The sequence below is a fragment of the Onthophagus taurus genome, chromosome 3 (genome assembly GCF_036711975.1).
Source record: "Onthophagus taurus isolate NC chromosome 3, IU_Otau_3.0, whole genome shotgun sequence".
NCBI classification, from domain to species: domain Eukaryota; kingdom Metazoa; phylum Arthropoda; class Insecta; order Coleoptera; family Scarabaeidae; genus Onthophagus; species Onthophagus taurus.
In genome coordinates, this window is record NC_091968.1 from 7,210,113 (window position 1) to 7,338,705 (window position 128,593).

The 128,593-nt window shown below is 32.0% G+C and overlaps 4 protein-coding genes and 1 long non-coding RNA gene across 6 annotated transcripts; 2 read left to right on the top strand and 3 right to left on the bottom strand.

Moving 5' to 3' along the window:
* Window positions 1-718: 718 nt before the first annotated feature.
* LOC111416220 (lachesin-like) lies at window positions 719-71,827 on the bottom strand. Of its 2 annotated transcripts, none has more exons than XM_023048188.2 (9): window positions 71,677-71,827; window positions 40,258-40,376; window positions 39,937-40,144; window positions 24,778-24,948; window positions 15,630-15,755; window positions 15,269-15,407; window positions 9,798-9,946; window positions 8,428-8,478; window positions 719-884 (listed from the first exon to the last, which is right to left on the bottom strand). In XM_023048188.2, the coding sequence occupies exons 1-9, from the start codon at window positions 71,735-71,737 to the stop codon at window positions 769-771; spliced, it is 1,140 nt and encodes a 379-aa protein (XP_022903956.2). In that variant the 5' UTR covers window positions 71,738-71,827; the 3' UTR covers window positions 719-768. The 2 variants fall into 2 exon arrangements, with proteins under 2 accessions (XP_022903956.2, XP_022903955.2); XM_023048187.2 differs by having other exon boundaries at window positions 15,630-15,758.
* A 5,609-nt stretch (window positions 71,828-77,436) lies between these two features.
* On the bottom strand, window positions 77,437-78,692 carry LOC111416209 (zinc carboxypeptidase A 1-like). The gene is made up of 4 exons (XM_023048174.2): window positions 78,554-78,692; window positions 78,449-78,494; window positions 78,104-78,400; window positions 77,437-78,048 (listed from the first exon to the last, which is right to left on the bottom strand). Exons 1-4 carry the CDS (start codon window positions 78,664-78,666, stop codon window positions 77,485-77,487), a joined length of 1,020 nt encoding a protein of 339 aa, XP_022903942.2. The 5' UTR covers window positions 78,667-78,692; the 3' UTR covers window positions 77,437-77,484.
* A 3,674-nt stretch (window positions 78,693-82,366) lies between these two features.
* LOC111416215 (carboxypeptidase B1-like) lies at window positions 82,367-83,594 on the top strand. The gene is made up of 3 exons (XM_023048181.2): window positions 82,367-82,508; window positions 82,559-82,898; window positions 82,953-83,594. Exons 1-3 carry the CDS (start codon window positions 82,435-82,437, stop codon window positions 83,592-83,594), a joined length of 1,056 nt encoding a protein of 351 aa, XP_022903949.2. The 5' UTR covers window positions 82,367-82,434.
* An 8,518-nt stretch (window positions 83,595-92,112) lies between these two features.
* Window positions 92,113-92,730, top strand: LOC139429319 (uncharacterized). The gene has a single exon (XM_071194991.1). It carries the CDS (start codon window positions 92,113-92,115, stop codon window positions 92,728-92,730), a length of 618 nt encoding a protein of 205 aa, XP_071051092.1.
* A 30,018-nt stretch (window positions 92,731-122,748) lies between these two features.
* Window positions 122,749-123,574, bottom strand: LOC111425097 (uncharacterized). Its single transcript, XR_002707692.2, has 2 exons — window positions 123,285-123,574; window positions 122,749-123,231 (listed from the first exon to the last, which is right to left on the bottom strand). It is a non-coding gene; the product is annotated as an uncharacterized lncRNA (long non-coding RNA).
* Between the last annotated feature and the right edge of the window lie 5,019 nt (window positions 123,575-128,593).

A 128,593-nucleotide genomic window follows, 5' to 3' on the forward strand; every position in this document is an offset into this window, starting at 1 on the left:
TTGAAATTTACAGCTTGGTTTCAACTTCGCCTCTGTTTCTATTTTCTAAATCGTTCTTTAAAAATACATTGGAAAAGTAAACTTTTAGTTCTCAATTAATATCATAATTTTCGAGAGTAGAATCGATTTTGTACAAAGAAAAACTTACCTCTTATTTCTCCCGTTCCTTCTTCGTGGGTGACATTGATTTATAAAACGGATGATCGGGGTGGCAGTTTGGATGAAAAATGCATTTACAAATAAGCGGCTCCAGTCATAAATTTGGCAACCCTTCGCCCATCGTCTATTTTTCACCACCCACCATCCCCCCCAAAGTCCGGAAATAAGTTACGAAATAAAACGCTTAGGGTCGGTTTGGATCAGCGGATTTATTGATTCAACTCGAAAATGTGCGACCAATCTAATATGATTCATTTTTATACAACACTTATTGTTTAACAATTTTTTTTTTAATATTATTTTTATTTTTTTAATTTTTTTTGTGCATTTTTATTTTTCCTTACTCATTTCTTTGGCACTATTTCTCTCATCTAAGCTCAGTCTCAACTCAAAACAGTTTTTTTTATACAAAAACCTTACACGTTTTACGTTAGTGTTAAAAACGGCTCCACAACGACTTCTTTTCTTATATTTACAGCCTTGAACAACATCGAACGTGTGTAAGAATCCCCCCAAAATCCCAGTTTTAAACAAATTATCACAGTTATACAATCAAAAAATTGACAAAAATCGATTTTTTTATTCAAATTTGACTTAAAAACTAATTTGTCACCTTATAAAGTATAAAAAATTAAATAAAAACCAACAAAAAAGTCTTGATTGAGGCGAATTAACTGATGATGATGATCGATATGGTTTTTGTCCTCGAGTTGATTCTGTTAAACCTAAAAGAGAAATTTGTTATAAAATGATTTTGAAATGTTTTGGTTTAATTTATATTTATTTAATGGAACCGTTAGAATTACAACTAGCTGAAGCCAACTGTGTGCACATGTAAAGGGTAAATATTATCTTATCACTACGAACACGGGTAGTTTACGGCCTTGAGCAAAGCCGGAAACACCACAAACGCAGAGATAAACGCTCGCAGTCAGTTGTCTTCAAGTTTGCAAGTCGACAGAAGTGCCTATCATACTGAAATAACATTCCCGGTTTAGAGAAGTGGTTAACAAATCACTCCTAAACACAATTTTGTAGCTATATCGCTTATTTATGACACATTTAAATACAAAGAAGCTTTTCTAAGAAAACGAAGTGAACGGAATAAAATCGTGTATGGATTAAGTCTTTGTGATGTATTATGAACAATTTTTATTAATATCATTCCCATCCAAGATTTTTAGTTTTTGAAATAAATTCCATGTTGTTAATAAATGCTAAATTTGAAACGTTTAGGAATTTAAATCCGCTAGGTTGGTAATGATTATATTTGGGTTATAAATGCTTATGGGTAATGTTATGTTGATTCATTCCCATCAATTTTTATTCGCAAAATTTTTTCCCAGCAGTTTAAGTTTTCGAGTTATAAAGCATTTTTGTCTAAAAACGGAAATATAGAGATTCTGGGCGTTTGGAATTTATAACTGAAAATGCGAAAATGTTGGAATGAAATCGTTTGTGGATTAAGTCTTTGTGATATATTGTGAACAATTTTTATTAATATCATTCTCATCAAAAGTTTTTAGTTTTTGAAATAAATTCCGTATTGTTCATAAATGCTAAATTTAAAACGTTTAGGAATTTAAATCCGCTAGGTTGGTAATGATTATATTTAGGTAATAAATGCTTATGGGTAATGTTACGTTGGTTCATTACCATCAATTTTTATTCACAACATTTTTTCCCAGCACTTTAAGTTTTCGAGTTATAAAACATTTTTGTCTAAAAACACCAATTTAGAGATTCTGGGCGTTTGGAATTTATAACTGAAAATGCGAAAATGTTGGAAAGAAATTGTTTATTGATTATGTCTTTGTGATGTATTAAAAAGGATTTTTATTAAGATGAGTTCTATCCAGAGTTATTAATTTCCCAGATAAAAGCTGAATGGTCGTAAAATGTGCTGATTTTGAAATGTTTTAAACATTTCTTCCGTCTTTTCTGTAATAATTATAGTTGGGTTGTAAATTTCTACTCTGTGTTTTCAATATAAACAATTTTCGTAAACATTTTTTCCCAGCATTTTTAGTATTTGGCTTACAAACAAGCTTTTATCCAAAAACATCAATTTAGAGATATTAAGGTTTTATTAGTTATAACTGAAAATCAGAATTAGCTGGAATAAAATTGCTTATGGATTATGTTTTCGGGATGTATCATAAACAATCTTTATTAAAAACATTCGCATGTAACAGCTTTTAATTGTTGAGATAAGAACTATATAGTTGTTAAACATACCAAATTTGGTTATTTGGGACATTATATTCACTAAGTTAGTAATGATTATATTTTTGTTACAAGCGCTTATGGATAATATTAAGTCGGTTCATTACAAACAATTTTCATCTATAACATTTTTTTCTTATATTTGCAGTTTTCGGGTTACGAATTGTTTTATACAATTTAGATTGAATTTAGATTAGGGGAATAACTAAAATTGCGAAAATATTGGAAAGAAATTCTTTATAGATTATGTCTTTATGCTGAATTATAAACAATTTTTATTAAGACTAATCACATCCACAACTTTTAATTCTCGAGATATAAATTTTGTTGTTATTTAATGTGTTGAATTTTATATGTTTCAGACATTAAATCCGCTAGGTTGGTAATGATCAAATTTGAGTTAAAAACGCTTATGCATAATGTTATGTCGGTTCATGATAAACAATTTTCGTCCATAACATTTTTTCCTACCATTTTTAGATTTCGTGTTATAGAAAGAATTTTATCAGAAAACGTTGATTTAGAGATTTCAATATTTTTTAGATTATAACAAAAAATTTGAAATAGTTGGAACGAAATCGTTTGTGGATTAAGTCTTTGTGATATATTTTGAACAATTTGTATTAATATCATTCCCATCCCAGGTTTTTAGTTTTTGAAATAAATTTCATATTGTTAATAAATGCTAAATTTGAAACCTATAGGAATTTAAATCCGCTAGGTTGGTAATAATTACATTTAGGTTATAAATGCTTATGGATAATGTTAAGTTGATTCATTACCAACAATTTTCATTCACAACATTATTTCCCAGCACTTTTAGTTTTCGAGTTATAAAATATCTTTATCTAAAAACGCCAATTTAGAGATTCTGGACGTTTGGAATTTATAACTAAAAATGCGAAAATGTTGGAAAGAAATTGTTTATGGATTAAGTCTTTGTGATGTATTAAAAAGAATTTTTATTAAAATAAGTCCTATCCAGAGTTATTAATTTCCCAGATAAAAACTGAATCGTCGTTAAACATGTTAATTTTGAAATGTTTTAAACATTTAATCCGCCTTTTTTGTAATAATTATAGTTGGGTTGTAAATTTCTACTCTGTGTAGGTTCAATATAAACAATTTTCGTAAACAACATTTTTTCCCAGCATTTTAGTTTTTGGCTTACAAAAAAACTTTTATCCAAAAACATCAATTTAGAGATATTAAGGTTTTATTAGTTATAACTGAAAATCAGAAATAGCTGGAATAAAATTGTTTACGGATTATGTTTTCGGGATGTATCATGAACAATCTTTATTAAAAACATTCGCATGTAACAGCTTTTAATTGTTGAGATAAGAACTATATAGTTGTTAAACATACCAAGTTTGGTTATTTGGGACATTATATTCACTAAGTTAGTAATGATTATATTTTTGTTACAAGCGCTTATGGATAACATTAAGTCGGTTAATTACAAACAATTTTCATCTATAACATTTTTTTCTAACATTTGCAGTTTTCGGGTTACGAATTGTTTTATACAATTTAGATTGAATTTAGATTCGGGGAATAACTAAAATTGCGAAAATATTGGAAGGAAATTCTTCATAGATTATGGCTTTATGATGAATTATAAACAATTTTTATTAACACTAATCACACCCACAACTTTTAATTCTCGAGATATAAATTATGTTGTTATTTAATGTGTTGAATTTTATATGTTTCAGACATTAAATCCGCTAGGTTGGTAATGATCAAATTTGAGTTAAAAACGCTTATGCATAATGTTATGCCGGTTCATTATAAACAAATTTCGTCATTAACATTTTTTCCTACAATTTTTAGATTTCGTGTTATAGTAAGAGATTTATCAGAAAACGTTGATTTAGAGATTTCAATATTGTTTAGGTTATAACAAAAAATTCGAAATAGTTGGAACGAAATCGTTTGTGGATTAAGTCATTATGATTTATTGTGAACAATTTGTATTAATATCATTCCCACCGAAGATTTTTAGGTTTTGATATAAATTCGATATTGCTAATAAATGCAAAATTTGAAACGTTTAAGAATTTGAATCCGCTAGGTTGGTAATGATTATATTTAGGTTATAAATGCTTATGGGTAATGTTATGTTGGTTCATTCCCAACAATTTTTATTCACAACATCATTTCCCAGCACTTACAATTTTCGAACTATAAAATATTTTTATCTTAAAACTAAAACCAATATAGAGATTCTGGACGTTTGGAATTTATAACTCAAAATGCGAAAATGTTGGACAGAAATTGTTTATGGATTAAGTCTTTGTGATGTATTAAAAAGAATTTTTATTAAGATGAGTCCTATCCAGAGTTATTAATTTCCCAGATAAAAACTGAATCGTCGTTAAACGTGCTAATTTTGAAGTGTTTTAAACATTTAATCCGCCTTTTTTGTAGTAATTATAGGTCCATTATAAATTTCTACGGATAATATTGTGTTGGTTCAATACAAACAATTTTCGTAAACAACATTTTTTCCCAGCATTTTAGTTTTTGGCTTACAAACAAGCTTTTATCCAAAAACATCAATTTAGAGATATTAAGGTTTTATTAGTTATAACTGAAAATCAGAAATAGCTGGAATAAAATTGTTTATGTATTATGTTTTCGGGATGTATCATGAACAATCTTTATTAAAAACATTCGCATGTAACAGCTTTTAATTGTTGAGATAAGAACTATATAGTTGTTAAACATACCAAGTTTGGTTATTTGGGATATTATATTCACTAAGCTAGTAATGATTATATTTTTGTTACAAGCGCTTATGGATAACATTAAGTCGGTTCATTACAAACAATTTTCATCTATAACATTTTTTTCTAACATTTGCAGTTTTCGGGTTACGAATTGTTTTATACAATTTAGATTGAATTTAGATTCGGGGAATAACTAAAATTGCGAAAATATTGGAAGGAAATTCTTTATAGATTATGGATTTATGATGAATTATAAACAATTTTTATTAACACTAATCACATCCACAACTTTTAATTCTCGAGATGTAAATTATGTTGTTATTTAATGTGTTGAATTTTATATGTTTCAGACATTAAATTCGCTAGGTTGGTAATGATCAAATTTGAGTTAAAAATGTTTATGCATAATGTTATGTCGGTTCATTATAAACAATTTTCGTCCATAACATTTTTTCCTACCATTTTTAGATTTCGTGTTATAGAAAGAATTTTATCAGAAAACGTTGATTTGGAGATTTCAATACTTTTTAGATTATAACAAAAAATTCGAAATAATTGGAACGAAATCGTTTGTGGATTAAGTCTTTGTGATATATTTTGAACGATTTGTATTAATATCATTCCCATCCCAGGTGTTTAGATTTTGAAATAAATTCCATATTGTTAATAAATGCTAAATTTGAAACCTATAGGAATTTAAATCCGCTAAATAATTATATTTAGGTTATAAATGCTTATGGATAATGTTAAGTTGATTCATTACCAACAATTTTCATTCACAACATTATTTCCCAGCACTTTTAGTTTTCGAGTTATAAAATATCTTTATCTAAAAACGCCAATTTAGAGATTCTGGACGTTTGGAATTTATAACTGAAAATGCGAAAATGTTGGAAAGAAATTGTTTATGGATTAAGTCTTTGTGATGTATTAAAAAGAATTTTTATTAAGATGAGTCCTATCTAGAGTTATTAATTTCCCAGATAAAAGCTGAATGGTCGTAAAATGTGCTGATTTTGAAATGTTTTAAACATTTCATCCGCCTTTTTTGTAATAATTATAGTTGGGTTGTAAATTTCTACTCTGTGTTGGTTCAACATAAACAATTTTCGTAAACATTTTTTCCCAGCATTTTTAGTATTTGGCTTATAAAAAAACTTTTATCCAAAAACATCAATTTAGAGATATTAAGGTTTTATTAGTTATAACTGAAAATCAGAAATAGCTGGAATAAAATTGTTTATGGATTATGTTTTCGGGATGTATCATAAACAATATTTATTAAAAACATTCGCATGTAACAGCTTTTAATTGTTGAGATAAGAACTATGTAGTTGTTAAACATACCAAGTTTGGTTATTTGGGACATTATATTCACTAAGTTAGTAATGATTATATTTTTGTTACAAGCGCTTATGGATAACATTAAGTCGGTTCATTACAAACAATTTTCATCTATAACATTTTTTTCTAACATTTGCAGTTTTCAAACAACGAAACAACTAAAATTGCGAAAATATTGAAAGGAAATTCTTTATAGATTATGGCTTTATGATGAATTATAAACAATTTTTATTAACACTAATCACACCCACAACTTTTAATTCTCGAGATATAAATTATGTTGTTATTTAATGTGTTGAATTTTATATGTTTCAGACATTAAATCCGCTATCGTCGTTAAACATGTTAATTTTGAAATGTTTTAAACATTTAATCCGCCTTTTTTGTAATAATTATAGTTGGGTTGTAAATTTCTACTCTGTGTAGGTTCAATATAAACAATTTTCGTAAACAACATTTTTTCCCAGCATTTTAGTTTTTGGCTTACAAAAAAACTTTTATCCAAAAACATCAATTTAGAGATATTAAGGTTTTATTAGTTATAACTGAAAATCAGAAATAGCTGGAATAAAATTGTTTACGGATTATGTTTTCGGGATGTATCATGAACAATCTTTATTAAAAATATTCGCATGTAACAGCTTTTAATTGTTGAGATAAAAACTATATAGTTGTTAAACATACCAAGTTTGGTTATTTGGGACATTATATTCACTAAGTTAGTAATGATTATATTTTTGTTACAAGCGCTTATGGATAACATTAAGTCGGTTCATTACAAACAATTTTCATCTATAACAATTTTTTCTAACATTTGCAATTTTCGGGTTACGAATTTTTTTATCCAATTTAGATTGAATTTAGATTCGGGGAATAACTAAAATTGCGAAAATATTGGAAGGAAATTTTTTATAGATTATGGCTTTATGATGAATTATAAACAATTTTTATTAACACTAATCACATCCACAACATTTCATTCTTGAGATATAAATTATGTTATTTGATGTGTTAAATTTTAAATGTTTTAGATATTAAATCCGGTAGGTTGGTAATGATCAAATTTGAGTTAAAAACACTTATGCATAAAGTTATGTCGGTTCATTATAAACAATTTTCGTCCATAACATTTTTTCCTACCATTTTTAGGTTTCGGGTTATAGAAAGAGTTTTATCAGAAAACGTTGATTTAGAAATTTCAATATTGTTTAGGTTATAACAAAAAACTCGAAATCGTTTGTGGATTAAGTCTTTATGATTTATTGTGAACAATTTTTATTAATATCATTCCCATCCAAGATTTTTAGATTTTGAAGTAAATTCCATGTTGTTAATAAATGCTAAATTTGAAACGTTCAGGAATTTAAATCCGCTAGGTTGGTAATGATTATATTTAGATTATAAATGCTTATGGGTAATGTTATGTTGGTTCATTACCAACAATTTTTATTCACAACATTTTCTCCCAGCACTTTAAGTTTTCGAGTTATAAAACATTTTTATCTAAAAACGACAATTTAGAGATTCTGGGAGTTTGGAATTTATAACTCAAAATGTGAAAATGTTGGAAAGAAATTGTTTATGACTTAAGTCTGTGTGATGTATTAAAAAGAATTTCTATTAAAATAAGTCCTACCCAGAGTTATTAATTTTCCAGATAAAAACAGAATAGTTGTTAATCCGCTTTGTTTGAAACAATTATAGTTGGATTGTAAATTTCTACGGATACTATTGTGTTGGTTCAGTATAAACAATTTTCGTAAACAACATTTTTTCCCAGCATTTTTAGTTTTTGGCATACAAAAAAGCTTTTATCCAAAAACGTTAATTTAGAGATTTTAAGGTTTTATGGGTTATAACAAAAAATTCGAAATAGTTGGAACGAAATCGTTTATGGATTAAGTCTTAGTGATGTATTATGATCAATTTTTATTAATATTTAGAATATTTAGAAATTACTTACCCCCAACTATACTAACTCGATTGTCATGAGCTTCATCCTCAACTCGAATTTCTGGAACAAAATTCAACGATGGTTCATATAATTAAAGGACCGGTAATCGTGGAGGTTGTACCGTAGAAGGAGGGTACGATCAATTATGTAAATCGGCTGTTTGGCCCTTAGCCTTTAAGTGGGTCTCGTTGAATAACACGATTAGAGAGAAAATTACGGTTTGTTTGTTTTCAATGACAACCCAAAGTCAACTGAAAACACAATGTGTTCAATAAAGAAAAATGTGTTGCAACACAAAAATAAAACGAGTGTTTTAAGTTTATTAAATTAAATCAGAAAATCTTCACCACCTGTTGTATCAAAAACTCAAGCATTACAAAAAGTCTCTCAATTCGTGCTGCAAAGAAACTTTAACATCGTTAGTGGAAACTTCCCGCAGCATCAATCAAGGCCACTTTAATTCGCTTCCAATCATCCCTTCGAACGTCGTAAGGAGTTATCCAGGAGAAAGTTTTTGAAGGTTTGGTAAAAGGGCTAAAAAAGAAAATGTTGTAAAAGGAAAATGGGAGGAGAAGTACATCAAAGGTTGTGCCGCAATCGGCTGTTTTCGACTTGTTGAGCTTGTCGATATAGGGTTCTCACCAACTTTTTTACGATGGGATAATTAAAACCGGGGTTGGGCACGAGAAGGGGCCGAGAGAAGCTAAAAGTTTAGTTAAGTTTAAAAATTTTCTCTTAACCAACCTTTTAACGTAATTAGCAAATCATATTTATCATTATTATTTTTTTTAATCCTGTGTAGATAAACAAATGGAGTTTTTTGAGTGAAATAAGTTCATTTCCCATAGGAAATTTAGGAAAAGTTGGGGTACAATAGCAATCTGTTCTCTGTTAGAGATAAAAAAAAGAAATTACACAACCGAAGTTGGTCGACCATTAGAACTTTTAACGAGACACTCTCGCAGGTCAAAAGTTCCGGGGGTTATAACAATTAAAATTTACAATTTCATTTGATGTTATTGTTCTTGTCCCCGATAAAATTAACACTTTACCCCAAAAAATTTTAACCCTGAATAAATTTTCGTTTCAAAATAAATTAATCGAATTTGAATGCTATATTCGGTTACATTAAAATGTACGTTCCAAATCAACCTTACAACATAACAAATAATATTTTGCCCGATATTCACCGATATTAATCAGCCCATTGTTAAACCGACCGGGACGAAATTTCGTTTCGATGTACCGCTTTGTTCCGGTACTAGTTTCGAAATGTAACAAGTAGATATTAATTACGGAAATCCAATCCAACCGCGAAACATACCCACTAAACTTTAAATGAAAAAGTTAAAAAAGTTAAAAAAGCTTAAAAAACTCACCGTATAATCGTAACGTCCCTTCCGCTTTTCCCAACGAATTCGTCGAAATGCAATTATAAGTTCCTATATCCTCTTCCGAAAAAAATTTTATTAATAACCACATAAATACTCGGTAATCTTGTTTTTCTTCACGAATTTCATATTTATTGCTAAATTAAAGAATGAAAGATAAAAATTAGTTGTAAAGAAAACTTTTTTATTTGGTAAGATTTTTTTATAACAATTATTAATATAATGGCGGAGGAGCCGGATAACTTTTTTTTCGCCCAAACACATCTTTTTAATATTCTTAATAGGTTTGTTCGGAGAACGATTCCTGATTGATTGCTTACTATTACGCATGCGTATTAGGTTTTAAGTGTTCGCAGTAGACAAATTTGTGATTTTTATAATCGCGTAATACGTTCGTAGTACTTGGCTGACTGATTTCCAACTGAAAACAAACCGTCAGAATAATTTCTTGCCAGAGCTGCAAATTACACAATAATCTAATGTAATAATGTAATGTAACCTAACTTCCTAACCAAAAACTAAAAACAACGAAGTTATTCGGATTCTCCGTCAGGTAGCCCAGCGATCAAACAGTTTGATCTAAAAATAACTGTTCGTAGAGCATCCAATTTGGAACGATTTCCAACCAATACCAAATCACGCATGCGCATTTAAAACAAGTTTCGAATCGGTCAGCAACTGCTTCTCCGAACAAACCTAATGTAAGATTCTAAACGAGCTTAAAGAAGCATATACTGAAACTCCTACAATTCATCTATGAAATCTCTGAAGTGTGAAGTACATGATTAGATTTACACTGTAACCAGCGCTTTACAGAGCATATTACAAAAAAAACGTTTAGAACAATAGTTGTAGCAAATTTTATTCTTAACAATATTGGTCTCCTTCACTTTTGCTCTCAGATGCGTAAATATCGAGAAAAATACCACAATGTGAAATTTTATGAGTTCATTGTTTTTTCAAGTTGTTAATGGTAACATTCGGGAAACAAAGCATATTACAAAAAAACTTTTGGAACAATAGTTATCGCAAATGTTATTGTTAACAATATTGCTCTCTTGCACTTTTGCTTTTAGATGCTTCAACATCTAGAAAAATAGGAAAATATGAAAATTAAATGAATTTATTGCTTTTTCAAGTTGTTAATAGTAACATTCGGAAAACGGAGCATGTTACAAAAAAACTATTGAAACAATAATTATTGCAAATGTTATTGTTAACAATATTGCTCTCTTGCACTTTTGCTTTTAGACGTTTCAACATCCAGAAAAGTAGGAAAATGTGAAAACTGGATGAATTTGTTGCTTTTTCAAGTTGTTAATGGTAACATTCTGGAAATGGAGCATAACACAAAAAAACTTTTGTAACAATAGTTATTGCAAATGTTATTGTTAACAATATTGCTCTTCTTTACTTTTGCTCTCAGATGCGTAAATATCGAGAAAAATAGAAACATATGAAAACTGGATATATTTGTTGCTTTTTCAAGTTGTTAATGGTAACATTCGGGAAACGAAGTATATTATAAAAAATCTTTTGGAAGAATAGTTATTGCAAATGTTATTGTTAACAATATTGCTCTCTTGCATTTTTGCTTTTAGATGCTTCAACATTCAGAAAAGTAAGAAAATATGAAAACTGGATGAATTTGTTGCTTTTTCAAGTTCTTAATGGTAACATTCGGGAAACGGGGCATGTTACAAAAAACTTTTGGAACAATAGTTATTGCAAATGTTACTGTAAACAATATTGCTCTCCTTCACTTTTGCTCTCAGATGCGTAAATATCGAGAAGAATACCAAAATTTGAAAACTGGATGAATTTGTTGCTTTTTCAAGTTGTTAATGGTAACATTCGGGAAACGGAGCGTATTATAAAAAAACTTTTGGAACAATAGTTATTGCAAGTGTTATTGTTAACAATATTGCTCTCCTTTAGTTTTGCTTTCAGATGCGTAACTATCGAAAGAAATACCAAAATATGAAAACTGTTTGAATTTGTTGCTTTTTAAAGTTGTTAATGGTAACATTCGGAAAACGGAGTATGTTATAAAAGAACATTTGGAACAACAGTTATTGCAAATGTTATTGTTAACAATATTGCTCTCTTGCATTTTTGCTCTCAGATGCGTAAAGATCGAGAAAAATATCAAAATTTGAAAACTGGATGAATTTGTTACTTTTTCAAGTTGTTAATGGTAACATTCAGGAAACGAAGCATGTTATAAAAGAACTTTCAGAACAATAGTTATTGCAAATGTTATTGTTAACAATATTGCTCTCTTGTACGTTTGCTTTTAGATGTTTCAACATCCAGAAAAGTAGGAAAATATGAAAACTGGATGAATTTGTTGCTTTTTCAAGTTGTTAATGGTAACATTCGGGAAACGGAGCATGTTACAAAAAACTTTTGGAACAATAGTTATTACAAATGTTATTGTTAACAATATTGCTCTCCATTACTTTTGCTGTCAGATGCGTAAATATCGAAAAAAATATGAAAATATCAAAACTGGATGACTTTGTTGCTGTTTTAAGTTGTTAATGGTAACATTCGGGAAACGGAGTATATTACAAAAAAACTTTTGGAACAAGAGTTATTGCAAATGTTATTGTTAACAATATTGCTCTCTTGCCCTTTTGCTTTTAGATGCATCAACATCCAGAAAAATAGGAACATACGAAAACTGGATGTATTTGTTGCTTTTTCAAGTTGTTAATGATAACATTCGGGAAACGGAGCATATTATAAAAAAATGTTTGGAACAATAGTTATTGCAAATGTTATTGTTAACAATATTGCTGTCTTGCATTTTTGCTTTTAGATGTTTCAACATTCAGAAAAGTAAGAAAATATGAAAACTGGATGAATTTGTTGCTTTTTCAAGTTCTTAATGGTAACATTCGGGAAACGGGGCATGTTACAAAAAACTTTTGCAACAATAGTTATTACAAATGTTACTGTAAACAATATTGCTCTCCTTTACTTTTGCTCTCAGATGCGTAAATATCGAAAAAAATACGAAAACATCAAAACTGGATGAATTTGTTGCTTTTTCAAACTGTTAATGGTAACATTCGGGAAACGGGGCATATTATAGAAAAACTTTTGGAACTATTGTTATTGTTAACAATATTGCTCTCTTGCATTTTTGCTCTGAGATGCGTAAATATCGAGAAAAATACCAACATTTGAAAACTGGATGAATTTGTTGCTTTTTCAAGTTGTTAATGGTAACATTCAGGAAACGGAGCATGTTACAAAAGAACTTTCAGAACAATAGTTATTGCAAATGTTATTGTTAACAATATTGCTCTCTTGCACTTTTGCTTTTAGATATTTCAACATCCAGAAAAATAGGAACATATGAAAACTGGATGTATTTGTTGATTTTTCAAGTTGATAATGGTAACATTCGAGAAACGGAGCGTATTATAAAAAAACTTTTGGAACAATAGTTATTGCAAGTGTTATTGTTAACAATATTGCTCTCTTGCATTTTTGCTCTCAGATGCGTAAATATCGAGAAAAATACCAAAATTTGAAAACTGGATGAATTTGTTGCTTTTTCAAGTTGTTAATGGTAACATTCAGGAAACGTAGCATGTTACAAAAGAACTTTCAGAACAATAGTTATTGTAAATGTTATTGTTAACAATATTGCTCTTTTGCACATTTGCTTTTAGATGTTTCAACATCCAGAAAAGTAGGAAAATATGAAAACTGGATGAATTTGTTACTTTTTAAAATTGTTAGTGGTAACATTTGGGAAACGGGGCATATTATAAAAAACTTTTGGATTAATAGTTATTGAAAATGTTATTGTTAACAATATTGCTCTGCCTTACTTTTGCACTCAGATGCGTAAATATCGAGAAAAATACGAAAATATCAAAACTGGATGAATTTGTTGCTTTTTCAAGTTGTTAATGGTAACATTCGGGAAACGGAGTATATTACAAAAAAACTTTTGGAACAATAATTATTGCAAATGTTATTGTTAACACTACTGCTCTCTTGCACTTTTGCTTTTGGATGCTTCAACATCCAGAAAAATAGGAAAATATGAAAACTGGATGAATTTGTTGCTTTTTCAAGATGTTAATGGTAACATTCGGAAAACGGTGCATATTACAGAAAAACCTTTCAAAGAAAATTTGTAGCAAATGTTATTGTTAACAATATTGCTCTCTTGCACTTTTGCTTTTAGATGCTTCAACATCCAGAAAAATAGTAAAATGTGAAAACTAGATGATTTGTTGCTTTTTCAAGTTGTTAATGGTAACATTTGGGAAACGGAGCATATTATAAAAAACTTGTACAACAATAGTTGTAGCAAACGAATATTGTTAACAATATTGCTCTCTTACACTTTTGCTTTTAGATGCTTCAACATCCAGAAAAATAGTAAAATGTGAAAACTAGATGATTTGTTGCTTTTTCAAGTTGTTAATGGTAACATTTGGGAAACGGAGCATATTATAAAAAACTTGTACAACAATAGTTGTAGCAAATTTTATTCTTAACAATATTGCTCTACTTTATTTTTGCTCTCAGATGCGTCAATATTGAGAAAAACACGAATATAAGAAAATTGAATACACTTAGGAAACGGCGCATGTTATAAAAAAGCTTTAAGAACAAAAGTTATAACAAATTTTATTCTTAACATTATTGCTATCTTGCACTCAGATGTGTCAATATTGAAAAAAATATGAAAATTTGATGAATTTTACATATGTATGTTTCTAGGTTGGGATTTTTTTGCAGAACAACAGTCAGAAACTTTGCTCCCTGAATGGCAAACTTGAGTTGCTAGAAAAAGTTCTCTGAAGTCGGCAGATATGTGTCCACATATAAATTGAATATAATACTAATAATACTGTAATAATACTGAACGCTCAAAAACGTCAGTGAGAGTGGAGCAAATAAACTGATTGCCGTCAAAGTGATTTCGGTTCTGGATGTTGGTTGCAAGTTGTCCTTAATCCTACCTGGTTACGCTGGCGTAAGTGGTAGTGAGAAGATCGATGCGGTAGCTAGAGCTGGTAACAAATCAGCCTTAATTGAAACAAAACCTTACTGGTGTAATAATTAAAAAACATACACGTTCAATCACAAATATTGATCCTTATCTCATTACGAAATCTTGAAGTAAATTTCGGTATTTTTTGAAATTAATAAAACCTTATCAAAAATGAATAATTTTTCGTTGAGTGTAAGAAAAAAAAATCCTTGGGGCGTGACTTATCGCCATTACTAAAGACAAAGGAGGGTTTCCAAAAATCGTTAAAAACGGCGCCGTCGTTCATCTCCTTAACACCTCCTCCGAACGAAAATCTCCACGGAATTAAGCCGGTGGAGACGAACGACTCAGAGACGAACGACTTTCTAACATAAAAAGATGCCCCAAAGGCGAATTTCTTTCAACTAAAACGACTCATCCACCATCTTCTTACCCGTTCAACAGCATCTCGCCCCTATTCCTGATCCAGTAGTTGATGGTATTTGGGTACGCCTCCACGTAACACTCCAACTGAACGTCCGTGTTCAACGGCGTCCCTAGCAGCTGGTTCGGAACTCTGATCGTCGGTGCAACTGCGAAAACGCGAGGGAACGAAGAGAACACAGGTAAGTTACGGCTACTGCCCGAAGTTGTTCTATAATTATTGCCAGTGGGTGGGTGTTTCTTTCTCTCTCACTCACTCTGTTATCTTGGGGAAGTTATAGGAGCGGACTCTTCGAGCACACACGCTTGGTGGCAGGATAAGAGAAAGGTACGATGAGGGGACAAAGCTCCCTATAACTGAGGGGACTTACAGTTCACGGAGAGGGAGATTCTTTTGCTAACTGCCGGTGGAACCTCGTTGCTCGCTATGCACAGGTAGGCACCCATTTGTTTTCTATCCAAACGCCAAAAGTTTAATGTATTACCAGAGAAGGTATCTACTGAAATGACAAAAAAAGAGTTGTATTAATAAAGAAGAAATAATTGGGTTACGTCAAAATGACCTAATTTAACTTTTATAAAACAACTTAATGATATGAGTTAATATTAAACTAGAATATGTAAAGTTTGACCTAGGAATAACTTCGTATAGCATAATTTAACTAGTAGCTAAACCAACTACACTAACGAATTAGCTAACAGAAGATTTAATTAAAATTATTGATTAGATGAACATGGAATAAGTTTGAAATTAATCCATCATACAAGATTAAATAGGGTTAAAACATAACTAAAACACAATTGGACCGCGTTATGCATCACTTGACTAAGCGATAAATCAATAATGTTGAGAAAAATGGGATTTTGATGACAGCTATCACAGAAGCCGCTTGGTATGTTTTACGATTATACAGGGTGTTTCTGTAAGTCGTAACATAAATTTAATCACTACAACTAGAGACAAAATGATGACGATTCGTGGAAAAATTTTTGAAGAAAATAATCTAGAGTTTGATTTTTTACTTTTAAACTGGTTTGTATTTTATATAGAATTTAAATCTAACCAGTTTCGGCCCTTGGACATCTTCAGAGACTCTACAAATAGATTAACATCTCTCATCTTATCCATTTTACAAACAAGTTTCTTAATATTTCTTTTTGTTTTGTTAAAAAAGATCACATATCAAAGTCGAAATCAGATTATTAGTTACTACTTTACAAAATTAAAGTTTAAAAAGTTGTAAAATGACATTAAGGACGAAGTGTTACAAGTTAAAATTTAAGAACGCTCTTACGCTTAACGTGGCTTTTAAATCGACGATTTTTTTAATCAATGTGAAATGACCCAAAAACACGTTAAAAAACAAAAAATGTTGTACATACATAAATTGTTTGTAATACTGCAAAAATACACACTCAATAACCAGATATAGCTCAGTATGATTATATTCTAGCTAGAAGCTGGAAATCCACAACATATCAAAATTGATGGTTTTCGTTACTAAAGTCGATCATAATTCAATAACTAAAGGTGTAGGAGCAAAAAATGTTGAACATAAATTATTTATAATGATGCAAGAATACACAAACCATAGCCAGATATAGCTCAATTATGATTACATTCTAGCTAGGATCTGGAAATCCACAACATATTAAAATTGATGGTTTTCATGACTAAAGTCTATCATAACTCAATAACTAAAGGTGTTGGAGCAAAAAATGTTGTATATGAATTGTTTATAGTAATGCAAACATAGACAATCAATAACCAGATATAGCTCAGTTATGATTGTATTCTAGCTAGAACCTGGAAATCCATAAGATATCAAAATTGATGGTTTTCGTAACCAAAATCGCTCATAACCTAATAACTAATGGGGTTAGAACAAAAAATTTTGTACCTAAATTGTTTATAGTGATGCAAGAATACACAAACCATAGCCAGATATAGCTCAATTATGATTATATTCTAGCTAGGATCTGGAAATCCACAACATATTCAAATTGATGGTTTTCATGACTAAAGTCTATCATAACTCAATAACTAAAGGTGTTGGAGCAAAAAATGTTGTAAATGAATTGTTTATAATGATGCAAGAATACACGAACCATGACCAGGTATAGCTCAGTTATGATTATGTTTTAGCTAGACCCTTTAAATTCACAACACATCAAAATTGACGGTTTTCGTCACAATAGTCGATCATAACTCAATAACTGAAGGTGTTGGAGCAAAAAATATTAAACATAAATTGTTGATAATGATGTAAAAATACACAATCCATGACGAGATATACCTCAGTTATGATTATATTTTAGCTAGAATCTGAAAATCTACAAGATATCAAAATTGACGGTTTTCGTTACTAAAGTCGATCATAACTCAATAAGTAAAGGTGTTGGAGCAGAAAATGTTGAACATAAATTGTTTATAATGGCGTAAAAATACACAATCTATGAGCAGATATAGCTCAGTTATGATTATGTTTTAGCTACATCCTGGAAATCCACAACACATCAAAATTGACGGTTTTCATTACAAAAGTCGATCATAACTCAAAAACTGACGGTGTTGAAGGAAAAAATATTGAACGTAAATTGTTGATAATGTTGTAAAAATACACAATCCATGACCAGATATAGCTCAGTTATGATTGTATTCTAGCTAGAACCTAGAAATCCACAACATATCAAAATTGATGGTTTCCGTTACTAAAGTCGATCATAACTCATTAACTGAAGGTGTTGTAGCAAAAAAATGTTGAACATAAATTGTTTATAATGATGCAAGAATACACAATCCATAACCAGATATAACTCAATTATGATTGTATTCTAGCTAGAACCTGGAAATCCACAACACATCAAAATTAATGGTTTTCGTTACTAAAGTCGATCATAATTCAATAACTAAAGGTGTAGGAGCAAAAAATGTTGAACATAAATTATTTATAATGATGCAAGAATACACAAACCATAGCCAGATATAGCTCAATTATGATTACATTCTAGCTAGGATCTGGAAATCCACAACATATTAAAAGTTGATGGTTTTTGTTACTATAGTCGATCATAACTCAATAACTAAAGGTGTTGGAGCAAGAAATGTTGAACATAAATTGTTTATAATGGCGTAAAAATACACAATCTATGACCAGATATAGCTCAGTTATGATTATGTTTTAGCTACATCCTGGAAATCCACAACACATCAAAATTGACGGTTTTCATTACAAAAGTCGATCATAACTCAAAAACTGAAGGTGTTGAAGCAAAAAATATTCAACATAAATTGTTTATAATGATGCAAGAATACACGATTCATAACCAGATATAGCTCAGTTATGATTTTATTCTAGCTAGAACCTGGAAATCCACAACATATCAAAATTGATGGTTTTCGTCACAAAAGTCGATCATAACTCAATAACTGAAGGTGTTGGAGCAAGAAATATTGAACATAAATTGTTGATAATGATGTAAGAATACACAATTCATAACCAGATATAGCTCCATTATGATTATATTCTAGCTAGAACCTGGAAATCCACAACATATCAAAATTGATGGTTTTCTCAAATTGGTTCCTCAAAATAAGGTCAAAATGGTTGACGTTAAACGGTACCCAAATTAATAGGATGTATTAGGATGTACGTCTTCAGACGCACGACTAAACCTGAATATTTCTAGTTCTGGGTCTAGTGTTAGTTCTAGTTTTAGTGCAATAAAAATCGTATCTAATTCGGTTCTTAAACGTATGATGCAAATCGGACTTAAAATCGTATAATGTGATTGGCGCTTAGCTTTATCCTTTAAAAAAAATAGTATTTTAAGTTTTTCGGTATAAGCGATAAAATGCCGCTTAGTCAAGTGATGTATAACGCGGTCCAATTGTAACTTATTTAGTTATTTTTGAGTTCTATCAAAATTGATGGTTTTTGTTACTAAAGTCTATCATAACTCAATAACTAAAGGTGTTGGAGAAAAAAATGTTGTACATACATTGTTTATAATAATGCAAAAATACACAATCAATAACCAGATATAGCTCAGTTATGATTATATTCTAGCTAGAACCTGGAAATCCACAACATATCAAAATTGATGGTTTTCGTTACTAAAGTCGATCATAATTCAATAACTAAAGGTGTTGGAGCAAAAAAATGTTGAACATAAATTGTTTATAATGATGCAAGAATACACAATCCATAGCCAGATATAGCTCAATTATGATTATATTCTAGCTAGGATCTGGAAATCCACAACATATAAAAATTGATGGTTTTCATGACTAAAGTCGATCATAACTCAATAACTAAAAGTGTTGGAGCAAAAAATGTTGTACATAAATTGTTTATAATAATGCAAAAATACACACTCAATAACCAGATATAGCTCAGTTATGATTATATTCTAGCTAGAACCTGGAAATCCACGACATATCAAAATTGATGGAATTCGTTACTATAGTCGATCATAACTTAATAACTAAAGGTGTTGGAGCAAAAAATGTTGATCATAAATTGTTTATAATGATGTAAAAATACACAATACATGACCAGATATAGCTCAGTTATGATTATGTTTTAGCTAGATCCTGGAAATTCACAACACATCAAAATTGACGGTTTTATGTTGCGGCGCAGATTATCCACGTTGCGAAAAGGAAAGTTGGCATTTTTATTGAACTGTTTTTCCACCAAAGCCCATAGATTTTCGAATGGGTTTAGATCCGGTGACCACGCTGGCTAGGGTATTCGCCTAACCTCATTATGATCGTCAAACCAATCATGAACAATTCTTGAAGAATACACGGGCTTGTCTTGGACTATCGTGATGATCCCTTCTGGATACAGGTTCTTACTGGTGGTATCAAAACATCCTCCAGCACACGAATGTATTAAATCGAATTAAATCTTCCTTTAATTTCGGTCAGTTCTCCCCGTCCATGAATGCTCATCCATCCTCAATAACCCAAGGAAATGCGACCACTTCTTGTGTTGGGTTGAACATGATTAGCATCATACCGGGTTCCATCCCTTCGCCATAGTAATTTCTTATGGACGTCCGACGAACAGAAGATTTTTTCGTCTGTGAAGATGACTGAAATTGCTCCGTAATTAGGGTGTTTTGTTACAGCTATCCGGTCATGAATGAATTTTATCTGACGTTTTATTTATAGAAATACTCTAAAATCATTTATTAGAGGAACATATAAAAAATCGTGTATTTGTTGTGCTTAAAAATATCAAAAAGGATTTAAAATAAAATAAAATTAACACATTTAAAAAAGGGTGATCCACCTGGGCTTTACCCTCTTCCTTTAGTTTCAGAAATCGAATTGAATAGAAACAAAAGATGTCTCCGTCTTCTTCCAGTACCAGCGTCATGTCGGAGCTAACAGCGGTCGATTCGAATTAAATCTGAACAGAGCTGTACGTCTTCAGACGCACGGCTAAACCCGAATATTTCTAGTTCTAGGTCTAGTGTTAGTTCTAGTTTTAGTGCAATAAAAATCATATCTAAGTCGGTTCTTAGACGTATGATGCAAATCAGACTTAAAATCGTATAACATGATTAGCGCTTAGCTTTATTCTTTAAAACAAATAGTATTTTAGATCTTTATATTATTCTGCATTTTTTCTAAGATAAGTTACACCTTTATCTACCAGACAGCACGAAAATCTATAAAAACGATCAAATGTCGCTTAATCTACTGATGTATAACGCGGTCCAATTGTAACGTATTTAGTTATTTTTAGTTGATTTTGAGTTCTACCTAGAATTTGTACCTAAATTTTTTTTAGATTCTACACCAGCAGCAACCGGCGTCAGCGTCCAGTTGATTGGTGTCCCGGGGGTTTCGGAGGACGTGCGAAATAGCGCAATTAACGCTTCTGTCACGCGTGGCTTTTGTTTACACGTGAATTACGAGCAAGGTTCGCGCGCATACCCGCCTAGAACTGGAGGCGTCGCGTATTGTCGACATTGCTATGCCGTTCTCGGCGTCCCGACGCTCCACTAGGAACGACGACGTCGACGGCCTTCCCACCCCGCTAAACGCCGACGCGACGTGATATACGACGAACGTTACGTTTTCATAAATACTATTTCATTAGTAGCTCCCGTATGTATACTGTGTGACAAAGCATATAGAGGCAAAATGAGAAATATTTGTGGAAGCAGAAATGATATATATTGCATAATCAAAAGTAAGAAAGAAAATATTTTCAACAACAAGAACGTTGAAACTAGCGATGTTGCTACTCATCGATATCAAACGTAGGAAGCTTTTGAAACTGTCAAGTTACATTGACCCGTTCGAAAGCATTGCTAAAATCGATGTAAATAGAATCAACTTGAAGGAAATAACCGATAAAGTTTAAAATATAGTAAGTGTACTCCGACAAATTGCTCTCGGTTGAACAGCTTGAAAAAAATTTTACAACTAATTCCACTTTTCAAATAAATATTACACCGATCATATTTTGGGGAATTAAGAAATTACTAATATCTTAAATTAAAGTTTAAACACTCTATTTTTGAATAATAGGGAAAAATAATGAGGTAAGATTTAAAAATATCTAGAGAGAAAAATTGTAATACAACCTATTAATTACTAATGAGTCAATTTGACAAAACCATCCAATTTGACATGTTGCGGATTTCCAGCTTCTAGCTAGAACGTAACCATAATGGAGCTATATCTTGTTATGGATTGTAAAATATTTTTTGCTCCAACTCCTTTAGTTGTTGCGTTTTGATAGACTTCTAGCTAGAATAAAATCATAACTGAGCTATATCTGGTTATTGATTGTGTATTTTTGCATTATTATAAACAGTTTATGTATAACATTTTTTGCTCCAACAACTTTAGTTATTGAGTTATGGTCGACTTTAGTAACAAAAACCATCAATTTTGATATGTTGTAGATTTCTAAATTCTAGCTAGAATGCAATCACAACTGAGCTATATCTGATTATGGATTGTGTATTCTTGCATCATTATAAACAATTTATTTACAACATTTTTTGCTCCAACACCTTTAGTTGTTGAGTTATGATCGACAAAACCATCAACTTTTAATATGTTGTAGATTTCCAGATTCTAGCTAGAATACAATCATAATTGAGCTATATTTGGTTATGGATTGTGTATTCTTGCATCATTGTCAACAATTTATGTACAACATTTTTTGTTGCAACACATTTAGTTGTTGAGTTATGATAGACTTTAGTTATGAAAACCATCAATTTTAATATATTGTGGTTTTCTATGTTCTAGCTAGAATATAATCATAATTGAGTTATATATGGTTATGATTTGTGTATTCTTGCATCATTATAAACAATTTATGTTGAACATTTTTTGTTCTAACCCCATTAGTTATTGAGTTATGATCGATTTTAGTAACAAAAACCATCAACTTTTAATATGCTGTAGATTTCCAGATTCTAGCTAGAATACAATCATAATTGAGCTATATCTGTTTATGGATTGTGTATTCTTGCATCATTGTGAACAATTTATGTACAACATTTTTTGTTGCAACACATTTAGTTGTTGAGTTATGATAGACTTTAGTTATGAAAACCATCAATTTTAATATATTGTGGTTTTCTATGTTCTAGCTAGAATATAATCATAATTGAGTTATATATGGTTATGATTTGTGTATTCTTGCATCATTATAAACAATTTATGTTGAACATTTTTTGTTCTAACCCCATTAGTTATTGAGTTATGATCGATTTTAATAACAAAAACCATCAATTTTGATGTGTTGTAGATTTCCAGATTCCAGATAGAATACAATCATAACTGAGCTATATCCGGTTATAGATTTTGTATTCTTGCATCATTATAAACAATTTATGTACAATATTTTTTGCTCCAATGACTTTAGTTATTGAGTTATGATCGACTTTAGTAACAAAAAACCATCAACTTTTAATATGTTGTAGATTTCAGATTCAAGCTAGAATACAATCATAACTGAGCTATATCTGGTTACGGTTTGTGTATTCTTATATCATTATAAACAATTTATGTACGACGTTCTTTGCTCCAACACCTTTAGTTATTGAGATATGATCGACTTTAGTAACAAAAACCATCAATTTTGATATGTTGTAGATTTCCAGATTCTAGCTAGAATACAGTCATAACTGAGCTATATCTGGTTATTGATTCTGTATCATTGCATCATTATAAACAATTTATGTACATTTTTTGTTCCAACACATTTAGTTGTTGAGTTATGATAGACTTTAGTCATGAAAATCATAAATTTTAATATGTTGTGGATTTCCAGGTTCTAGCTAGAATATAATCATAATTGTGCTATATCTGGTTATGGTTTGTGTATTCTTGCATTATTATAAACAATTTACGTACAACATTTTTTGCGACAACACCTTTAGTTATTGAGTTATGGTAGACTTTAGTCATGAAAACCATCAATTTTAATATGTTGTGGATTTCCAGATCCTAGCTAGAATATAATCATAATTGAGCCATATCTGGTTATGTATTGTGTATTTTTACATCATTATAAACAATTTATGTACAACGTTTTTTGCTCCAACACCTTTAGTTATTGAGTTATGATCAACTTTAGTAACGAAAATTATCAATTTCGATGTTTTGAAAATTTCCATATTCTAGCTTGAACATAAATCTAACTGAACTATATTTGGTTATAGATAAGGTTAATTAACTTAATGTAGATTCTATAAAACTATTGGATACTGTGATAATCAGGATTGAGGATAATCATTGAAGGATAATAATTTAATGTTATCAATGTAATATACCATCATCGTCAAAAAGATTATTTTTTTAATGGTGATTAAAAATATAATCGTTTTAAATAAAATTGGTCGAATATTTGTATGTTTATTTTTTGAATGCGCCTTGTATAAACAGCAGTCAGGGGGACGGGGGTTCCTGAAAAAATTATTTAATTCTCTATCCAAATCCATGAAAATCTACAGGCTGTTGTATTTATATAAAAAAGTTACTCCGACTGATTTCTTTTTAAGGCGTTATCTTAAAAACTATTCATGAAAATATATAGGATGTAGTATTTGACATAAAAAAGTTACTATCACTTTCGCCCAAACCGAAAGTGATATTTGGTTGTACTATACGTAAAAAAATCACAAATCAAAATTTAAAATTGACCAGTTTGAGCATTTTTGCCAAAAAGCAATTGCTAAAATTTTATCGAATTTGTTGATTTCATTGTGAACGCACTGTATATTAAAGCTTGAATATTCTATTTTTGCGTATGGTATAAAAAATGGGGTAAGATCTAAAAATTTTTAAGAAACAAATATTATAAGAAAACATGCTACTTTGAGTTATAGCAACGAGAGTGAAAATTTAAGAAATTTTTAAGAAAATCGTTCCAGCATTATTTTTAGGAGTTAAAACGGTTGATGTCTTAAATTAAAGCTTAAAAGCTTGAAGATTATATGTTTGAGTAAGTTATAGAAAAAAATGTGGCAACTCACCCCTTCTAGATTCTCTATTCGGTTGTCTTAATAAAATGGGTTGACCATCTTCTCTACGCCACGTTACTTTCGGTAGAGGATGACCTGTGGCTTTACACCATAAAGTTGCATTATCTCCTTCTGCAATGGATAAATCTCCGCTTGTATCCTGATCCACTATGTCTGGGGAAACTGAAACAGTATTAAAAAAGTCAACTGAATTATTATGTTCATCCTAGGGTGTCCAGTCCCGGTATTTAGTCCCGGTTCCGTCCCGGGATTTCTTGAAAAAAATGTAGGTCCGGGACCACTAAGAAGTCCCGGGATTTTAAAAGTCCCGAAATTAAGAAAAAAATTTAAATATCGGAACGACTACAACTAACAGGTTACAACCTGTTAAAAATATTGACCTCGAGATTCCGACTAGCTAACGGGTGATCTAACGAAACGGTTCTCCGAGTTCGTAAAAACCTAAATTGATAGGGGAATCACCGGCTAAAACGAATTATGACTTCCAATATTTGTAGAATCGGTGTTATATACCGGCGGTGCTCCAATTAATAGGTATAGTCGTGTGACACTGTGAGTGGTGGTTAGCCTGTGCTCTGGAGGTTTTTGAGTGCGCGTCAAATAATTTGAGATAAATTAACAAAGCTAAATTAAACAAAAATACAGGTAATTTGAAAGTATTATAAATAAAAGCTTTTCATTCATTGTGATGAAATTTTTTTAGGTATAAGCTGTCATATAAGCTGTTTTAATGAGTTTTAAAGGTTTAGAGGCAAGGGGATTTCAGAATTTACCAACATCTACATCAACAATTCAAAATAGAATTTTAATGTATTGCGAAAAGGTATTTGACAATTTCACCGATGACGTACACTGTCCAATGGACGTCCATAGCCAACAAACGATATATAAATATTCACGGATACTTGGATGGACAATTAAGACAAAGTCTTAAAATATGGAATATAGGATTAGTACCTATCAAAGGATCTTTGCCTGCAGAAAAATATATTGATCTTATTGAAAAAAAAACTCGAGCGATTTAAGTTAAGCTTAAAAAATGACATTGTTTCGATCACAACAGATGGAGCCAGTGTAATGGTGAAAGTAGGAAATTTAATACAACCACTGCAGCAATTATGCTTTGCTCATGGCATTCAACTTGCAGTGATTGCCGTCATTTATTCTAAAAATGAACAAAAATTATCAAACCGAAACACTGAAACTGATGGCAACACGAGTAGTAGCGAGGACGACTATAATAGTGACAATAATGCAGACGGTGGTTTTGAGTTAATTGAAGACGATGACCAAATATGCTTTCATTTAAATAATTACGGGAACATTCACAAACTGGTAACCGAAGTACGGAAGATTGTCAAATTATTTCGTCGCTCTCCTTTAAAAAACAGTGTTCTGCAGAACTATGTAAAGGGAAACATTGCAAGGAGTTAAAACTTATTTTAGATTGTAAAACACGATGGAACAGCTTAGCTCAAATGTTAGAACGGTTTGTTTTTCTAAAGGACTGTATTCAGAAGGCTATGATTGATGTATCCATGCCGATGAATCTGACTGACCATGACTTTGAAGTTCTACAGGGAGTTGTAAAGTGTCTCGAAACTATTAAACTTACTGTGTTGGCGGTATGTAGACATGATGCCAATCTTTACACGACTGATGCCAGCTTTAGGTTTATGTTTCAAGAACTTTCAAAAATTAATACTTCATTTAGCAGAGCCTTGCAATCTGAATTAAAGCAGCGAATAAATGAACGAAGAACAGTAACATCAAGTGAAAAATCGGATGATTTATTTTTTGATCATCCAGATACTATGGAAATATCCCTTTTTTTTTTTAACTTAATACAAAGATTATCACCCACATCGTCGTCGTCGCCAACAATGCAAGAGGAAGACGATATTCCGCTATCTTGTCTTAAAAACAATCAACAAGGTAATGAACTGTCATTAGCAGAAAAATTAAATAGGATATTTGAAAATCAATGTCTACTCCACCAGCACGAGAGCAATATCACCACCTCAAATTGGAACATCAACAAGAAATTCATTAATTACAATAATCAAAGACGAAATGGCCCTTTTCGAGAAACGCGGTTGTCGAGGCAAGAACTTTCTTCAACTATGCTACGAGTATTTGCTAACCATACCGCCCACGAGTGTACAATCGGAAAGGGCGTTTTCTATTGCCGGTTGTTTTGCAACGAAAATACGCTCGGTATTAGGAGATAAATCTTTAAACGCACTTGTAGCACTCAAAGCATATTTTAAAAAATAATTTTTTTTTTAATTTACTATTTTGTGATTTTTTTTTATGTTTCTCTCATTCTATATAAATTTGTTTTATTCAATTGGTGAACTCCTACAGTAACACTAAAGTAAAAAACCCAAAGTACGTTTTTAAATGTTTTTTAAATATTTTGTTGCAAACGTATTTTGATTTCGGGACTATTTTCGGGAATTCGGGACCTTTGGTGCAAGTACCGGGAATTAGAATTTAGTCCCGAATCCCGAAAACATTTTTGGTCCCGGGAATTGGACACCCTAGTTCATCCTCAGTTGGATTGTACACACTATTTTAATTATTAATCCATAATACACTGGTTTTGTTCGGTTAATGAAAAAATTCTCAACAAGGTGATTTCGATCGTTCGACCATCAGAGCGTGTACTTAACAAGCAATCGGTGTTTAATAAAAATCCCCCTTTTCCCGGGGTAATTTTAATTTTACTCGTCGCCGAGAGCCGCATTGCACGCATCCAATGCGGCAAAAAAAAATCCGATTGGCGGGGTGCGTTTGCGTTGTTGGTGCCGTTTTATGTTGAACGATATAGAACATCCCCGGACCCGCAATTTAACTGCATTGTCCGTTTAGTGACAAATTCAATTACCTGAAAAACCTGAAACAAAACACCAGGGGCTCTGGCGACTACGCATAAATTAATCTGACGGGCCAGATTCAGCCATACGAAATAAAAACAGATTCGGTAGAATAAAAAAAATTCCTGTGGATATAAATCAATGAGATAAACAAATTTTTTAGAGGATTTTACGTCGTACCGATTTAAATCAACAAAATTAGATCTCAAAAGTATTAAAATATATATCGCATATTTTATTTTAATATTTAGTTTCAATTTGATTGATCTATCAATAAATGAAATGTTAATAGAATATGACGCTTAGTACTGATGTTAATGCATTTGAATCATTAATCAATTATTAATCGTCAACGTCGGATTTGATCATCAATATGAAATATCTTCATTAACAATCTCCTAAATAAGTAAAACAAAGCAAAACAAGAAATTATTTGGACCGCGTTATACGGACTGTTTGTTTTGAACGTGGTGTAAGTCCATTTTTGAAAATGTGTATAACTAGTCCGTGTTTAATTTCTTAAAAAATTCCCCTGTTTTGTAAAATTTAAAATTGGTCGGTAAACGAAGTATCATAATCATCGATTATGAAAGTGGTGTAAGTCCAATTGACAGAGGTAAGTGGCTTAGTTGATGGTTGTCGATCAATAGCCTGTTATTTTTTTGCATTTGATTTATATTATGTGTCATATTAAGAGTTAGTAGTTTAGGTTACTTATTGTATTTTTTTCCTAAAATGGATAACTTCAGATTAACATTAGATAGTGATATAGGTAAGAACAAATGGTAGAATCTACATAAGATGAAGATATTGTTACTGAGAACTTAGATTTTGCAGAACTCATTCTAGCAAAAAAACTTGAATTTAAAAATTGTAATTATTCGAAGAAATGTATAGAACATATTAATGAAACACAACGTATAGAAATTTTTGATAAGTTCTGAAATATAGGTGATTTTAATAAGCAAAATGTATTTCTCTATTGTAATATTCAACGTGAAATTGTCAATAGAAGAGGGCCTACAAATAATTCGGGCACTACGCTTATAAATTTTACCTGGTCACTACTGGTAGAAACATTTTAGTATGTAAGAAATTTTTCATTGAGACTTTCCAAATATCTACTGGACGAATTGATCGTGTCCTAAAAGCGCATGACAATATTCCAAAAGACATGCGTGGAAAAATGGCAAGGAAAGAACACATAACAAGCATTCCAGCATTTAAAAGTCACTACTATAGTCGATTCCAAAATCCAGAACGGATGTTTTTAAATCCTGAATTAAACATAAGAAAAATATATAATTTATGCTTAGAAAAATGCAAGGAAAATAACTTGAGTTCAGTTAATCAATGGGCATACAGGAAAATGTTTAAACGAGATTTCAAGTTACACTTCAATTTGCCACGTAAAGATACCTGTGCGAAATGCGATTTCTTAAACATGGAAATTAAGACAACAGCTGATGACGAAGAAAAAACAATTCTTGTACAAAGACATGATGTTCACTTGCAAGATGCTGAATTAGCAAGAAAAGCATTACAAGAAGATAAAATTCTGGCATCAAAAAATCCTGATAAATACTTTGCCTTCTCTTTTGACTTACAAAAAGCCTTACCTTACCCGAAATTATCTGTCTCAATCTCATATTATAAGCGAAATATGTATGTTTTAAACGAAGGTTTTCACAATTTCCACGACAATAAAGTTAATATGTATGTGTGGGACGAAACTATTGCTTCCAGGGGATCGCAAGAAGTAGCTTGTTGCTGTATGTAACGACCTAGTGCCATGTTATTGCTTAGAGTGACATGTGTACTGGGCAAAATCGAAATTTACAAATGGCATTGATACGGTTGAAGGTTATCCAGTCGTTGGAAAATAACATTGACATAATTGATTCATACATAATCATTCATACCTTCCGAACGATGCAGATTTTGGCATCATAGAAATGGCATTGCGAAAAAAGAATTTTATTTACACACCACATGATTATTATGATGTAATAACACAATGTAGAAAACATGATAAATTCATTTTACATGAAATGAAACGAGAAAATTTCGTTTCAATAGAAAATCTTAAAAATGCGATTAAAAAACTGATAAAAAAACACTAATGGAGAACAGGTAAATTGGTTGCAAATATGTTGGATAAGGTTTCTCAAAAGTGACAAACTTCGATGAAGGACGAAGAATTTAAAACTATAAATTTATTACCTGCACGTCCTGGAAGACCGCTAAAATTTGAAAAAATCGCCCTGGCGCCTTTGTACCAAGATGCCAAGCCTATCACTTATGAAAAATATAAACACATCAAGCAGTTATTACTTTATATACCACCGGTACATTATGCATATTTCGAAACACTGCCACATGCAGAGCATAAGTAAATACATGTATTATCAATATCTTGTATTTTTAACAATGTAATTAGCGTATAAAATTAAAAATACTACTTCTATTTTATGTCGTGTCATTATTTGTAAACAGAATTGGATCAATATGAAGTATATTTTAAGTGATATTTGATTTTTCAAAATTGAAATTAAACGATTTTTACAATTGTCTAATTTTGAAAGTGGTGTAAGTCCATTTTTTAAGTATACATCAGTTTAGTAAAATACGCTTAAAAAAATTTATATAACCAAATTATATATTGATAAAACAGTAGAAATATTGCCAGACTTGATATAACTTGACTAAATTTTTTAATTAACACATATGTTAACCTTTAATTTTCTCGAAACAAGAGTAAATGGACTTACACCACTTTCAAAATAAACGGTCCATACATCACTTGACTAAGTGACATTTTATCGTTTCTAGAGATTTTCATTCTGTCTGGTAGGTAAAGATGTAACTTATCTTAGAAAAAATGCAGATACCGAAAGACCTAAAATACTATTTGTGTTAAAGGATAAAGTTTAATGGTCCGATTTGCATCATACGTCTAAGAACCGACTCAGATACACAAAAAAATTCTACAATAGAAAAAATAGATGAACTTACAATTTCGGACCAGTGTCGTTTTCTAGATGTTAGTATAAAATTAAAAGTTTGTCTTTTATTTTACATAGAATTTAAGTCTACTTAGTTTCAGCCCTTGGCAATCTTCAGAGACTCTACAAATAGATTAACATCTCTCATCTTATCAATTTTACAAACGGCAATGGTAGGTAGCGCTAGTTAGCATAAGATATTACTATGTTACATATTTTTATTACACTAAAACGGCTAAACCCGAAACTTTCTAGTTTTAGGTCTAGTGTTAGTTCTAGTTTCAACTGTTATTCGGCGTTAAATTGTTGTATATTTTGATACACATACGATGTTGGACATTATTATAACGTCCTGTCCAGACAGCATATTTTCTCATGGTCAGGTCATTCCAGCCAGATCATAGCACAACATCGGCGCTCATCAAAATTACTGATGATAGTAGACGTGGTTGTGATGACCGGCGTTTGACCTTATTGTTTTTGCTTGACTTTAGCAAGGCATTTGATTCTGTTGATCATAGCTTGTTGGTGGCAATTCTATCTTCTGTAGGTTTTTCGCCAAGCTATGTCGCTTGGTTTCAATCATACGTTTCTAATCGTTCCTTGTGTGTACCATCTTCGTCGTCTGTATTTACAAGCCGTTGCGGTGTGCATCAGGGCAGTGTTTTGGGTCCACTTCTCTTTTCCGTCTTCTTAAATTGCATTACTAAGATAATTAAGCACAACTTTCACCTATATGCAGACGACCTCCAAATTTATACATCTGCAGCTGTGGATGAACTTCCAGTAGCGGTGATGCGGCTTAATAGGGACCTTGCTAGTGTTCTAGACTGGTCTAGATCCCATGGCTTGAGTTTGAATATAACAAAGACTCGAGCTAATGCTTTCGGATCAAGACCTTTGCTAACAAAATTTTACTGCATCAATAATACCCATCTGACACTTGATGGTAACATCATACAATTCCCTCAAACAGTTAAAAACTTGGGGGTGATGATGGATTCTACATTGTCCTGGCAGTCCCAGATTCCGTCAGTCTACAGGAAGGTTTACTTCTGTTTCTGTTTCCCACTGTGTTAGTTCTAGTTTTACACTAGCACTATCACTAGAACTAACACAAGACATACAACTAGAATCATGCGGGTTTAGCCCTCTTGAGAGACGTGGGACTAAATCCGAATATTTCTAGTTCTCGGTCTAGTGTTAATTCTAGTGGCAGTGGTAGGTAGCGCTAGTTAGTATAAAAGATTACTATGTTGTATATTTGTATTGAACTAAAACTATAACGAGAACTAGAAACATTCGGGTTTAGTCGTGAAAAAACTTTCAGTTGTCAATGTTAATTTTATTATTATATTCGTAATCTTCATAAACTAACCTTTAAAGTGACTCCAAACTTGATGCATTTATCTCAAAAAACAAAAAAGTTAGAATAAAAAAACATTAAACCCTAAGTTAGTAACAATGAAGATAGCTATATAATTTTTAAATATTAATACCAACCTTAATTTTTTTTTGTTTTTGTGACAAACTTTAAGACATTTTATAAAAATTCAGAATATGTCAAAATGACATTGACATTTCAATCCAGAAGTTGCTTATATCTCGAGTAATATTGGCATGTTTGGACTCATTTTAAAGGATTTTTAATGAAGATTACAAATATGTCAAAATTGAGGTTGACATTTTAAATCTGAAGTTAGTTATCATACAATAGAAGTTTTATAACTGAAATTAATCTAGTGTTAGTCATTTTTCCGCATATTCTTTTTATTTTTAACGTGTTTTTTTTGTCATTTCACATTGATTAAAAAAAATCGTCGATTTTTAAGCTACATAATGATTCTTGAATTTTTCCCAAGTTTCTTAATATTTCTTTTGAAAAAAAGAACGTTCTTAAATTTTAACCTGTAAACTTGTAACACTTCGTCCTTAATTTCATTTTACAACTTTTTAAACTTTAATTTTGTAAATTAGTAACTAATAATCTGATTTCGATTTTGATACGTGATCTTTTTTAACAAAACAAAAAGAAATATTAAGAAACTTGTTTGTAAAATGGATAAGATGACAGATGTTAATCTATTCGTAGAGTCTCTGAAGATGACCAATTGCCGAAACTGGTTAGACTAAAATTCTATATAAAATAAAAACCAGTTTAAAAGTACAAAATCAAACTCTAGATTATTTTCTTCAAAAATTTGTATACGAGTCGTCATCATTTTGTCTCTTGTTTTAGTGATTAAATTTATGCCACGACTTACCAAGCGGCTTCTGTGCTTGTGATAGCTGTCATCAGTGTTCTGTGATCAAAATGGACAGGCACCAAACAATTTTCAATAGTTAGAGAGATGAATAGAACTAAAGATGAAAACGGAAATCCCGTTTTTCTCAACATTATTTGTCGCTTAGTCAAGTGATGCATAATGCAGTCCATTTTTGGCTTCTAGTGATATTTAAATTTGTTTTAAAATCTTACATTATTACGATATCTCAATTGGATTTTGAGATACAATTTTTTTAATCGAACTAAAATGAATTTAAAAAAATCATAAGGACAAGATTTATGGAAATGAAGAAATTATTTATGACACAAAATTTGTTAACTCTTCCAGAACTGAATTATGATATGAAAAAGTCATGTATGTTTTTATGCTTTTATTGATAAATAATTTAAAACTCTGCCTGACGCGTTTCGGCGATCTACGCCATCTTCGGAGGCTCTACAAAATTAAACATAAAGGTACAGAAATCATTTTGTGCTGTTACAATTGTAAATATTACTAATGTGAGTAGAATTTTTGAAATTAACATTAAGATTAACAAACTGAATATAAATTAAATGAAACAAAGTGTAACAAACTTAAATATTATTAAAAAACATGTGTCTAACTTACTTCGTCCTTTTTGGTTATGTCAACATATAATATAAGTCACTCTATCCATGTGCGGTACAATCAATATGATAAAATTACATAAAGAGAATTGCCCCATTAGACCAATTATTTCATCAATAAATTGTAGCACTTACAGAATTAACAAATTTCTCATAAATTTTTTCAGAAATGAAATACAATTTGTTCCGGAACATACCATAAAAAATAGAGACGAACTAATCCAGACATTACAAACAATTTCACTACCCGACATTTACACTCTTATATCCTTTGATATTACCAACCTTTACACCAACATTCCTATAGAAGAGACTTTGTTAATAACCAAAAACCTACTTATGACGAAAATCGACCAAATTGACACAAACAATATATACCAACTATTGAAGCTGAGCACAGAAATGAATTTTTGCCAATTTAACCAAAAGTTTTACAAATACAAAGACGGGCTTCCAATGGGTTCTCCACTTAGTAGTTTACTATCTGATATCTTCCTCAATTCCCTGGAAAACACTATTCTACATAAAAACAATAACAAAAATAAAAACATCTTATTTTGGAAAATAATAATAATAATAATAATAATACTTTATTGGTGATAGCATCAAAGTGATTTTCACAGGTCATAAAAGAAAAGAATACAATAAACGCAAAAATGCAATTTTCAATAATAGTAAGTACACTAAACGTAGTAATCAGTAACAACAGGTAAGCAAAAGAACAAACAAAAAAGAGAGAAAAAGGCTTCTGGGAGGCGACACACTGGTCATAGCAAGTCATCAAAATCATTGGTCAAAAACTCCTCAACAGTATAAAAGGCCTTCGCCACTAAATAATTTTTTATTTTGTGTTTGAAATTATTACTCTCTACCAATTTTATGTGTTTCGGAAGGACATTGTAGAATTTTATGCCAAAATAATTGACGCCATCCCTGGCCCTTGCCGTACGAGAATAGTCCGTAATTAAGGTATCACCTGCCCTTGTGTGGTAATTATGATAACTATTAAGAGTTTTAAATTTGGAGATATTACCCTTGATATATAAGAGACAATGGAGAATATAAAGCGAAGGGAAAGTTAGTATCTTATAATCAATGAAATTGGCTCTACAACAGTCCCGAAAACCTAGATCGGCCATAACTCTAACACATCTTCGCTGCACACCAAAAACACGATCCGCATGGGCGAAGTGACCCCAACAAATTAACGCGTACGATACGTGGCTGAAGAAATAGCCGTAGTATGTGTTCATCACAACATTGAACGGGACAAGGTCTCTCAGTCTCCGAATGACGAATACAATGGTATTCAGTTTTTTCGTCAATTGGTCAATGTGGGCCTTCCAGGTCAAACCAGAGTCAAGATAGACCCCCAGGAACTTGACCGGCTCCGAACACGACCGTTAAAGTTTGTGTTTTTTCTCTATTCATGCTTAGTCTGTTGACCTGAATCCAATTTGAGATGCAGGCTTGTGACTCAGATATGCGGTGATGCAAAGCATCGGCATCTGTTGAGGAGACCATTACGGTTGTATCATCAGCAAAAAGGATGAGGTCGGAATCATGGGGAATGTTACTGGGTAGGTCGTAGATAAATATCAAAAACAGGAGTGGCCCCAATACTGAGCCCTGAGGTACACCAAACCTAAGTGGAAGACGGCCGGACTCTAGACCGTCAAGGGAAACATACTGCGATCTGTTCGTCAAATAAGATTCGAGAAGATTTATGCTGCTGATGTTCATATTGAAGGCACTAAATTTACGAATTAGTAAGTCATGAGAGACGCAGTCGAACGCCTTTGTTAAATCATAAAAAGCAGCTCCCGAATAATTATTGGCTTCGAAGCCATTCTGAACAAATTGTACCAAAGTGCGGATGGCGTCCGATGTCGACCTATTTCTTCTAAAGCCAAACTGTCCGGAAAACAATAGGCTATTAGAATTGAGGTGAGTTGCCAGTTGATTGTTTAAAATTATTTCAAAGATTTTCCCGAAAATTGGCAGAATGGATATTGGTCTGTAATTGCAGGGGTCGTGTAGCGGGCCTTTTTTGTGGATAGGAATAACCTTTGCCACTTTCAGGCAGTCCGGAAAAATCGAGTTCAATAAGCACTGGTTTATTAGTTTACATAATGGATAAACAATTATATTTGAGACTGTTTTTATTAACCTACTGTTTAATTGATGCACATCCCTGGACGTCGAATTTTTTAATTTTGAAATTATGTCACGTAGTTCGTTATAAGATATCGGTTTAAATTCGAAAAGTTTATTATTATGATCATTGACCAACGGACCCGAAGAGACATTATGATTGTTTAGTGTAGGAAGGTTAATATCATTAAGAACACTTTCAGCCACATTAACAAAGTACGCGTTTAGGTCTGAGGCCGTGAGTTTGTCGGACGAACGTTTACAAATTGAAGGATTGGTGTTCCGAATAACTTCCCAAATAGCACGCTGTTTGTTTCCTGAGTTTTCAATGTGTTGACTGTTGGCTCTTAGAGTCAGTAATAAGTTTCCGGTAAAAGTCTTTATAGTACCTGACCTGAGCACTCGACACTACCGTTGTCTGTTGATATCGACCAGCAAGTGAAGTACATTCCTAGCAGACTTAATTTCGTTGTTGAACCAGGATATTTTCGGTCTATTATCCTTAAGATGGTCAACTACTCTAAATTTCTCCCTGAAGCAGAGATGAAAAGAATCTACAATCACGTCAATAACTAATGAAAATTTGTCGATTACATGTAAATTAGCGTCACTGACAAAGCTAAAATCAGTTGACTCGAGAAGGTTATAAAAATGGAAGAGACCCTCGTCTGTGATGGGTCTACAAATGATACGGTTGTTTATTACTGGAGAACTACCCAACCAGTCACCTTGAAAGGAAACGGCTAGGTGATCTGAAATTGACGGATCGATAACATTGACCAAAAACAGAGTTGGATCAAGGTTGGTAAATATGTTGTCTAGACATGAAGTTTCACGGGTACAATCATTAACACATTTGTGCCGACCATAAGATTCGCACAGGTTGCACAAACTCTGAGCCTCTCTACTATCTAGCTCAAAGCGTACATTAAAGTCACCAGTAATTATAATAATGCGTGTGTATGAAAGCTTTGACAGCGTATCGTTCATTTTGCTTAGAAACATCTGAAAATCGCCGAGCGGTGATCTATAGACAGTTAAGAGTTGTACCGCCTGATAATCGACGCCTGCAATCTCAATATTTATTTCGTTGGAAAGATTAACTAAATCAAAGATACGTAGACGATATAATAGTAGTTTGGAATGGCAATGATAGACATGAAATAATGAATTTTCTCAATTACTTGAACGAACTTCATCATAACATCAAATTTACGATGGAAATGGAAAAAGACAATCAATTAAATTTTCTAGATTTGACATTACACAAAACAAATAATCACATTGAATTCACTATCTACAGAAAACCCCCACACAGACAGATGTTATCATACCATACGATTCCTTTCACCATCTCAACCATAAAGCTTCGGCGATTAGAGCATATTTACAGCGCATGAATACAACCCCAATGCAATCGTTAAATAGAAATAATAATAGGCATGAGAAAATATACAGATCTATAAAATTTTGCGGCCCTGTTTCATACAACACTAAACGAATCTTTAATAAATATAACACAGATTTCCTTCAGAAATAGCAATACCACAAAACATATGCTATTTAACGCAAAAGATAAGACAAACAAATTACAAAAAAGTGGAGTATATAAATTAAAATGTAATGACTGTAATGCTTCCTACATAGGTCAAACAGGGAGAACACTAGAACAACGCATCAAGGAGCACATAGCACAAACAGGAATAAGAGATGGTGAAAGGAAACTTAAATCGAATTTTGGTAGACATTTGAAAGAAAATAACCATGCTTTTAACCAACTAGAGGATGCAGAACTAATAATTCAATTAAACAAAGGAACAAAGTTGGAACTTCATGAACAGTATGAAATAGATAGATTAAGAAAGACTAAGCCAGACATAATATGTTTGAATGATCAGACACAATTGAACAAGATACCACTTTACACCTTCCTCAAATACCCTTTCAAAAAACCCCCATGATGCCGAGGGTTTCTTCATCTTGTCCGTGTGGAGTCTCCACACTTCGTGGGATCCCAACGGCTACTCTCCCCGTATCCTACCTAACCCCCCCTTTCCCCTCCTCCCACCTTTATTTCTCCTTTTCCCCCCTTTTTCCTCTATAGTTCATTTGTTTATGGAATGTTAATGACAACTTCTTCAAAATTCATATTTAAACTTAAGAGTTTGAACACCCTCAACACGCATGCGTACCATATAGTTAATACTGCGCAAGACCACTAACGAACACCAAGCACGCCTCTTCCCAAATTTGTTCGCTCTCGAGTAAGACTAAATAATTAATGATAAAATTATTAATCCAAACCATCATTTGTTGATATTTAAAACGATTACTACAGTAAGCATATTGATTGTACCGCACATAGATAGAGTGACTTATTATGAATAATTATATGTTGACATAACCAAAAAGGACGAAGTAAGTTAGACACATGTTTTTTAATAATATTTAAGTTTGTTACACTTTGTTTCATTTAATTTATATTCAGTTTGTTAATCTTAATGTTAATTTCAAAAATTCTACTCACATTAGTAATATTTACAATTGTAACAGCACAAAATGATTTCTGTACCTTTATGTTTAATTTTGTAGAGCCTCCGAAGATGGCGTAGATCGCCGAAACGCGTCAGGCAGAGTTTTAAATTATTTATCAATAAAAGCATAAAAACATACATGACTTTTTCATATTTATACATATTGATAACAAGGATCCACAAAATGAATGAATTATGATGTTTATGGTACAAAAAGGAAGTGGATGATGTTTCAGATTTTATCTACTTCATACCACATTTCCATGTTTTTGACATTCGGTATTAAATTATCGATAAAAAACTTGATTTGAAATTGAAAAAGAATTAAAACAAAGTTTTCAATTTTATAGAATCAATCATAATCGACGCAATATCCAATTCCAATAATGGCCCATAAACTTTTCTAAATAAAGATTGACATTACAGTGTTTCGGGGAATAAACCGAATGGAGAATTGTCGCGAAATTCAAACTGTTTGATTTGTACAGTTTGAGCTAACTCTCGGTTGACATTCCACTCGGTATCCATAAACTCAGCGTTTAGACGTCAATTGTTGCGGCGGTAACGCCGCTTGATTAGCAGGATTAACGCGTCCAGACCAGGACAGCAGATAGATAAGATAGCAACGTAAACTACTCTGGGAAATTGTGCACTCGATACACTGAACTTTGTAACCATATATTAATTTCCTGATACAAACAGTATTAGTTAACATACAATGTTTTACTTTTGCCAACAATCAATAACAGAATTTCAGAAACTCGTTTTAGTTAACCTAAATGGTGTTGAAATGTTTAGTCCCATAAGTCTTGAGGATTTCTCAAGGTCGTTTCTTGACGTGGACTCGGTTGGATCTTAGTTGAAATCCTACATCTCCTCTCCCAGTAGACGAAAACAAAGTGCTACAGGCAAAATTCACCCTTGGAATTTTAATCAAGTTGTTTGTTATCCACCAAGCCCAGAGAAGCATTGAATATCCAACGTCCGTTTTCTTTTCCCTAACGAAAATACAATCCCGCCGGGATTAATCTGAAAATTTCCGTGCAAAGAGTCAGTTTTAGTTGGTAGCAAATCGAATCTACGCCCATATTTCACTTGCGGTATGGGAACCTCTCTCACTTCCGATTCGATAATTTAATAACTCCAACTCTCTACGCGAGCCATAGATCAAAACGCGCGCAAACGATCGGAGAGGATTCAATGATCAACTTCCGGCTCGACGATTACGTTCACGTCCGATGGATTTGTCGGAGTCTGACGCGTTCAGGAATTGAGGAGAAAGGGGTGAAGTTAAGTTCAAACTTACAGTAAGCTACTTTCCAGATAGGATGGAAAAACACAAGTTTTTGTTTTCTTTAGAAAAGAATTTAGTGAAGGCTTCGATCTAAATTAGTTTAGAAAGAATTATTGTTTGTTGAAACATGTTGGTTCCTCTTCTTTAAGTCAACAAGGCAATTATTCATAACTCCCCACTAATGACACTTTACGTGAAACGCGACGTAGTGTGCATAGCAATTATTCTCTTGGAACCGAGGGCAGCTTTTAGAAAGCTGAAAAGGGTCTTTGTACGAACGAAATGGTCCCATCTACATCATCACAATTGCGACCCTTTGTAATATATTTTTCAGATGTACCGTGTACATATGACAATTCATTTTAGAAAATTAATGATGTTCACTCACCATAAACGTCCAAACATCCTTGTTGTATCTTAATGTTATTCGTGTTGATTTGACACATGTAACATCCCCGGTCGGATTCTTTGACATGTTTGATCTTGAGTTGCCACGTTTGCATGTTATCGTGGCTAATACTAACTCGAGCGTTGTGGGTGACGACTTTTGTTTGTAGACTGAGCACGGTTTGGTCTTCGGATCGAACCCAAGCTACCTATAAATAAGTAAAATATAAAGGAATAAAATAAAATACATTTTACCTTTTCTCCCCTTTTTTATTATGGAAAAAGGGAAAAAAATATTTGTATGCAAACAAAGGAATTTTACCTTATATCGGCCTAAATTATTCACCATACAAGATAAAGTAGCTTCTTTTCCGATCGGTACGGTGATGTTTTCCATTGGGAGTAAAAAATCGGGATCGTTTAAACCATATCGACCATCGTCTATAACAAAATAATGAAATTATTATATTAATTTAAATTATTACCCGACTTATTCATATATATTCATATTCACATATTTATTCATACCCGATTAATACAAAAAACAGGGTTTGGTTCAAAAAATCATAACAACCAAATTTACAAAAATTAACAAATTATTTAATGTGTACTAAAATTAGATTAAATTCTCTTTCAAATGCTTTTTATTGCATTTTGATATCTCACTTGGCTTCTGAGATACGATTTTTTTAATTTCCGACTATTTGAAACATATCTGATTAACACAAAAAACAGGGTTGGGTTCAAAAAATCATAACAACCAAATTTACTAAAAATTAACAAATTATTTAATGTGTACAAAAATTAGATTAAATTCTCTTTTAAATGCTTTTTATTGCATTTTAATATCTCACTTGGTTTCTAAGATACGATTTTTAATTTCCGTATAATTGAATTCATACCCGATTAACGCTAAAGCAGGGTTTGATTCAAAAAATCATAATAACAAAATTTATAAAAATTAACAAATTATTTAATGTGTACTAAAATTAGATTTAATTCTCTTTCAAATGCTTTTTATTGCATTTTGATATCTCACTTGGCTTCTGAGATACGATTTTTTTAATTTCCGACTATTTGAAACATATCTGATTAACACAAAAAACAGGGTTGGGTTCAAAAAATCATAACAACCAAATTTACTAATAATTAACAAATTATTTAATGTGTACTAAAATTAGATTAAATTCTCTTTTAAATGCTTTTTATTGCATTTTGATATCTCACTTGGTTTCTAAGATACGATTTTTAATTTCCGTATAATTGAATTCATACCCGATTAACGCTAAAGCAGGGTTTGATTCAAAAAATCATAATAACAAAATTTATAAAAATTAATAAATTATCTAATGTGTACTAAAATTAGATTAAATTCTTTTTCAAAAGCTTTTTATTGCATTTTGATATCTCACTTGGTTTTTGAGATAAGATTTTTTTAATTTCCGTCTATTTGAAACATATCCGATTAATACAAAAAACAGGGTTAGGTTTATAGAATCATAAAAAAATTTACAAAAATTAACAAATTATTTAATGTGTACTAAAATTAGACTAAATTCTCTTTCAAACGGTTATTATTTCGTTATGATATCTCATAGCCATAATCTTGGTTTCTGAGATACGATTTTTTTAATTTCCATATAATTAGTAGAAAGACCGTAATCTTTCTGCTCGGGAAAGTCTTTGCTGCAATCTTGATTCTTAAATCAAGTTTCGTGCTAATTTATGTAAGAGATGGAGCGAGTGGTGGGATGATTGGGTGCAGTCGGAGCAGGAGTATACTGCCAGACACCTCGAATTAAGCAAGCTTACAGCCTGAGTACGTACTGTACTGTATTCCAGGCGGAAGTATTTTCTATTGACATGGGTGTTAAAATCCTTCTTGAGTGAGGGGTGAAGAACATGACAGTATGACTTTTCTCAGACAGTCAAGCCGCTCTCCAGGCGCTACAAACCGTGAAAACGGGGTCGGCTCTGGTTAATGATTGTAAGAGAACATTAAACACACTGAGTTGTGATAACACAGTTTCTCTGATCTGGGTCCCGGATCACTCTGGGGTTGCTGGTAGATGAGCTAGCACGAGAGGGCAGCGCTAAAGCGTTTGTGGGGCCGGAACCAGCAGTTTAACATTTATTTAAAAATTTTTTTTAAAACACACAACTTTTGTATTTCGTGAAAAACGAAGATTTAAGTTTTAATTTGGTGTAAGATTTATTTCTTAACTTCCATAAATGTGACCTAAACGAATTTTTGAAATTCTTCATTGTTCTTTGTATTAACCTATTTAGTCCCACTGGTGTGTACACGCACTAGCGTTTTTAAAATTATTTTACAGCCATACATTACCAGATTTCAAGGTACTAGCTTGCATCAATTCTTTTCTATTGAACATTTCTGTTCAAAATATACAATAGAAATAAAACTATTTTTAGTGCATAAAATTCTTTAAAATTTTGACATTTACTAATTTTTAGTGCAGATTTTCCTCATACAGTGCTAGCGTAAAGTAACCCCCCCTGTTTAACTTCCGAACAAATTGAGATATCAATATGAACAAAAAAACGTCAGTTTCTATATTTTATCAGCACAAATATTTTCTTATGGAAAATTTTGCCATCACTTTTAGTTTTTCCGGAAAATAGATCAACTTTGTTTTTTTAAATGGAACACCCAGTATATTATGGTATCTTCCGAAAGATGAAAACAATACGAATCCAACGGTACCTCACAATCACATATCGGTTTATTAGTTTTTCGCATAAAAATTACACAAAATGCGGAATTTTGCCGGAAAAACCAACGTATCTTCGTCGACTACCTGTCGAAATGCAATCGGCCAGGTAAATAGTGGACGGTAGGTTAACGGTCGGTTTTCGCTCGAGCTAAGACGGATTTAAAATTGCAAATTCAATTACATATTTTTTTTAGAAATGAAATAAAAGTTGGGTGGAAGTATATTAAATTTATGAATTAATCATATCGTCTGTGAAGTTCTAATACCTTGTAACCCTAAAAACATTTTTTTTCAGTAGACATAAAAGACGTTTTATATTAAACTGGGAAAGTATTTGTTTGTTTGTTTTGAAACTGTCAGTTACACAAGGGCTTAGATACAAACATATGATTTTTAATTTTTTAGTAAATATTGTATATTAAAATTTGCAGTGGCTTACGAGTGATTAGCTTTAGATTTTTGTCAAATTTGTGGGTTAGGATATATTATATTATTTTTACAGAAATAAAACACTATTTAGGAAAAACTACTTTTATTACGAATCAATAAATTCTCTAAAAAATTTTACTCTGAATCATGTTTTAAGCTGTCATAAAAACTATGACAGTCAGTAGGTATTACTGATTGTAACAGCTGCAAATGTTGCCATTTTTGAACTTTGCCTCTTTATACATTTGTGGCCATTCTACCATTTGAGAAACAGGTTTTTGTCGTTGTGGAAGTTCTCGCCATTCATCATCAAAATCCAATTTGTAATAAACGTTTCCATTCGGCAAATATTGGAGAGCTCTAATATCGGTGACCACAGGATCATTTGTGACCTTAAAGGGAAAATGACAGGCAGTTATAAAGAATGTTTCATAGTATTACTAATTTTTACCTTTCCAGGTCTAATAGATGCATATCTTTGATATTTCTTGATTGAGTAATCTTTAAAATTAAAATATTGCACTTCATATGGAAAGGGCTTCATTCTTGCTTCCTTTGTTATTCGTAGATAATCACTAGGTAAATGAATGTCTCGTCCTTTTAATTTCCTTTCGATGCAGTTGTGAACTGAGTCGCATTCCATTTGTGTGTGTCCAACTTCGAGAAATTTTTGAATAATTTCTATGTTATTATTTACAGAATAGTTTAATAATGCATTTGCTATAATATTATTTCTATTTTGGTAAGTATATCCATCACTGTAAATTATAATTGGTCCAGATTCATTCTGACTGTGTGTTGTTAGGTATTCCATAATGCAAGAAGCAAAAGTCGATGCAGTCATATCTGCTTCAGTTTCACTAAACCAAAAACACTTTGCCTCATGCGTTACTACATTATAAACTGTAAAATTGTGGCAACACAGTTTTAACTTAAAAAATATTGTGCTGGCTTGGACATACGGATACACTTTTATAGCTTGTAAATCCATTGTTAAAACCCGACCTTTTTTGTTCATTTTTGCTTCTTCCTTATCTCTCTTTTTTTCTTCACGAGCCCTTTCTTTTTTACGTCTGTGCGTATTCCATTCTTTGTCTGATAATTGACCAACTTCATGTTTTGTGCACAAATCACATTTATCCTTTTTAATGGGGTGAATTGACAACTTCATAGAATAAAACATTTTGCTAAAAATTGTTCTCGACAGGGTTACTTTGTTTTCTTCTTTGCACTTAATTTCGTATAACTTAAATAATTGATTTAGGCTCCGGATTACCGTTTCTAAATACAATTTACTTGAATTTGAACGTCCATAATGTGAAGGCAACTTTGGTAAACAATCAAAAAATTCTTTTAGTGGTTCGTTTGTTTGATTTGTAGGTCAAATCGAAGCTAGAAGTCATACCGTAACATTCCTTTTGGACCCAATCATGAACGGAATATTCACCTATAGCAAGTGTTTGAAGAAACATTTTTTTACAAACTTGCACTTTGTTCATATTTATTGTGAGAAAATATTTTAAGGAATATTTTCGCCTACTCTCAAAGCTTTTAGTATACGTTCTTTTTGTGACAGTTTTTTCTATGTGATTGATTACAAACACTTTTCGTTGATCCCAATTCATTTCATTCCAGAATTTAGTAAATATGGCATTGCGCTCAACGTCATTAATTTCTGAACAATTCCTGGATTTTACTCTAAGACACTCTTTTGATTTGCAAGAAGAACCCATTTTTCTTGCTTCTTTTGGGACATTCTGTTTTACTTTACCTTCTTTAGTTCTGCTGTACCCCATGTACGCTTTTCCTTCCATTCGGCTCCTTTTTGCAGAATTTTTTGCCCATTTATCAGGTTGAGCAGTAATACTTCTTTTCCTTCCTTCCGGTATATTGCCATGATTGATATCATTTTCTGTTAATGTCTCATCCTGTTTTGTTTTTTCATCTTTTTCAGCATTATTTCCTTGCTCTTCGTCGCTATCTGATGTACCATTTTCCTTTTTAGGTTCGTAGTCATCGTCATTAAAATCATTGTTAACATATTCTTCGTCTTTTCGTGCATCTAGCTCCAACATTTAAACATCTCTTAAATCCTCAATTATAATATTTTCAACAGGTTGCAGATGGCTTATATCCTTCAGCTCCTCTAACTTCAAATTCGTAATTACATTCAAATTAATTAAAACGCAAACAATGTTAGCATAGTAATGCAAAATAAATAAGTGCAAATATTTTTTGTTAAATATAATAGACTTCGTTATTATACATAATAATTTAATATACTTACCGAAACTATTTCCATCACTCAGTAAATTTATAGATATCAAGTACTAGTTTAAACACACTTTTGACACAGAAATCCACACCAACATCAATTATTTTAATAAAACAATAACATTAGTTATAGCGGACACAGCCTACTACAACATTACTTTATTTTAACAATGCCTACTTTTTAATTATTTTTAAATCAAATTACCAAAATTGTTTTTGTAAACAATATTTATTCATTTTTTATTGATTCAATTAAAAAAAAAACATAAAAAACAATGTATTTTTAAAAAAATACTATTTACAGTATTTCAAATCGATTATTTTTTAAATAAATACCTTGTATACCACAGTTTGACTTATACCAAATGTTGCTTAAGAGGTATTCAAATTTTCATTGTGGTGTACGAGGTATTATTGTTTTCTTGTTGAGGTGCATTTGGGATACGTGATGAAAGAAATCCCTTTTATCTAAGTAAATGCGTATTTGTGGATTACTAGGTGTTACTAGTACTATGTATAATTCTGTAGATTTCATAAAAATATAATAATACAATTTTGGATTTTTTGTGGGTTACAAGGCATTAGAATTTCACAGACGATATTTTATCAAAAAATATTTATAAAGAAAAAAAGTCAATATAAGAAATGAAATTTTCTTATTAAAGATATCTCAATTTGTTTGGAAGTTAAACAGGGGGGGGTTACTTTACGCTAGCACTGTATACAGCGTGTCCCGTATCTTCCGCATCAGAGCATTATACGGTTGTAGGATACATTATTCTGAAGCGATCTTTCTAATAAAATTTTTTCGAAATGTTTATAATAACCGCACGGGAACTGTTTAAAGGAACTGTTTTTCGTCCAATCAGCAGATCGCAAATCAGACTCAGGTAATCGGTGCCACCCTCGGCCGGTCCGCTACGCCGATGATAACTCGTTTCCCACGTGTACTCACCAATAAATTCGTCATGGAAAGAGAAATAAACTTTTTCGATGAATCAAAGTTGTCCGTTATTGGTCGTCGTTAAACAGTTCCCGTGCGGTTATTATAAACATTTCGAAAAAATTTTATTAGAAAGATCGCTTCAGAATAATGTATTCTACAACCGTATAATGCTCTGATGCGGAAGATACGGGACACGCTGTATATCTTGAAACGCAAAATAAAAATATGAATTCTGAAAATACGTCTTGAAACATTAACGGTGCAAAACACACCATTAGGATGATTGATGAGATATAAGGATTATATTATCTATCGTATTATCAGAAACCAGTTTAGACGCATTTATTCGGTGAATTCCCTAGAAATAGTCGTTTATGGACATAGTGTGTCAATATATGTGTAGTAAGTTTAGCGTTCATATACATGAAAAGTGCTTTGCGAAGTATCACAATAAATGATTATACCGTTCATCCCATTGGGATGGTATTTATTGGTATTTTGTTGTATTAGTATTATTATTTATTTACGGCTAATTTATTACTTGGTTAATAAATGATAATCAAAATTTTTGTGTGTTGTTGTTCATTTGTCTTACAAGTGGTGCATTTTTCAGGTCTGTACAGCTACACCCCCCTTTCAAGATATCAGCATTTTGATACTACTTTGAAAATTTTGTACTAATCATTTAGTATTTTTTTTATATATGTCAAAGTGGGGGTGTAGCTGAACGTCCAGTTACACCCCCCTCCATATACAACCCCCCTTTCAAGATATCAGCATTTTGATAGTGCCATAATTTTGTACTATTTATATGCTAATTTTCTGCTACATTAAAAATTTTTGTGCTAATCTTCTAGTACTTTTTTTATATATATCAAAGTGGGGGGTGTAGCTGGACGTTCAGTTACACCCCCCTTTTAAGATATCAACATTTTGATGGTGTCATCATTTAGTGCTATTTATGTACTAATTTTGTACTACATCAAAAATTTTTGTACTAATCATTTAGTATATTTTTTATGTATATGAAAGTGGGGGGTGTAGTATTTATTTTATATATGTAGTACATACAGGTGTCTCACGTAACTGGTTCGTTAGATCTTTTTTAGGTTCCCCTATTCGTACAGTTTTAAAATGTTGGTAGCATGGGTTCTTTATTCGGAACTTTCGATCTAAAATATTTTCGAAATGGCTGTCACTTCCGGTTTACCGGAAGTAGACTTAAACTTCGTTAACTTAATTGGAATGCTATAGTTTTTATAACACCTTTTAATTTTACGTTATAAAAAATGTTGACTTTCATAAAAGTTATTAATACCTAGCGTTTTTCGTTTTCGAGTTATTTTGATTTTTAGTTCTTCTTGGCAAACTTCACCATGCTCTTTAAAACCCCATATCTCAGCCAACGTTCATTCAAAAGAGCTCTAGATTGGCACGATTACTCTTCAGATATTGTCAAATAGATTGTCATTTGTTTTATCAGAGTATCTTATACAGGCTGGTCAAAAATTGAATTACTGTTTCTCCACATTCAATGGCGAGAAAATAGAAAAATTTTAAATGGAACGCCCTTTATTTTGTTAGAACATCAGAAAGGAAATTTAATTCTCTACAAGTAATCTATAAGCAATCCTATACCTATTTATTGTAGTTTCCGTCATATTGTTAAATTTATCAAAACATGTACGGCATGCAGATTTTTTTATTAAGAAAGTCGTGGAATTTTGACAGTCTTTGGTCCATATTTGTATTATTGTTGTCATTAGTTACATTTGACGGCGGGTGTAAGTCATTGAACATCATGGCAAATTATTCCAACGCCGATATTTAAAATTCATATTGTATTAATGGCTAAAGTAATAAACTTTTGAACAAGTCGTGTCGAACACTTAATGACAGATGTCTAACAAACCTAACGCCCATCACAAAGAAAAAATTCCGAAAAATTGATAAAGATTTTCTTAATTGTGGATATATCGAGACCAAAAGAAACAAAATAAATGTAATAAATATTTTATCGTATTTTATTGCATATCCAAATTAAATTTAATAAAAATTTTAATTTATATTACAAATTCATATTTTTTATCCAAATCTAATTTTTGTCATCAGTTTTTTGTTTTCGTTCTTTCATTTATTTAATCTTCTGTTTGTAATTTTTGGTAAATAAAAGATAGTAAACTAAAAAATTATCAATCGTAGTTAATAGTACAAATAATAGAAATAAATTAAACGAAAAACTGTCAAAATGTCATGGCTTTTCGGAATGTTTATAGATAATTTCTAGAGAATTAAATTTCCTTTCGGGTAGACTAATAAAATATAGTACGTTCCATTTAAAATTTTCGACTTTCTCACCATTGAATATGGAGAAACGGTAATTTAATCTTTGACCAGATGACAAATGACAATCTATTTGACAGCATCCGAAAAGTAATCGTGCCAATTTAGAGCTTTTTGAATGAACGCTGGCTAGGATATGGGGTTTTAAAGAGCATGGTGAAATTTACAAAAAAAACTTAAAATCAAAATAACTCGAAAACGAAAAACGCTAGGTAACAATAACTTTTATGAAAGTCAACATATTTTTTACGTACAATTAAAAGGTGTAATAAAAACTATAGCATTTCATTTCAAATAACGAATTTTAAGTCTACTTCCGTTAGACCGGAAGTGACAGCCATCTTGAAAATATTTTAGATCGAAAGTTCCAAATAAACAACCCATGCTACAAAAATTTTAAAACTGTACGAATAGTGGAACCTAAAAAAGTTCTAACGAACCAGTTAAGTGAGACACCTGTATGTATTACATATATAAAATAAATACTAAATGATTAGTACCAAAAATTTTAATGTAGTACAAAATTAGTACATAAATAGCACAAAATTATGGCACTATCAAAATACTGATATCTTAAAAGGGCCCCCCACTTTGATATATATAAAAAACAGTACTAGATGATTGGCACAAAAATTTTTAATGTAGCAGAAAATTAGTATATATATAGTACAAAATTATGGCACTATCAAAATGCTGATATCTTGATAGGGGGGTTGTATATGGACGTTCAGCTACGATTAGTACAAAAATTTTGAATGTAGTACAAAATTAGTACATAATTATAGTAGTATCAAAATACTGATATCTTGAAAACGGGGTATAGCTGTACGGACCTCATTTTTGCACCATCTCATATCTCAAAAACAATTTTTTTTTCAAACAACTGTGAACATTTTTATACTTTTCATTCCATCTTATCTTAAGGAAAATTATAAAAAATCAATTTTTTTAAATGTAAAGCATCGTGGGACTAAATGGGTTAATCTTAACTCACTGATTTAATTTAAGTAATATTTGCAAAAATTCAATAAAACCTTACCATACAAATAATATAATTTAACTCTTTTTCGTCAGATTGAAAATTAACGAGAACAAAAGGAGATAAAAGAGGAGGAAAATTCCGCGGATGATTCTAAAAGAGGTTGTGGAAATTGATGGGATTTGTTCGCCGGCGTGTTAACCCTCCGTAGTTCGCGAAATCAATCGGCACCGGCTCATAGACTCTGAACACTCGACGTGACTCGACTATCAGCCGTTTCCCTCGTCTTCTTCTTCAAAAAACGACAGTCGCAGGACTGACTGGGAGGTAGGTAATTTGAATTATGACGGGATCGAGTTCGTTTCGAATCGGTTCGAAACGATCGATGATGACGCCGCATCGTGGGGTGGATTTACTAATTGGAACTCGGCTACCACTGCGTTGGGCGACGATGTCTACTAATACTTATCGCGAACTAAACCTTCCAGAACTAAAGACCCCAGAATTCATGTTCAACGTGAAATTTCATTATTCAAATGCAACTAAAAAAAAAATTCAAAAAAAGGATAGTGTAGGGAAAATGTGTTAAGAGCAACTTTATTTAATTCCTCGTAATAATTAGATTTAAAAAAAAGCTAACGTGATTACTAGCAATTTGTCGAGCGCGTTGATACGTGTCAAAACACACACACAGTCACCACTATTTCAGCGATTATTCGAAAAAGCGTTCGAAACCGCGAAGTAATCCGACCGCAAACATAATTAACCGCGGCATAAACGTTTTATTCGATTTTCCGTGTGTAGCTAATTGGGGCGCCCTCTAAATCATTCGATCTCATGCATTATGCACACCTGCGTACTGTCGGGGGTTTATTAAATAAATGGCAGATCGCCAGATTAAAAGCGAACGAACGTGATATTTCAGTAGTTGACGCGACACGACGTCCGTTTAACGACATTTTCCACACGCCCTTCGACAACGTGAACAAGAAGGGACGAAAAATGACGACCGACGAGATGAAATAGCGGGGTTCCGGCTCCGAGGGAAGCCCTCGTCCAATTTCTTACTTTGTTTGTTCCTCTTCGCCCGGTTTCTTCTTACACAAACGCGCGCTTTCACGGGAACGAAATAATTAAAAGGTGCCTTTTTTTCTAATAAGACTAAGTAAAGAGTTTTTGTTTTCGCTTCGATGTCTTTTCTACTTTAGGGTTAAACAAAACGAAGTGTGGAACAGAAACGAAATACTCAACAAGTTTATTTTTTGCAAGAAAATAAGGGATCTAAATGAATTAAGTTGTTTTTATAGGGTATTTCTTGGGAGCTTTAGGAATTATTTTTGCTTCCTCAGTCTCTTCTAGATTTAATCTTTTAAGTGGTCGCTAAAATCGACTTAAAACTTTTTCATTTATAGTTCTTATTTTATTAAGATTTATTTAAACCGGCGCATCCACCACTTTTTAACCTCTCAAGCGCTTATGTCCTATATTAGTGGTGTTCATAACGTCGATCGCGATCGCAAAGCAGTTTTTCGATCTTGACAAGACATTTACATAAGACTAAATCCATAACAAGATTGAACCCAATTATTACCATTTTTTATTTATAACCTCTAAATCGATTAAACATCAAAATTGTTGATTTTCGAAAATTAACTGAATCATAACTCAAAAACTAAAAGCAATGGAGAAAAACTTTTTATACATAAAACCTTAGTAATGGGCGATAAAGACTAGATCCATAACAAGATTGAACCCAATTATTACCATTTTTTATTTATAAGCTCTAAATCGATTAAACATCAAAATTGTTGATTTTCGAAAATTAACTGAATCATAACTCAAAAACTAAAAGCGATGGAGAAAAACTTTTTATACATAAAACCTTAGTAATGGGCGATAAAGACTAGATCCATAACAAGATTGAACCCATTTTATGAATTATATGGTAATTGTTACCATTTTTTATTTATAAGCTCTAAATCGATTAAACATCAAAATTGTTGATTTTTGAAAATTAACTCAATCATAACTCATAAAATAAAAGCGATGGGGAAATACTTTTTATACATAAAACCTTAGTAATGGACCATAAAGACTAGATCCATAAAAAGATTGAACCCAATTATTACCATTTTTTATTTATAAGCTCTAAATCGATTAAACATCAAAATTGTTGATTTTCGAAAATTAACTCAATTATAACTCAAAAACTAAAAGCGATGGGGAAATACTTTTTATACATAAAACCTTAGTAATGGGCGATAAAGACTAGATCCATAACAAGATTGAACCCAATTATTACCATTTTTTATTTATAAGCTCTAAATCGATTAAACATCAAAATTGTTGATTTTCGAAAATTAACTGAATCATAACTCAAAAACTAAAAGCGATGGAGAAAAACTTTTTATACATAAAACCTTAGTAATGGGCGATAAAGACTAGATCCATAACAAGATTGAACCCATTTTATTAATTATATGGTAATTATTACCATTTTTTATTTATAAGCTCTAAATCGATTAAACATCAAAATTGTTGATTTTCGAAAATTAACTCAATCATAACTCATAAAATAAAAGCGATGGGGAAATACTTTTTATACATAAAACCTTAGTAATGGACCATAAAGACTAGATCCATAAAAAGATTGAACCCAATTATTACCATTTTTTATTTATAATCTCTAAATCGATTAAACATCAAAATTGTTGATTTTCGAAAATTAATTCAATTATAACTCAAAAACTAAAAGCGATGGGGAAAAACTTTTTATACATAAAACCTTAGTAATGGGCCATAAAAACTAAATCTATAACAAGATTGAACCCAATTATTACCATTTTTTATTTATAAGCTCTAAATCGATTAAACATCAAAATTGTTGATTTTCGAAAATTAACTCAATTATAACTCAAAAACTAAAAGCGATGGAGAAAACCTTTTTATACATAAAACCTTAGTAATGGGCCATAAAGACTAAATCCGTAACAAGATTGAACCCAATTATTACCATTTTTTATTTATAAGCTCTAAATCGATTAAACATCTAAATTGTTGATTTTCGAAAATGAACTCAATCATAACTCATAAACTAAAAGCGATGGGGAAATATTTTTTATACACAAAACCTTAGTAATGGACCATAAAGACTAGATCCATAAAAAGATTGAACTCAATTATTACAATTTTTTATTTATAAGCTCTAAATCAGTGGTGGTCATAACGTCGATCGCCAAGAAAATCATGAATCTGAAATATGTATATCTGGGCCTCAGAGCAAAAAAAAGGAAGGTTACTTTAAACCCTTCGGTCGATCTTGGCAAGACATTTATATAAAAAGTCGATCTTGATCAAAAATTAGTGGACACCACTGTCGTATATAATCGTCATCACGAAAGTCGCTGTGAAGTGGGTATGCCGGATATATTCGCATCTTAGAAATTAAAGTGATATTCAATAGGCAAGACGATTTTTGCCACGTATATCCTATTTTTGGCTAATATAGAATACGGTCTAACACATGTTTGAACTGGTTTCACGTTTTAAATCGCTGTTCGCTTTTAAAACACTGTTGTTCGGTGCTCCACGTATTGCATGTATAGTTTAGTTATACGTAAATTGTGAAATTAGTATACACAAAAAGTAATTAAACTCTAATAATTTCTAATTAAAATTATTATTTGTTCTTATCATTTAGACATGGCAAAAAAAAATTAGATGTAAATATGTGTGATTTTGAAGATTCTTTTGTTGACATTCCTTGAAGCGATTCTGGTCTTCCTCGACCACATTTCAGTCACACGTTCCACCAGTGTATATAAACTGGTGAAGATACGTTATATGGTTCTCATTACCCTGATGAATCGGTATCTTCTGTGCATCTGTGTAAGTTCCACATTCACTTCTAGGAAGTGACTACTGTTTATTTTTAGATAATTATTACTCAAGTATTGATCTCAGTGATAAACTAGCGAAATGTAAGACTGACTGTGTAGGAACTATACGATCAAACAGGAGAGGAATCCCAGAAGAAGTTAAAAACAGAAAAGTAGCAAGAGGTGAACAAATTGCACAGTTTAGAAAGAAGCAGATGATGTAAAAAGTTAAAAAGCCTATAGTAGTTGTAGAATACAACACAAGCATGGGCGGTGTAGACCTAGCGGACAATTACTTACATTTTTATTCCTCTGCCAGAAAGAGACTAAAAAAATTTCACATGAAAATATTTCGCCACTTTTTTGGACATAACTTCCATAAATTGTTACCAAATTCATAGAAAACTGGGTGATAGAAAACGTCATCTTCATTTTTTGATGGACCTGGGTGAAATGCTTGTCGAAAAATATGCTAAAGAAAAAGATCTTTCTAAAGACCGATCAAGGACACCAAGGCCTTTTTGGCTACTAGAGCGACATTTCCCAGATTTCATCCCACCTACAACAAAACAAAAGCCGACAAAACTATGCGTCCATTGTTATGAAAACAAAATTAGAAAGGAATGACGATACTGGTGCAACATAGCATCCGAAACGTCAAACATTTTTTCAAAAGAGTTATTATGTTGTTTTAATAATGAAATAAACCTAACAGCAGAAACTGTAATTCATTTTTTTACACCAGGTTGTCCACATACGCCCAACGTAAATAGCGCTTAAGAGGTTAATCTACAGAAAAAGCATATTTTACCACGGTATTTACTTATAATCCTTTTAGTTTACTCTCTGTATGTATTAAACTTCATTATAGACCGAATTTCATATAACTCGCAATATATGAATGCAGTAACCATAGTTACGAAACTACTATACACTTGCACAAAATGCAACATAGCTTTATAGTACAGGCATTGGATAGTTTTGCAGAGGAAAAGTTTTGCTTGGAAAAGGTGACGTCCTTATAATAATTGAGTTTTCGTCTTAAGAGACGCACGGCTAAACCCGAATGATTCTGATTGTTGGTCTTGTGTTAGTTCTACTTTTAGTTCAATAAAAATATACAATAACCCAGCGCTCGGGTTTAGCCATACGTCTCTAAAGACGACTAAACCCGAATGATTCTAGTTCTAGACATAGTGCTAGTTCTAGTTTTATACTTGCACTGTCACTATATAGAACTAACACTATACCTAGAACTAGGATCATTTGGGTTTAGCCGCACGTCTCTAAAGACGGCTACACCCGAATGATTCTAGTTCTAGGTATAGTGTTAGTTCCACATAGTAACCTAACCCAACCCAATCCAACCCGAATGATTCTAGTTCTAGGTATAGTGTTACATCTAGTTTTACACTAGCACTGTTACTATGTAGAACTAACACTATACCTAGAACTAGGATCATTTGGATCACCCAACCCAACCCAACCCGAATGTTTTTAGTTCTAGGTCTAGTGTTAGTTCTAGTTTTACACTAACACTGTTACTGCGTAGAACTAACACTATACTTAGAACTAGAATCATTCGGGTTTAGCCGCACGTCTCTAAAGACGGCTAGGTATAGTGTTATCCATAGTGTTATCATAGTGTTATCTAGGTATAGTGTTAGATCTAGTTTTTCACTAGCACTGTTACTATGTAGAACTAATACTATACCTAGAACTAGGATCATTTGGATCACCCAACCCAACCCAACCTGAATGTTTCTAGTTCTAGATCTAGTTTTAGTTCTAGTTTTACACTAGCACTGTTTATAGCACTGTTTATTTATCTGTATATAGTAACAGTGCAAGTGTAAAACTAAAACTAACACTAGCCCTAGAACTAGAATCATTCGGGTTTAGCCGCATGTCTCTAAAGACGGCTAAACCCGAATGATTCTAGTTCTAGATATAGTGCTAGTTCTAGTTTTACACTTCCACTGTTACTATATAGAACTAACACTATACCTAGAACTAGGATCATTTGGGTTTAGCCGCACGTCTCTAAAGACGGCTACACCCGAATGATTCTAGTTCTAGGTATAGTGTTAGTTCTACATAGTAACCCAACCCAACCCAACCCAATCCGATTGATTCTAGTTCTAAGTATAGTGTTAGATCTAGTTTTACACTAGCACTGTTACTATGTAGAACTAACACTATACCTAGAACTAGGATCATTTGGATCACCCAACCCAACCCAACCCGAATGTTTTTAGTTCTAGGTCTAGTGTTAGTTCTAGTTTTACACTAACACTGTTACTATGTAGAACTAACACTATACCTAGAACTAGAATTATTCGGGTTTAGCTGTCTTTAGAGACGTGCGGCTAAACCCGAATGATTCTAGTTCTAGGTATAGTGTTGGATCTAGTTTTTCACTAGCACTGTTACTATGTAGAACGTGATATTATACCTAGAACTACGATCATTTGGATCACCCAATCCAACCTGAATGTTTCTAGTTCTAGATCTAGTGTTAGTTCTCGTTTTACACTAGCACTGTTTATAGCACTGTTTATTTATCTGTATATAGTAACAGTGCAAGTGTAATACTAGAACTAGCGCTATACCTAGAACTAGAATCATTCGGGTTTAGCCACACGTCTTAAGACGGCTAAACCCGAATGATTCTAGTTCTAGGTATAGTGTTAAATCTAGTTTTTCGTTAGCACTGTTACAATGTAGAACTAACACTATATCTAGAACTAGGATCATTTGGATCACCCAATCCAACCTGAATGTTTCTAGTTCTAGATCTAGTGTTAGAGAGACGTTCGTCTTTAGAGACGTGCGGCTAAACCCAAATGATCCTAGTTCTAGGTATAGTGTTAATTCTACAGAGTAACAGTGCAAGTGTAAAACTAGAACTAGAATCATTTGAATTCATCACCTGAATGATTGGTTTACCTATGGGTATGCCATTATCTGGATTTCTTGCTGACATTTACCTCAACCACATAGAAAACGAATTCATAATCAACAATAACAACCCTTTCTTCAGCAACATTAAAAAGTGGTTTTGTTATGTAGATAAAATTTTTGCATTTGGGAAGGCATTCTTGAAACTTAAAATTTATTTCAGAAACAAATTAATTACATACACGAAAAACTAAAATTTACTCTCGAAATTGAAAAAGAAATTTAATTGAATTTCGCCGACCTTAAACTTCTTAACAATAGTAATAAAATTGAATATAACATTTTTGTAAACCTTCAACACTACCCGTAACGTTACCTTTTGATTCTGCCCAGCCTTTACCACACAGACTAGCTAATTTTCATTTTCTAATAAACAGAGCGTTCGATTATCCCTAAAAACCCTAACAATGAAAAGTAGAACAAAAATACATTGAAAACCTTGCTAATGTCAATAGATTCCCCCTCGCCATAATCAGTAAGCTTATAAAACACTATAAACTAAAAAGAGATCCTTTATATACTAAAAACAATATAGATACCGTTTATAAATCTTCACGTAAGTTAATTCACTTGAGCGTATTCAATCTAAATTCCTCAAATACCTGTGTTTTAAATTTTCCGTTCAATACATTGATTACGAATCAACTTGCAACTTGCACAACAAATGTGATTCTCCTATGCTTTTTGGTTCTATATGTGTTCATGTTTCTCCGTGATTACTTCGCTTTCACTTTCTATTTATGACACCTACTCCTAGAACCAATGCCTGTCAAAACTCTCCTTTATTGAGAATGGCAAGATCAGCAAATTGTGTTAACATAGATCTGTTTCAGCATTCTTTTTATGCATTTAAAAACCTGCTCTTTGCTGCAGTTGGTGTGTTACTTCGAGCATTCATTTGATATTTGATTTATGATATATTTATATCACCTAGACTTAGTTTTAGTATTTTCCTTTTGATTCACTTTTGTACTATTAATATTAATTCATTATTTTATGAACTGTAATTTTATTTATATACAATAGGTTGTTTGTGGTACAGTGTTATTGGGTTCGACCTGTTTCTGTACCCACATGAGATAAATAAATAATAAATATCGACATGTTGCATTTTATGTGGGACAAATTAAGTAGGTACACCCTGGTTTCTATGGAAATATATTTTTGTATATTGCATTTTAAGTGAAATTCAATGTATACTGCATATGCGTATGTGTGTGTATGTTCAGTTATCGATTAATACTAATTAACCTCCATGTTCAACATCGTTGTTCATGCGAGATCTTTCAAGCGATAATCTAGGGCTTAATAGTTTTCTTTCGTTCCATAAAAATAGGCGTTAAAATACTCTTACGTGACTCGAGAATTATTAAAAAAAGAAACCGCTATAAAAAAGAGGTAAAATAAAAACGGGTGTATTTAAAAAAAGGGTTGAAATATAAATCCTATGATTAATGGAACGAGAAAACGTTTTGTGGAAGAATTTATCGTTTTGACGTAATTGATTTGTTTTTATGTCATAATTTTAAAAAATATTTACTTTTAATCTTTAAAATAATCTATATAGAGCGGTCTTAAAGGATTTAAAAGGTTTCCAATTTTAAAGTGAAATTTTTATCACAAGATTTTCCGTTCAGCTTTTTTTTGAATCGATTTTTAAGTAACTGTTTGCGGTGTCGTCGAGGAAAATATTTGATCTAACGAGAAAAAAATCGCGCGGGGTTTTAAAGCAGTTTATTTACCAATACGAGGAGCGCTATGAAAGTAGGTTAATGGAAGTAGTGGTTTGTGCCTCAGCCCTCGGGATAAAATAAAATAGACAATACCGTGTGCAAAATCAATATTGTGGTTAGAAGGAAACTTGAAAGCAACGTCGAAAACGTGTGATAAAGTTTTGCATTAACGGAAAGTAGAATCAAGATCAACGTTAAACTTTAAAACCAACTTAAACTTACCAATTGAAATTTTCTATATATAATGTAAAGAAATTCAAATTGTACAAAACCCCGGGTTTGCAGGTTATTTATGTGATATGAAAGGGACGTGTATCGTAGACCGTACACATTGAATTAGGTTTGTTGGTTGAACATGGTTATCAGAAGGGTTTCGCCCTCTTCCCGTTATGTTTGTGCCGTAAAGTGATGTTACACAAAACCTTCCTTTACCATTTCCTCTCCGTATCCTTAATAACCAAGGTAAGGAGTCCGAAGGGATGCCTTTACCATTAAGATGAAAATTTGTTAAGGGGATTAATTCTGGAGATTACACAAAAAAGGGTTTATAATAAAACATAATTGAAATAAATATAAATTTTTTATTAAAACATTTTAATAACTATAAAAGCTTATAAAATACTTAACATATCAAGTTTTATTAAAAATTAAAAAGTTGTATCTCAAGAACGAATTAAGATATAACGATGAAATAGAAACCATTTTAAAGCTTAATGAATTGAGAATAAATGTGCCAAAAATAGTTACATAGTTTCCCCAAGAACCGTTGTTATAGTAAAACCCAACATTACATGCATAACTGTTATAGATTTATAGATTAACACTTTAAAACATCATATCTCAAGAACGAAATGAGATATAACCATATAATAAAAAGCATATTAAAGCAAATTTAATGAAGATATAATGTGTCAAAAATAATTTCTTACTTTTAATAAACCTCGCTATTGTGATTTTTTATACCCAACTTTGCATGTTTGATTAATTGGATTTTATGAATACAAAATTAAAGTGTCGTATCTTAAGAACTAATTGAGGTATAATGATGAATGAAAAAGAATTTTAATCCACATTTAATGGAGATTAAGCGTGCCGTAAATAATTTCTTAATTTCCATAAACAACGGTGTTATGCCTTTTTAATCCCAACTCTGCACGTTTGGTTATTACAGAATTAAATAATAACACTTTAAGAAATCGTATCTCCAGAACGAATTGAGATATAACCATCAAATAAAGAGCATTTTAAAGGAAATTTAATAAAGATATAGATAAAATTCCTTATTTTCCATAAACCTGGTTGTTAAAACTTTTTAAACCCAACCTTGCTTGTTTGGTTAACAACTTTCAAAAAAATTGTTTTCTTATAAACAGTTAAGAATTAAGTAATGAAACTTTTTGAGGTTAAAAAGGAATGTTTGAGATTGGGTTATGCCAAATTATAAGCTCCCAGAGTAACAACTTTATTTTATATAACGGTTAATTTCGCCTATTTAATTCAACGTTTGCTGAAAATAAATTTAAAGATAAAAAATGATTTCTCCAAAACGGTTAGATTTTCAGTAATGAAACTTTTTGAAGTTATTCAGGAACGTTTGAAGTTAGGTTACAGCAAATTTTATCTTTTCAAGATGAACAGTTCAATTTAAAATTTTAGTTCAAAATTTTAACAGATTAGCTTATGTTGTTATGACAGAATTTAAAAAATCCTATCTCAATAACGAATTGAGATATCAAGATAAAACAAAAAACATTTTAGAGCAAATTTTATGAAGATTTAATATGCCATATATACTTTTCCATGGCTTATAAACATCGTTGTTATGACTGTTTAAACTCAAGAATCAAAGAATGAAGTTTTGAATATCATATGTCAAGAACGAGTTGAGATAATACGATGAAATAAAAAGTATATTAAAGCAAATTTAATGAATATCGACTGTGCCATAAATAATTTCTTAATTTCCATAAACAACGTTGTTATGATTTTTTAATCCCAACTCTGCAGGTTTGGTTATTACAGAAGTAAAGAATAATATTTTAGGAAATCGTATCTCCAGAACGAATTGAGATATCAAGATGAAACAAAACACATATTAGAGCAAATTTTATGAAAATTTAATATGCCATATATGCTTTTCCATGTCTTATAAACATCGTTGTTATGGCTGTTTAAACTCAAATATTCAAGAATGAAGTTTTGAATATCATATCTCAAGAAAGAGTTGAGATAATATGATGAAATAAAAAGCATTTTAAAGCAAATTTAATGAATACTGACTGTGCCATAAATAATTTCTTAATTTCCATAAACAACGTTGTTATGATTTTTTAATCTCAACTCTGCATGTTTAGTTATTACAGAAATAAATAATAAAACTTTAAGAAATCGTATCTCCAGAACGAATTGAGATATCAAGATGAAACAAAAAACATATTAGAGCAAATTTTATGAAGATTTAATGTACTATATGTACTTTTCTATGGCATATATATAAATATCGGTGTTATGACTGTTTAAACTCAAGAATTGAAGAATGATGTTGTGAATATCATATCTCAAGAACGAGTTGAGATAATACGATGAAATAAAAAGCATTTTAAAGCAAAGTTAATGAATACTGACTGCGAAATAAATAATTTCTTAATTTCCATAAAATACGTTGTTATGATTTTTTAATCCCAACTCTGCAGGTTTGGTTATTACAGAATTAAACAATAATACTTTAGGAAATCGTATCTCCAGAACGAATTGAGATATCAAGATGAAACAAAACACATTTTAGAGCAAATTTTATGAAAATTTAATATGCTATATATGCTTTTCCATGTCTTATAAACATCGTTGTTATGGCTGTTTAAACTCAAATATTCAAGAATGAAGTTTTGAATATCATATCTCAAGAAAGAGTTGAGATAATATGATGAAATAAAAAGCATTTTAAAGCAAATTTAATAAATATTGACTGTGCCATAAATAATTTCTTAATTTCCATAAACAACGTTGTTATGATTTTTTAATCCCAACTCTGCAGGTTTGGTTATTACAGAATTAAATAATAATGCTTTAAAAAATCGTATCTCCAGAACGACTTGAGATAATACGATGAAATAAAACGCATTTTAAAGCAAATTTAATGAATATTGACTGCGCCATAAATAATTTGTTCTTTTTCATAACTCTCATTGTTATGATTTTTTAACCCCAACTTTGCATGTTAGAGAGATGTTATATCGTATCACAAAAACAAATTGAGATGCAACTATGAGATAAAAAGTATTTTAGAGGAAATTAAAAGCAGGAATAAATTAACACAAACCTCAAATAACGATTTAACAGCTTTCCCGCCGTCAATTCCCCCATCCTGTTCACTGATTGCTAATTTAAAACGCAAACAACGCAACCGTAATTGGTTACTTTTAATTGGTCAACGTTAAACGCATTCGCGTAAATTTCGTTATGAAATACGATCGCGAAACCAATATGTTCATCCCTTCGCGATACCACAGCATGTTTCAAAAGTAATGACATCAAATTGAGAGTAAAGATTGATTTTGAAATGATTACAAAATGAGGGTTACATAATTCGTTCGATTCAACCTGTGGAGTAATCGAAATTGTCGAAATTACTAAATTATTGATATAATTAAGGTCCGGGACGTATTTTGGTATCGACGGTACCTGAACCCGGCACGAGTCATGACGTCATTGGTACACTGTGGAATTTGCATTATTGAATTTCGTTCCAACAAAGAGCGATCCTCGCGAGCTCGAAACTCGCCTACTCGCGATTTCCTGTACGGCCAAAAACGTTTCGAAATCGAGAGACCGAATATTCTAGCTTCGTGTTGGTGGTGATACCTATTCGTAGACAATGGGGGACTACGGCCGTGTTCTAGGGAATCTTCCGAATTCCTGCAGGGAAAATTATCGTAAATCCGGGATCGCTTAGTGTGTCCCGAGCAATATACTCCAAACGGTGAATACATCCCAACAGAGTTATTACTGCGAATGCGGCAGTATTAAGGGAGTTAAAGTATAAAATCTACTTTGAAATTTCTATAGATGTTTGAAACAATATTTTTTGTTTTTCACGGTGGACATAACCACCATCAACAACTTTTTCTCTTCCCCCTAAAAGCATTCACGTTAAATTTAATTCGATTCGTGGCCTGTAAAAATGGTACGCGCTTGGAAATTTACATTGATACACCGCCAGATACTAAAATTCGGTTTAAAAGTTATTGCCCCAGCAGTAAAGTATTTTTTTTTGCGCAGGGCGAGATCAACCTACGCTGTATCGTCGTTTTACGATCCCCTTAAAATTTGCTTTCGTTTCTCCTCGTCCGACGTTTTTTTTTACTATCCAATTCGAGTTTTATGTGAAAATTTATAATTCGGTCGCAAACGGGACGGAAAAATAAGGGTTTATTTATAATTTGTTTCGAAATTTTATACCTAAACAACAATTAATTGGAGTTAAAAGCTTAAAAACTTAATTTGAAATAGCTGTTCATACTGAAACAGTCAAATCGAAAATTACCCAAACGTAAGAAATTTGAGCTTATGCGATCCATAATTGTTTTAATTGCTAACCATAATAAAAGTAAAATATAATGCATATATGAAAATATAATTGGAATAACAGAGTAATCGTGTAGCTCGTTTAAGCTGCGATTAAAGAAACAACAACAAAATGCACGGACAAAACTAGAATGGAATAAGTTTTAATATACCGCGGTTATAATTATAATAATAATTCACTTTATTGCCCAACAATAGTTATTTACTTAACCAGTTATGAAAAGACTGATGTTAACTCACGTAATTTGCAAAAGTAGCCATTTCATAACGTGTTAAGTACAAAATTTTATCTAATTCCGTTGAAAAAGCAATTTTTGTTCAAAACTTGACTTATTCTATTAATGTCAATTTATCAATTTGTAGTTAGGTAAAGGAATTCATTACATCACTAGTGATGTAATGAAATCATTACAACACTAGTTATAAAAAAAGTGACGTTACATAACGTCATAAAGACATGTTAAATTTAATTTTCATAACGGAATTAGGACAACATTACAAGAAAACAAAAGAAATAGCACACGCTATAAAACAAATATAACTCACATAAACACCCCTACACTATTATTGTTCGTTAATTTACACATCCTCTGCACTCATTGCACTAACTTCCGTAAAAACTTGATACACAGGTCACCTCTTCTCACGTCCAGTGCAGAAAAGTTGTATCGTTGCAGCAGGGATGCGTAATCCGTTCCACAATCCGGGTATGATCCATCCAAGTGTAGAGACAAATATTTGAGAAATCTCCTCTGAATTCTTTCCAATATAAGTCTATGACACACATATTGTAGTGACCAAATTACACAGACATATTCCATTTTGGACAATATGAAGATCAAAAACAGGGACTTATACACACTGATGTCAGAAAAGGTAAGCGAGGTGCAAAAAACGAAACCAAGCAGCCTCGCTGCAGAAGATGTAATATCTTCCAATGTGCGGTACAAAAGACAATTTGTGGCCAAAAGTAACTTCCAGATCCTTGATTGTAGATAGTTTCTGAAGAAGAACACATTCTATATAATAAGAAGATGAAATTATTGGCATTAATCTATAGCTGAAACGGTTACATCATTCCACCAAAACATCCAAGTCCGAGTAAAGGCTAACAACATTACGGTCTGAAACAATATGTAAGAATACTTTGAGATCATCCGCATAAGCGAGAATTTGTCTAGAAGGTCATTCCAGAAGATACAAGGCCTAGATTTGAGTCCTTCATAAACTTAAAAGATAAGCCAAAAGCACTAAGTTTATACAAGAGGACGTCGTAATGAATCATATCGAATGCCTTAGAAAAATCAGTGTATACCACATCTCCCTGACCGCCCCTATCCAAAGATTCACAATTCACTTCAGTAACCATTGGCAAGATTGGCGAGATTGATAATCGTTGAACGACGTTTAATAAACCCATGTTGATATGGTGACAAAAAAGACTGAACCTGCTGATAAATCATCATGTAAATAATCTGTTGTAAATACCTTAGCGAAATTGAACAATAACGATTTTCATATCGGTACCGTGTACAGACCTCCAGCAGCAAATTATAGAGAGTTTCACGATATCTTGGAAACCTCATTTAGTGAGCGTTTATCTGAATTTCTAAATATCTTCTGCCTAAGAGACTTTAATATTGATCTTTTGAAATTTGATGATCCATCTACTATTTTTCACATGAGTTTCCTTGAATCAGTAGAGGCGATACAGCTTATCAAAAAACCTACTAGAGTTACGAGAGTTTCATCTACATTAATACACAGGAAAAAATCGTGTCGTGTAAAAATTTTAGAGTAGTTGGTAAAAAGAATTAGAGTAAAAATTGTAATATCACATGGTAAAAATAACTCTAATGTACACTATATTTAATATTAATATAGAGTTCATATATTATTCACTTAATAGAGTAATTTTTACAGTTCTCTAAAGGAGAGTTCTTTTTTACTTATGTTAGTGAAGTTATGTAATATATAAAACATTAAATTTTACACTAGACGTGTACTTTTCCTTCGGGTACTTCGTAGGCACCGCACTATTTTGCTCGGGATTACTCGTCGGTACCACGTGATCAACATGTGGTGTGATACAGCTAAAATTTAACGGTCATCTACTAAACGAGTCGGAACTCGATAGTGTCTCGAGACCTGATTTACGCGATATAGAAAGAAAGAACGATTATTTTTATTATGTTTGCCAAAATAAAACATTCATGATGTGCAATTAGTGGAACTTCCGGAAGATTTTACATACAAGTTCCTTGTGAAGATTGGTAAAAATGTGCAACTTGGTGCAACTATACAAATAGGAAACTTATAGAAGACTCATTAGATGCAGTTTTAATGGTGACTCGGTGGAAACTTTAAAATGAATTAAGTATTATATATGTTATATGTATATAAATAGAATTTAATTTTTTAAAATTTAAGTTATAACAATATATTACAAGTAAAAATAAAAACAAATATTTTATAATTTTGATTTTTATTACAAACGTAAAACTTCCCTAAAAATACTCCACTTCCTATTAAAAATTAACACTAATAAGTGTAAGATACACACTATTTAGTGATATTTTGTCAATTAATAGAGTAAAATTAGAGCGAATTTTTAATAATTTACACTGATTAGATTAGAAATGTATCTAATTAGAGTCACGACAACATCTAGTTAGATTACATATAATACACTGTTATAGAGTAACGATTTTACACTATTTAATAAACACCATCTTCTCACTATTTAGTGTAAATTTTTAATCTATTCACCTACACTATATAGTGCAAAAAAATAACTCTAAATAAATTGGACCGATCTGAACCATGTTTTAGAGTTGATTTTTACTCTATATTTTTTCCTGTGTAGATCTGATAATAACCACGAACCCGTCCCTTGTGATAAACAATGATGTTGTTGATTGTAGTTATAGTGACCACAACATGGTATGAGCCTGTTTTAAAAAAATTTTGTTTGATTGTGTGATGTATGACCTTCCCCTGCATTTTATTTTTCGTATGCCTAACATTGATGATAAGGTTTCTTTCTTTACACATTCCATTTTAAACTTGCTAAATGTACATGCTCCTTTAATTATCAGAAAATTTACTAAGCCCTACCTTTCTTGGATCACTGCAAATGTAAAGTTGTTAATGAGGCTTCGGGATAATGCAAAAACTAAATTTCGTGATATAGATTGGCAAAATTACAAACGACTAAGAAATTTAACAACTAATACGATAAGGTCCGAGAAAAAATCTTACTTTAGTAATTTGATGGTTGATATTGGTCATAATAGCTCAAGACAGTTGTGGAATGACCTGGGAAGGGATTTTAATTTAGGTTTTATAACCTATTATAACGCTAGAAAATGAAATTCCAGCATTTTTGCTTTAAGATGAGGTTAAGGTGGTAAAACTATTTAAAGCAATGTAATTGTGAATTAAAAACATCTTTTTGATTAATATCTGTCGTTTTTGTTCTATAAAAGTTTTTCCTATCTCTTTTAGTTTTTGAGACATAACCAATTATTTTGCTAAAAATATAAAATCGCAGGGTTGTGTTGGTGAAATTGCTCAATGGGTTATCGTGATGAAAGGAAAGTCTTTTAAGAATATATTTAATACAAAAGAATTGCACGTGCCATGACATGCTCGTTACTTCTGCAATCATATTAAAAAGGATGACAGTATGTTTTCAAAGCTTACAAGAATAAATAAAGCTGATGTTTTGGCAAGAAAGCTTATTAAAGTTAATCTTTATTCAGGCCGAGACGAAGAAAAATAATGCACAAAATCCATACTATCTCCAGGATTGTTCATTCATATCTGTCGTTTTTGTTCCATAAAAGTTTTTCCTATCTCTTTTAGTTTTTGAGATATAACCTATTATTTCGCGGAATATCTAAAATCGCAGGGTTGTGTTGGTGAAATTGCTCAATGGGTTATCGTGATGAAAGGGAAGTCTTTTAAGAATATATTTAATACAAAAGAAATGCACGTGCCATGACATGCTCGTTACTTCTCCAATCATATTAAAAACGATGACAGAATGTTTTCAAACCTTACAAGAATGAATAAAGCTGATGTTTTTGCAAGAAAACGTATTAAAGTTAATCTTTGTTCAGGTCGAGACGAAGAATAATATTGCACAAAATCCATACTTTCTCCAGGATTGTTCATTCATATCTGTCGTTTTTGTTCCATAAAAGTTTTTCCTATCTCTTTCAATTTTTGAGATATAGCCTATTATTTTGCAAAAAATCTAAAATCGCAGGGTTGTGTTGGTGAAACTGCTCAATGGATTATAATGATGAAAGGGAAGTCTTTTAAGGGTATATTTAATACAACAGAATTGCACGTGCCATGACATGCTCGTTACTTCTCCAATCATATTAAAAATGATGACAGAATGTTTTCAAACCTTACAAGAATGAATAAAGCTGATGTTTTGACAAGAAAACTTATTAAAGTTAATCTTTATTCAGGTCGAGACAAAGAAAAATATTGCACAAAATCCATAGTTTCTCCAGGATTGCTCATTCATATCTGTCGTTTTTGTTCCATAAACGTTTTTCCTATCTCTTTTAGTTTTTGAGATATAACCTATTATTTTGCTATAAATCTAAAATCGCAGGGTCGTGTTGGTGAAATTGCTCAATGGGTTATAATGATGAAAGGGAAGTCTTTTAAGAGTATATTTAATACAAAAGAATTGCACGTGCCATGACGTGTTCGTTACTTCTCCAATCATATTAAAAAAGATGACAGAATGTTTTCAAACCTTACAAGAATGAATAAAGCCGATTTTTCATCAAGAAAACTTATTAAAGTTAATCTTCATTCAGGTCGAGACGAAGAAAAATAGTGCACAAAATCCATACTTTCTCCAGGATTGTTCATTCATATCTGTCGTTTTTGTTCCATAAAAGCTTTTGCTATCTCTTTCAGTTTTTGAGATATAACCTATTATTTTGCTAAAAATCTAAAATCGCAGGGTTGTGTTGGTGAAATTGCTCAATGGGTTATAGTGATGAAAGGGAAGTCTTTTAAGAATATATTTAATACAAAAGAATTGCACGTGCCATGACATGCTCGTTACTTCTCCAATCATATTAAAAAAGATGACAGAATGTTTTCAAACCTTACAAGAATGAATAAAGCCGATGTTTCATCAAGAAAACTTATTAAAGTTAATCTTTATTCAGGTCGAGACAAAGAAAAATATTGCACAAAATCCATACTTTCTCCAGAATTGCTCATTCATATCTGTCGTTTTTGTTCCATAAAAGTTTTTCCTATCTGTTTCAGTTTTTGAGATATAACTTATTATTTTGCTAAAAATCTAAAATCGCAGGGTTGTGTTGGTGAAATTGCTCAATGGGTTATAATGATAAAAGGGAAGTCTTTTAAGAATATATTTAATACAAAAGAATTGCACGTGCCATGACATGCTCGTTACTTCTCCAATCATATTAAAAAAGATGACAGAATGTTTTCAAACCTTACAAGAATGAATAAAGCTGATGTTTTACTAAGAAAACTAATTAAAGTTAATCTTTATTCAGGTCGAGACGAAGAATAATATAGCACAAAATCCATACTTTCTCCAGGATTGCTCAATTCATATCTGTCGTTTTTGTTCCATAAAAGTTTTTCTTGTCTCTTTTAGTTTTTGAGATACAACCTATTATTTTGCTAAAAGTCTAAAATCGCAGGGTTGTGCTGGCGAAATTGCTTAATGGGTTATCGTGATGAAAGGAAAGTTTTCTAAGAGTATATTTAATACAAAAGAATTGCACGTGCCATGACATGCTCGTCACTTCTCCAATCATATTAAAAAAGATGACAGAATGTTTTCAAACCTTACAAGAATGAATAAAGCTGATGTTTCACCAAGAAAACTTATTAAAGTTAATCTTTATTCAGGTCGAGACAAAGAAAAATATTGCACAAAATCCATACTTTCTCCAGAATTGCTCATTCATATCTGTCGTTTTTGTTCCATAAAAGTTTTTCCTATCTCTTTCAGTTTTTGAGATATAACCTATTATTTTGCTAAAAATCTAAAATCGCAGGGTTGTGTTGGTGAAATTGTTCAATGGGTTATAGTGATGAAAGGGAAGTATTTTAAGAATATATTTAATACAAAAGAATTTCACGTGTCATGACATGCTCGTTACTTCTCCAATCATATTAAAAAAGATGACAGAATGTTTTCAAACCTTACAAGAATAAATAAAGCTGATGTTTCACTAAGTAAACTTATTAAAGTTAATCTTTATTCAGGTCGAGACGAAGAAAAATATTGCACAAAATCCATACTTTCTCCAGGATTGCTCATTCATATCTGTCGTTTTTGTTCCATAAAAGTTTTTCTTATCTCTTTCAGTTTTTGAGATATAGCCTATTATTTTGCTAAAAATCTAAAATCGCAGGGTTGTGTTGGTGAAATTGCTCAATGGGTTATAGTGATGAAAGGGGCGTCATTTAAAAATATATTTAATACAAAAGAATTGCACGTGCCGTGACGTGCTCGTTACTTCTCCAATCATATTAAAAAAGATGACAGAATGTTCTCAAACCTTACAAGAATGAATAAAGCCGATGTTTCACCAAGAAAACTTATTAATGTTAATCTTTATTCGGGTCGAGATGAAGAAAAATATTGCACAAAATCCATTCTTTCTCCAGGATTGCTCATTCATATCTGTCGTTTTTGTTCCATAAAAGTTTTTCCTATCTCTTTTAGTTTTTGAGATATAACCTATTATTTTGCTAAAAATCTAAAATCGCAGGGTTGTGTTGGTGAAATTGCTCAATGGGTTATAGTGATGAAAGGGGCGTCATTTAAGAATATATTTAATACAAAAGAATTGCACGTGCCGTGACGTGCTCGTTACTTCTCCAATCATATTAAAAAAGATGACAGAATGTTTTCAAACCTTACAAGAATGAATAAAGCTGATGTTTCACTAAGAAAACTAATTAAAGTTAATCTTTATTCAGGTCGAGACGAAGAATAATAGCGCACAAAATCCATATTTTCTCCAGGATTGTTCATTGATATCTGTCGTTTTTGCTTCATAAACGTTTTTCCTATCTCTTTCAGTTTTTTAGATATAGACTATTATTTTGCTAAAAATCTAAAATCGCAGGGTTGTGTTGGTGAAATTGCTCAATGGGTTATAATGATAAAAGGGAAGTCTTTTAAGAATATATTTAATACAAAAGTATTACAAGAATAAATAAAGCTGATGTTTCACTAATTGTAAGTAAACTTATTAAAGTTAATCTTTATTCAGGTCGAGACGAAGAATAATATTGCACAAAATCCATACTTTCTCCAGGATTGCTCATTCATATCTGTCGTTTTTGTTCCATAAAAGTTTTTCCTATCTCTTTTAGTTTTTGAGATATAACCTATTATTTTGCTAAAAATGTAAAATCGCAGGGTTGTGTTGGTGAAATCGCTCAATGGGTTATAGTGATCAAAGAAAAGACTTTTAAGAATAAACCTATCCCCCGATTTACACGGTACTTGTTTTACACGTTTTTGCTTTTACACGGTTTTCCAAATAAGTTTTTTTTTTGTTTTTATCGCACTCTACTAAATGCTACTGTGATTGAACACGTGCGCTGTGTACACATCTCACGGGGAATCCCGAGCTTATGTGCTGATTTAAAATATATTACATATTTTAACCTGTCAATGCATTTTATTTTTATTTCTGTGTACACCTAAAAATATTGAAAAAAATCACAACTGTTAAATAGCAAAATTATGCATTTTCTGCAAGCTTTTCGATTTACACGTTTTTCTCAGGAACGTATCTACCGTGTAAATCGGGGGATAGGTGTATATTTAATACAAAAGAATTGCACGTGTCATAACATGCTCGTTACTTCTCCAATCATATTAAAAACGATGACAGAATGTTTTCATACCTTACAAGAATGAATAAAGCTGATGTTTCACCAAGAAAAGTTATTAAAGTTAATCTTTATTCAGGTCGAGACGAAGAAAAATAATGCACAAAATCCATATTTTCTCCAGGATTGTTCATACAGAAGTGTACATGAAGCTTATGTTACTGCGAAAGATGAAGAAAGATAATGTTGTTCATGTCTTGCATGTGAAATATAACAAAAAGAATTCGTTGGTTCTTTGTGTAGAGAAACAAAAAGAAACAAGAATGTGTTCGACAACAAATTGGAATCGAATACATAAAAAAACCGCTCAAATTCAAGGAATAAAAACGATCCTGCTGTAAAAACTGAAATAATGAAGTTTGACATGGACAAAATGAAAAGAGTACAAAAGCAAAAAATTGCTGTACGTTTCATATTCATGGAACTAATTAAATTTGTAGCTAACAAATAGCGAAAATGAAGTAGTTTTCCATCGATGATTTCATTTCCAATTTATAAGGAAAAATGAATACAAAGAAAAATCTCAACGTATACCGTTTGAAAGATACAGATTTGACAGGACTGGTACCTACATTAGTGTTACTCCGTAGGGATGGAAAATTCTCACGGGACGTTGTTTACAAAGCCCTTAATCACCGTCATAGAGATCGATATTTTCATTTCTCTCTCTATTCGACGTTGGTCGTCGTCGACGTGCACACAGATTTTCAATCGTGAGTAAAACGTTCTTTACATATTTCCGCGCGGTTTGCGTTGAGCGGTCGAAAGATTTATTCTCCTTCCGGTTCGAAGGAACGAAATCCAGTAATTTATTCGCGACATTAATAAAACATTCCCCTTTTCCCTTCTACGTTTCGGTTACAAGATGAATTTATTATATCAAATCAAAATTAAAAAAAGAAAAATTATTTAACCAAAAAGATTAGGACACGTTTTTTTGTTAAATTTACCTTGGAACGATGTTATCAAAGTTAAATGAAGAAATAAGATGAAAACGATCATTTTAAACATTTTCACAGACTCTTTTATTACACAATTTATTATTGTTTCAAAACCATTTCTTTTTACTTAATCACATTTAAACTTAAAACTTTTCTTGTAACACCGAGTTTAAAAGTTCTTTCAAATTAAAGTTGTTTTTAAATTATTTTAAGAAAACACCGCGTAAATTTTCAATTTTCAGGAGATTTTCCTGAACACCGGTTCTCGAATGGAACACTGAAACTACACTGAACGATAAACGCGAGAACGATTCGTTTAAGAGACACGGTTTTTTGGTTGTGCGCATGCTCGTTTTCACGGTGGTAACCTGAGGTTAAATTAGCTCCCAGTGAAAATACTTCTTGCTCTGGATGTACCATCGTGAATCTATTTTCGTGTAAATAATGATGTAGACGGGAATCTTAGTGGAAGAGAAAAATAAGAAGTGGAAGAGAAGTTGAAATACGATGTGTTTTCTGAGGGAAGATTAATCATTTTTAGTGTAAGTTTAGAATTTTCTTTTCTAAATTGATACATTGACAAAAAAATGTTTTCTAAAACATTCAAAATAAAATCTAATGGTTGAGAAAATCGGTTAAAACGAAATTTTCTTTTTCGCTTCCACCTCTGTCCGAAGCACAGGCCCTGAAAATTAAAGTTAGGAAACGACGTGTCACGTACCTTCCTTCCTGCTGGATCCTGCGAGATCCAGGAAGACGCGCTTATCGGGTCGCTATCCGTCGAAAAGGGGGGCGACCTTCCGGTTGATGTCCGTCGCATTCTTCCACCGGAGAATCTGATCCTCGAAAGTCGATTTGTGCCTCGTAATTGATGACGACTAAAAGACGTTCTCCTTTCTGCTTTTTTATTTTTTTAGCAAGCCTTTTTACTTTTATCTTTCTCTATCTTTGCTTTCGATCGATGTCTTAAAATAACATCTAGAACTAATTTTCTTTTTTAGTGATTTTTTTAAATTAAGCTTGTATATAGGTACATTTTGCAAATCTTAATTAATTAAATCGATAAATGTTGCAATTAACACTAATAGGATTTGTTTACAACAATGGGATAACAATCCAGTGGTATTTCCAACAAATACGCTCGTTTATGATAAATCCTGAACACAAAAGAGATTAAAATTTTGCAATTTTTAGTTCTTTTTAATCCTTGAAATATATATTTCGAAGTAAATAGCAATTACGTTTTATTCAAAGAATCATATCATTGGAATTAATAGGAACGAAATAATTACTTTGATTGTGACAAAACTGGATTAAATTTGCTACAAAATGGTTTTTAATTCATCTTGATATCTCAATTATATCTTGAGATATAATCTTTTAAAATTTGGTATTTCTAATCACAACAAAATTATGCAGAAATTAAGAAAAAATAACGTCATGTCTAAACTTGTAGGAATAAAGGAATAATTTTTAACTCATCAAATACTAATTAAATTTGCTTTAAAATGGTTTTTATTTCATGATGATGTCTTAATGCGACCTTGAGATATCACGTTGTAAATTATATTTTTATCGCTTAACCTCTATTATCACAAACTTGACTTTAAAAAATCTTTTCACCGAGATTTATGGAAACAAAGAAAATATTTTTGGTGTGTTGAAACTAGATTAAATTTGCTACAAAATGGTTTTTAAATCATCTTGATATCTCAATTATTTCTTGAGATATAATCTTTTAAAATTTCGTATTTGTAATCACAACATAGTTATGCAGAAATTAAGAAAAAATAACGTAATGTCTAAACTTGTAGGAATAAAGAAATAATTTTTAACTCATCAAATACTAATTAAATTTGCTAAAAAATGGTTTTTAAATCATCTTGATATCTCAATTATTTCTTGAGATATAATGTTTTCAAATTTCGTATTTGTAATCATAACATGGTTATGCAGAAATTAAAAAAAATATCGCGATATCTAAACTTGTAGGAATAAAGAAATAATTTTTAACTCATCAAATACTAATTAAATTTGCTTCAAAATGGTTTTTATTTAATGATGATGTCTTAATGCGACCTTGAGATATTACGTTATAAATTATATTTTTATCGCTTAACCTCACTAATCACAAAGTTGACTTTAAAAAATCGTGTCACCGAGATTTATGGAAATAAAGAAAATATTTTTAGTGTGTTGAAACTAGATTAAATTTGTAATAAAATAATTTTTAAATCATCTTGATTTCTCAATTATTTCTTAAGATATAATCTTTTAAAATTTCGTATTTGTAATCACAACATGGTTATGCAAAAATTAGAAAAAAATATCGTGGTGTGTAAACTTGTAGGAATAAAGAAATAACTTTTAAGTCATGAAATACTAATTAAATTTGCTTTAAAATGGTTTTTATTACATGATGATATCTTAATGCGATCTTGAGATATCACGTTGTAAATTATATTTTTATCACTTAACCTCAATAACCACACAGTTGACATCAAAAAATCGTATCAACGAGATTTTAGGAATGAAGAAAATATTTTTGGTACAATAAAACTAGATTAAATTTGCAGTAAAATGGTTTTTAATTCATGTTGATATCTCAATTATTTCTTGAGATATAATCTTTTAAATTTCATATTTGTAATCACAACATAATTATACGGAAATTAAAAAAAATTATCGTGATGTCTAAACTTGTATTAATAAAGAAATAATTTTTAACTCATCAAATACTAATTAAATTTGCTTCAAAATGGTTTTCATTACATGATGATATCTTAATGCGATCTTGAGATATCACGTTGTAAATTATATTTTTATCGCTTAACCTCAATATTCACAAAGTTGACTTTAAAAAATCGTATCACCGAGATTTTTAGGAATGAAGAAAATATTTTTGGTACCATAAAACTAGATTAAATTTGCAATAAAATGGTTTTTAAATCATCTTGATATCTCAATTATTTCTTGAGATATAATGTTTTCAAATTGCGTATTTGTAATCATAACATGGTTATGCAGAAATTAAAAAAAATATCGCGATATCTAAACTTGTAGGAATAAAGAAATAATCTTTAACTCATCAAATACTAATTAAATTTGCTTCAAAACGGTTTTTATTTCATGATGATATCTTAATGCGATCTTGAGATATCACGTTATAAATTATATTTTTATCGCTTAACCTCAATAACCACAAAGTTGACTTTAAAAAGTCGTATCAACGAGATTTTTGGGAATGAAGAAAATATTTTTGGTACAATAAAACTAGATTAAATTTGCAATAAAATGGTTTTTAAATTATCTTGATATCTCAATTATTTCTTGAGATATAATGTTTTCAAATTTCGTATTTGTAATCATAACACGGTTATGCAGAAATTAAAAAAAAATATCTTGATATCTAAACTTGTAGGAATAAAGCAATAATTTTTAACTCATCAAATACTAATTAAATTTGCTTCAAAATGGTTTTTATTTCATGATGATGGCCTTAATGCGACCTTGAGATATCACGTTGTAAATTATATTTTTACCACTTAACCTCAATAACCACAAAGTTGACTTTAAAAAATCTGTTCGCCGAGATTTATGGGAATAAAGAAAATATTTTTGGTGTGTTGAAACTAGATTAAATTTGCTACAAAATGGTTTTTAAATCATCTTGATATCTCAATTATTTCTTGAGATATAATCTTTTAAAATTTATATCGTTGTAGCCATTATTTTTTCCCATTTTATTCATCAAATATAATAAAATACTGTTTATTGTTTTGTACTTTTTATTCAAATGGATTTTATTGTTTTTTAATGATTCTATCGGTTTCGGTCTTCTACAAAACGTATAATAGTCCTTAATAATAGTGACATTAATCTATATAAATATAAAAAACCTAACAGACAAGATAAGATTCAACATGATAAGTACTACTGTGGATATATATGTGTCCACAATATAATAATATAATATATTTTAATAAATGATGAAGAAAGAAGATGAAGAAATGACTGATCGATTGATTATAATTTGATTAATAATAATTTTATATAAACAATAATAATTTTATATGGAAACGTGGTTTTGTTTGTACATGTCGTGTGCACAGCATGCTACAACTACAATAGACTTTTTTAAATAAGCTGACGTAAGTTTTCAGAACATAACATATAATTTATTAACAATTTCACTATTTATAATTTTATAGTTTAACTTTAAGTTCATATAATTAAATGAAACGTATTGTATTTCATAATAGGTAATTCAAAGGTCCTGAAGATGGTTTTGTAGAAGACCGAAACCGGTAGAATTAAAAAACAATAAATCCATTTTAATAAAAGGTACAAAACAATAAACAGTATTTTATTATATTTTTAAAATTTAGTACTTGTAATCACAACATAATTATGCAGAAATTAGAAAAAAATATCGTGATGTCTAAACTTGTAGGAATAAAGAAATAATTTTTAACTCATCAAATACTAATTAAATTTGCTTCAAAACGATTTTTATTTCATGATGATATCTTATTGCGATCTTGAGATATCGCATTGTAAATTATATTTTTATCGATTAACCTCAATAACCAATGGGTTGACTTTCAAAAATCTTTTCACCGAGATTTATGGGAACGAAGAAAATATTTTTGGTGTGTTGAAACTAAATTAAATTTGCAATAAAATGGTTTTTAAATCATCTTGATATCTCAATCACTTCTTGAGATATAATCTTTTCAAATTTCGTGTTTAAAATGTACCTTTTAATTTACACATAGTATCGATTTATTTTACGGAGAGAATTTTGAAGTGTTTAAAAAGAGCTAATTGATGAACAGCTATCGATTGTAATTAACCTGCGAATAGTAAATTGGGTTATTTTGAAATTTCCAAATTAATTTCCACAACACACATACCGTGTGCCACAACAATTTTCCAACATTATTATTAAACTTGACCAGCTAATAAATTTTGTTCACTAACATTAACTAAACTAAATTCTAAATTTGTCCTTATTCTATTATCATTCCTGTTTTAGAAGAGTCTTAATCGAAAACGTGTCAAATTGAAACCGAAATAATCGAACCTGAGGTGTTTATTAGACGAGTTTCTCGCGTGTTTAAATCGCGCAAATAGAGCCTTTACCAATATCGAAAGTAACTAGTTGTCCTACTTTTCAAAAACGGTTTAATAAACGACGAGAATGCGAGTGGTATAAAAGCTTCGATTGCATTTGGACACGGAACAGTATTAATTGGATATTGACGAATTCGAGCTCGTCTCTAAAAATGGAATTCTTGTCAAAAAATCAAATATGACACAACAATACGACCACAATGATGAGAAAGAAGCTTAAAGTACACATTATAGAGAGGATGGAAGGTTAAACACCTGTACTGGGTTCCATGTTTTTCAGTTTAAAGCGGAGACAACGTTTGGGACCTTTACTCCAGGTCCCGGAACAAATAAAACTTTACCCGGAAGTGACGGGACTAAGTTTCTCTACTTGTGCTTCCGGTCGCGCTTTCTACGGATTTATTTATGTTCGTGTGGTTACAATCTGGTTCTTTTTAGATGTGTGTGTGTGTGGTTTCATCGATTTGGAATGTCTCTTTTAGAATAAAGATGGAAAAGTTTTTGATAAAAATGTTTAAAAAAAATTTCGAATAAAAGTTTTTAAATATTTTTCTTCGTGGAATTTGATATTTATTAAAAAATTTCGTTTTTAGATTAAATTTTTTAATAAACACTTTTTTGGTGGAGGCGCCGGGATTTTTTATTTTTAATTACAATCACATTATTTTTAACAATAATTATTTAATTCTTAGATAAAGTTTCATTAAAAAAAGCATCACCAACATCGATATCGTTCAATTGTAACTCAATAATACCATATTTTAACGCCTCCAAATACGCAGCGTAACTTTCTCGAACATCACTAAGCTTATTACTAACACTAAAATAAACACAAGTGGGAATTTTCATTTCTGAACAAGCCCAATCAATTGAACTACCACTAAATTTCTCCTTCATAATCTCACTTAAACTCCCGAATTTTTCGTTTTTCATTATTGAATGATCCCGAAGCGCATTAAACATGATTTTAGCTATTTTTTCTGAGCCGTGCTTTTCTTCTTTATACGCAAATGGATACGCTATAAACCCCTCCTCTTTTGAATGTAAAGTTACGTAAAGTTTAACATCGCCAAGTTTTTCTATATAATTTTTAATGTTTAAGCTTTCTTTTTCGGAGAAATATCTCAAACCTTGATATTTATCGCATGTTGTAAACTTGGGTGGGCCTTCAACTTTAAAATTCATTGCTATGTTTACACCCGGGCAATGAATATCACCTTTTAGGTTGGTATTAAAAGTTTTATTCTAAAAATGTTTAAATTAATTTTTAATTTTAACGAGTAATACTTGTTTTCATTACATTTTCGGCTTCTTCGTATCCGTCTGGATTTACTAAAGGAACAAAGACGACTCTTAACCACAACAACAATGAAATATGAGTTGTTAGAAAATTCTTTAAAAGATATAGGGCTAAATTAACCGATTCCCATTCGTTTCCGTTTTGCCCAGCGTCGATAAAGATCGTTCCGCCTCGATAATCACTGTGTTCAATTTCAAAGGAGTAGATTTTTCTTCTCAAATAAGATCTTCCGATTACTTTTAATGATGTCGTTCTGGGATGAAGAGCGTGGAGGTTTCGTAGAAAACCATAATAAACCTAATATTTTTATTAATAATTTTGAAAAGAATTTATTTCAAGACTTACATCTTCAAGATCTGGTCTCTCCTCAAAATTACTTCTTGTCTGTAAACTAATTTATTAAATAATTCAAATAATAAAAGGGATTAAAATTAAAACAAAGAATTTTACGTTAATTTCCCAAAATTTTCAACGAGTTGGAGTTTTATTCCTTTATGATCTTCGGCGTAATCCATCCGAATCAAGTGTAATTGGTAAAATAGTAACAAGGATGCAATTAACATTTCCTTTCTAAGATACTGACTTTGACGTAAAATTAAAAAGTACTTATACATATAAATAAAATACTTAGTTTTTGTAAAAAACGCCTACGTTGATCATTTTAAAAGGAAGATAAAATGTTACTCTTTGTTTTCGATTAAAACTTATTATTCTACCAGAAAAAGTCTTAAAGTACCAAAAAAATTATTTTAATGAAAAATAAAACTTTACCTTGTAAAAGTAATTTAAGTAACATTTCCGTGTACTTTTTGGGATGGTGTTCACTAATAATGAAACTTAAAGAAACATTTTAACATAAATCAGGTAGCAACACAATTTCTAAATCGAAATGCAAGAATAACATTTTTTCATACCAACCTTCGTGATTGACATATTTGCCGTGGAAGTTTTAGATTTAGCAAAAACGCCGACATTGATAGATTTAAAAGGGAACATCTCAAAAATGAAGCTATATAGGATTAAATGCTAATCTTTATTTTGGATTTTAAATATGTTTTTCTACCAAAAAAACGTTTTAAAGGTTCATGTAAAATCGTCTCAATGCTGCTCGATGATAAAAAAATTTAAAGAAAAACTGCAACATTAGTCCTGTAAGAAAATGATTTCTAAATCGAAATAGAAGAATAATATTTTTTCATATATATCTTTGGTCTCGAGATATTTACCTTGAAAGTTGTGGATTTAGCAAAAAAACGTCAACATTTATTGGTTAAAACGGTTATATCTCAAGAACGACAGCCAGTAAGGTAAAATGCTATTGTTTATTTTCAAATTTAAAGTCGAAATAAAAGAATAATATATTTTCATATCAACCTTGGTTCTAGAGATATTTGCCTTAAAAATAGATTTTGCAAAAAACGCCAAAATTGAATGATTTAAAGGGCTTAAAGAACTAAAGGTAATACGATAAAATACTACTCTATACTTTCGACTTTAAATTTATTTTTCTATTAGAGAGACATCTTAAAATTACAAAAAAATATGTTATTTGAGTAGGAGACGAAGAAATGGTATATTATTTCAAAGTACGGACATTTTATTTCTTTTTTGGGATGGTGCTCAAAACCAACCAACTTTAAAGAAAAACGTGGACATTAATCATGTAGAAAAATGATTTTTAAATCGAAATAGAAAAATAACATTTTGTCATATCAATCCTCGTTCTTGAAATATTTGTCTTGAAAGTTATAGATTTAGCAAAAATCCCAACCTTGAACTATTAAAATGGCTATATCTCAAGAACTAAAGCCAACACGATAAAATATTACTCTTTACTTTTAACTTTAAATTTATTTTTCTATTAGAAAGCCATCTTAAAATTACAAAAACATATTTTATTTGAGTAGGAGACGAAGAAATACTATATTATTTCAAAGAACGGAGTTTTTATTCTTTTTTGGGATGGTGTTCAATACCAACCAACTTTAAAAAAAAACGTCAACATTAATCATGTAGAAAAATGATTTTTAAATCGAAATAGAAGAATAATATTTTTTCGTATCAACCTTGGTTCTTGAGATATTTGCCTTGAAAATTTTAGATTTAACAAAAAACACCAACATTGAATGATTAATAGGGCCATATCTCAAGGACTAAAGCCAATACGATAAAATACTACTCTTTACTTTCGACTTTAAATTTATTTTTCTATTAGAAAAACATATTAAGGTTACAATGAAATATTTTATTTGAGTAGCAGACGAAGAAATAGCATATTATCGCAAAGAACGGACTTCTGATTTTTTTTGGGATGGTGCTCAACACCAACCAACTTTAAAGAAAAATGTCAACTTTAATCATGTAGAAAAATAATTTGTAAACCGAAATAGAAGAATAATATTTTTTTGTATCAATCTTCGTTCTTGAGATATTTGTCTTGAAAGTTATAGATTTAGCAAAAATCCCAACATTGAACTATTAAAAATGCCATATCTCAAGAACTGAAGCCAATACGATAAGATACTTCTCTTTACTTTCGACTTTAAATTTATTTTTCTACTAGGAAAACATCTTGAAACTGCACAAAAATATTTTATTTGAGTAGGAGACGAAGAAATAGCATATTATCTCAAAGTACGGACTTTTCATTCTTTTTTGGGATGGTATTCAATACCAACCAACTTAAAAAAAAACGTCAACATTAATCATGTAGAAAAATGATTTTTAAATCGAAATAGAGGAATAATGTTTTTTCGTATCAACCTTGGTTCTTGAGATATTTGCCTTGAAAATTTTAGATTTAACAAAAAACGCCAACATTGAATGATTAATAGGGCCATATCTCAAGGACTAAAGCCAATACGATAAAATACCACTCTTTACTTTCGGCTTTAAATTTATTTTTCTATTAGAAAAACATATTAAGGTTACATTGAAATATTTTATTTGAGTAGGACACGAAGAAATAGCATATTATCGCAAAGAACGGATTTCTGATTTTTTTTGGGATGGTGCTCAACACCAACCAACTTTAAAGAAAAACGTCAACTTTAATTATGTAGAAAAATAATTTTTAAACCGAAATAGAAGAATAATATTTTTTTGTATCAATCTTCGTTCTTGAGATATTTGTCTTAAAAGTTATAGATTTAGCAAAAATCCCAACATTGAACTATTAAAAGGGCCATATCTCAAGAACTGAAGCCAATACGATAAAATACTACTCTTTCCCTTCGACTTTAAACTTATTTTTTTATTAGAAAAATATATCAAAATTACAAGAAAATATTTTGTTTGAGTAGGAGACGCAAAAATAGCATATTATCTCAAAGAACGGATGTTTTCGAAAGAAAAACGTCGACATTATTCATGTAGAAAAATGATTTTTAAATCGAAATAGAAGAATAATATTTTTTATATCAATTTTCGTTCTTGAGATATTTGTCTTGAAAGTTTAGATTTAGCAAAACTCCCAATATTGAACTACTAGAATGGCTATATCTCAAGAACTGAAGCCAATAGGATAAAATACCACCCTTTACTTTCGATTTTAAATTCATTTTTCTATTAGAAAAACATAATACAATTACAAAAAAGATATTTTATTTGAGTAGGAGACGAAGAAATAGCATATTATCTCAAAGTACGGACTTTTTATTCCTTTTTTGGGATGGTACTCAATACCAACTAACTTTAAACACAAACGTCAACATTAATCACGTAGAAAAATGATTTTTAAATCGAAATAGAAGAATAATATTTTTTCATATCAACCTTCGTTCTTGAGATATTTACCTTTAAAGTTATAGATTTAGCAAAAATCGTCTACATTAATTAATTTAAAGAGGGAATATCTCGAAGACATAAGCTAATAAATAAATTACTATTCTTTATCTTCGATTTAAAATATATTTATCTTCAAGAAAAACGTTTCAATGCTTTAGGAAAAGTAATCTCAATGAAGTTGAGAAGCTTTTTCGCTTGATGTCAAATTGAAATCAATAAGAGAAAATGAATCAATTAGATATGTTCTCAAAAGAGGCATTATTTCTTACTCCAGGTATGTGGTTACATAAAATATATCTTTCTTTATCGCAATTTCATTGAAACTTTACATCGCAGTCTTTGTCATGATCATAAAGGCTTATACTACAACGTTCGAATAATTTATTTTAGTTGAAAGGGTGAGTTTGTATGAAAAACCCGGTATGTGATTATATAAAGTACCACAATTTGATTGAAACGTTGCATCCGAACATTTTTCACAATTATAGAGACACGTATGTATGTACAAGATATTTAAATATTAACGTCAATGTCAAAGAAAAAAAATGATACTTAAATCAACATTTCTTTATTACCTCTTAATGGAAGTTTGCGGGCAACCAAATCGATGGACAACTCCGTAATGATTTCATTAACATTTTTAAGTTAACTATTAATTTATATTTTTAGCCCTAAAGCAATCCATTACACGAAACAAATAAGTTTAAATGATGTATATAAAAGTTATATTAAAGAAATCGAAGGATTGAATCCAAAAACCACAGAAGTTAAATCAATAGGAAATTCTTTCTTGGGAAAGCCGATTTCAGCAATCGAAATTCGACACAGTACTTATTATGCTGGAACCGTTTTAATCGACGCTGGACAAAATGGAAACGAATGGCAATCAGTTAATATGGCCCTTTACTTTCTCCGAGAAATTTTAGTGAAAGAAACTGGTCTTTTGGTGTGGATAAAAATAGTTGTTATTCCTTTAGTAAATCCGGATGGTTATGAAATAGCTGAAAATGTAAATTTAAACAAAAATTAAATAATTTTATTTTAATTAAGTAATTCTTTTTAGGATGCGAACTATTCAACTAACGTGAACGGTGATGATCGTTGTCCCGGAGTAAATATTGCAATGAATTTTGATGTTGGTCCGCAACCAATCTTTTCCGATTGTAATTCTTATCAAGGAAAAAAATATTCTTCTGAACCCGAAACGATTAATTTAAAAAATTATATTAAAAAATTAGGCGACGTAAAATTATACATCACTTTGCACTCGAATCATGAAGCTTTCATAGGAATTCCTTTCGCTAAAAATAACGCAAAACATTCTTCGGCGAAGATGAGTGGAAACATCCACAAAGCTGTAACAGATAAATTAAAAGACGTCGAGGTTAAAACAGGAAGTTTATCGGAAATATTTTCGAAAGAATTCGGAGGAAGTGCTTTAGATTGGGTTTGTGCAATTGCAAACGTTGATAATTGTATTTATATGAGTTTAAGTAATTCTCAAGGAAACCTTGAAAATCAACTTGAAGCATTTTTCCATGGAATTAAATACGCAATTATTCAATATCATTTAACTGATACAGCGGTAGCGATGGCTTTTTCCTTAGAATGTATGCACCATAAAAATGTGAGATCTCAAGGAAATTATTTAAAATTAAAAATAATTTTAATTTATTGTATTATTTTGATGTTGAAAAGTTTTTGAATACTACTCTTTACTTTCGACTTTAAATTTATTTTTCTATTAGAAAAACATATTAAGGTTACAATAAAAATATTTTGTTTGAGTAGGAGACGGAAAAATAGCATATTATCTAAAAAAGTTGACTTTTTATCCCTTTTTTAGGGTGGTGCACAATACCAACCAACTTTAAAGAAAAACGTCGACTTTAATCATGTAGAAAAATGAATTTTAAATCGAAATAGAAGAATGATGTTTTGTCATATCAACCTTCGTTCTTGAGATATTGGCCTTGAAAATTTTAGATTTAGCAAAAAAAGGCAACATTGAATGATTAAATGGGCCATATCTCAAGAACTGAATACAATACGATAAAATACTTCTCTTTACTTTCGACATTAATTTTATTTTTCTACTAGGAAAACATCTTAAAACTACAAAAAAATATTTTATTTGAATAGGAAACAAAGAAATAGCATATTATCTCAATGAACGGACTTTTAATTCATTTTTGGGATGGTGCTCAATACCAACCAACTCTAAAGAAAAATGTCGACATTAATCATGTAAATAAAATAGTTTTAAATCGAAATAGAAGAATAATATTTTGTCATATCAACCTTCGTTCTTGAGATATTTGCCTTGAGACTTCTAGATTTAGCAAAAACCCCAACATTGAATGATTAAAAGGGCCAGTTAGAATTTCTTAGTGAAACTGTCAAATTTTTTACTTATAACCAAAGTATACATATGCAATTAAGTGTGGTGTATGCGATTTTAATTGAGTTCGTGTAAAATTCGCCGCGAAATCAGTATAAATCTCTGAAAATCAACGAATATTTTATCTTGTTAACCAAGTGCTCATTGTTGGTGGACCGGTTTTTCCCTCGCTGTAAGTGTCTCGTTTTTCAAAATGCTGAACTTAAATGACCTCGAGAAGTTTTCGGATAACGTAAACAAAACTTTGGCGCAATTTCAAAATAAAATTGATGAAATTGTGTTGACATCAAAGTTTAGCACCCAACCCTCTAACCCTTTGGATGTAATTAGTGCTGAATTCAACAAATTTAAGTTGTTTGTACAAAATCATATAGAAGGTATGCGGAAAATGGTTGAGAATAATGCGAAAGAGATTGTCTTGTGTCCCATGGAATCGAAGAGGGTGAGGAAATAGAGAAAACGGATGCGTTAGAAAGGAAGGTTTTGGGTGTTATGGCTTCTCTAAACGTTGCTGATTTTTCCCCAAGTATCGACATGATAGATAGATGCCATCGTTTGGGAAAGCGGGTTAAAGTTGGGAACACCAATCGAGCAGTGATAGTAAAATTTACGTCGTATAGACATAGGCAGGTTATTTGGTCCAATAAGAAGAATTTAAAAAATTCAAAGAAGTTGATAACAGAATCCTTGTCAAGTAAAAGATTGGAGGTTTTCAAGAATGCCAGGGAGTGTTTTGGAAATAATAACGTTTGGACGTCTGATGGACGAATTATTGTAAAAAATGGAAAAAATTTTCATACCATCCTATTCCAGAGCGACTTTGAGGAGCTCAAGAACAAGATAGGGGTTCCAACTGTGGTGGAGGAAAAAAAAAATGTACGACCACGAAAGCATAAAAAGTAATAGCTAAGTATTTATTTTTGTGTTGTTATAATGGACTGAATTTTGTTTAGTATGGTTATTCGAGTGGTTTTTTTTTTTCTTTTTGCGCTGTTTTTTTTTGCGATAGATTTGTATTTGAATAGCAATCTTTATTTACAAGTGCAACTGCTGCTAATATTTCTCCTCATTAAGTGAATTCACTTGCCTTTTGATTTAATTTTTTTCCCAGTTTTATTCTTTTTATCTTTTACTGTTTAAAAATAATATAAAGTAGTTATTCCATAACGAACCCCCTTTCAGTTTCGTAAATGTATTTACCTTGAAAATCTTCTGTTTTTCTCTAAATGTTTATGCTTATTTTTAAGTGTTAATGAAGATAGGCCATTTGAATACACGCTCGCTTCCAGCTCACTTTGCTGCCGTTAAAAATATTATACAAACAGAATCGTACGATATTTTCGCCATGTCGGAGACATGGATCTACCCTAACTCGGATCATGATGCTTACACTATTCCTAACTACCGTCATTTGTTTGTTGGGCGCTCAGCCTCTGATCCTCCTGGTCGTGGGGGCGGTATTGGGATTTATGTAAAGTCTCTTTACAATTTGAATGTCATTTTTAGCGAAGTTTTTCCTTTCATAGAACATTTGTGGATTGAGGTGAGTGGAGGCGAGTTTTTTCTGACGGTTGGTGTTATATATAGACCAAATGTTGATTTTTCCCAATTTTTAACTAGTTTTGAGGATGCCCTATCGCATCTGGTTCTACGATCCGAGGAATGGTGTGCTTAGGTGATTTCAATATTGATGCTTTTGGTGTGACGGGAGCTTACAGTGGTCGATTACTACCGGCTATTGAGTCATACAATCTGACTCAAATTATTTCATCAGCAACTCGAGTTACAGATACGTCAGCTACACTCATTGATTATGTTATTGTCGATGCAGATGCACCCGTAAACGATTCGGCGGTTATTCCGGTGCATGACATAGCTGACCATTCCTTAGTTTACGTGAACTTAAATTTATCAGGTGTGAAGGCATTGCCTAAAATATTACACTACAGGGATTTTAATAGTTTCAGTTTAGAATTGTTTTCAAGAGATTTAGTAGCAATACCCTGGCAAAATATTGTCAAACTTAACAATATTAACGATAAGGTAAATTTCTTAAACTTTTTTATATTGACTCTCTTTGATGTCCACGCTCCAACACGCATTATTACAACTAGAAAAACTTTTCGCCCTTGAATCACCGACAATATAAAACTGTTGATGAAACTTAGGAATGATGCGTACACTAAATTTAAGAAAACAAGAAATCCGGAAAATTTCAAATACTACAGAGAAGAGGGCGTATCTGTCACATATGTTAGATAGTAAAAATTCTCGTGAACTTTGGCAGAGTTTCCGGTCGATGGGTATTGTTAGTGTCAGGCAACGGACAATTCCTGAATCTATAGGCAACGCCGATCAAGTTAATGAGTTTTTCCTCGATGCACAGATCAGTGTGTTGGGTGACGCCAATTTAATTCGGCATTATCAATCTAATATCTTCCCTGGTGTCATCGAATCACTGTCCTTTTCTCTCGCTTCGGAAGAGGAAATATTGGATATTCTTTGTAACATTAAGACAACTACAGTTGGAGTTGACGGTATTAGTGTTAAAATGTTGAATATGTGTTGTCCAACAATTATACCGTATATATGTCATATTGTGAACTATTGCCTTGAATTGTCTGTGTTTCCTGACCTTTGGAAGATTGCTCAAGTCACGCCAATTCCAAAAATATCCAGCCCTCGGGAACTTAAAGATCTCCGCCCCATAAGTATTTTGCCTATATTGTCCAAGATTCTGGAAAAAGTGGTTGCTACTAGACTTACCCAGCATCTAAATAAATTTAATATTCTACCAGTCCGTCAGTCTGGTTTTCGTTCAAGACACAGTTGTACGACAGCCCTTCTCGATGTCACGGATGATATTTTCCATGCAATTGACCAAAAAAGCGCCACGATCCTGATTCTCTTGGACTTCTCTAAGGCCTTTGATACCATTCACCACCCCACTCTCTTAGCAATACTCCACCATATTGGCCTTTCGGAGGGTGCCATAAAGTTTTTTAATAGTTACCTCCTGAATCGGTCACAAACTGTTAAGCTTCATGGAAAGGAATCTTCAGCAGCAGTGGTGTCCTCAGGCGTGCCGCAGGGTTCAATTCTTGGCCCTCTGCTCTATCTAATTTATACGGCTGCTTTACCAAAAGTACTAGACTATTGCACTGCTCACATGTATGCTGACGATACTCAGGTCTATTACTCATTCAATGAGAATAACATTGACAAGGCTGAAAGAGCTATCAATTCTGATTTAGACAAATTGGCCCACGAAGCTTCAAATCATTGTTTGATTATTAATCCGTCTAAATCAGCAGTTATGGTATTTGGGAGTGGTGGTGTAGTGAACAGGGTCAAGGGGTCTCTGAGTGTCGGAGTGGGTGGTGTTAAATTGAATTTTACGGACGAGTGCTGTAATTTGGGTATACGTCTTGATACCGCACTCCGATTCCGTGGACATGTTTCTTCACTAATTCGTAGAGCCTACGTGACGCTTAAATTATTGTACAGTAACAGGAGCTTACTTAACCAACGTTTGAAAATCCAATTATGTGAAGCTCTTGTTCTGTCCATATTCAATTACGGAGATGCTTTATATCATCCATGCTTAGACTCTGTAACCAAAGTGCGTATCCAAAGAGTGCAGAACTCATGTCTGAGGTTTATATATGGTATTAAAAGACGGGAAAACATATCACACACTCTGAATTGGGCAAATTGGTTGAATATGACGCGTCGTAGAATCCTTCACAGTGCTTGCTTCTTTCACAGAATTATTATGTATAAATGTCCACCATATTTAGCCAATAGAATCAGGTATCGCAGTGACGTGCACAATATTAATATACGACATCGGCACATGTTATGCATACCACGCCATGAACTTCAAATCTTTAAAAGATCTTACTCTTATAATGTAACTACTATTATGAATAGCCTTCCTGATTCAGTCAAGCAGCTGAGTGAGCGAAGTTTCAAGTCATATTATAAAAAAATTCTTTTGATTGAGCAGAACAGCATTTAAATTTAAATTTTAAATTTAAGTTCTTATTAAGAGGTAATATTCACTTTTTACATTTCTGAATTGTATGACCTAACAGGGCAGGGGGAGATTGTTCGCGGCAGCTTGTTCAACCTTTTCTTCATTTTGCTATGTTTTTGTTCTTTAATTTTGTTGTATTTTTTTTATTATTCCTTATTATTGTTATTTTTCATTGCTAACTAATTTAGGTGCTTACTTCTGTTAATATAGTTTTTTATATATATATAGTTAGTGCTATCTTGTTTGAAACCAATTTATTTATTATTTCCATTATAAAAGGGCCGATGAAAAACAATAGCAGACAAGCTATGTCTGCATTGACTCGGCTCTTTTTGATGATGCGCTGTTATTAAGCCCGGTTTTGTTGATAATTTCAGAGTGTTTATTATCTTATTTACTTTTATGTATTATTTTTTGTATTTTTTTTTGTGGGCTTGTAAATTCTTTGTTGCATCATCAATAAACATATATATTATTATATTATCATTATATTATATCTCAAGAACTAAACCCAATACGATAAAATATTACTCTTTACTTTTGACTTTAAATTTATTTTTCTATTAGAAAAACATATTAAAATTACAAAAAAATATTTTGTTTGAGTAGGAGACGAAGAAATAGCATATTATCTCGAAGGACGCACTTTTTATTCTTTTTTGGGATGGTGCTCAATACCAACCAACTATAAAGAAAGGCGTCAACATTAATCATGTAGATAAAATAGTTTTAAATCGAAATAGAAGAATAATATTTTTTGTATCACCCTTGGTTCTTGAGATATTTGTCTTGAAAATTTTAGATTTAGCAAAAAACGCTGACATTGAATGATTAAAATGGCCATATCTCAAGAACTGAAGCCAATACGATAAAATACTTCTCTTTACTTTCGACTTTAAATTTATTTTTCTACTAGGAAAACATCTTAAAACTACAAAAAAATGTTTTATTTGAGTAAGAGACGAAGAAATAGCATATTATCGCACAGAACGGAGTTTCTATTCTTTTTTCGGATGGTGCTCATTCAATACCAACCAACTTTAAAGAAAAACGTCGACATTAATCATGTAGAAAAATGATTTTTAAATCGAAATAGAAGAATAATATTTTTTCGTATCACCCTTGGTTCTTGAAATATTTGCCTTGAAAATTTAAATTTTGTAAAAAAAGCCAACATTGAATGATTAAAAGGGCCATATTTCAACAACTAAAGCTAATGCGATAAAATGAGAAACGTAAGATCTAAAGCGGCCAAATCCACAATTTGTTATTTTCGGTTTTATTTTATTTTGGAGCTCTAGATGGCTCTCTGCCTGTTTTCCCTTTCTCATTTGTGTCCAAACAGACCATATCCCATGGAAATTGTTGCCTAAATTTTGATCTGACTTGCAAAATCGGCCAAATCCGCTGCTGTTTATGCATCAGAAGCGGCCAAATCCACCGCGCATGCGTTAAAGTATTTATGATGTTATGTTCGACAGTGTTGGTTGATAGTATCTTCTTAAGTATCTTATAGAAACGCTGAATTTTTATTCATTCCGGTTATTACATTGTGTAATATGGAAATTAACATTGAAGAAGAAACTGATAAACCACGGAAACGCCAAATACGATCAGTATCCTGGAAAGAAAACCGTCATAAAATAATGAGGTTTGTAATGGCAGTAAATTTTAAAGAGTATGTGCTCAAATAATTATTTGCAGATATTCAGCAGCTATTTCTCCGGAGATGCCTACCTGTGGGCATAATACAAAATCTTTCAGATGCTCAACAATCAGTAAAGAAATTATTTTGGATTTTCATAGACAATACTACATTACCCCGGAAATACTAAAACAAGATTCTTTTATACTAAAACATATTGAGGTGAATCTAATCAGACGAAGAACACCAGTCGACAACAGCAGGACAGGAAAATCGTTTTCCTTAACTTTTTCGATTTCGAATATTAAGGAAAAACTTCAAAGCATGTCTGCCGTCCAACATTTCTTAAAGTTGTGTTCAGAATCCCATTACTGTAAGGAACGAAGTCGAAGGCACTATCTCAGTAGTGATCTTCCCATTTCAAAAATATGGAAAATGTACGAAAAGCAGTGTCAAGATCCCATCCTTAGTGTTAAGCAATGATATTTCCGTAAGGTTTTTGTAACTTTTTTTAATATTGGGTTTGAAACACCACAAACGAACATGTGCTCAAAATGTGTTGAATTAGAAGAAAAAATAAATAAATAAACCGACAAAACTATAAAGACTGCATTTTTAACGAAAAAAAGGATCCATAAGCTTCGTGCGAAGGCTTTTTTAGCCTGTTGAAGGAAGAAAAAGACGGATTAATTATTCATTATAAGCTTTGACTGTCAAAAAAATTTCGCTATTCCAAGACTTCCTGATCAGGCGACATACTACAGCCGACAGTTTTATTTATATAACTTTTCTATTGTCCAAAGTACTTCCAAGGATCTTTTAAAAGGGAACATTTTTTTATACACCTGGGGAGAACATGCATTACCAAAAGGATCTAATAAAATAGCATCTTGTGTCTTGTGTTTCAGATTACAACATATCCATTTTACAGGAATTTCTTAACTACGATGCGTTGCAGATGGCTGTGGAGGCCAAAACAAAAATTCGATTCTTATGTTAATGTTTGGAAAGTGTCTCGTACACGAGGCGCCTTCATCTCTTGAAAAAATAAAATGCATTTCCGATACAGTGTTTGCAGGGATAGAAAAAGTTAACCAGAGAAATTTTAAACAATTTTGCAAAGCTATGGCCACGTTTTTCAAAAGTGAAGTTAATGCTATTATGAAGCCACCAGGGCAGTGGCATTTCAACTTTGCACCTTCCAAGCGTTTCTTTATTAAAAGGAATAAAAAAAAGAATAGCATTCTTATTCAAGAAGAATTTAGTTGTAAGTCGTAAGTTGTAAGTTTGTAGAAAGGGAAAATGTGTAAACAAAGCAAATCCTAAACAAATTTCTACCGGAAGAATCCTAAATGCTTCTAAAGTTCACGATATTGATAAGCTTTTAAGAAAACATTATGGCGATAATTAGCAGCAGATCGACTCCCTTGAGTTTTACAAGAACATCATTGTTTGTTACTGAAGTATTACTCTTTACTTTTGCCTTTATTACCGCATTTATTTTTTTATTAGCAAGACATCTTAAAATTACAAAGAAAATACTATATAACAGGTGGGGCAAAAGTAATGTCATAATGTGAATGTATCATAATTATTGCAAATGGCGTCAAATATCATTGTGTTTTGACATTTGTGTTGTAGACAGATAGAGAATTAGTTGACAATAAGCAATGGAGCGATACACGCTCGAAGAACGCGGAAATATTGTTACTGCTTATTTGACGAATTTTCGGTCTGTTGTTTTAACGCAGCGGGAATTTCGTCGTCGTTTTCCTCGTCGTCCTGCACCTTGTGCGCGAACAATTAAGCGTTTGGCTGAGCGTCTCGTGCAAACTGGGTCCACTAGAGATGCTGCAAGAAGTGGCTGGCCCCGTAATGCTCGTTCGGTTTAGAATATCGCTGCGTTGGCCGAGGACGTCCAAGAGAGTCCACAAACATCGACGAGACAACGATGCACACAATTCGGTATCAGCAGACGTTCATTGCGTCGAATTTTGGTGAAAGACCTGAAGTTGTTTCCGTATAAAGTCCAAACCGTTCACCAATTGCTGCCTGCTGACCGTCAAGTGAGGTTAACTTTCTCCCATGCTCTCTTAAACCTGGTGCAAGAAGACGATGATTTCGTATCCAAAATCATAATGAGCGACGAAGCCCATTTCCACTTAAGCGGTTATGTGAACAAACAAAATATGCGTTTCTGGGGTACGAAGAATCCACATGAAATGCACGAAGAGCCATTGCATCCCCTCAAAGTGACTGTTTGGTGCGGCATATGCAGTGAAAAAGTGATTGGCCCTTATTTTTTTGAGGACGGCGACGGCACCACCGTTACCGTAACTGGTGAGCGTTACAGACACATGTTAAACAATTTTTTTTTGCCGCAAATCGCTGAATTGGGTCTCGAGCATTGTTGGTTCCAACAGGATGGAGCAACCGCTCACACAGCTCGGGCAACGATGGAGATTTTGAAACGCCAATTTCCGGGCCGTATGATCTCCCGTTTTGGCGATTTGAACTGGCCGGCCAGATCGCTAGATCTGACGGCGCTAGACTTCTTTCTTTGGGGCTTTTTGAAATCTCGCGTTTACCGCAACAAACCACAAACCCTGCAACTCTTGAAAGCTAACATTAAAGAAGAAATCGCCAATTTAGAGCCTGATATTTTGCGAGCAACAATTTTAAATGCCGTAAAACGAGCACAAATGTGTATTAACTCAGAAGGGGGTCATTTGACCGATATAATTTTTTCAAGTTAATATAACAAATTTTACACTTTTAAATAAACGTTCCGTGAAAACAGAGCCCTATTTTTTTCATTTCTAACAAAATGGCAACTAATTCACATTATGACATTACTTTTGCCCCACGTTTCGTATAACTCGAAATAGAAAAATAATATTTTATCGTATCAACATTGAATGATTAAAAGGGTTATATCTCAAGAACTGAAGCCAATACGATAAAATACTTCTCTTTACTTTTGACTTTAAATTTATTTTTCTACTAGGAAAACATCTTGAAACTATTAAAAAATATTTTATTTGAGTAGGAGACGAAGAAATAGCATATTATCTCAAAGAACGGAGTTTTTATTCCTTTTTTGTGATGATGCTCAATACCAACCAACTTTAAAGGAAAACGTCGACATCAATCATGTAGAAAAATGATTTTTAAATCGAAATAGAAGAATAATATTTTTTGATATCAACCTTCGTTCTTGAGATATTTGCCTTGAAAATTTTGGATTTATTAAAAAAAGCCAACATTGAATGATTAAAAGGGTCATATCTTAAGAACTAAAGCTAATACGATAAAATTCTATTCTTTACTTTCGACTTTAAATTTACTTTTCTATTAGAAAAATATCTTAAAGTTACATAAAAATATTTTGTTTGAGTAGGAAGCGAGGAAATAATCTTAACCTCACAAAACAAACATTTTAATTTAATTTTTGGGATGGTGCTTATTATTAATCTACTTTAAAGAAACACGTGAACTTTAGTCTAGTAGAAAAATAATTTCTAAGTCGAAATAAAAGAATACACATTTTTTCATTTTTTCATATCAACCTTCGTTCTTGAAATATTTGCCTTAAAATTTTAGATTTAGCGAAAAACGCCAACATTGAATGATTAAAAGGATTGTATCTCAAGAACTGAAGCCAATACGATAAAATACTTTTCTTTACTTGCGGCTTTAAATTAATTTTTCTACTAGGAAAACATCTTGAAACTATAAAAAAATATTTTATTTGAGTAGGACACGAAGAAATAGCATATTATCTCAAAGAACGGAGTTTTTATTCTTTTTTTGTAATGATGCTCAATACCAATCAACTTTAAAGGAAAACGTCGACATCAATCATGTAGAAAACTGATTTTTAAATCGAAATAGAAGAATAATATTTTTTGATATCAACCTTCGTTCTTGAGATATTTGGTTTGAAAATTTTGGATTTAGCAAAAAAAGCCAACATTGAATGATTAAAAGGGTTATATCACAAGAACTGAAGCCAATACGATAAAATACTTCTCTTTACTTTCGACTTTAAATTTATTTTTCTGGCCGAAAAATATCTTAAAGTTACAAAAAAATATTTTGTTTGAGTAGGAAGCGAGGAAATAATCTTAACCTCACAAAACAAACATTTTAATTTAATTTTTGAGATGGTACTTATTATTAATCTACTTTAAAAAAACACGTGAACATTAGTCAAGTAGAAAAATAATTTTTAAGCCGAAATAAAAGAATAACATTTTTTCGTATCAACCTTCGTTCTTGAGATATTTGCCTTGAAAATTTTAGATTTAGCAAAAAACGCCAACATTGAATGATTAAAAGGGCTATATCTCAAGAACTGAAGCCAATACGATAAAATACTTCTCTTTACTTGCGGCTTTAAATTTATATTTCTATTAGAAAAACATATTAAAGTTACGAAAAAATGTTTTATTTGAGTAGGAGACAAAGAAATAGTATATTATCTCAAAGAATGGACTTTTAATTCCGTTTTTGAGATGGTGCTCAATACCAATCAACTTAAAGAAAAACGTCGCCATAAATTATGTAGAAAAATATTGTTTAAATCGAAATAGAAGAATAATATTTTTTCGTATCAACTTTGGTTCTTGAGATATTTGCCTTGAAAATTTTAGATTTAGCAAAAAACGCCAACATTGAATGATTAAAAGGGTTATATCTCAAGAACTGAAGCCAATACGATAAAATACTTCTCTTTACTTTCGAGTTTAAATTTATTTTTCTATTAGAAAAATATCTTAAAGTTACAAAAAAATATTTTGTTTGAGTAGGAAGCGAGGAAATAATCTTAACCTCACAAAATAAACATTTTAATTTAATTTTTGGGATGGTGCTTATTATTAATCTACCTTAAAGAAACACGTGAACTTTAGTCTAGTAGAAAAATAATTTTTAAGTCGAAATAAAAGAATAATATTTTTTCATATCAACCTTCGTTCTTGAGATATTTGCCTTGAAAATTTTAGATTCAGCAAAAAAAGCCAACATTGAATGATTAAAAGGGCCAGATCTCAAGAACTAAAGCTAATACGATAAAATTCTATTCTTTACTTTCGACTTTAAATTTATTTTTCTATTAGAAAAATATCTTAAAGTTACATAAAAATATTTTGTTTGAGTAGGAAGCGAGGAAATAATCTTAACCTCACAAAATAAACATTTTAATTTAATTTTTGGGATGGTGCTTATTATTAATCTACGTTAAAGAAACACGTGAACTTTAGTCTAGTAGAAAAATAATTTCTAAGTCGAAATAAAAGAATAAAATTTTTTCATATCAACCTTCGTTCTTGAGATATTTGCCTTGAAACGTCAACATTACTCATGTAGAAAAATGAGATGTAAAGGAAATCATTTAAAATTAAAAATAATTTTAATTTACTGTAATATCTTGGTGTTGAAAGGTTTTTCAAATCATAATTTACTAATTCATTAAAAACCCAACCTAAAAAAATTTGATTAATCTTTCTTTCTTTTCGGCTAAAGTAACAGGGTAAAAGGTGAAGCTGCGGAACGTAATGCAGCGTTACAGAGTGAAGTCCGGTAATAAAATTTCAGTCATTAAACTGTCAGCACAGGTAAGCTAAAAGGATAGCGACATAAAGGCGCGCGCGACTCCTCTAACGACGGATCTCGTAATAAATGGGATTCCGAGGATGAAAAGGCCGATCCTCTATGCGGATGCTCCAGCAAAAATTCTGGATTAAAATCGTACCTCGTTAGGTTACCAACAGTACATTTTCTGCTTTTTACCCCCTTAGTTGTCTTGAACTTAAAAATATAGAAGAAGGAGCTTCAAGAAACGAATACTGCCAACATTAATATCGTAATATTCATACTTTGAAGGAAGGGGGTGGTTTTTGGAGTCCTCTCTCTTCGTAACTTGCCCCCTGATGCGTGCCATATATTCCAAGTCGGGAGACTCGGCTTCCGTCTACGGTAATAGAAGCGGTCCATCAAAAGAGTACGGGATCCGCGACGACACCTATAGATCACGAGTTTTTACTAGTTTTTCAATTACCGCCCCCTCTTTTACTGATTTATCGCTAGCTGAACGCAGGGTGAACCATAAATATTATCAACGCGCGGGCTATAAATAGTAAAGAACCTCGAGCTTAGCTTCGGACCAGTAACGAACGGCGACATCGACGACGAAAACGACGTTTTCTTAAATTTTAGAAGGACTTACATGTTCGATTGCAACCGTTTAGCTGTCGACGGGAACATTTTAGAACTACTTTAACCCGGATAAATCACTTAAGGGCACTATGGATCGTAAATTTTAAAGAATCTAACTCTTTATTCTTATTGTGTTTTAAAAAATTCACAAAGTTGATTAAGATTGAAATTGAAAAAGTAATAAAATCGGGGATGTGGACGTCAGAAAAAGAAGTGATTGATCTCCATTGGAAAACACAAAGCTATTCGAATACTACCTACTATATAACGCGCCTGGAAAATTGTATTTTTCAGAGAAGGTGTCTATTTAAATTTCAACTCTGCGCAATAGAACGTTGTATAGAAAGGTAAAGCAAAGGCGTCGCTCATCAATCAAAATCTAGACGACGTTATGGATGGTCGTAAAAACCTTTTCGTGAAAAATATCGCAAACGAGAAAAAGTTCAGATCTACGTCCAAGACAATTAGTCAACTCGAAAGCGAAAATTGGGTGCTGAAAATTACGACTTGGCCAAGTCCCGAATTATCGTCGTATCGAAAACGCTCCGATTGGGGTGGGTTGGCAATAAGGAATAAGAATTTTTGGGGCTCAATATTTACGGTTGGCCGAAATTTGAAAAGTTTTTTACTTCGACCAGGTGCTCCTTACGTTTTCGCACCGAACCAGATGTATGAATTTTCGTTAAGAATTCAAGTGGAAATGGTGCAAATCCGGATGGAGGTAAAGACACTTTTTTTCGGTGGAAAAAACCATGCCGCTTTGCGACTCGATCTTATCTTTCTTTGGAATTTCCAACGGGAAATGAGAAAAGTCGACCTGATCCGAACAAAAACTAATGGCACAGAAAATCGTTTCCGATTTCGATTCCTTTTAGTTTTCAAATTACATTTCTAACAAGCGTAAATGATTTTTGATTAATAGAATCAAAGCTTTTTATGAGGTAATTTTTCCCTTTCATCTCTCTCTTTATAGCTTTTCATGCTAACGGGCATGTCTGAACACGATTTGACACGTTTGGTCTTCATTTCTTTTTACACATCAAATCGTATCCAAGATACCTATCAGTTTCCTGACAGGGATATTGAAGGTAGTAACCTTCAATACCCGTCGAGTTGGATTTCGGTGGTTTCGACGGTTGGTGAAAAGAAGGCACTCCGATCTATTAAAGAAATGTCAGAAATCGTTGTATTACCAGCAGACAAGGGGAACGCCACCGTTGTTATGGACAAGAAAAAATATGACGATAAAATGATGAACCTACTGGACCCAGCCACCTACAGGAAGATCAAGAAAGACCCCACAAACAAAATCGTAAGGAAAATGAAGGACCTGATAAAATCCACAGAAATTCCAGCAGGAAGGCTTGTTTGTGCAGGCCCCGGTACCACCAAGAATTTATGGACTACCGAAGATTCATAAACCAGACGTCCCCTTCCGCCCTATCGTCAGTGCCATCAACTCTCCAACATACCAATTGGCCAAATATCTTGCAAAGATTCTGTTTCCTTTTACAGGGAACATGGAATCATATGGCAGGGATTCTACACATTTTGTGGAATCGGTAAGAGGTATAAAGCTGGATGCTGAAGATATATATTAAATATATTAGAAAAAATTTCAAATATGATGTCTTACAATTAAATTTAGTAGACAACGGTACTTACGAGCATGTTTGGGTTAAGTTACGTTAGAGAGGCGCGAATTATGTCGGTGATTTATTTTTTGAGAACTTGGAGGAGACACTGATGCTGGCAAAACAACTCTGTTCGCATGTGGTATGTTTGGGCGATTTTAATATCAATTTGTTGGACCGTGGCTCGCGTCCTGTTCTGTCGTTCAACCTCTTATTGGACTCTTTGGATATGACTCAAGTAGTTCAGGAGCCTACAAGGGTGACGCACACTATCTCAACGCTTATAGATTTTATTATTGTTTCTAATGAATTAACGGTGCGGGATGCCCTTGTTGACGAGTCTCTAGCTATATCGGACCATGCTCTGGTCTTCTGCAGCATCGGACTGAGAAAGATAAATTCTAATCCCCATCAGTACAAACAATTTAGAAATCTTAAAAATATAAACTTGGATTTATTTGAGGCTGATGTTAGCAATTATGGTTGGGATTTAATTTATAAGTTGCATGACATTGACGACAAAATTTCATTCTTAAATGCGGGTTTGCTAAGTTTGATCGATTTTCATGCTCCTGTAAAAACTGTACGTATCACGAGGCCTCCCGCACCGTGGATAACCGAGAATTTGAAATTTATGATGAACCTAAGAGATAAAGCTTACCGAAAATTTAAGCATTCTAGGAATCATAATGATTTTATGTATTTTAGGCAGCTCCGCAATTTGGTCAACTCGAGTGTTCGTCATGAAAAGAAGGCATATCTGCGGTATCGTTGCGGTGCTGATCCGGGTAACGTTTGGAAACATCTGAAAGATTTAAATATCTTAAATAAAACTCATTGTCACATGGATTTGTCTCAGTTGGGAACTGCAAATGATCTAAATAATTTCTTTGTTGCCAATAATAATAATGCGGACCCTCCCGACCCTTATACCAGACGTTATTATTCTTCTAACAAGTTTAGTACTAAATCTTTTAAGTTCATCGCTTCTACTGAAACAGAGGTAGCTAATCTTGTTCTGCAGCAATCATCGACAGCGGTGGGAGCGGACGGTTTGGGGTTGTCGGTTGTGCAATTGTTTTGTCCATTGATTTTGCCTCACATTACTCATATCTACAATTTCTGCATTGAAAATAATTGCTTTCCACAGGAGTGGAGAACGTCTCTCGTGACTCCAATCCACAAAAATGGCAATCCAGCTGAGTTTTCTCACCTGCGGCCGATCAGCATCCTTCCTACTTTATCCAAGATTTTTGAAAAGATACTGGCCAGGCAAATTAAAGAGTATTTGACTCAAAATTCTATTCTACCATAACAGCAATCAGAGTTTAGAGAGGGGTATAGTTGTACTACGTTACTGTTGAATGTATTGGATGATATAATCTCGACAATTGATAGGGGTAGGATGTGTGCATTGGTTTTGCTTGACTACAGTAAAGCTTTTGACACTATTAATCACGAGTTACTGCTGTCCATTTTGGGTCATATTGGTTTCGAAAATTGTTCGCCGTCAGTTAGTTCGGTTGGGCAACGAATACTCAGATCCCCTTCCGGTTCCGTCTGGAGTTCCTCAGGGATCCATATTGGGGCCACTATTATTTATTATTTACACGTTTAACTTGCATTCCTCGGTGAGGAACTGTAAAATGCATTGTTTCGCTGATGATACACAGATCTACATTGATTTTCCTGTGTCGGAGGCTGCAGCGGCTAATGATGTATTGATAGGGGATTTGGATAATTTGGTGAGGGAGAGTGTGGACCATGGCTTAAACCTCAATTCCGCAAAGTCGACAGCATCGGACTGCGCTTTTTGAACGGTCATATAGTTACAATATATCGAAAGTCTATAACCGCATTCCGCCTTGGACGAGATCACTGTCCATCCCGGCATTCAGAAAGCATGTTTTCTCTACAACGTTTCTGTCGCAGGACTAATATTACTTCTTTTGTTTTTTTTTTGTTGTTTACTTACTAATCTGTTTTTTATTCAATCGATCCATGCACATGTGAACCCACAGTCAATGCAAGAGTGGGACGAGAACATTTTTGTTCTGTTTTTTTTTGCTTTGTTGATTTAATTTCGGATTAATTTAAATAAAATTTTTAGTATTAATTTAATTTTGGATTTCAAGATTTCAGTGGAAGAGCAACCGCTGCATGTCAGTGGCATTCAGCGGTTGAACTGCACCTTGGGATTTCCCACTTGTTTAGTATTAGTTCGTCTAGTAAAATTGTGATATATTATGTTGTTGTATATTATTACAGGTGGGAAATAAAGGCATTATTATTATTATTATTATTATTATATTTTGGTAAGTTTCGATGTAGAGTCTCTTTTTACCAGGGTACCAGTTAAGGATGCTGTGGATGGTCTCCGCCAGAACCTCATTTTGGGGGGGATTACCAGAATACGTGCCAGATTTAGTCGAGTACTGTTTATCGTCGACGTATTTCAGCTGGAAAGGAGAATTTTACGAACAGTTCGAAGGGGCAGCCATAGGATCTCCATTATCGCCAGTTATAGCTAATTTCTACATGGAATTATTCGAAGAAGACACTTTGAAGAAGAGCCAGTGGAAACCAAAACTATTTTATTTTATTTTTATTATTTTTATTTTATTTTATACCAGTGGACACAAAACGGGACAAACCCAGAAGATTGTGTCACTACATTAACAGATAAATTATTAACACATTGTGCGGTTAATTACGCATAAATTAACTAACAAAAACAATAATTATTCTATAAAAAACAAAGATAATAATAAGGCAAAATGAAAAAAAAAAAGGAAAATACACATAAATAAAATATGAAATTTGAAAAATAAAGAGTACATTCGATTACGTAACAGTCAAGTTAATCAGTCTGTTCTGTACCACAGCGGCAGTTATCAAGCACTTAAATGTCCTATACGCATTACAAAAAACATCTACACCGTTGCCAGTTTTATGGAAGTGATCGCAAGCAATCGCCATCCGAATCATAGGTGAATTTTGAAACAAATTTGTCCTCGGAATGGGAGTATAAAAAATAGTCTCATGTCTTAAAGATCGAGGTGCTATACGTATATTTATACAACCCAACAAGACCGAGGAGGCCCATCTATTATTGACAATCTTGTAAAATGTCAGAGCATCATTACATAAGCGGCGCTGGTGGAGTGGAAGAATCACTCCACCAGTAATCCTTATAGTTTAAATTAAATTTATAGGTTAAGTGCTTTAGAAATTTCTTCTGAATTCATTCGATTCTGTTTATATAAGTGTGATACTGCGGATTCCAAATAGTAGTGTAAAAATTAAGTATACTAAATAGGTAAGCTAAATATAAAACTTTCACCGCTTTAACGCTTTTGAAAGAGTTTGTGGACCTTATGATAAAGCCCAACATTCGCATCGCCCTTCCAACCACTCCATCAACGTGACCACTAAATGTTAGTTTATTGTCAAAAGTGACCCCAAGGTCTTTAATTTGAGGTACTCTGGGTAAAACATAGTCACTCAAGCTGTAACCGTATCTGATGACATTCGAACTTCTTGAAAAAGAAATAACGTTACATTTGATAGGATTAATTAAGTGTCATAAAATTTTCATAGCAATAGAGTTGTAGTGCATTAATGTCACGCTACATTCTCGAGCAGTCGAGTGGAGAGGAAATTCGTGCAAACAATTTCATATCATCTGCATACATTAAGCACTGGGAGTGCTTTATTACTGTGAAAATGTCATTGATGTAAATATTAAAAAGAAGATATGGCTCCGATATGTGGATGACACGATTGTGATATGGCAACATAGTCAAAAACGGCTCCAATAGTTCTTGAATCACTTGAACTCTCAGCATCCTATGATTAAATTTACCATGGAAACAGAAACTGCCGAGAAACTACCTTTCCTAGATGTGATGGCCACCAGGACGACAAATGGAGATTTGGATCTTGGTGTATATCGGAAGAAGACCCATACCAACAAGTATCTGCAGGCATCATCACATCATCATCCCCAATAGAAGAGGTCCGTGATCCGTACTTTACAGCTGCTATCGCTACGTTCAGCAAGCAGCGACAATATGTGAAAGAGATAACTTGAAGAAGGAGCAACACTTTTTACAAGACGTGTTGTAGAAGAACGGATACACTTCGAGGGACATCAACCGGGCCATCAAGCAGCGAAAGCAGAGGGAGGACGCGGTAAGCACAAAACCACTTGCATTTATCTGTCTTCCCTATATTTCAGGTGTAACGGAACGAATTGCCTGGCACCTCAAGAAGAACGACCTCGTAGTGCGGTACGGGACGGTCTTTACGGTCGTATGGGGCGACTCTTTTACTATTTTTTTTTGTTTACTATTTTTAAACATTCGTCTTCATTTTCATGTATATCTAATACTCGATTTCTGCTTAAACAGTCTGCCTCTATATTATGTTTTCCTGGTAAATATTTTATTTCAAAATTATACTGCGACAAATAATAAGTTAAGACGCCTTCGTCAGTTCTGAATTTTATATTTAAATTTTCTACTGGTTTATGATCTGAGAAAACTATGAATTTCTTTCCTATTAATTTGTGTTACCATTATTTTTCAGCTTCTTTTATAGCTAAGCTTTCCAAGTAAATAGTTTTTTTTCTTTTTTTGATTTTCATTTAGCTTTTTCGAAAAGTATGCAACAAGTTTTTGTTCACATTTTTTTGTGGTTGTTTTAAAATGGCTCCCAACCCTTTTATACTTGCGTCTGTGTATATGTATATTGGTAAAGTATGGTCAAAAATGGCCAAAACTGGTTTTGAACAAAGTATGTCTTTCATGTGTTCAAAGGCCTCTTGACATTTATTAGACCATATGAAATGTTGTCAATTTCTGAGCAAGTTATGTAAAGGTTCCAACTTAATTGCACTGTTTGGAATATACTTATGATAGAAATTAATTTTTCCTAGTTCACTGCTAGTCACACACGATGCATGAAAGATAAGTTGAGCATGTGGACACGAGTTGTACCACACAGCACAAAGACAAAAATTTGTAAGGCAGGGATATCGACCTACGCGGCAGCGAACGTGTTACGTGTTTGAAGAATCAAATACGATTTGTGTAAGAATCTGCACCACTGGCATCGTTGAGAAATAGAATTGTACATTCAGCAATGAATACTTCATACTAAGCTGGGAATACACACATACTGGAAATAATAAAGAATTAGAAGCTATGTGAAATACAAGGTAGGTAGTGCCACTTTTCAAGAGTGGTGAAAAAGCGAATTGCGCTAATTATAAGCCCATCGCAATATAAGCAACACTATCCAAAGTCTTTGAACGAGTAATAAAGAAGCGACTGATTGATTTTCTTGAAAGTCACAACATATTTAGCACCGAACAACACGGTTACCGAAAGTTAAGATCCACATCATCAGCTGTTACGGGTCCTTTGGAACTGATAGCAAATGCTTTCAACAAAAAGGAAGAAGCACTACTCGAATGCTGCGGTACTTCACTTTCACTTTTCAGGACATATCTCCAGGATAGAACACAAACGGTTTACTGAAAAGGAAGTTTCTCGGCAAGAAGACAGATAGGACAGGGAGTGCCACAGGGATCTGTTCTTGGCCCGGTTTTGCTCCTGATCTATATCAATGACTTACCACAAAACTTAACGGCTGATTTGACGTGCCTTTTCGCTGATGATACTTCGCTGTTGGTGACATCTAGAGACAGACAGGAACTCCTCGGAAGGTCCGAAGAAGTCGAACTGGAAGCGAAAGAGTGATTCGAAAGCAATAAGCTGCATGGAAAAAAGACGCAATCACTCACTTACCAATAGAGAGTCAATACGGGACATACGATTAAATTCCTTGGTCTTAACATAAATACAAACCTGAAATGAAATTCACATATACATAGAATACGTTACAAAAAAGTTAGCCACAGCAACCTACCTCATCAGAAGAATAAGGATTATCTTAACCCATGAAGCTGCTAGAACCGCCTACTTCAGCCACTTTAATTCCATACTTCAATATGGCACTGAGGTGTGGGAATCTTAATCTAGTAAAAGGAAGCCTTTAGAGCTTTAGCGTGAGCTGGACTGCAGAAGCATATTTAAAGCGATGCAAATATTAACTGTCCCTGGCATTTACATAGTGGCGGCAGTTACCCTGTTCATATTCATCTCATAGTGATATCCACCAACATGACACTAGACAGAAGAACAGGATCGTCATTCCACAACACCGCATCAAAAGAGCACAAGAACGCACTAATTATATGTGCATAAAATTATATAATAAATTGCCACCAGCCTATTCTGAGTTGCCGTTGCCAATCTTCAGAGGGAAACTGAAGCGATTGTTACTACAATACTCCTACTCAATAGAGGAATATTTAAATTGCATTTTTTATTGAATATTATTATTATTTTCTTGTATTGTTGACTATTGTACGCACATTTCTTTGCGACAAATAAACATTATTATACTTATGATAGAGATTAATTTTTCCTAGTCCACTGCTAGTCACTCACTAAGTATGCATAAAAGGTAAGTTGAGCATGTGACACACAAATTGTACCATGCCGCACAAAGACAAAAATTTATGAAGCACGGATGTCGCCCGACGGGACAGCGAACGTGTTAAGTGTCCAACGTAAGAAGAATCAAATACAGTTTGTGCAAGAATCTGCACAACTGGAATCGTTGAGAAATAGAATTCTGCGTTCAGCAATGAATACTTCATATTAAGCTAGGAATGCAGACATGCTGGAAGTTATAAAGAACTAGAAGCTATGTGAAATGCTAGAAGAACTAACCCGAGTTTACCTTGCCGATGATCGCAGAAATTCCTAATCTCTAAAACTCATTTAGTGTGTCAATCGTGATGTAATCGTCAATGTAAAAAGTAAATAACTATTTTGCTTTTGTAATATCCAATATAATATAATATTTGCCATTAAAACCATCTTCACTTGACTTCCTTTAAACTAGAAATCCGGGAATACGATTTCACTCCCATACGTTTACCGGAATTTAAATTAACGCTCGCTAATTAAATTAGGCTGCGCAGTAATTCATCCGAGGCCGATTACTGTTACGAACAATTCCCTGCAGCAACTCTTCCCCATTCTCTATTTCCACCCACTTGCCTAACAGTAAATATACACGAGGGCGTTCGCTTATTATAATTAAGTGTGCGGGATGCGACACGTGGAAACCGTGTAATTTAGACGACTGTCAAATGTAGATCGACAAATTCATCCTTTACAGTATGTTTCACTATATTTCCGTTTTCCAAGAAACGCGGAGTTCGTTTGATCTAATGAATGTCTCGCAAAGAAGACGTCTTCTATGCTGTAAAGTGTATGTATATAGAGGTTGTCAATCAGTGTGAATAACCATAAAGTAGTTGGAAAAGATTTTTAAGGGTGGTTTGATGATAAAGCTTCTTTTTTATTTTAGAAAAAGTCGATGTCAATATTTCTATAGTACTTGTAAAAAGAAGCGGTTGTAGTATTTGTATTCAAGACGAAACGTTGGAATCGGTGCTTACATCGTAAGTAGTCGGACACGGCATTGCGGATGGGACGATGGTAGTAGCGATTCGTACGATGCTACAAGACTTGGTATTTGCAAATTCTCTACGCGAAGATCGCCTGATTTTCCGCAGCGCGCCGCCACGCCATTCGAGAAACTTTTGTATCGGTTTAACTCCCCAGATTCTTTTTCCCCTTCTGCTCAGCCTCGGATTTTCTTGAATATTTAGAGATGAAGTATTTTGATTTACTAATCTCAATATCCTATTTGAATTTCAAAACGTAACCAAAAAAAAAATAACTGAATTACTAATTAATCGATTTTCCATTTACCTTTTATGGAATCCTCGGCGTAACCCTATTAGGAGGCGAACAGAGTAGAAAAAGACCACGGTAACATCAACGAACGGTAATTAAAACGTACATAAATCGGACGGTAGCCCAATCTCGGATTATTGCGACGGTTTAATAGCTCGGCAATGGCCGGATTTTGTCATTTTTATAAGAGGCAATAACGTAAATTCCGCACTCGTTTTTCCTCCTCATTCCTTTCACGTTCTTTTCTCGTTTTCGTTTCAAATAATTTTCTAAATACGCCCAAATCTTCTCCTTTTCACTGTTTAACCGCGTGGAAACGTCTGCAAAACGTTAGCGTTAATTGTGGTAAAGGAATTAGTGTGGAATTAGCTCTAGAAGTGTACTTGCATGGCTATGTTACAAAACACGATTAAAAAAATCGTTACAAAACACTTATACGCTCTTATGTTAATTTAAATTACAAATACATTTTTGAATTCCTTGAAGTATTTTAAGCAAAAAAGTACTATAATAATAATAATTTTATTTAGTGATATCATAGAGTTGTATTTTCACAGGTCATGTGATGTATTAGATCATCATTCCCTTTGTGCTTTCATAGATATAGAGGGTGCGTTTGATAACACCTCATATGAATCCATAGAGAAGGCTTTAAACGCAAAAGACATACATCCGTCGACAATCAAGTGGTGTATAGCCATGTTGAAAAGTCGGCAGATCACAGCCAGTCTGGGAGGCGAGTCGCTGACTATAAAGGCGCTAAGAGGATGTCCCCAAGGGGGAGTGCTATCACCTCTATTATGGTGCCTGGTAGTTGATGACCTGATGAACATCCTAACTAAAAACGGATTTAAGATACAAGGGTATGCTGATGACCTGGTAATCACAATCCGAGGTAAATATGATTCAATCATAACTCAGCTAATGCAGAAAGCCCTACTACTCACCAGTACTTGGTGCAGAAGCAATGGGCTCAGCATCAATCCCAATAAAATCGAAATAGTCCCTTTCACTCGGAGAAGGAAGCTACAAATAAAAGCACCCTCCATTGAAAGCAGAACTATTAACCTCAAAACAGAAACTAAATACCTAGGGGTAATACTTGATAGTAAACTAAACTGGAACTCACACTTAGATAAGGTGAGGAAAAAGGCCATCATGGCAAACCAGATCTGCCGCAGGCTCCTAGGAAGGAACTGCGGTCTCAAACCACGAATGGCTCATTGGGCTTATGTAGCAATAATCAGACCCATGGTCGCCTACGCCTCATTGGTTTGGTGGCCAAAAACAAAACATAAGACAGCTCAACAACAGCTGGCACAAATCCAGCGGTTAGCATGTCTTAACATAACGGGTGCAATGAGATCCTATCCGACGGCTGCTTTGGAAGCCCTACTTGGTCTCACACCGCTCCACATATATATACAAAAGGAGGCAGCCTTAAGTACCTTATCACTGAAAACAGTTTCTTCACTCAAGTTGATGCAGGGTAATCTCAGAGGACACCTCGAGATCCTCAAAGACCCATGTCTAAATCACCTGATTGAAATTAAAACGGACCTTATACCGACGGAATACAATTTCAACCAACCGTATAAGGTCATATTTAGTAGCAGGGATGATTGGGCGAAAGGAGGGCCTCAACTAAAAAGAGGAGCCCTAGCCTGGTACACCGATGCTTCAAAGACAGTAAGATCTGGAGTAGGTATGGGCATCAGTGGACCAAATAGCCACATCAAATTGCCCCTCAGCTCGGACTTAACAATTTTCCAAGCAGAAGTTCTTGCTATAAACGTCTGCACCGCTTTGAACCTACAGAAGGGACAAAAAGGTGCATCCATAAACATTTTCACAGAGAGTCGGGCCGCCTTAAAGGCAATTCAGGCCTACACGTGTGGCTCCGCACTGATCAGAGAGTGCACCAACAACCTGAGAGAACTCGCTAGGGGCAATGATGTTACCCTATGGTGGGTTCCAGGTCACAGCAACATTGAGGGCAATGAGAAGGCCGACAAGCTGGCCAAAGAGGCAGCAAACACGCCCTTCATTGGACCCCAACCTGGATGTGGACTACAAAAAAGCCACCTAAAACAAATAATCAACAACTGGGAGGCTTCAAAGATAGCCTTACGCTGGAAAGAACTTCCAGGTCACAGACAAGCGAAGAGTATGATAACTCCGTCGCAAAACAAAACTAAAGAGGTTTTATGCCTCAGCAAAGGGGATCTAAGAACGCTCTCAGGCTACCTAACCGGCCATGTGCCCCTAAAATACCACCTCTTCCACATTGGACAAGCTGAGGATCAAACTTGTCGACTATGCAACGACGAGTCAGAAACTGCTGAACATATACTGTGCAATTGCGTCGCCAGAGGACGTCTAAGGCACAACGTCTTCGGTAAAACTCCCCTGTTACCTACCGACATAAAGGTTCAAGACCTCAGGACAATACTAAGGTTCATTAAGGACCTACATTTGCCCTAAACCTTTGGAGGGCTAAAGTTACAATAGATCTTATAGGTCGCGGTAACGAGAGGGGCCGCCCTCCTCAGCCCGGCAGCAATAATAATGTATTAGATATTTGGGATTCCAGATTCATAATTTATAATATTATTAAAATTCCAAATAATGATGAAATTTTTTTTATTTATTAAATCAATGCTAATGTAGCACTGATGTTTCAACCAACCGGGTGGTCTTTATCAAGCACGACTAAAAATGAGAAAAAAACGGTCATTGTGAGATACAGTTATATCAAAAACTATTGTATACAAATTATCTATTCTATATAATTACCGTCAGACAGGAGCGGAGAAAAATGAGGAGGGTATCGGATGTATTCTCTATTATAAACATACAAAAGTATGAAAAAGAAGGTCTCTCTAAATAAGTTTTGAAAATGTCAAATTTTTCTAATATATTCTAATATTTCTAATCAACGAATCTGTAATCTTTTTGATATTCTTTATAAGTCTAACATTGTTAAAGTCAGTTGTGTGATTAAATTCTTTCAAGTGTTTGTTTAATGCTGTAATGTCTTTATTGATATATTCTCTAAACCTAATTCCTATATTGCGACCCGTTTGACCAACGTACAACCCATAGCATTCTGAATATTTTATGGAATAGACGCTACATAAATCCTTCTTTTCTATACGATCTTTATTGTTAACTAGTATGTTACTGATTTTTGAATTTGAGGAAAAACTGGGTATGATATCATATTTAGCAAGATTCTTAGAAAAATGTTTTTGAAAATTGGGATGGTAAGGTACAGAGATGTATTTATAATTTTTTGTGAAATGTGGAAAAATTATTTTGTTTAAATGAGAGATATGTACAGGGTGGGCAAATTTGGGTGTTATTATAGGCTATCTCAGAAACTATAAGAGATACGAAAAAAGTAGGTGCCATGTCCCGGTTTCTTTTTTCGAGACTAACCCAATCCCGCAAACACCAAACCTCTATCTTCTTTTGTTTTTAAGTTATAGCCAAAAAGTCAAATTTTCGTGATTTCAAAAAATGCTCATATTTCGTTTATTTTTGAAATTAGAGAAATGAGGTTGATACGTTCTTAAGACACTTTTTTAAGTAGAATATACTGCCGTTGGAAAATTTTAAAAATATTTGATAATTTTTGAGATACAACACAAAGTTGTATTTTTTTAAATACAAACTATACTTGATTATGATGTTAATGAAAAGAGCATATTTTTAGCTTTCCAATGATGTATCGCATGTATGGTGCATTTGCGGAAAATAAGCGTTAATTTTCAATTCCAAAATAGTAAGCGCTAAAGTTCTAAATTTTGATTATAGTAGGCGGGTTCGGACAGTAATTACTACCTAATTGCTGTATGGTTTTGCACGAATATGACAGAAAGTTGGTCTTGTACCATTAAGCTAAGTGTCCACTTGCGAGAAATGGTCTCCAGAGAAGCTATCGAGAGTCCCCACAAACTTTCGGAGAGTAAACACGTTGAGATTTATACTCAAGTGGACACGCACAATTTATCTATCGTGAGAGTAACTGTCAAAAACCAAACAAGGTTCGAATTTTGCTACGAGTAGCTGCGAGTTTTCTCAATATAACACGTTTAAAGATAACACCTAAAAGAAAATAGTCCCAAGAAGAAATATTTGAATTAATTGAAGTGTATGAAGAAAATTCAATTCTTTGGAATATCACATCTAATGAACATAGAAATCGGGAAGCGAAGGATGCAATTTTAACAAGTATTGGACAAAAATTTAAACGGGATTTGTACCATTAGTAATAGTAACTTCTGACAACATATTTTGGTGTTCTGAGAGTAAAATTAAGTCTTCTGCTAAAAGTATTTGATTTTTAGTAGTAGTGTGTAGTCTTCTGTATGAAGGATGTGCTTCATTTGCAATATCTAGTTTTTCACTAGCAATACTTAGTCTTTTGCCAGCAATATCTAATCTTTTGCAGCAATATCTAGTCTTCTACCAACAGTATTTCGTCTTTTGGTAGTAGTGTGCAGTCTTCTGTAAGAAGAATCTGCTTCATTTGCAACATCTAGTCTTTCATTAGTAGTACTTAGTCTTCTGCCAGCAATATCTAGTCTCTTACAGCAATTGAGGCGTTTAAGTTTATATTTTCTAATAATTTTCCAAAATACTGCCAAGCCACTATTAAGCTATCACGTGTACGACAATAAACTTATAGTTTGCATTTATAAGTGCCATTAAAGCAATCAAGTTCACTTTTTTGTGAATCCAGTATGCCAAATAACTAACAATTTGACAACGAATGTTGATATTTGTTGACACCCAGCTCTAATCTACGCCAAATCCATGATTTCACCCAACAGCTTCTTTTTATTTTTTTTTTTTTTGAAATTTTGTACAACACTATTGCACTTGCAATTTTGTTTACATCCATGTTTACAAACACCAAGGACACATTTCACTAGTGGACACGGTCCTGAGAGAACTGTCTGAGAGGAAGCTCTCGGAAGTTTTATAGATGCTCTCGGAAAGCTAAAACAGTCTCAAGTGGACACAGAGTTGAGAGTAGATATCGAGAGTTACTCTCAGAAGTTTCTCTCAAGTGGACACCTAGCTTTATGCAGGATAAAGTTGGTTTTGTACCAACGAATAAAAACTTTGAATAGTTGATTTAAATTTCTCAGTGTCTTATCCCTAACTTTGTTCACCAATAAAAATGATTAAGTAGATAAAGTTTGTTTATTAAAAATACAAGAAACGTATTAATTAATGAATAATTAAATATGAACAACAACTTCAGGAAGTAAACAGTCACAGACTATGTCCTCTTCTTCTACTAAACTTACTGGTTGTAAGGTTAGAACAGTTGGGTATCAATGAATGAAATCTTCGGTAGTATCTTACTAGTTTTCCCCAACCATGCGATTTAGAAGTTTTTTCATATTAGCAACCTTTTCTTTTGAAATTGGGTGAGATAGAGGAAGATTAGGGATCATAAACTGAGCAGTGGACTTTCCATTGAAACGATGTTTATATGGGATATGGAGCCTTATCTATCATTTTCAAAGAATCATTTTTTAATTTTATCGCTTTATGTATTTAAAAATAATGAAGAATTTTTAAGCGGGAAACTCGTTTCGAAAAATTCATGAATGAAATGATCAGTAAACTCACGTTACTATAGTAACTAAGTGGCATTTAACGTTTTCCTCGCCTACTATAATTAAAATTTTGAATATTAATCTTTAATATTTTAGATTTAAAAAATAACGCTTATTTTCCCCAAATACACCATGCGTGCAATACATCATTGGAAAGCTAAAAATATGTTCTTTTCAGTAACACCATAATCTACTATAGTTTGTATTTAAAAAAATACAACTTTGTGTTGTATCTCAAAAATCATCAAATATTTTTAAAATTTTTCAACGGCAGTATATTCTACTTAAAAAAGTGTCTTAAGAACATATCAACCTCATTCCTCTAATTTCAAAAATAAACCGAATATGATCATTTTTTGAAATCACGAAAATTTGACTTTTTGGCTATAACTAAAAAACAAAAGAAGATAGAGGTTTGGTGTTTGCGGGATTGGGTTAGTCTCGAAAAAAGAGACCGGGACATGGCACCTACTTTTTTCGTATCTCTTATAGTTTCTGAGATAACCTATAATAACAGCCAAATTTGCCCACCCTGTACAGGTGTCCCAATTTCGATGTCCGCATAGGCTATCTCCAAAACTAAAAGAGATAGAAAAAAAGCAGCTTACATGTTATGATCTCGTTTTTCGAGAAAATGCTAATGCCGAAAACTCCGAACAGCTATCGTCTTTTGTTTTCGCAAAATTTTCAGTTTTTGCCGATAGGGCGAAAACAAAAGACGATAGCTGTTCGGAGTTTTCGGCATTAACATTTTCTCGAAAAACGATATCATGACATGTAAGCTACTTTTTTTCTATCTCTTTTAGTTTCGGAGATAGCCTATGCGGACATCGAAATTGGGACACCCTGTACTCTATAAAAAATGCTTTTGATTTCCCGAATACTGTATTTATTGTTTATACCTATGGTTATGATCCTTTTCATTTCTTCTACAAAATTTTGATCTGAAAGAGGAACTGACATGATTCTGTTAAAAAAATATCTGAAACTGGCATGTTTATGTTGTATAGGGTGAAAAGAATTTTTGGGTATAATAGCATCTGTGTAAGTTTGTTTTCGGAAAACATCGAACTCCAGCCAGTTGGAAGTCATGTTTTTTTGTATAGGTAGATCAAGAAAGTTTATGCTGTTGTTGATTTCGACTTCAGTGGTAAATTCTAAAGAACTGAGGTTATTGAAGACATTTTTAAGAGCACTCAGCTCAGCACTGGAACCAGAGAAGATTATTAATATGTCATCCACGTATCTTCCGTAGAATTCAATGATTCCCGTCAGAAACCTGTATTTGTCTGAAAACAGTTCCTCTACCAGATCATTAACGAAAATGTCCGCGAGTATACCAGATGTTGGCGAACCCATCGGTAGGCCCTGTCTCATACGATAGAATTTGTTCTCAAACTTAAAGAAATTTTGTTCGCAGACGTCTCTTACCTCATTGAATGAGACACTTCTAAATTGAAACTGTTCTTTTTGAGCAAGAGGCTGCCATTCGGTAGAAGAACAACATTGCGACTCAGGGGAGATTTGGAACATAAGATTTTCGGCAACGCTCACAAAAAAACGAATTAAAGTCATCCGTGTTAAAGATGTTTGAATAAGAATTTATTTTTACAGATTGATTACATTTGATTACATCCCATGATTACATCGTATTGTTAGTTAAATATTGTAATAGCAACTGTTCCCGAAATAAAATTGGATTTGTGCTAAAAAACGTTAAAACCTGCAAAAATGGGAATGTCGTCGTTTTGACATAGTAATTTCTACTCTATTATGTTAAAACCTGCAAAAATGGGAATAGCTTTGTTTTGGCCTTGTAACTTCTACACTATTATGTTAATTTAAGTTACAACTACATTTTTGAATTCCTTGAAGTATTTTAAGCAAAAAAGTACTCTTAGTTAAAAGTTGTAACAGCAACCTTTCTCGAGATAAAATTTGTTGAACGTTAAAACCTGCAAAAATTGGAATGCCTTCGTTTGGGCCTTGTAACTTCTACACCATTATGATAATTTAAGTTACAACTACATTTTTGAATTCCTTGAAGTATTTTAAGCAAAAAAGTACTGTTAGTTAAAAGTTGTAATAGCAACCTTTCTCGAGATAAAATTTGTTGAACGTTAAAACCTGCAAAAATGGGAATAGCTTTGTTTTGGCCTTGTAACTTCTACACTGTTATGTTAATTTAAGTTACAACTACATTTTTGAATTCCTTAAAGTATTTTAAACAAAAAAGTACTCTTAGTTAAAAGTTGTAACGGCAACCTTTCTCGAGATAAAATTTGTTGAACGTTAAAACCTGCAAAAATTGGAATGTCTTCGTTTGGGCCTTGTAACTTCTACACTATTATGATAATTTAAGTTACAACTACATTTTTGAATTCCTTGAAGTATTTTAAGCAAAAAAGTACTCGTAGTTAAAAGTTGGAATAGCAACCTTTCTCGAGATAAAATTTGTTGAACGTTAAAACCTGCAAAAATGGGAATAGCTTTGTTTTGGCCTTGTAACTTCTACACTATTATGTTAATTTAAGTTACAACTACATTTTTGAATTCCTTGAAGTATTTTAAGCAAAAAAGTACTCTTAGTTAAAAGTTGTAACAGCAACCTTTCTCGAGATAAAATTTGTTGAACGTTAAAACCTGCAAAAATTGGAATGTCTTCGTTTGGGCCTTGTAACTTCTACACTATTATGATAATTTAAGTTACAACTACATTTTTGAATTCCTTGAAGTATTTTAAGCAAAAAAGTACTCTTAGTTAAAAGTTGTAACAGCAACCTTTCTCGAGATAAAATTTGTTGAACGTTAAAACCTGCAAAAATTGGAATGTCTTCGTTTGGGCCTTGTAACTTCTACACTATTATGATAATTTAAGTTACAACTACATTTTTGAATTCCTTGAAGTATTTTAAGCAAAACAGTACTCTTAGTTAAAAGTTGTAATAGCAACCTTTCTCGAGATAAAATTGGTTTTGTACTAAAAAACGTTAAAACCTGCAAAAATGATAATAGGTATCTTTATTTTGACCTTGTAATTTGTACTGTATTATGTTAATTTAAATTACAAATACATTTTTGAATTCCTTGAAGTATTTTAAGCAAAAAAGTACTGGTAGTTATAAGTTGTAACAGCAACCTTTCTCGAGATAAAATTTGTTGAACGTTAAAACCTGCAAAAATTGGAATGTCTTCGTTTTGGCCTTGTAGCTTCTACACTATTATGTTAATTTAAATTACAAGTACATTTTTGAATTCCTTGAAGTATTTTAAGCAAAAAAGTACTCTTAGTTAAAAGTTGTAACAGCAACCTTTCTCGAGATAAAATTGGTTTTGTACTAAAAAACGTTAAAACCTGCAAAAATGATATTTTCATTTTGACCTTTTAATTTCATCTCTAGTATGTTAATTTAAGTTACAAATAACGTAAATTCCGCTCTCGTTTTTCCTCCTCATTCCTTTGACGTTCTTTTCTCGTTTTCGTTTCAAATAATTTTCTAAATACGCCCAAATCTTCTCCTTTTCACTGTTAAACCGCCTGGAAACGTCTGCAAAACGTTAGCGTTAATTGTGGTAAAGGAATTAGTGTGGAATTAGCTCTAGAACTCTACTTGCATGGCTATGTTACAAAACACGATTGTTCCGGACACGCTAATTCGTCGTTTCTAAACCCCGGAGTCTCGAGAGAGTTAAAAGAATAAAAAAAACTTGATGGTTAAGGGGTGGTAAACGCCATAATTTGCTTGCGAAACAAACCACCCCGCATTTTTACTTTTTTCTGCTCTAACGATTTTTACCTGTTGCTTTTTAAACAAAAGGGTATTCACGCTCTTTTGCGGGGGAATCGTCCCTTTTTGTCGTGTATCGTTATCGTGTGCGCATGTGTGGTCCTTTTAGAGCTGAAAAAAAATAGAACCCAACTGTTTTCACAAAAGGGGCGCACCAAAGTTGAACAATAAGCTATATATATCCAACGTTGCGATCTCATTGGGAATGTAGATACAGGATTTCCCGCTGTTTCTCTTTCCCGAACGGAAATTAATCCCAACTGAAATTTCAAAGTTGAATTTTTTTTCTATAACATCTTTAAAGATTCCAAGTTGTGGCTAAACGTTTCATTCGATTCTTGCAAAACGAACGAAGGTTTTTATCGCTCGAAAAATCTGCTTTTCCAAGCCCCCCGGGGATGGGTTAATTAAAACTTGAAATACTACTGAAATCGAGAATTGACTCCTAAGCCCCCTAAGGCGATGAAAACCCTTTTAAAGCAAGTTAGCGCCGAGCCACCTGAACGAACGAACAGCAAAAGACTAAAAAGTTCGCGTTTCAATTCTCCCTCGTCGTTTCAAAATTGCAATTCAACACCCATCGCAAGTTTGTCCTGTTTTTGTAAATGAGGTCAACATGAAACGCATAACCCCATCATTTACAATACGTAAAGGTTCACCTAACGTTGTAAATTAACGCAAACGTCTTCTCGAAACCGCAGTATGTCTTGTTGCATTAAGGGTAATATTTGGGCCAAGAAAATCGAGGTAGAAATATCGTTTCAAGATAAATTATAGCTGCCGGAACGTACATTACGAGGCAATTAATTATATTTGAAATAGAAATGAAATTAATTTAATGTTCGTTTGGGTAATATCAAATATAGAATCGGAAATAAAATATTAAATAATCCCTGGAGATGAGGAAGTCCCTTATCGGTTTACCAGCGAGTCAAGTCGGTTTCGGTCTCTTGAAATATGAATTAGGAGCTGAATTTTCTCGACCCACCTGAAGCTAGTTCAGTTCGGTGGAAAGGATAACAGACGGGACTCCCACGAGAAATAATCGTTTTCCCCGTAACAAAAGCCTTATACTACATTATAGAACTAAAACTAGGCACCGTCACGTCGAAACTTTATTATAAAAACTTTCCGTGCCATTTATGATGTATCTAAAATAAATTAAATAAAAGGTGCATACCAGAAAAGCTTTGGTGGAGACTAAATCATGGTACAAAAATAATTTGATTTAACAAGAAAACGTGGCGAAAAGGACAGAAATTTTTCAACGTCTTTGGAGGCAAGCTGTGAAATAAGGTCAGTTATTCGAATCTCAGCTGTGCTGTCCAGTGGAAAATAAAAAGAGTGCAAAATAAAAAGAAAACGAGGAAAAGTCGTGCTGTGTCCTCGTAATTTCCTCAGGAAAACCGTGTCTTTCAATAACGTTCAGAGAAAAAAATCCAAACAATTTTATATAAAAGGAAAGATTTTCCTTTAATATAAAGAAATTTGTGTTAACATTAAAATTAAATTAAATTAAATTATACAGCACTTTATATTTTTTGATTTTGACCGTGTAACTCTCTACGCTATTATGTTAATTTAAAGTACAAATACATTTTTGAATTACTTGAAGTATTTTAATCAAAAAAGTACTGTTAGTTAAAAGTTGCAACAGTAACCTTTGTTATCGTGATAACATTTTGTTTTGTGCTAAAAAAACGTTAAATCCTGCAAAAATGGGAATGTCTGAACGAGCAAAATATTTCAGAGCGGGATTCGGTATTCAAAATTTTTAAAACCGGGATACCGGTATTAATACCGGTATTACTATAAAAAAGTTTACTCACTAAATTACAATTCCTAGATATATCTAATTGTAAGATTTTCTTCCCTCTGCGGCTTCACCTCTACTAACAACAGGTTAATTCCTACTATATTTTTAGATTGGCAACAAAGCATAAAATACAAAGTCTGAGAAGATAATCAAAAAATGGAAAGATATTAAGAATCTGTACAAAGTACCAATAAACTTAAAGGTCTGGTAATATCATTACCAGACCTTTAAGGTAATACCATTATTGTTTTGTTGTCTTTCACTTGGTCCAAAGTTTCAACTTCACTACCGCGTCGAAAAATGAAATTACACTTCATCATCTGAAGCTCTGTGAAATTCTTTCAAATTCCTGCTTTGGAATTTTCTGGAAAGATGCAGATTCAAGATTCAAGCTCTTGGTAGTTTGTCAGACTTATCATACTACTGTTATACTTGATGGGACACTACACGAATCAAACTGACCTGAAATACCATTATGGAGTAAAAACTCCAAAATTAGTTATATGCAGAGAGTATTTTATTGTTGGCTAGGTATGACAAATTTATTGAACACGAACATTAAGTTGTCGTCATCAAAGGTTGAGTCTTCGTTATATTCAACATTCTGTCAGAGTGCAAAATGATATTTCTTGTAGATGGTATTCACATTAATCAAAAAATGTCACTTACAAAAATGAGGTTAGTACGGACATAAGATAGATAACAAATTTCTCTTTGGTCAACATCATTTTCCAGCACAGCGTTAATCACGGCCGTTTTCAATCGGTCGCCTCCGGCTAACATTTTTTTGTATGAAACGTCAAAAAATGTCACTTGAAAATGTAAACTTAGAACGGACAGAAGATAGATAACGAACAAGAATCCTCTACGTCATTTTCCAGCACAACTTCAAATTAGCACAGCCGTTTTCGAAGACATCGAGGTCGCTAAATAAAAATAATACCGAAATACCGGTATTTTACCATCAATACCGATTTTTAATACCGGACAAAAATTGTCCGGATTCCTGGTATTGCAAGCTCTAGCTCTGGCATACAAGATAAACTTCTCAAATTGATTATTTCGAATTGATTATTATGTGCTATTTGTTTTATTGTACTAAGTTTCATTAACATTTTTTCTTCATCAAGGTTGGATGTGAGGGCTCTGTCTATTAATGCATGAAAAGCAGAAAATTTATGTGACGGTTCGTGAAAGGAGTCATACGGTACAATTATATCGGTTTGGGTCTTTTTTCGATAGATATCAAATATCAATGTGTTGTTGTTCTTCTCTATTGTGAGGTCTAAAAAGTTTAGCTTATTCTTTTCTTCTATCTCCATCGTAAATTTAATATTTTGTTGTGAACCATTTATGTATTGTAGAATGTTATCAGTTTCGTTTTTATTGGAGATGTCTATAATTGCGAAAACGTCGTCTACATATCTTTTCCATAAAATTATGTTTTTGTAAAATGGGTTCTTGGGATTATTGATGTCTTCATTTTCGAGTCTGTCAAGATATACATCCGCTAGCAATCCACTCAATGGCGATCCCATGGGTAGTCCATCGGAGTAGGTGTAAATCTTCTTTTCAAATGAGCAGAAATTTTGCTCTATGCATAATTGAAAAAGTTTAAGTAAATTAAAGCTGTCATTGTGGTCGGCTAATTTATCATTTAATATTTCTTTTAAAATCTGTAAAGTTTGTTTTGTAGGGATGTTGGTGTACAGATTTACGATATCGAAGGACACCATGAGATATTTTTCGGGTAGAACACATTTTTCCAGTGCAGTAATCAATTCTCTTCTACTTGTGATGGTATGTTTGAGTTTAAAAGTTGTGATATCTGTGAATATACTCAATAACATTTTCGAAATTTTATGTGTACTTGAGTCAATGGAACTTATAATGGGTCTTATAGGAAAGTTTTTTTATGAAGTTTAGGCAATGCGTTTTTTATTTTAATTATCCTTATTTCTCCTTAAGCTATCTATCTTCCTCATTTTCCTACGTAGATCGTCCTTTTTCGTGATGTTGGCCTCGTTGATGGATTCTTTCATTATTTCATCCAATTCTATGTAATGTAGATTCTTGTTTAGAGTTCTCTGTGTTCTTGTCATTTGTTCGTATGTAATGTTCTGCCTCTTGTAGTGTCGCCTCCTCTCATCCCGCAGTATATTTCTAATAATGTTATGTTTAGTTGTTTCTTTGAGCATGTTACACTTAAACCTCGCAAAATTTGGTATTAAATCTTCTTTTATACAAATATTAATGAATTTGATGTGATTATCTATGATTTCCAGTCTCGTATATAGCTTCTTAAATCCATGGATAAGTGATGAAGTATTAACAATGAAATTGAAGGAGTAATCCATGTCGCAAGATTAATGATCAAATAAAAACCATGTATTAACTTCTAACTTACATTTATTTATATAAAATCGAACTAGTTTCGGGTTACCCCATCATCAGCGACAACTATAATGAGTACAACCATAAGATAACAATCAAGAAAGTTGGTAAATAAAGTAAAGTGATGATAACTCTTAATTACAAGTTGTAACAGCAAGTGATCTCGAGATAAAATTGGGTTTGTGCTAAAAAACGTTAAAACCTGCAAAAATTATAGTATTTTCATTTTGACCTTGTAATTTCTATTCTATTATGTTAATTTAAATTACAAACACATTTTTGAATTCCTTGAGGTATTTTAAGCAAAAAAGTACTCTTAGTTAAAAGTTGAAACAGCAACTGTTCTCGAGATAAAATTGGTTTTTTGCTAAAAAAACTTAAAAACCTGCAAAAATGGGAATGTCATCATTTTGGCCTTGTAATTTCTACTTTTTTATGTTAATTTAAATCACAAATACAATTTTGAATTCCTTGAAGTATTTTAAGCAAAAAAGTACAGTTAGTTAAAAGTTGTAACAGCAACCTTTCTCGAGATAAAATTTGTTAAACGTTAAAACCTGCAAAAATGGTAATGTCTTCGTTTTGACCTTGTAATTTCTACATTATTAAGTTAATTTAAATTACAAATACATTTTTGAATTCCTTAAAGTATTTTAAACAAAAAAGTACTCTTAGTTAAAAGTTGTAACAGCAAGTGATCGCGAGATAAAATTGGTATTGTGCTAAAAAACGTTAAAACCTGCAAAAATTATAATATTTTCATTTTGACCTTGTAATTTCTATTCTATTATGTTAATTTAAATTACAAACACATTTTTGAATGCCTTGAAGTATTTTAAGCAAAAAAGTACTCTTAGTTAAAAGTTGTAACAGCAACCTTTCTCGAGATAAAATTTCTTAAACGTTAAAACCTGCAAAAATGGGAATGTCTTCGTTTTGACCTTGTAATTTCCACATTATTATGTTAATGTAAATTACAAATACATTTTTGGATTCCTTGAAGTATTTTAAGCAAGAAAGTACTGTTAGTTAAAAGCTGAAACAACAACTGTTCTCGAGATAAAATTGGTTTTGTGCTAAAGAACTCAAAAACCTGCAAAAATGTGAATGTCATCGTTTTGACCTTGTAATTTCTACTTTTTTATGTTAATTTAAATTAGAAATACATTTTTGAATTCCTTGAAGTATTTTAAGCAAAAAAGTACTCTTAGTTAAAAGTTGTAACAGCAACCTTTCTCGAGATAAAATTTGTTAAACGTTAAAACCTGCAAAAAAGGGAATGTCTTCGTTTTAATCTTGTAATTTCTACATTATTATGTTAATTTAAATTACAAGTACATTTTTGAATTCCTTGAAGTATTTTAAGCAAAAAAGTACTCTTAGTTAAAAGTTGTAACAGCAACCTTTCTCGAGATAAAATTTGTGAAACGTTAAAACCTGCAAAAAAGGGAATGTCTTCGTTTTGACCTTGAAATTTCTACATTATTATGTTAATTTAAATTACAAATACATTTTTGAATTCCTTAAAGTATTTTAAACAAAAAAGTACTCTTAGTTAAAAGTTGTAACAGCAAGTGATCTCGAGATAAAATTGGTTTTGTGCTAAAAAACGTTAAAACCTGCAAAAATTATGGTATTTTCATTTTGACCATGTAATTTCTACTCTATTATGTTAATTTAAATTACAAATACATTTTTGAATTCCTTGAAGTATTTTAAGCAAAAAAGTACTCTTAGTTAAAAGTTGTAACAGCAACCTTTCTCGAGATAAAATTTGTTAAACGTTAAAACCTGCAAAAATGGGAATGTCTTCGTTTTGACCTTGTAATTTCTACATTATTATGTTAATTTAAATTACAAATACATTTTTGAATTCCTTGAAGTATTTTAAGCAAAAAAGTACTCTTAGTTAAAAGTTGTAACAGCAAGTTATCTCGAGATAAAATTGGTATTGTGCTAAAAAACGTTAAAACCTGCAAAAATTATAGTATCTTCATTTTGAGCTTGTAATTTCTACTCCATTATGTTAATTTAAATTACAACACATTTTTGAATTCCTTGAAGTATTTTAAGCAAAAAAGTACTCTTAGTTAAAAGTTATAACAGCAACTTTTCTCGAGGTAAAATTTGTTAAACGTTAAAACCTGCAAAAATGGGAATGTCTTCGTTTTGACCTTGTAATTTCTACATTATTATGTTAATTTAAATTACAAATACATTTTTGGATTCCTTGAAGTATTTTAAGCAAGAGAGTACTGTTAGTTAAAAGTTGAAACAGCAACTGTTCTCTAGATAATATTGGTTTTTTGCTAAAAAAACTTAAAAACCTGCAAAAATGGGAATGTCATCGTTTTGGCCTTGTAATTTCTACTTTTTTATGTTAATTTAAATTACAAGTACATTTTTGAATTCCTTGAAGTATTTTAAGCAAAAAAGTACTCTTAGTTAAAAGTTGTAACAGCAACCTTTCTCGAGATAAAATTTGTGAAACGTTAAAACCTGCAAAAAAGGGAATGTCTTCGTTTTGACCTTGAAATTTCTACATTATTATGTTAATTTAAATTACAAATACATTTTTGAATTCCTTAAAGTATTTTAAACAAAAAAGTACTCTTAGTTAAAAGTTGTAACAGCAAGTGATCTCGAGATAAAATTGGTTTTGTGCTAAAAAACGTTAAAACCTGCAAAAATTATAGTATTTTCATTTTGACCATGTAATTTCTACTCTATTATGTTAATTTAAATTACAAATACATTTTTGAATTCCTTGAAGTATTTTAAGCAAAAAAGTACTCTTAGTTAAAAGTTGTAACAGCAACCTTTCTCGAGATAAAATTTGTTAAACGTTAAAACCTGCAAAAATGGGAATGTCTTCGTTTTGACCTTGTAATTTCTACATTATTATGTTAATTTAAATTACAAATACATTTTTGAATTCCTTGAAGTATTTTAAGCAAAAAAGTACTTTTAAAAATAGGAATGTCTTACGTACAAAAGACCCTCTTATGTGAAAGTTGTCACCAACGGTTGTTGTGATAAGAAAGATTCAGCGCTTAAATTCACAAAAACCGCAACTATAACGATATATGCATTACATTTTTTATAAATTATATAGAATATATAAAAAACCGCAAAAAAAGTCAAGTTACTAAACTGTAATAACTGTATACATTTTTATTGAAATTTTAAAACCTTATTCTTTATAAATTAAAAGAATCTCGTTTAAGTCTTAAATCTAAGCCACACATGCTAAGGATCGTTTAGTAACAAGGAAAGGGCGATAAGCCTTAAGCCGAAAGTGGCAAGTTCTGGTAGAGGGCGAGGAGTTTTGGACGCGGTCCAAACTCAACGGATTAATATTTTTCAGGAACGCGACGTGTCGAACTAAAAGCTCTCTAAAACGACGCAACCGCGAGCTTTTAAGGCACTTAAAAACAAAAACAAACTCCGCCGCAAAACTTCTATATTAAACAGAAAAATAATATTACATCATTCAAATTCCAAGTCAACAACACACTTTTATAAATAACAAAATTATCTTATCAATAAATGCGTCATCGCTGTGTCCACTAGTTTATTATTTTTTATTTATTGGACTGTCGGGTTTATGTGATTTAACCGAAAATTGCAGGAAAATCAAAACGGTCATCATTAAAATTAGGATAATTATTGTAATCGATTCTTCTGCAGGGTCTTTGATAATTTCTCCTTCTTTTTGCTTGTTGTTGTCTGTACACAAATAACGGCCTGAAAACAATCGTTGAATCAGGTTCCATTATTTCTTCATCCGATGAAGGAGATGTGTTTGGAGTTAATAAATCGTCGTTTCTAACCGTTATATTTTCTCCTTCATTATCATTATTGATAGGATTTGAAGAAATTATTAAAACGTTTGAAACGATAATAAAAATTAACGATGTTAAATATTTCTACAAAAAAAATTTGTTAAAATGTATTATTAGAAGATAAAAAACGAACTCACCATGATTGTTGTTATTCTTAATGGGTGAAGAGACAATATTCTTATGAATCTCTTCAGATTTACTCTTGTTTTATAGTTGCTTTATCTTTTAGTCATCAAGCATGAATCGCCACCAGATTTTCTTGGAACTGCTAAAAAACCACAATTTTATTGCACGTCAACGACTCATTCCAAAAACAATCACAAAGAAGATCTTAATTTATTTATAGATTTACTTTAATGGGATTTAAATTGTAAAGATCTGCCGAATTAAGAGTTATCAATAGAGAAGATGATACATTAATAGTGCTTAGTTAATTTGTTACTTACGTACATGTTATGAAATTTATACTGATTTCGTCACATCAAATATCTGGTGAAAATTACAACGTAGTGTCTTTATCGTAAATAATATACATATATAAATTATTAATTTCTAAAAAATTCAAAGCTAAACACGAAATTGCTAAACATCGCTCTGTACTTAAAATAGCTCAAAATTGTTATCAAACCGATTCTTAAAAAACTGTTATCACAGTCAGAAAGAGCGCTCCTTCAACTATCGTAATCCGATCTTAAAGGCTAAAAAAATATCTAACCCAGAAAGAGTTGGAAAAAGAAATCGACAATCGGATTCAGATTTTGAGCCTTCTAAAGAAGGAACTCCAGGCAACGACCAAAAAATAACAACGATAATGGTAAAGATCAAGGTTCATCAAATAGCTCTTCAAAACCCTCTTCCAATTCGGATGAAAAGCCCCAACCAAATAACAAGAATAATGATGGTGTGATACACTAGTATGATATCGACAAAATCGCAAATTTTTAACCCAGAAGGCTATGCCTCAAGTTAGGAACGCAATTGTATTAGCAAAGCTGAATAGGAGTTCATTCAAACTTGATTGCTTTTTGCAAGCATTTCCGAAAAGTTTATTCTTGTTAATTTGTTGAAAATACAAATACAAAATACAAGTGCTGCAACGGATGTGTGTGAAATCATGATAGTAACAGGGTGTATGCTAGAGATGAGCTACATTCACCTACCATCATTTCATAACTATTGGTCCAATAAGAAAAGCATTGTATCAAAACAATTATTCGACAACTTCAGGTCTCTAGCTAAGTCACTTAGTTCTTTCCGTGACATTTTATGGTTTATTTTCGCATCATAGTCGCTGCTAGATGACATATCTTCACTCTAATCAGTTGGATTGCATTAATCAGTCAGGAGAATTTGGTCTTGGTAAAGTTTCGCTGTGCAGAATCGGCTTTTTGGTTGATCTTACATGAGGGTAAACCAAACTTTTCTTTGTTTTTTGTTCATGCCATCTAGGTTTATATTACAGAAATAGCAGTCGGAATGGTCTGATATCTATGACCAAACAAATAACAAATACCAAATTGAAAACGCGTAGATTCGCCCGCTATCCATCTTTCCAAAGTCCATAGCTTGTCTAAATTCGTCAAAGCAAAGCCAAAGTAATGAGACCACGCCTATTTTATAACAGTTGTAATTGGTCGTGCTGTCATCCACAAATAGATCAGAACAAATCAGGACTGTTCTTGCATCCAAAACTTCTGCTGCTGCTAGCCATTATCAACAACATTTTGTTATTTTCTTAAACGAAAAATAACTGAGGTGTCTCAAGAAGAAATAAATATTATAACAATATATTACACTAAAAAATATTCAAAAAAGACTGTTTAGCAGAACAAGGTTCTAATACATAAAGAAGTGAAGTTATTAAAAAACACATTTTCCCAGAAATGAAAAAAATCTCGTTCCTTAATTCTCATAAACAAAGCTTCCACGATTTTTTAAATTTACACAATTTTTAACATTTTTAGGTTAAGCGAAAACGCTACTTTTACTTCAACATTTTTCTGAATATTTTCCTAACACAATATGACATTTATTATATATCATTCGAAAGAGGACACTTTTAGCTTTAATTTGCGATAAATCTCGTTCTTTAATTTTCATAAACAACGCTTCCACGATTTTTTAAATTTACTTATTTTTTGACATTTTTAGAATAAGCGAAAACGCTACTTTTACTTCAACATTTTTTCTCTCCGTATTTTCCTAATACAACCTAACATTTATTATATATCATTCGAAAGAGGATACTTTTAGCTTTAATTTGCGATAAATCTCATTCTGTAATTTTCATAAACAACGCTTCCAAGATTTTTTAAATTTACTTAATTTTTAACACTTTTAGATTAAGCGAAAACGCTATTTTTACTTCAACATTTTTCTGAATATTTTCCTAATACAACCTAACATTTATTATATATCATTCGAAAGAGGACACTTTTAGCTTTAATTTGCGATAAATCTCATTCCTTAATTATCATAAACAATGCTACCACGATTTTTTAGATTTACGTAATTTTTAACATTTTTAGATTAAGCTAAACTGTTACTTTCACCACAACATTTTTCTGAATATTTTCCTAATACAACCTAACATTTTTTATATATCATTCGAAAGAGGACACGTTTAGCTTTAATACCAAATTTTTGATACTTTTAGGTTAGGCGAAAACGCCACTTTTACTTCAACATTTTTTTCAATATTTTCCTAATACAACCTAACATTTATTATATATCATTCGAAAGATGACCCTTTTAGCTTTAATTTGCGATAAATCTCATTCCTTAATTATCATAAACAATGCTACCACGATTTTTTAGATTTACGTAATTTTTAACATTTTTAGATTAAGCTAAACTGTTACTTTCACCACAACATTTTTCTGAATATTTTCCTAATACAACCTAACATTTTTTATATATCATTCGAAAGAGGACACTTTTAGCTTTAATTTGCGATAAATCTCGTTCTTTAATTTTCATAAACAACGCTTCCACAATTTTTTAAATTTACTTAATTTTTACCATTTTTAGATTAAGCGAAAACGCTACTGTTACTTCAACATTTTTTCTTTCCTTATTTTCCTCATACAACCTAACATTTGTAATATATCATTCGAAAGATAACACTTTTAGCTTTAATTTGCAATACATCTCACTGCTTAATTATCATAAAAAACGCTACCACGATTTTTTAAATTTATGTAATTTTTAACATTTTTAGATTAAGCGAAAATGTTACTCTTACTTCAACATTATTTTTTCCATATTTACATAATACAACCTAATATTTATTACGTATATTAGATGAAAGAGGACACTTTTAGCTTTAATTTGCAATAAATCTCGTTCTTTAATTTTCATAAACAATACTTCCACGATTTTTTAAATTAACTTAATTTTTAACATTTTTAGATTAAGCGAAAGCGCTATTTTTACATCAACATTTTTTTTCTTCATATTTTCCTAATACAACCTAACATTTATTATATAGCATTCGAAAGAGGACACTTTTAGCATTAATTTGCGATAAATCTCATTCCTTAATTTTTATAAACAACGCTTTCACGATTTTTTATATTTACCAAATTTTTTATACTTTTAGGTTAGGCGAAAACGCCACTTTTACTTCAACATTTTTTTCAATATTTTCCTAATACAACCTAACATTTATTATATATCATTCGAAAGATGACCCTTTTAGCTTTAATTTGCGATAAATCTCATTCCTTAATTATCATAAACAATGCTACCACGATTTTTTAGATTTACGTAATTTTTAACATTTTTAGATTAAGCTAAACTGTTACTTTCACCACAACATTTTTCTGAATATTTTCCTAATACAACCTAACATTTTTTATATATCATTCGAAAGAGGACACGTTTAGCTTTAATTTGCGATAAATCTCTTAAATTTGTTTAATGTTCATAAACAACGCTTCCACAATTTGTTAAATTTACTTAATTTTTACCATTTTTAGATTAAGCGAAAACGCTACTGTTACTTCAACATTTTTTCTTTCCTTATTTTCCTCATACAACCTAACATTTGTGATATATCATTCGAAAGATAACACTTTTAGCTTTAATTTGCAATACATCTCACTGCTTAATTATCATAAATAACGCTACCACGATTTTTTAAATTTATGTAATTTTTAACATTTTTAGATTAAGCGAAAATGTTACTCTTACTTCAACATTATTTTTTCCATATTTACATAATACAACCTAATATTTATTACGTATATTAGATAAAAGAGGACACTTTTAGCTTTAATTTGCAATAAATCTCGTTCTTTAATTTTCATAAACAACACTTCCACGATTTTTTAAATTAACTTAATTTTTAACATTTTTAGATTAAGCGAAAGCGCTATTTTTACATCAACATTTTTTTTCTTCATATTTTCCTAATACAACCTAACATTTATTATATATCATTCGAAAGAGGACACTTTTAGCCTTCATTTGCGATAAATCTCATTCCTTAATCTTCATAAACAACGCTTCCACGATTTTTTAAATTTACCAAATTTTTGATACTTTTAGGTTAAGCGAAAACGCTACTTTTACTTCAACATTTTTCTCAATATTTTCCTAATACAACCTAACATTTATTATATATCATTCGAAAGAGGACACTTTTAGCTTTAATTTGCGATAAGTCTCATTCCTTAATTTTCATAAACAACGCTTCCACGATTTTTTAAATTTACTCAATTTTTATCATTTTTAGATTAAGCGAAAACGCTACTTTTACTTCAACATTTTTTCTGTTCATATTTTCCTAATACAACCTAACATTTATTATATATCATTCGAAAGAGGACACTTTTAGCTTTAATTTGCGATAAATCTCACTCCTTAATTTTCATAAACAACGCCTCCACGATTTTTTAAATTTACTCTATTTTAACATTTTTAGATTAAGCGAAAACGCTACTTTTAATTCGACATTTTTCTCAATATTTTCCTAATACAACCTAACATTTATTATATATCATTCGAAAGAGAACACTTTTAGCGTTAATTTGCGATAAACCTCACTCCTTAATTTTCATAAACAACGCTTCCACGATTTTTTAAATTAACTCTAGATTAAGCAAAATTCGAAAAAATTGTCGATCATTTCAAAAATTTATTTCTCAAAAACTAAAAGAGATTTTTCAAACCGGGTTTGTTCATTGGAAAGAGGACACTCTTATTAACACTTTGAAAAATTCTCATACTCAAATTTCAAGAAATGGATTTTATACGAATTTTTAAAACTTAATCGGCGAAAATTGCATAATTCGAAAAAATAGTCGTTCATTTCAAAAATGTATATCTCAAAAACTAAAAGGGATTTTTCAAAACGGCTTGTTGCATTAAGAAGAGGATACTTTGATTAATAATCGAAAGTGATAACAGCGACAGTTCTGTTAGTAATGAATGTGATGATGAA

Coding starts and splice junctions, on each gene's coding strand:
- LOC111416220 (XM_023048187.2), bottom strand. CDS start 71,737: ATGTTTAAAATGATCGTTTTCATCTTATTTCTTCATTTAACTTTGATA. Junction 15,759..24,777: donor GAATAGAGAATCTAGAAGGG/GTGAGTTGCCAC, acceptor TTGTCATTTCAG/TAGATACCTTCTCTGGTAAT. Junction 885..8,427: donor TCGAGTTAGTATAGTTGGGG/GTAAGTAATTTC, acceptor TTTCTCTTTTAG/GTTTAACAGAATCAACTCGA.
- LOC111416209 (XM_023048174.2), bottom strand. CDS start 78,666: ATGTTAATTGCATCCTTGTTACTATTTTACCAATTACACTTGATTCGG. Junction 78,495..78,553: donor GAAAATTTTGGGAAATTAAC/GTAAAATTCTTT, acceptor TTAATAAATTAG/TTTACAGACAAGAAGTAATT. Junction 78,049..78,103: donor GATACGAAGAAGCCGAAAAT/GTAATGAAAACA, acceptor AAACATTTTTAG/AATAAAACTTTTAATACCAA.
- LOC111416215 (XM_023048181.2), top strand. CDS start 82,435: ATGATACTTAAATCAACATTTCTTTATTACCTCTTAATGGAAGTTTGC. Junction 82,509..82,558: donor CCAAATCGATGGACAACTCC/GTAATGATTTCA, acceptor TTATATTTTTAG/CCCTAAAGCAATCCATTACA. Junction 82,899..82,952: donor GTTATGAAATAGCTGAAAAT/GTAAATTTAAAC, acceptor AATTCTTTTTAG/GATGCGAACTATTCAACTAA.
- LOC139429319 (XM_071194991.1), top strand. CDS start 92,113: ATGAGCGACGAAGCCCATTTCCACTTAAGCGGTTATGTGAACAAACAA.